This window comes from Emys orbicularis, chromosome 1, assembly GCF_028017835.1.
Source record: "Emys orbicularis isolate rEmyOrb1 chromosome 1, rEmyOrb1.hap1, whole genome shotgun sequence".
NCBI lineage: Eukaryota > Metazoa > Chordata > Testudines > Emydidae > Emys > Emys orbicularis.
In genome coordinates this window covers 45,088,232-45,216,596 of record NC_088683.1, presented here as the reverse complement: position 1 = coordinate 45,216,596, position 128,365 = coordinate 45,088,232, and the positions used below count along the sequence as shown (strand labels likewise).

The window sequence follows — 128,365 nt, the reverse complement described above, 5'->3', positions numbered from 1 at the left end:
TTCCCGCAGTCTCCGCCGCCCATTGGAATTCTGGGTTGAGATTCCAATGTCCAAATGATGCAAAACAGTGTCGCGGGGGGTTCTGGGTACATGTCGTCAGGCCCCTCCCCCTCCGTCAGAGCAACGGCAGACAATAGATTCGCGCCTTTTTACCTGGGTTACCTGTGCAGACAACATACCATGGCAAGCATGGAGCCCGCTCAGCTCAGCTCAGCGTCACCATATGTCATCTGGGTGCCGGCAGACGTGGGACTGCATTGCTACACAGCAGCAGCAGCTAACTGCCTTTTGGCGGTAGACGGTGCAGCATGACTGGTAGCCTTCATTGGCGATCTGGGTGCCGGCAGCCGTGGGGCTGCATTGCACCAGCCCCTTGCCTTTTGGCAGTAGATGGTTTATTACGACTGGTAACCGTCCTCGTCGTACAGCAGTGGCTGTCAATCATGGGCACCTGGGCAGACATGCTCAGTCCTATGGAACTGTCTTAATGATGATGGTTATCAGTCGTAGTATGCCATTTTCTGCCACGCGCCCTGTTGGCTCATCGCACGTTAGCTGAGTCTTCCCTGAGCAGCAGATCGTGCAATAGGCCTGAAGGCTAACTGCCAAGCGCCCAGTATTTGCTGCCAAGCACCCAGAAAATGCCGAGGGCTATCAGTCATGCTGCACCGTTGTCTTAAGATGTAAAAAATAGATTTGTTCTGTATTCATTTCCTTCCCCCTTCCCTCCGTCAAATCAACGGCCTGCTAAACCCAGGCTTTTGAGTTAAATCTCTGGGGGGGGGGGGCATTCTGTGTGACAGTTGTTTGTGTTTCTCCCTGATGCAAAGCCACCTTTCTTGATTTTAATTCCCTGTACCTGTACGCCATGTCGTCACTCGCCCCTCCCTCCCTCCCTCCCTCCTTCCATCCCCTGGTCCGTCAGATACTAGTTTTGCGCCTTTTTTCAGACCAGACGCCATAGCTAGCACTGGGATCATGGAGCCCGCTCAGATCACTGCGGCAATTATGAGCACTATGAACACCACACGCATTGTCCTGGAGTATATGCAGAGCCAGGACATGCCAAAGCAAAACCAGGACCAGGCGAGGAGGAGGCAATTGCAACGCAGCGACGAGAGTGATGAGGAAATGGACATGGACATAGACCTCTCACAAGGCACAGGCCCCAGCAATGTGGAAATCATGGTGTTCCTGGGGCAGGTTCATGCCGTGGAACGCCAATTCTGGGCCTGGGAAACAAGCACAGACTGGTGGGACCGCATCGTGCTGCAGGTGTGGGACGATTCCCAGTGGCTGCGAAACTTTCGCATGCGTAAGGGCACTTTCATGGAACTTTGTGACTTGCTTTCCCCTGCCCTGAAGCGCCAGAATACCAGGATGAGAGCAGCCCTCACAGTTGAGAAGCGAGTGGCGATAGCCCTGCGGAAGCTTGCAACGCCAGACAGCTACCGGTCAGTCGGGAATCAATTTGGAGTGGGCAAATCTACTGTGGGGGCTGCTGTGATCCAAGTTGCCAGGGCAATGAGAGACCTGGTGATATCAAGGGTAGTGACTCTGGGAAACGTGCAGGTCATAGTGGATGGCTTTGCTGCAATGGGATTCCCAAACTGTGGTGGGGCGATAGACGGAACCCATATCCCTATCTTGGCACCGCAGCACCAAGCCACCGAGTACATAAACCGCAAGGGGTACTTCTCAATGCTGCTGCAAGCCCTGGTGGATCACAAGGGACGTTTCACCAACATCAACGTGGGCTGGCCGGGAAGGGTACATGATGCTCGCGTCTTCAGGCACTCTGGTCTGTTTCGAAAGCTGGAGGAAGGGACTTTCTTCCCGGACCAGAAAGAAACCGTTGGGGATGTTGAAATGCCTATCGTGATCCTTGGGGACCCAGCCTACCCCTTAATGCCATGGCTCATGAAGCCGTACACAGGCAGCCTGGACAGGAGTCAGGACCTGTTCAACTACAGGCTGAGCAAGTGCCGAATGGTGGTGGAATGTGCATTTGGGCGTTTAAAAGCGCGCTGGCACAGCTTACTGACTCGCTCAGACCTTAGCGAAAAGAATATCCCCATTGTTATTGCTGCTTGCTGTGCGCTCCACAATATCTGTGAGAGTAAGGGGGAGACATTTATGGCGGGGTGGGAGGTTGAGGCAAATCGCCTGGCCGCTGATTACACGCAGCCAGACACCAGGGCGGTTAGAGGAGCACAGCAGGGCGCGGTGCGCATCAGAGAAGCTTTGAAAACGAGTTTTGTGACTGGCCAGGCTACGGTGTGAAACTTCTGTTTGTTTCTCCTTGATGAACCCTCCGCCCCTCCCCCCCCACCCGGTTAACTCTACTTCCCTGTAAACCAACCACCCCACCCTCCCCTACCCTCCCCCCCTTCGAGCACCACTTGCAGAGGCAATAAAGTCATTGTTACTTCACATTCATGCATTCTTTATTAATTCATCACACAACTAGGGGGATAATTGCAAAGGTAGCCCGGGATGGGTGGGGGAGGAGGGAAGGAAAAGGACACACTGCAGTTTAAAACTTTAAAACTTTAACACTTATTGCTCGGGAAATCTGGGGTGGAGTGACTGGGTGGCCGGAGGCCCCCCCACCGTGTTCTTGGGCGTCTGGATGAGGAGGCAATGGGACTTGGGGAGGAGGGCTGTTGGTTACACAGGGGCTGTAGCGGCGGTCTGTGCTCCTGCTGCCTTTCCTGGAGCTCAACCATACGCTGGAGCATATCAGTTTGATACTCCACCAGCCGGAGCATCGACTCTTGCCTTCTGTGTGCAAGCTGACGCCACCTCTCCTCTTCAGCCCGCGATTCAGCACGCCACCTCTGCTCTTCAGCCCGCGATTCAGCACGCCACCTCTGCTCTCGCTCATATTGGGCTTTTCTATAATCAGTCATTGACTGCCTCCACGCATTCTGCTGTGCTCTGTCAGTGTGGGAGGCAGTCTGTAGTTCTGTAAACATTTCATCACGCGTCCTTCGCTTCCGCTTTCGAATATTCACTAGCCTCTGAAGGAGAAAGATTTGCAGCTGGTGGTGGAGAAGGGAGAGGTGGTTAAAAAAGATACATTTTAGAGAACAATGGGTACACTCTTTCACGTTAAATTTTGCTGTTCACATCACACAGCACATGTGCTTTCGTTACAAGGTCGCATTTTTCCTCTTATATTGAGGGCCTGCCGGTTTGGTGTGAGAGATCACTCACGCAGTGCCAGGCCACAGATTTCAGCTTGCAGGCAGCCATGGTAAGACACAGTCTTTTGGCTTTTTTAACCTTCTTAACATGTGGGGATGGTTTCAAACAGTACTGCTCTCATTAACCATACCAAGCACCCGTTGGGTTGGCCATTTAAAATGGGTTTGCAATGTAAAAGGAGGGGCTGCGGTTTCAGGGTTAACGTGCAGCACAAACCCAACTAATTCCCCTCCCCCACACACCCAATTCTCTGGGATGATCACTTCACCCCTCCCCCCCACCGCGTGGCTAACAGCGGGGAATATTTCTGTTCAGCAGAGCAGGAAGGGGCACCTCTGAATGTCCCCTTAATAAAATTGCCCCATTTCAACCAGGTCACCGTGAATGATATCACTCTCCTGAGGATAACAGAGCGATAAGAAATGGATGTTGTCTGCATGCCAGCAAACACCGGGACCATACGCTGCCATGCTTTGTTATGCAATGATTCCAGACTACGTGCTACTGGCCTGGCGTGGTAAAGTGTCCTACCATGGCGGACGGGATAAGGCAGCCCTCCCCAGAAACCTTTTGCAAAGGCTTTGGGAGTACATGAAGGAGAGCTTTCTGGAGATGTCCCTGGAGGATTTCCGCTCCATCCCCATACACGTTAACAGACTTTTCCAGTAGCTGTACTGGCCGCGATTGCCAGGGCAAATTAATCATTAATCATTAAACACGCTTGCTTTTAAACCATGTGTAATATTTACAAAGGTACACTCACCAGAGGTCCCCTGTGTGCCCACAGGGTCTTGGGTGAGTTCGGGGGTTACTGGTTCCAGGTCCAGGGTGATAAACATATCCTGGCTGTTGGGGAAACCGGTTTCTCCGCTTCCTTGCTGCTGTGAGCTATTTACATTATCTTCATCCTCATCTTCCTCGTACCCCGAACCCGCTTCCCTGTGTGTTTCTCCAGTGAGGGACTCATAGCAAACGGTTGGGGTAGTGGTGGCTGCACCCCCTAGAATGGCATGCAGCTCCGCGTAGAAGCGTCATGTTTGCGGCTTAGCCCCGGACCTTCCGTTTGCTTCTCTGGCTTTGTGGTAGGCTTGCTTTAGCTCCTTAATTTTCACGCGGCACTGCTGTGCGTCCCTGTTATGGCCTCTGTCCTTCATGGCCTTGGAGACCTTTTCTAATATTTTGCCATTTCGTTTACTGCTTCGGAGTTCGGCCAGCACTGGTTCATCTCCCCATATGGCGAGCAGATCCCGTACCTCCCGTTCTGTCCATGCTGGAGCTCTTTTGCGATCCTGGGACTCCATCACGGTTACCTGTGCTGATGAGCTCTGCGTGGTCACCTGTGCTCTCCACGCTCAGCAAACAGGAAATGAAATTCAAACATTCACGGGGCTTTTCCTGTCTACCTGGCCAGTGCATCTGAGTTGAGAGTGCTGTCCAGAGCGGTCACAATGAAGCACTGTGGGATAGCTCCCGGAGGCCAATAACGTCGAATTCCGTCCACACTAACCCAATTCCGACCCCCTAAGGCCGATTTTATCGCTAATCCCCTCGTCAGAGGTGGAGTAAAGAAACCGGTTTAAAGGGCCCTTTAAGTCGAAAGAAAGGGCTTCGTCGTGTGAACGTGTCCAGGCTTAATTCGATTTAATGCGGCTAAAGTCGACCTAAACTCGTAGTGTAGACCAGGCCTATGATACCCCGGATGGCTTCCAGTGCGGGGTGGTAGGTGATAACTACGGGGGTGCAGTCAGAGGGTTTTTTCCCCTCTCAAGCTATTTAAGTGACCTGTTCCATGATGAGCTCTATTTCTCTGGTGGAGCATGCTTGTTTGCTGAAGGCAGTTTTAAGCGTGCTAAGGTCTGTATCCCAGACTTTCTGCTCTGAGCACATTCTAAGGTATCTTGCCTGACTGTAGGTAACATTGCTTAGTGTTTGGGGTTGTTACGGATTTGTGAAGTGTGAGATCCATGGGTTTCTTGTAGAGAGTTGGCTGTAGGATGAAACCAGATAAATCACTATGCTCTCACATAAACTCACACAGAGAAATGATAAAAGACAAAACCACCATAGCACTAGTGGGCAAACAAACGCAATCATTCCATATCCAACCTTAGTCCTTGTCCTCAAAGGAAACCCTGCACTATACCTTCAAAAGACGAGCCTGGGATCTTAAATTCTTAACTTTGCTAGAGACACTAAAGAGACACAGGATTTATGGCTTATTACAACAATCTAGCCCACTAACTCCCCTTTTTTGTCCTATGATTGTAGAGATGTTAGTGGGCCACTTCATTTTGAATAGCCTCTCACAATATGAGTTACTTATACTGATCAATCTGTTCCACCTTGTATTTAAGCTGTGACTGAATACTTTCCCCAGACCTGACAAAGAGCTCTGTGTAGCTCAAAAGTTTGTCTCTTTCGCCAACAGAAGTTGGCCCAATAAAAAATATTACCTCACCTACCTTGTCTCTCTAATATCCTGGGACCACCATGGCTACACCACCACAAACAATGAAAACTCAACCTCATCTCATGAGTTCCTCTAAGCTGTCTATTAAGGAAACCTCCGTACTGGCTTCAGAGGCTGGAGATGAGAATGAACAGTCCTCCTCAAGAGAAGCTGTACCAGATGGTGTGCTTGGAGCATCCTCAAACTGGTCTCTGGTTGGTGTCACTTATGTTGCTCTTTACTGGTGTTGGAACATACTGCCAATGGAGATACCTTAGCTACTGCCACTAGTGGGGAGTGTGGTACCCAACAAACCAGTAGGTCCTTTGATGCATATAGGAATTTGGTGCTGAATATGTCTGTGCCTAAGTCAGATGCGTGGTGGAGGTCAGTACCAGAGTAGAGTGTACCAGGAGCCTTGGAGCTAAGAGCTGATTTTTGTAGCATCATGGAACATGGTCTAGAGGCACAGTCACTGGCACCTGACTGGGTATCAGAGACCCCTGCTGGGCCTTGTGCTATCCTTTTCAACCAAGGATTAAGAGGATTTGTGGCTCTTCAAGGAAGGAGCCTTTGCAGGAGACCTTGATCTCTCCTCTTTCTGGTCTGAGTGCCCTTTGTTGTTCTTCTCCCAGAGCAGGAGCACCTATTGCTCAGAAGTTTCTGCCCAAGGCATTCCGAAGTCTGCACTGACCGCTCCAGAGGAAGAAACGTTTTCTCACTAGACTCCTAGCTCTTTCAGTTCTCTTAGAAAAGGATTTATATATGGCACATCTTTCAGCTTAGCCCAGACACACTAAACATCTAGTGTGACCATCATTAAGAGGCATTACTGACTGACATTAAGGACAATTCTTAAAGCCTGGAGATTTGTGTTTAGTTATTGTGACTGATCCCATTACCAGAGCAGCCTTTCAGGGAAAATAAATAAGATTTCTATTTAAGAGGAAAGGAAATTAACTGCTAAGTCTCAGGTTACAAAACAATGGGTAAACTACACAGCAAGCGAAGAGGCTTGAAGATTGCAAGTTTCAACTCAGACACTGGCGGTGAGCAGCAACTGCAGGCATTTGGGATCACCCGGCTCTTTACGCCCTTGACTGGAAGGGCGAGAACAATCAGGCTGCAGCCGTGGTCCCCAACTGACACTGCTGGCCAAAAGAACCCAAACTTGAGCGTGTTCGGCACATGGATACAGACAATGAAATATATATGTACAAGAAGTCAAACAACTGAGATTTTCATGTAGAGAAGTAAACATGCGATAGTTTGCAATTTCTTTAAGGGGAGTGAGGTGGAGGAAAAGGAAATTTTGGTACAAGAAAGTGAGCAGCACTTGAAGGAAACCTCTAAATACTGCAGGAGGTTCTGCTTTCAAGAGATGGTATTCTCCCGATTTCCACTGAACCACTACCCTGCCTAGTAAGCAGTTGGGGAAATAGTTGGAAATGCCATTGTTCAGATGCAATGTAAAACTCCAGTCCCAGAGATTCCTATTCATTGCAGAACTTCTATATGAAGATGTCCCCCTTAATGGTCTAGCTAAATTGCAGTTTGGTAAGAAATTTTCTACTTACAATTTCAGTTACATACAATACCATGATTATAAACTGTTGTGTAGCATTGCACTAAGCTGTTGTGAAGCTGGCAGGCCTCACCCGAAACCCTCTTAGGAATAAATTGCATCCCCATTGTATTTATCACCTTAAGAGTATTTGGGGACAAAGGGATATATATCTTCTGCACATTCTCATCACATTTATCCTTCTGAAGTTACACTCCAGACCATGTTGCATCCTAAACAGAAAATTGTAATTAGTAGCCACCAATATTTCCCCCTCATTGTATTTTCCCAACTTTGCAAGGAAGTCCTCAGAAATGCCTCCCATCCCCCTGCCCAAATGCAAGTTCAGCATCCAAATGGTTTGATTCAAGCCTATCAAAATAGGCAGTCAAAACCAGGGGTTGGGGGAGGATTATTTTCTTAAGTCTTCTACACAGTCATTGCTTCCCTGAGCAATTTCAGCCCAAGATGTATAACTTTCCCAAAAAGTACACCATTGACAATACTGGCTTTGAACGAAAGAGTCAACTTTACCTATTACTAGCGTAGTTGCAGCACTTACTGAGTACATAATACTTTATAAATAGTAAGCTTCAACATGTCTGAAAGGTTTGTATTATTCCCCATTTTAGGGAAGGGTAAAAGTGAGGAACAGAGGCTGTGCAAGTTACTCAAGTCCAAACATACAGCAGGCTAGCTGAGGAGAAAGCAAGTGCCCTGACCCACCATAGAAGTGGTCTGCCTACTAGGCTACTCTGCAAATGGCTGTAAAATTCAGCACAAGTAGCTTTTATATAGAAATAACTCCAGCTGTGCTCAATTTCTTGACAATGAAGCAGTGAAATAAGCAGAATGTGTAATGCTTCTATTTTACCCTCAATGTTCTTGTTACTTTCAAATCTCTGCTTATAAAACATCCAGGAAGCAACCGTACTGTATTCAGTCAACTGCTGATTATATTGGAAAGTAGCACATACTGATGAAGTTTATTACCTCTTCTCCTTAGTGAAGAGCTTTTTTTTTTTTTTTTTTTTTTTTTTTAAAGCTTCCTCCTTAACTATGTAAACATGCGCAGAAATACTAAACAGATGGTCAGAATATAAAGCAAGGTTGATGCCAGTGTTTCACCATCAAATTGAATGAAAACTGCAGTTCAAATTCTATTCTTTACTCTCCCAGCCTCAATTCTCTCCTTTCTCTCTTCCACTGCCACCCTAATTCAAGCCTCAGACAGGAAACTAATACACAATAACTTAACCTTGTCTTGTGATGTTGTAACATGACAGTGTCCTATTGTGGGGAAAAAAGAACCAAGTGTTAATTTCTCCCAAACATCCCTTAAACAATTTTTTGCTGTACTATAAATAAGACTATCACTGTACTTGAACTTCAGGAACTTTACTAACTAGACCAGGAATTCCTCTAACGATTAGATAAAAGCTGTTGTGATGAAAAGGCAACAGTATAAAAAAACTCCAAGACTCCTACACACATTTAACTCTTGAAAGTAATCCTAGTGAATACTGTCATTCAATATAAAAACATTCTTATTTCTCAATAATAACTAAATTGAGAGAATGTTAACATTAGAATGTTGTTTTTAAAATACATAAACTAATAACCTGAATTTACCTTGCCATACACTTAGGATTGTTGGGAGATATTTTTGATCTCCAAGTTTAGGAATGGAGATGTTTAGATTACAGCAGAGAAAGGCGTGAGATTGCAAACATGGGAGGATAAGGATTCAATTCATAGTTTAGAAAAGGTCCCAAACTCTTTTTATGCTTATTGGGGTAAGAAGTGGTCCTCTGAAATTCAAACATTGCAATATTAGGTACAAAGTTTGGATTTACATCTAGAAAAGTGTGTCAAACTACATACAATACTTGTGACAAAAAACTCAAACATTTGGGGATTATTTGGGAATGCTGACTAGTCAGGCCACAATTGTTTGACCTTGAAGTGTTAATTCATTATTGCACTTGCCTGTAGCAGCACTTGTTTCCAAGGGAGCTGCTGAGCAGCTGTCACATTTGCCAGCAGGACTGGGTGTTACGATGAGTAAGAGAATGTGTTTATTCAGTGGCACAATCCAACTTTCCAGACATGAGAACTATTCAGATTTGAGGGCACTATTTATTGCTTTGTGGTCCTGGCTCAGCAACTGAAATTACTTTTAAAGTGTGTAATCAATACGTAGAGCTATTTTAAAAGCTGTGCTACAGTTAGCACTTAAAAAAACTACACAGTTTTACTCTATTTGGGTCAAATTAATTTTATTATGCTCGATGATGAATTGCCACCAGTGCAACATCCTATTCACTGTACATTTCAAAAATTCACATACTAAAAGTTTCAATTTGATAAATGGAAAACTGAATGATTGAGAAGTTCTTATGAATTCCATACGTACAAGTGGCTAGCTGATATTCCCTATGCACATAGTGTCGAGATACTAAAAGCCTCATGCTAGTTTGTTAATTGCTAAGGCTATCTGGACAGAGTCATTTAACTGGAGTATATAGAGAGGCCTTCATTACAATGTTTAGTGACAGTGAATCAATTGCATGAAACACTCTCTTCTGCCCATAGTGCAAGGGGTGGAGCACTGAAACATGCAGCCATGACATTATTTTAGCTTAATTGCACTTGCAGTCTTCATGCCTAGATTTAAGCAAATATTAATTTGGACTTTGTGCAATAAAGTGGATATATTTTTATAGAAGCTCAGAATCAAATGCCTTCTTTGCTAAGTGATCCATGGATCAAACACAGTTATCCCAAGTATACAGTGTTTAACTTCCAGCTCTCCCAACACAGGGAATGGAGATTTCTTGATGAATGCTAATTATGCATTAAAGTACAGAAATCCCAACTCCATAGGGGTTAAACATGCCCTATTAAGCAATGTATTAGGGGAGCATCTGGGCCTTGTCCACTTAACTTTAAAATGCCCTTAATGCTATAAAAAGAGAGAAAATGCTAGAAGTTATATCAAAGCCATAGAATATTCTTCATATGGACATTCTTAAACCCACTGGACAGTAGCTTCCCCAGGCCTCACCCATAGTCAACTCAGAATGCTCAAGCCATTACAGCAGCAAAGCCAGCAGAAGTATTTCTAGCAGCAGAGGGCAACGTGAATATTACTGATAGAAAATGAGACCACTTGGAAGAGATTTCCCAAGTTACATGCTTAAGTTACACTTGGAAGGGAGTTAGCATCGCTGGAATAAATTAACTCCTCTCACACCAGTTTTCAGCAACATAACCTTTTAAATTCTTTTCTTCTCACCCGATTAAGTACTTGATCACTAGAGACTAGATAGCTGGGTTAGAAATCCCAAGCCACATCATGCAGGTCCAGCCTGTCAAGATCAGGCCAACACTGGGTTTCAGTCAATACAACTCTGGATAACTTAAATGTAGTTTGGTACCTTGACTATAGTCAGAAAGTCTCAAGATACTATGTGTTAACTATACTCCAAATATGACTGACTTAACTAAACATTCTGTATCAGTGAGATAACATGGTTCTTTAAAAAGAGTTTCTACCTAAATCTTACTGCAAGTACAATAATTAGTGCTGCAGACATTAAATACCCAGGCTAAAGCAGAGTAGTGTATTTTAATAGGCAGATACTCCAATTTTTACCTCACTATTAAGTACATCTTATATAAAGGTGAAAGCTGTGAAACAAGAAACCCATTTTCCAATTATGTACTCAAACACTATTCTTATGAATAGGGCCCTTGATTTTTATCACAACTCTTGGTCTTAAAGCCAACGTATGCAGACAGAATATTGCAATAATAAAGTTCAGTACATATTTAAAGTGTATATTCTGATTTATATGCTTTTTTTTTTTTCTTTTTTCTTTTAAGTGTAGGACTGGTGTCTTAGTGTTTGGTATTACCATAACTCATAAAGACTGCAAAGTAACACCACGTAAGTTTACTTTATTAGTATACCAGTGCCCTACACATTTTAAAATGAATTTAAACCCAACATTATTGAAGCAAGCATTAAACGCAGCTCTTCAGCCCAAAAAATACGTAAAATTGATTTTAAAAATCAAATGACTGTAGCAACAGCCAGATTACAGTATAGCCCCAGCAATTTAGGCTCTTCCTCATTCTGAAAGACAGCAGGACTAAACTGGTTTGCATCAAAGATGCCTTCACCATTGCTATAGTAAAAAGCCATCCTGTTTAATCTCAGGCAGAGAGTTCCCTAATTAAAGCCTTCAAATATCACTGCTATCCAATAGCAGACAATATTGCTACAGTATAATGGTAAGTTATTAATTTTCATAACTAGCTGTGTATTTTTGTAGTTTTACGAAAAGCATACTGCAAAGATTCAAACAACTGCAATGTTGTGATGTACTGAAAACCGTGCAATATTATAATCGGCCTCAACATTCATGTAGCATTGTATTTGAAATGAAGGGGCTAAATAAACTAAGAGCTGCATCACTTAAAGAATGTAGTACTATACTAGGTTTTAATAAGAAAATTTAGATACAGAAAAGTAGGGTATGAAAATAGTGTTTTCCTTCTTGCATTATAACTAAATTACATTAAGGTTTTTGTCAGTCTCACATATTACATTTAAACTCCCTTATTGATGGAATGGAAAGTATTCACATGTACACTGAGCATCCAGATGTAAACTTGCACACATTAATAGGGAGTAGCTTTGTAGAGGATTATGACAAACCTTTACAGATTAAATGAGGTATTGCACAGATTAATAAAAAAGCAAAAGGCAACAAAAATATACAGCAAATTGGTTGAACATTTACATGATAATTTTACAGAATCCATAGACAGAAAGTAGTGTTTAGTATTTCATTCACCTTAAAAAATATATATATATATAATAATATAATATATTGATCAATCCTCCCATTCGTCGTCATCCTCAAAGTCTTCTTCATCATCTTCATCCTCATCTTCATCTAGAAGAGGAGCAACAGTCATTTGAGTATACAAAATTTACATGACAAAAAATATTACCTTTCCATTAGAAATCAATCCAGTAGCTGCATAGCTGAAGTATAGTTACTAGCATCACAAGAAATGAAATTTACAACTCTAAATTGCTCTCATTATCAATACCTAATATACGAGTTCCAGTTCTGGGTGTTTTCTTCTCCAAGGAAGAAAAACAAAAACAAAACAAAAAACAGTTTTTAGATATACACCTCTATCCCGATAGAATGGGACCCGATATAACACGAATTCGGATATAACGCGGTAAAGCAGTGCTCGGGGGGGAGGGGGGCTGCGCACTCTGGTGGATCAAAGCAAATTCAATAACGCGGTTTCACCTATAACGCGGTAAGATTTTTTGGCTCCCGAGGACAGCGTTATATCGAGGTAGAGGTGTAAATGTAAAAAATGTATTTTCAAATACTCCTGCCCTCCCGCTTTTTCTTTGAGTGAGGCAGGGTGAAAAACATGTTCTAAATTAGGTTTTCTACTTTTGCAAAGCTGAAAAAAGCAAGTTATATGTTTGCCTCTCCAAATTTAAACTCCTACCAAAGGGGTTTCTTCTCCCTTCAAAAACAGACAAAAGTATTTCTATCATGTCCACAGAGCACTTGTGGTTCATGGAATACTTCTAACTTGTGTGTGAAGCTATATCTGCCTAAGCGTGAAGTATGTATCAGTCTTCAAATAGTATTGTTTGCTGCTCGTGGTAGTGCAGTCCAGAATTGCTAGAATTATTTTTTGATTAACTGAAGTTTAAAAAAAAAAAAAAAAAAAAAAAAAATCAGCTAAGGAGGGCATGGCATTGTACTCAATGTCCTTGTGATGTTTCTCTGGAGTAAATTCAATAGTGATCAAGTTTGCAAAGGACATCAAAATTAGAAGGTTCCCACACAAAGATAGAACCAAAATAATCAAAATGTTCACACACAGAATCAAACTGCAAAGTGACTTGTGGATATCAAAGTAAGGGTATCTGCAGGCAGCAAGGGAAGGTTTGGCAAAATGAAGTGATACAGCAAAACAGCTGTACCCACAGCATTAATAACAAGATAGTGAGAAAACTAGCCAAAAACTATCAACCTAAACCTTACTTTTTGCATGTACCCAAGTATTAAAAATTGCAACAAGGCAGACATGAGCAAGTGATGGTAGTCACTTGTTGGTTGGGCAGCACGTGACATTCAAAGAGCATAGTTACAGTTCTAACAGATGCATCTTCAGTTAGAAACAGACTCTTTGGCAATTAAAAAACGTTTTTCTGAATGAAGGACTCCTGTATGCAGTGTTCATTAATCTGGTATTGCAACAAACACTGGCCTGGCCAAAATAATTATATTTAAGATCAGACATAATTAGTAATCACTTTCTATATTCTAAGATTTTACATCAGGTGGTGGCTAGTCTTAACTGGTAATTTTCAATACAGCATTACTGCAAAGTACAAAACACTGGCCATTGCCTGATGAAGTACGCTAGATTACTGCAGATGGGCCAGTGGCTAGGTCTGGCATATTCTGTTTCACTATACATCTAGAATTCAGTATAGTCATCAGGAAAAAACAAATGTCATTAACATTTCATGGTCCACAGTATATTAACACCTACACTTTGACAAACCAAAGCAAAAGTTCCCACAAACCTACCTGAAGAATGAATGGCTTTGCTCCTTTTCTGCATAACTTCCATTAATGCACCCACAATTCCTGAGGTGGGTGCAGCTGTGGGTGGCACAGGCTCTTGGCCATCAGATACCTTGAAAGAAGAATACAATGCTAGGATATAATTAAATGGAGAACCTTTATATTTCCAGGCAAATCCTCTTTTAGAAAATTGAAAACATTTTCAATTATGGAGGGAGATTAGAAATTTGTTGAAACTACAAGCTCAGATATAGCTAGAGCTAAGAAAACTAAGAAAGAAGAAAGCTCGGAAACTCCATGTTTTCTAAATACAAGTTCTCCCACTGTTTCTTTGCATGAAAACATAGTTCCAGTTAGTCAATACTGTGATTGACACAGTGATGATTAAATACATACATCTAAACTCAGCAAGCCTTATTATCATCAGGAAGAGACCTCCACAGCTGAGGGAAAGTTCCGTAATGTATCTGAATAGCAAGCCTTGTTCAGTTGAATAATGCTCTATGTTCGAGATAACACAAAACGTATGAAATTATTTTGCTAAAGTTTGTTGACTAGGTCCTATCCTACGCAGATAAATCCTGCATCTCCCTAGTAGGGATTTATAAAATTGGGTACTGCACCCATGTATTAACAAGTCTATTATTTATACATCTCCATACTTTTGCATGGTGCTTTACAGAAAGACCTGGTCTGTCCCAAAGAGCTTAGAACATGCTCAGAAAAACCTAGAAGCAGACCAGGCAAGGATCCGGGGTAAGGAAAGAAACAAATATTATGTGAGTATTGCACTATCAACAAATGTTACAAATTCAGGTGTTTTTTTTTTTTTTTTTTAAAAGACTGTGACAGCAAGATGAGAGATGGTGCAGAGCGGTTTGAGAAGGGATCTGACAAGAATGAGTACGCTTGCTGCACTGGAAGAGGGACTGTTGGAGCTACAGATTGAGAAAAGTGACCAGAACGAAGGGTGTTTGCATACATGCATTAGGAGAGGAGTTGAAAGCTGGAGCAGAGCTATGAGGATGTGAAACAGTAAAGACAGGGAAACAGTGACGAGAAGTGGAGCATAAGGAGAAATCCAGGTGTTGTCTCCCATGGAACTCATCCTCTACAGTTCTTCAGAAAACTTTATTAAAGCATGGATGCTCCTGGCAAAGGTCACCATAACCTCATGAGCCATGCTGACATTACTAAACCAACATTTAATAAAAAATGTAATTTGATTGCAACGTCAGAGGTGTGGGACTGCACGTTAAATCTATACTAGATAATTCCAATAAATTAAATTTTAATTTCTGTTTTCAAACTAAAATCTAGAAGAATTATTCAATGATTATTATTTAAAATGTCACTGAAAAAGAGATTTGATTTGCCTAAAAAATAATGGAAAAATTCTCTGACAGACACAATCATAGATCACACCAGAGTTTTGTAGCCAAAATCTCCTTTAAGGATTTCAGAGGTGGGCCAAAAGTCAAATATTAGAAATGGAGAATCAATTTTAATTATGGTGTGGCAACAGCCAAGCCATAACATTAAAGAAAGGTGGCCTAGGATTTATCAAGAAACAAACAAACAAATATACAACATGCCAATTCCCCACAACCCCCACCAAATAATAATAAAAAACCCCCAACCCATTGGCTATTGCTCTAAATTAGTTTTGGAAATTTAGAAGACGACAAACAGTAGATACTTACCGACTTCAGCTGTATACCCTGTCGTATCTGGTCTAAGAGCGCATCTCTTCCTGAGCTGGATACAGGTCGACTGTTCTGTTCTACTTTCTTTAACTGGGCCCCTTCTCTGATTTGATCTAAGAGTGCTGCTTTGTTTCCTGCAGGAGCTGGAAATTGATTATCAACCTCTGAAGTGAAGCCAGGTGGTGGAGGAGGACCAGGAGGGGGAGGTGGTGGAGGAGGCGGCAGAGGTACACATGATCCACTTGCTGGTGGTGGAGGCGGTGGAGGTGGGCCAGACGGTGCAGATGATGAGTGCACTGGAGGTGGAGGAGGATACATCCTGTTTGGAGGAGGAGGGGGCACTGCTGCACCTGGTCTAGATGGAGGTGGGGGTGGAGGTGCTGCTGTGGGAGCTCTTGAAGGAGGAGGTGGTGGAGCTCCTCTTCCCCTTGCAGGAGGAGGAGGAGGACCTGAGCTATGTGGAGGTGGTGGTGGTGGTGGAGGGGGTCCTCCTCTGGATGGTGGTGGCGGTGGTGGAGCTGAAACAAAACACATAAGATAGTGCCTAGTTATATACTACACAACATTCTTATCCCAAGTCATTCCAGCTGAGATGCATAGGAAGGAGTAAAATGTAACAGTGCCAAAACACCTTTGCCATGTCTTTTACAAGGATCTCTGTGCCTATACAAATTTTACTAGTCCTGATCTTGGTACGCTGAAAAATATTGTCCATGTGTCATCTTTCTCGTGTATTTTACGAGAAAAGAACTGATATAATACCAGCTATCAGCACTGCACTATGTTTGTAAAAAACAACAACAACAAATAAGCTATAAACCATAAACTGGGTCTTGATGAGTGGCTTGTGTTATCATTGGGTATGAATTTCCCTGAATATCCATAGTCCTTTTTGTATAGGGAAATATTTTAGGAAGTTAACATTAAGCTTTCCAAGACATTCACCTCAGATACACAGGTAAGATTTCAAGACTATTTAGTTTTTGCTAAGTTAAGGATGAGCAGGTCGAAAATACTCATTAAATGGAAACCTAGTAATTACCCTAAATATGGAGAGAATAGTATATTTTTTCAAATTAGGGAAATGTGTATTTTTAAAAGCATGGCTTGTTAGTAATTCTGTAACACTTTTCTGATAACAAGAGCGACCATAATTACTTTCTTGCTAAGACAAGATGGCACACAATATTGCACGTACAGTTATGTTGTTGTGCAGGCCAATAGCAAACAATTGCAATCTTAAGAATTTACTCTCAGCAATGCACATTAAACCAAACCTGTTAGGATTAAACAGTGCTGCAGATATAGCATCTCAAGTTATAGGCAATGTTTCTTGTTCAACATTAGTTTTTAATATGGCATGTAATATACCTCCCAAACTAGTGTCTATTAGAACCTGCCCTCTACCCCACATAGATTATGTACACAAAATTGGATTATATGCCAGTTAGTCTATAGTTTTGTCTAATTAAGTATTTCAATGCTTCTAATTTCCATATTTGAAAATACTCTGTCCTAGAGACAGCATATGTGCATTTTGATAGTTCAGCATATTTTATGTTATTCAATAACCCATCTTTGTACTCAGGCTTTTTCTGAGACAAGTTTTAGAGTTAATATTGGATGTATAGAGAGATGACAAATTTATTCTTTATAACAATATCCTTATGTGAAAGAATGACAGAAGGAAATGACTTTTTAGATGTCCGCCTGAATACATTTTTGATAACTCTTTAGTTTAACTGAATTTTATATTGAAATGAGTTTATTTGAACAATAGTTATCTTCAATAGCATAGTATCACTTTTCTTTCAACTGGGCTTCTTCTAATGGCTCGTGTGATATTATAGTTTGTGTACTTTATTTAAATACTTAGCTAGATGGATGGTCTTTAGGTTGTTTGAGATGAATGTGCATTCTTTTCATTTGTTATGCTTTGGAAGAAGTCATGTTATGTGAAGTCCTGGGCTCTGGAAGGGGGAAGTACAAGAGGAGGCGTTGAAGGTGTAAGCTCAGCTCCTCTGTCCTGCGAAATGCAGAGCTAGAGCTCCCTCCCTGCCTCACAAGAAGGGGGGAGTTCATAATAAGAAGTTTCATAAAGTTTACGACCAGAAGGGCCATTATTAAATAATTTAGTCTGTACATCACAGGCCATTAAATTTCATCCAGCTGCCCCTATACCCAAGTCAATAACTTGAGTTATAGTAAAGCATTTCAGTCCTCAAAAGAGCAAGCTGTTATATGCCACAGGGAAAGAACAGGAGAGACCGAGGTGCTACCAATGCTTGCAGTACCTGCAATGTCAGGAAACTGAATAGGTGAGATAAGCCCACACAAACCTACCAGCGATCTATGCTACAAGGAAAGGTGAAAAAATTAGGGCTGTCAAGCGATTAAAAAAATTAATCACAATTAATTGCACTGTTAATAATAAAATATCATTTATTTAAATATTTTTGGATGTTTTCTACATTTTCAAACATTGATTTCAATTACAACACAGAATACAAAGTGTACACTGCTCATTTTATATTTTTGATTACAAATATTTGCACTGTAAAAAACAAAAGAAATAGTATTTAAATTCTCCCATTACAAGTACTATAGTGCAATCTCTTTTTATCATGAAAGTTGAACTTACAAATGTAGAATGATGTACAAAAATAACTGCACTCAAAAACAAAACAATGTAAAACTTTAGCACCTACAAGTCCACTCAGTCCTACTTTTTGTTCAGCCAATTGCTCAGACAAACAAGTTTGTTTATATTTGCAGAAGATAATGCTGCTCGCTTCTTATTTACGTCACCTGAAAGTGCGACATTCGCATTGCACTGTTGCAGTTGGTATCACAAGATATTTACGTGCCAGATGCGCTAAAGATTCATATGTCCCTTGATGCTTCAACCACCATTCCAGAGGACATGCGTCCATGATGACGACAGATTTTGCTCGATAACAATCCAAAGTAGAGCGGACTGACGCATGTTCATTTTCATCATCTGAGTCAGATGCCACCAGCAGAAGGTTTATTTTCTTTTTTGGTGGTTCGAGTTCTGTAGTTTCCGCGTCAGTGTTGCTCTTTTAAGACTTCTGAAAGCATGCTCCACACCTCAACCCTCTCAGATTTTGGATGGCACTTCAGATTCTTAAACCTTGGGTCAAGTGCTGAAGCTATTTTTAGAAATCCCACATTGGTACCTTCTTTGCCTTCTGTCAAATCTGCAGTGAGAGTGTTCTTAGAACAACATGTGCTGGGTCATCATCCGAGACTGCTATAACATGAAATTTATGGCAGAATGCAGGTAAAACAGAGCAGGAGACATACTATTCTACATGTGAGTTCAGTCACAAATTTAATTAATGCATCAATTTTTTAACGAGCATCATCAACATGGAAGCATGTCTTCTGGAATGATGGCCAAAGCATGAAGAGGAATACGAATCTTTAGCACATCTGGCACATAAATATCTTGCGACGCCAGATACAACAGTGCACTGCGAATGTCGGACTTTCAGGTGACATTGTAAATAAGAAGCGGGCAGCATTATCTCCAGCAAATATAAACAAACTTGTTTGTCTGGCTGAAAAAGCAGTAGGCCTGAGTGGACTTGTAGGCTCTAAAGTTTTCCATTGTTTTGTTTCTGAGTGCAATTATGTAAAAAAACCAAAAAACCAAAAAACAAAAAAACCACATTTGTAAGTTGCACTGTCACAACAAAAAGATTGCACTACAGTACTTGTATGAGGTGAATTGCAAAAATACTGTTTCTTTTGTTTATCATTTTTACAGTGCAAAGATTAGTAATCAAAAAGAATATAAAGTGAGCAGTGTACTCTGTGTTGTAACTGAAATCAATATATTTGAAAATGTAGAAAAACATCCAAAATATTTAAAACATTTCAATTGGTATTCTATTATTTAACAGTGCAATTAATTGTGATTCATTTTTTTAAATCACAATTAATTTTTGTGTGTTAATCACATGAGTTAACTGCGATTAATCGACAGCCCTAGGAAAAAAATCCTAGTTAGTGTCCCTGCCAATATGAGATGTGGGAAATTCCTTCTAGACCCCACATCTGCTGATCATTTGTCTCTGAGCATGTGAGCAAGACACACCAGCCAGGCATCTAAGAAAGATCATTATCTGTACCTCCTCAGAGCAGTGGTCCATCCCATCTTGTGTCCAGAGTTCAGATGTGGCCAATTCCCAATGCTCCAAAGGAAAAACTACCAGAACACATCTGGCCATTTTTGCACAGGGGGTGGGGATGGGGCTTCCTGACCCCTGTGTGTGACTGGCTGATGCCCTGAAGAATGAGGTTTGATTATAGTCAAATCACCAGGAAGAGGAATTTGAAGCAGGAATTGCAGGAGGCACAGGGAAGATTGGCTGGGAGCCCCTGAATCTCACTGGGAAGATTCAGGGGCTCCCAACCATTCCTCCTGTACGTGAAGCAGGAATAGCATTGACAAGAAAAGGTATGTGCCAACAGAGTTCAACATTCACTTCCTCTCCTCTAAAGGAGGGAGGATCTCTCCTGGTTATTACCTCCCCCTTCCTTCCAAAAAGAAGGAAAGGAAGATATTCTACTCCCTGCCCACACCTCAGTTTCATAGATCTACTGCATCAGAAATCAATGCTGCCAACACCCTTGGTATCATGAGTATGGGCTGTATTGGGGGAATTTTCCCCTTTGGCCGCTAGATGTCACTGTCACCATATGTAACATCCTCAGTAATAGCTATGTATATTTTTCTGGATTACTGGAAAAATCTACAACTTTGCCATGCTTCAGAATTTGTGCTGCCTCCATAACTTATTGCAGTCCACTTTCCTTGACAGAGTGGTGTTAAAATCTCTCTGATTTACAGAGAAAACTTATCTACACGTGCATTAGATTCATATTTAGAGGGGAAAAACATGCCATATCCCAGACAGCATAGTGAAACCGCCAACCTGATGACTGGAAATAAGAGTCCAAGGTTCTATGAGGCTCACTTGCATGCAAAGTAAGAAATTTGTTGAATAAATGTTACATACCACCAAGGGAATGGCTGAATGCCTTATGGATTTTCAAAACTGTACAACTCAAAGAGCGAGAGTAACCTCACACCAGAGAGCAGAATGACAGAGTATCTCAGAGGTTTATGAGAAAAAGAGTAAGTGAAACATTCCAATCAAAAGATAGCTTTTATCAAGACTGATATAACTGAACCAAATTACTCTATTTTTGCCAATAGTTATGTTCAAAGTTTCTTAAAACCTTCTAATGAAAACCCCCTTGCTAGCTCCCCCCCATCAATTCTGCAAGAGTTAGGGGAAAGAAACCCAAGACAAATGACTTCTATTTCAAAATCAGCTAGCATCAGAATGGACTCAAACCTCTACCCAGCATCCTGTCAGGCCTAATGCCATCCATAAGCACAGAGAATCTTGCAATAAAACACAGAAAATGAAAAATTCGGGGGGGGGGGGGGGGGGAAGGAGAGGTGGTTTTTCAGTGAAAAAAATCACAAAGCACTTCAAACCGCAGTCAAGATTAAACATTATCTTGTACATTATGTATAATAGTTATAGATAAAAGCATTCTAGCTGACAAAGTTAAGACCTTTAGGACTATTGAGCTACTTCTAACACAAAGGAGGCCCCCATCTTATTTCTCATGCATGCTAACATGAGGCAGCAGCTTTTTGTTTAACTACACCCATGCAAAGTGGTGGCACTTTAAAGTTAATGTACACGTTGTAAAAGCTAGCATTGTACGCTATCAGTAAAACACCAAGGACAAGTAAAGAAACAACTCAAAGACTAACATGGTCAGGCAGTTTCAAAATTTGGTACTTTATACATATTTTAAGATTAAAGGAGACTCAAACTTTTAAAGGAGAGAAATACAATTGAAAATTTGCAAATCCAATATTTTGATATAAAAAGTCCTAATCCAAGCCAAATTTCAATGGTAAACCAACACAGAAAGGTAGTTTTTGACTACATTTTTTTAGTGTCACAATTACTGTGTATTTTATTGTTAATAAATGAGTTTTTGGCCTAACACTTCTTATCCATTAAGTAAGGGTCACGCAGTCACAACATAACATTTTTTAGTGATATAGGCTTAAATGACAGCTCAATACATACCACTCCAACATGGGGGACCTAGAGAATAAATGTAACAAGTTACCATACTCTGAACCTGTAACTGGCGAACAAATACGAAGCAATTTACCAAGCAGCCTGAAACTGCTACAATTCCAACAGCATTAATATCGGTACTCCTTGAAAAATAATCAGGGAATTACTTTGAATTTTGATAATATCAATGTATTTTTAGCAGAATGACATGTCATATTACACCCTCCCACCACTATAGTTACATTAAGATGTTATGAAAAACAGCAGATAAATATGATGGCAACAAATATTTGAATGGAGAGAGGTAAACAGTGGTGTGTCCCCCTGGGGCCTGTGCTGGGACCAGTACTATCCAACATATTCATAAATGATCTGGAAAAAGGGGTAAACAGTGAGGTGGCAAAATTTGCAGAGGATACAAAACTACTCATGATAGTTAAGTCCAAAGCAGACTGCTAAGAACTACAAAAGGATGTCATAAAACTGAGTGACTGGGCAACAAAATGGCAGATGAAATTCAAGGTTGATAAATGCAAAGTAATGCACATTGGAAAACATAATCCCAACTATCTATCTATATAAAATGATGGGGTCTAAATTAGCTGTTACCACTCAAGAAAGAGCTCTTGGCATCATTGTGGACAGTTATCTGAAAACATCCACTCAATGTGCAGTGGCAGTCAAAAAAGCTAACAGTATGTTGGGAATCATTAAGAAAGGGATAGATAAGACAGAAAATATCATATTGCCAGTATATAAATCTATGGTATGCCCACATCTTGAATACTGCATGCAGATGTGGTCACCCCATCTCAAAATAGATATATTGGAGATGGAAAAGGTTCAGAAAAGGGCAACAAAAATTATTAGGGGTATGGGATGGCTTCCGTATGGGGAGAGATTAATAAGACTGACTTTTCAGCTTGGAAAAGAGATGACTGGGGAGGGGGGATATGATAGAGGTCTATAAAATCATGACTGGTGTGGAGAAAGTAAATAAGGAAGTGTTATTTACTTCTTCTCATAATACAAGAACTATGGGTCACCAAATTAAATTAATAGGCACCAGGTTTAAAACAAACAAAAGGAAGTATTTTTTCACACAACGCACAGTCAACCTGTGGAACTCCTTGCCAGAGGATGTTGTGAAGGCCAAGACTATAACAGGGTTCAAAAAAGAACTAGATAAGTTCATGAAGGATAAGTCCATCAAGGGCTATTAGCCAGGATGGGCAAGGATGGTGTCCCTAGCCTCTGTTTGTCAGACAGGGAATGTTCTGTTCATTCCCTCTGGGGCACCTGGCATTGATCACTGTCAGAAGACAGGATACTGGGCTAGATGGACCTTTGGTCTGACCCAGTATGGCCATTCTTAAATACATTAAGTAGTATCATGCTGGAAATGGCTCATTTATGAATAAAGTTCCAGTAGAAACTCAACTCTGAGACCCTTTCATTACCAAGCAATAGTTCTGCTACCTGAGTTAAAAGGAGAACAATCTGCAGGCCTCTGTATATTAGAAGGTTCATTACCTATTGTACTAGTAAGCTTAAGTTCTTTACCTTGAACTGACAGCAGCAATGGATTTCTTGAATTCTATCTTTAAATATTTATGATTTTGCAAGACCAAAAATAAAATATGCAATGGAAACTACTTTAAAAATTCAGATGGGAGATATTGCATAGCTTTGCAGTCAGTGAAAGTGAAAATTACTTATGACATGCAAAACATTTTGATCATAAAGAAAAATATTTTAGAACTATACACATGGGTGACACTGGGACACTTATGTAGTGTACTATAATGCACAGAAATCTCAAACTCAATATCCAATTTCTATTCCAATGTAAAGGCACGAGAAGACTTCCAGCAACTGCTTCACATGAGTAACATTTTTTAATCCTTAAGTCAAATAGCTCAGTCTGATGCAATAGTTGCTGAAGACTTACCTTGCCTACGCAGCTCATTTTTAACAGCTTCTACTCCTCCTGTTTTTTCAATGAAATCATATATCACCTTCGATGTTTCTTTGTCTTTTAACTGAGCCTCTGAAATTCCACACAGATCAAATAGTTTTTTCAGTTCCGGGTCCAAGTTGTTCACCTGCAAATCAGACACTTAGTACTATAATTTATTTATGGATACTGTTTTTTCTCGCCTGAAGTAAACAAATAGAAGAAAGATTCTTATTTTACTTATAAACCATTTTTTTGGTTAAAAAAATCCCATCTAGCTAAGAGGAACAGCTAAATAAAAAATGAGACTCAAGCACAGCTTTCTGTGCTGAAGTCCTTAATAAGAACAGACTTTTCTTGGTGTGGAAAGAAAATATTAAGCACAAAATTTAAGGATTAGCTAGTCTTCTACAAATACCCCCCCCCCCCCCAAATCCTTTTAGTATTTGCCCTCCACATATAATTTTTCCAGAGTGCATCATTCTGTAGCATCACAGTAGCCATGATTTGCATGGTTTGCGATGGAACTTTTAGTTTTTGATACCATTCTTGGACACCTTAGTCAAAAACATGATGCCTTTAACCATCTGATATGTTAAGTACAATACTGAAGTTACTTACATCAAAACCTGTGTTTGGATCCCAACCAACGTGTCCAATGTGTCTAAAAAAGCAAAATTAAAGAAATCCATTTAATCCATGTCAGAGAAATGACAGTCTTGTGGTTAGAACACTGGACTAGGACTCCAGGAGCTCCGGGTTCGATACCAGGTTATGCCACAGTCTTTTTGTGAGACACTGGGTAAGTCAACAATTAACACCTCTCAGTGCTTCAGCTCTCCATTTGTATTATGCACTATAAAATACTTTTTCTCCCACCTGTTGTCTTGTTCATCCGGATCTAGAGTCACACTCATTTGGTGGAGAGGATCGAATTCCACTACTTTTGGTTATGGAGTGTGGCATAAATTTAGGACTCCATACCCCAGAATAATACATTGACATTAACTGGAGGCTTGCACAAAAATCAAGGATAGATTTTGGCTTTTATACAGTAACTACACTTCTGGCTACTATTATTTAAGTTATTTATTGTCACATTCAATACCACACAGTGGGAAAGTATGCTGGCCCTCCTTTGGGCCACCACCATTTTTGCTCTGTTTCTTTTCCTCACCTACTGCTCCTTTCTCCATTTCTCTCCTTTTCCTTCTCTTAGTGTTTCTGTTCTACGTTGTATTTCCTTCCCTAAGCAATTCCCAGTTCTCATCAGCCCAGGTGTCTCTCCCACACCCTTCCAGCCACTAAAATAGTTAGTGTTGACATTTATGTGCCAGCATTTTATTTGACATTCCCATGAGATTAATAGGAGACAAGAGTTCACACCTCTCCAAGCCATTGTTTCAGGCTGCCTGCAGAATCAGAAAGGCAGCACTACATTAGTTTATAAGCATTTCATATTTGGAACATCTTCTGACAAAAACAAGGGCTTAAAAACACCTTTTTAAAAATCAAGCTGAGATTCTGCACAAGCTGAGTAAGTCATGATAGACACAAAAATACATCAGGGGGATATCCAGCTGACAAACAGCATACTTCAGATTAAGTTAATCAAGACAGGGACTGCCTTCATATGTGCCTAGCGCACTGGGGTCCCAATCTTGGTTAGGGATTCTAGGTGCTACTCTAATACAAATATTCCCTTACAAGAATGATACAAATTCGATTAAGACCAAAAAGTAACAAAGACCATTTTTACGCAGCATAATTAGAAGTCTTTTAGATAAGAGAGGCAAAATGAACAAAAAGTCTAGTCTAAAAAACCCCTTATTAATCATGCTATTATTCTAAACATTCATATGAAGTGACATGAGCTATCTCTAGCTAAATCATTTTACAAGTATTTACATAAACCTACTGTCTCATATCAACATGAAATAATATTATATATACAGTTTATTCCTAATACTTATTGTATAAAGTCAGCTGAAATTATCAGAGAAATTAAACATTTAAGCTAGTTGCATATTTCACACTGCTCCTCAAAAGACTTACAGCTGGTGGACAGAAGATCATGACTGGCACTAAATTAAAAACATTTGTATGTTTATTTGTTTCTTATATATTCATGGTTATTCCCAGTGGTATTAAAAAACAGTTTTAAAAAAAATCTTTGGAAAAACAAACGTGGAGAAATATCACACAGATTACCTTTATGTATTGACCAAATTTATTTTGGAAAATGCCACATTACTCTTTCCAATAAAAAAAACCCAAAAATTAATTTTTATGAAAATGCTAAAATATTTCACATACAAGTTTTATGATTGTGTGTAAGGTAAGGCCTTGTCTACACAAGAAAGTTGCAATAGTGTAATGAAGAGGGTTTTTTTTTAAAACCAATTCAGTTAACTCATGGGTGCACAACTAACTAAATTGGTTTCAAATGACATCAAGTTAGCCAGGTTCAACTTTGATTTATACAAGATATATGTAACATGAATTATGCTTAGAGCTGGCAGAGAAGCCAAATTTTAGGTTTGTGAAATTTGAGTTTCAGAAAATATTTTTTGGCCTGATAAAAATGTGGCATTTGCAAAACAAAATATATTCCCTGAAATCCCTGGCAGGTTGAAGTAGAACCAGGAACCCTGAAAGCCTTTGCAGGTGTTGACTGAAATGGACATGATTCTTATCACTTCAGTGCTTCCCATCATCAAATAGTGATGAAACCGACCAGATTCTGGTTAGTGTAACAAGACATGACGTTTCATTTTTGAGGAATCAGCAAATTCTGATGAAAAAATGTTTCACTGGAATTTTCCCAACCAGCTCTAGTTATGATGCTCAATAGTTCAGTACTTTAACCACAGTACTTATTTATATCTATGCTGGACCAAATTATGCAACATCTACTGTGCTGTCTTGACAATATCAAGCATTAGAACTTCCCTATGTTTGTAACAAAAGCAGATATTAAACATTTATCCCACAATACTAGGTCACTTTTACTGGGAAGCTTATAATGTATGTATGTATATATACACATTATACACACACCAGAATAAGACCACGTCCCACCAAAGTAAAAAACAATGGAAAAAATGTATAAATGAATTTCTTCAGTAGGAATTTTGCCTTTGTGACAGATATGTGATTAGCCATTGGTGTGGCTGCACTAGTGCACACAGAGTGTTGGTTTAAGCAATGATAAACTCCACTAGTGCAATTGATCATTTATTATGATTTTGCTTATCTATCCTAGGGATATACATCGGTGGAGCTCCACCATTAGTGGGCCACAGATGTCTACACTGGGGATTTCAGCTAAGGCCTGATGGTCACTTGAGTTTTTCCTTCTTTTAGGTCACACAGTTCAGCTTTTCCCTATTGTCTGGTTTTCTGGCAGTAGTGCTTCTTTTATTGTTTGTATTCTGGTTGGGTCTAGGAGCCCCAGTCACAAACTAGGACCCCATTGTACTAGGCACTGTACAAACAGATAAAATGATTCCTGCCTCAAAGAACTTAAGCATCACATTTGGGAAAAGGATAAAATGTATCCTCTCTTTCCTCACCTTTATTGAACTCTCACTATAGTCCACATTCTTTCCAAACACTATTACATGAGATTACTATAACGGTAGTGCTACTAGTTCCACGGGAAAGTTTACCAGGCTATCCCAGCATGCTAGTGATGGAGGATGAGGGTTCAATAAAACAGGATTGCTGGACAAGGGCATAAGCCCACACTGAAGAAAACCTTGATTTTGTATTAAGAGAATTGAAGTGGATGCCTTCTGTAGCTAACTCAGGCTCTTTAAATTCCCATTGCTATAATATGACTATGAAGCCTAGTGGATAATCGTAGAAATCGTAGGGCTGGAAGAGACCTCGAGAGGTCACCTAGTCCACCTCACCTCCCCTGGGTTTTTGTTTGTCTAACCTCTTCTTAAAAATCTCTAATGACAGGGATCACACAACATCCCTTGGTAACCTATTCCAGTACTTAACTATCTTTATAGTCAGAATTTTTTCCCTAATATTTAACCTAAATATTCCTCCCTGCAGATTAAGCATCATCCTCTTCATAACAATCTTTTACATATTTGAAGACTATTACCAAGTCTTCCCCCATCCTCCAATCTTCTTTTCTCAAGACTAAAATCTGCACATTTTTGTTTTTTAAAATGTTTCCTCACAGGTTATGTTTTCTAAACTTATTTGTATTACTCTCCTCTGGACTCTCTCCAATTTGCCCACATCTCTCTTTAAGTGTGGTAGCCACAATTCAAGCTGAGACCTCACAAATGCTGAGTAGAACTGAGCAATTACCTCCCAGGTTTCCCATACAATGTTCTTGTTAAATACATACCAGAATGACATTTGCCTTTTGTGCAACAGAATCACCACTGTTGACTGATGTTCTATTTGTGATCCACTACAATGCTCAGATTCTTTTTTTTTGCAGTACTGCCTAGCCAGTTATTCCTGATTTTGTATTTGGGTATTTGATTTTTTTCTTCCTTAGTGTAGTGCTTTGCATTTGTATCTACTGAATTTCATCTTGTTTATTTCAGACCAATTCTCCAATTTGTCAAGGTCATTTTGAATTCCAATGCACTTGCAACCCCTCCCAGCTTGGTGTCATCTGAAAATTTCATAAGTACACTTTTGACTCCATTATCCAAAATTATCAAAAATATTGACTAGTACCAGACCAAGGACAGATCTTGGCAAGACTCTACTAGATATGTCCTCCCAGAGTGACAGTAAACCATTGATAACTACGGAGTCCTTTTTTTTTTTTTAAGCCAGTTGTACACTCACCTTATAGTAATTTCATCTATACCCCATTTCCCTAATTGCTTATAAGAATGTAATGTGGGACTGTGTCAAAAGCCTTACTAAAAATCAAAATATATCATCTCTACTGCTTCCCGCTATACATTAGGCCAGTAAACCTGTCAAAGAAGGAAATTAGGTTGGTTTGGTATGCTTTATTCTTGACAAATACTACTATTACCTTATTATCTTCTCGCTGATTAACAATTTATTCAGATGTCTTTCTGAGTATCAAAGTTAAGCTGACTGGTCTATAATTCCCCAGGTCCTCTCTGTTCCAACTTGTAAAGATAGCTACCATGTTTGCCCATCTCCAGTCCTTTGAGACTCTCACCAGTCCTCCATGAGTTCTCAAAGAAAATCACTAATGGTTCTGAGTTTGTTTGAGCTAGTTCCTTAAGTACCCTAGAATGAAATTCATCAGGCTCTGCAAACTAACACATCTAACTTATTTAAATATTCTTTAACCTGTTCTTTCCCTACTCTAGCTTGTGTTCCTTTCCTCCTTATTGTTAATATTGTGTTAAGCATCTGGGTCACAATGGACCTTTTTGGGAAGACTGAAACACAACAGGCATTAAACCCCTCAGTCTTCTTGGTGTTATCTGTCATTACTTCTCCTTCTCTGCTAACGAGTGGATAATGCACTTTAAAAAGCAGTGAAATTAAATCCTGTTAAATTCAGGAAACTGATAAGAATTAATCTAAAATAGTATGAATGTGAAATTTTAAAAAAATAATATGTGAAATAGGATCTAACATATTTCATGTGTAAAAAGAAATGAAATTAGAAAAGAACTGTTAAGCTATATAAAAAGATACGATACCTAACAAAATGTTAAGAGGAAGATTTGTTGATTAAGCAGTCAATTTGAAATTTAGGGCTAATTTGCTAACAACCATTTAAACAAGCCATATTTATGTGGCTGAACTGTTTTTCTAAGCAGGAAATGAACAGTAATACAAGTGTCCTTACTGGAAGTTGCTTGGAGTTCCAATATCTGCCTTTGTCAATTTCTTCTTTTTCACTTTTCCTTTTTTCTTGATCTCTTTGGTATATGAAATATTGTTGACTTGTGAATTATAAAATCTGTTAGTTGTAATTTCTGGATTTTTGATATCAACAGTTGCCATTGGTAGACTTGGACCTATGAAGAGAGGACACGGATTTCACTACTATACTTAACCAAAGTGGATTACACATTTAACCTACCAACTGGATCATTCTGTATTGCTGACATATAGATATTGCACCCATTTGCTCCCCAAACGTGGTACTCTGCTTGAGTTCTGAGTGTAAGTAGATTACGAATCAGTAGAGAGGCTCAAGATAAATTATTCATTATATAGGACTAAACTTTAGTCTGATTTGGGGTACTGCCATAACAATTTCACAAACAGGACATTTGTTTTGTGTCATTTTTGTATAGAAAAAATCAAACAAAACAAGAGTAAGAAAGCTCGTTCATTCCATGATTTTCATTGAAGCATAACAGTAAGATTTGCTTGCACATAGATCTGTTTCTGAAATAGGGAACACTAAACCCTATATAGTCAGTAGCAGTGTACTACCACTATCACCATATCATGGCAAACAACTGATCTCTAGAGACAAGAAACCTCAGACTACCAGAGTGTTAGCCCGTGATTGAAATTTTTGTGATGGACGCCTGTGATGTTCACTAGACCCTAGACAATCTATTTTTAAAAAGGACAGTAGATAGCCAGATAGCTACTCTGTTTCTGATTGAGAGCAGCCAAAAATTAAACAACTCTCCCAAAGCCAATTTCAACGTAGTTTACTCACATAAGTGGCCCTATTGACATGAGTAAGGTGAGTAGGGATTTGGTCCTCCGACTCATCCAGTCAATATTTCCACTATAATAAAGAGGATACTAAGGTAGAGGAGAGTCATGACATGGGGGGGGGAGGGATAGCTCAGTGGTTTGAGCATTGGCCTGCTAAACCCAGGGTTTGCAAGTTCAATCCTTGAGGTGGCCATTTAGGGAGCCAGGGCAAAAATCTGTCTGGGGATTAGTCCTGCTTTGAGCAGGGAGTTGGACTAGATGACCTCCTGAGGTTCCTTCCAACCCTCATATTCTATGAAAGTCTCAGATGGTGTAAGCTGTTATTTCTTTATTGAAGTCAATGGCGCTATGAGAATTTACCAGCTGAGGATATACCTGTACATCTATACAAACCAATGCTGTTAGTGAGTCATTCTTTTGTACTATGTCATTCAAGAGGAGGATATTAATGTAGTTGTTCAACTGATGATGCATCAGTGCAAGTTAAAGGGGCTTTATAAAGACAGATCTATTTCTCCATGGCCATAGGTTCTTAGGAAACAATAACTAGAGTTCTACAGAAGCACTCTCCTTAGTGAAGCAGTCACACCTCATGTGCCACAAATTATTTTTGAGTTGCCCAATTAAGCTCTTAGAGTTATTCAGAATTACTTACTCCTTGTAAGATACACTTGTAGCACAAGTGACCAAACAAATAGATGCAGAAAAAATAGATTCAGATGAAGCAGCAGCCTTAAAAAGCAGGGTTTGGTGAATAATCTGGTTACTGGAAGGAGACATATATGAGACAGTTTTATGCTTACTTCCATGGGTAGTCCCATTGATTTTGAAACATTTACTCTCTCAGTTCAGCAATCCACATGAAAATTTTTGGGAAAGGACATTAAAACTCATGCTTCAAGGCCCAAGCTAATCTACAACTATTAGATACCAGAACAAGACTTAATATGACAGATTATCCCACGTCTACCTCCTACAGTGTTTTTACACCTTCCTCTGAATTCTGTTGTTGGCCATTGTCGGAGACAGGACACTGGACTAGATGAGCCTCAAGGTCTGATTAAGTACGGCAATTCCTCGATTCCAGTACACGTGTTCACAGGATTGGGCTTTAATGTTGTAAGTAAATGGCAGCCACAAGGATCATTCTAGCTAGTCCCTGCTCAAGCTCAGGAAGGTACGGCACTGGTGGATCAAATGACTGTCAACTGAATATAACCTAATGTATCAGATATCCTTAAAAATCCTTTATAGTGTTAGAAATGCTTCAATTTTTAAATTTTGTTTGAACCATGGGCAATTTGAACACATCATATGATAAAGACTGAATAACGAAGGTACGGAAACAAAGGTAAATCTGCAGCTTGTTTTTCTAGAATACCTCTCACTGTAGGAAAAAAGTCATCTTCCAAATACACCTGTCTGCATTTCTAGATATTATTTCTCTCCACCTTCAATTAATTATAGGTGGAGCTGATAGCAAAGCCGAAAGTTAAGGCTGCTCAACACTTTGCATTATAAGACCCTATTTTCAGTTGCTTATAACTTTAAAAAACTTTAATCTTTTGGGCTGAAACCACATATGCTTCAGGCAGACCTGGGTTTGGAAAGTATTGGCTAAAACAGTTCAGCCATTTCAGAAAACAAAATTTGGGAAAAACATTGGTCTTACCCATGTTAAATTCCTACAACTTTTCATTGACACACTAACATCTCTATGCTTTGGAGCAGGAGTTTGAAGTTTGGCAGGGGGTTGTCATAGTACCAGGGATGTGCATTTTACAGTCCCCATGAAAGTCTGCCAAAGTTTATCCAAGCTATAAGCCACTGAAAAGTCGGTTTGCACATGTTCAGTATAGAGGTTTGTTAGAGGCTGGCAGCCAAAATCCATCCCTCACTGCTCCTAGTGCTGACCAGTCTGTGCATGCGCCATCTCCAGAGTGGCTGAGCATATTCCATCCTGAGGCTGCAGGGCTGAGCAGGACTTTTTCAACAACTGGACCTCACCGCAACTGAGGGCTGTTGTGGTACTGGCACCAGAAATGAGAGCAAGACTTTCTTCTGTTCAATGCCCCTCCTGCTGGCTCCCAGACTGCATAGAGAAAGAAGCAGCCTCACCGGAATGCAGATGGATGAGGGAAGAGGTTGGGGGAATAGAAAGAAGACTGGACAAGCTGGCAGGGAGGAGGTAGAAGGGACCAGGCCGGAGGAAGAAAAGAGACACAAACAGAACGGTGTGTAGTCACTACAGGATATTCCTCTCCAGAATTTAGAACTGAACCTAGGATCACTAGCCTCAATATTCCTTGGCTGTCTAGCAAATACAATCACACAAGGTGACTGATTAAAGTTGTACAAGAAACCTTAATTCTGGCATTTCTTAAGTTTTGGGTACTTGACTTTGCAACTTTAGCATATGTTCTTCTAAGAGTTGTTTTGGATGTAATATTAAATATAAATTGAACATCTGACTTTGATAATACTGAGTGCTCTATTTTTTCCAGCTTAACTAGAATTTATTTTCTGAAGGCAACTGACTACATTCAAATACAGATATTCCTGATACTAATGAATTCAGGAATTATTTATCTTACATTTTCCTTAATATAAGGTGGTTATTCAAATGTATTTTTGGTAGTATTAGCTAATAGGTCTCCTTTTTTAGTTGCCTGTTTTTTAGTGGACTTTCCTTAGCAGGGAAAGATTTTTCTCTGCACAGCCTTGAATATGTTAAGTATTGTTTGACTCCTGAAATTTGTCCTTTGAAAGAAAGCTTGTGTATTATTGTTTCAGAGACTTACTAAATATAAATGAAAAAAGATAAGATTCAAACTAATCGTATACTCAGTACTTGGATACTGGGGCAGTGAGGACATATTGCTATAGCTGACAGGATTTTGTAGATCACATTTAAAACCAGTACTTTAAAAGAAGCTCACTGACTCAGCCAAATCTTAAACCAAAATGAAATTACATTTATATTTACATGATGCATTAACAATTACATGCTTCCTTATATAGATGAATTTCAAAATGAAGTCACTACATAAATCTTATTTAACTATTGATTTTACTCTTAGTTTTCATGATTATGGGTATGCATTTGCATGATAGCAGTAGTTTTAATATATTACTCTTAAAAAGAATTATTCCAAAAATCAAATGGAACTTGTAACATTGTCTTGGGGGAGCAGGGGGAAATATATTGCATTTTCTTTTGAGATCAAAACATTTAATATCTCACCTTTTCTGACAGAAAGACTAAATCTTCAAATATTCAGTATGTTGAATATATGCTGCCCACACACTGTATGTAAAATGCTATAACTATAAATGGTTGTCCATTCAAAGAGTTAGATAATTTCATAATTAATCTTTATTAAGCTGTAATATTTGAAATGTTAGTCAGGTTCCCTGATATTAACAATACCCATTCCAAAATTCACTGAATAACTTTTAGCCAGATGAGAATGCTTACCACCAGGTTTAGACCTTAGTTGTCCATGAGGAATACAAGAACCTCTGAATGAACTATCATTTTCTTCTAGTACTGCCATATTTATATCCAACAAAAATTTCCCCATCATAACACATGCACCTTCCCCATCAGCTGTAGACAGCTCAACAAATGAAGATGAGAGAGGCAAATAGAGCTCATCATTTGGAAGTACTTGACAATATAGTGGCCCTAAGCATCCACTGATGTTAATATCTGTGATATCTTCAGAAGAGACTCCAGAAAAAGTAGTACAAAACATTTCAGTATTTTGTATTTTATAGAATTCTCTGTATTTTAAAGCTTTGCATGTCATCTGTCCCAGAGTGCAGACAACTCTAGAATAAATTTAATTGGTTGTAGTAATGTATTAGAGCTGAAATAAAAATTGTACCACGTGGTTCTTAGAATCTCTCAAAACCTAATTCTCTGACAAATCCCTTTCTTTTCTGATCCAGAATTTTACCATGATGTCAGTATAACCACGGCAACTCCTTCAATTTGCATAAAGAGACTTTGCTGTTATCAGTGAGAGTAAAACAAATCCCAGGAAATTACAGGCTAATGCATTTTACATAATCATTAATGCTACTTTGGTTTTAATCCCACAATTCTGTTTGAAATCTTAAATCCTTAATATCAAAAGGTCATCCAAAACAGAGGATTTTTTTTATTGGAAGTATAGCTCTACAACCAGCCTTCTCTACATGTGCAGAAAACTTCAGAGACTTTTAAACATTTTGGGTGAGATCCTGGCCCCAGTAAAATCAATGACCACTAACTTTAACAGGGCCAGGATTTCACACTACGTGTGTGTGTTTATATATATATATAAAAAAATGGTTATATTCCAGTTCACAAAATCTTTTATAAAAATAGTCATGCATTGAAATGATACAGAAAGTAAAATAATTGTTTCCCTAGAAAAAGGAAATGTATTTTTGCTTTTTACTATAACCTTCTAGGAGCAGGAGGAAGTTATATGAAAGAATAGTTACTTAACCTACAGTAACTGTGGTTCTTAGAGGTGAGTTGTCCATAGGTATTCCGTTCTGGTGCACCCCTTGCACATCTCAAGTTGAGAATATTTTGACCAGCAGTATCTGTTGTGGCCATCCCTGAACCTTGAGACCCTAGTACCTCTTCCTCCTGAGAACAAAGTGTGGAGCGGGGCCAACTAGCCTTCAGGCCCTTCACCAATACAGAATCCAGGTATTATCAGACTCTGTAGTAGCAGGAAGGAGGGCAGGTTGAGGAATATATATGAACAACATGTCAAAGACCCACACTTACTGTAGGGTAAATCACTGTTCTTTCTTCTTTCAGTGCTTTTCCATGTGTATTCCACTTTGGTGACTTACAACAGTGAAATGATGTAAATAAGGAGGGTGCTTGGCGTCTACTTGACTAGTGACTCTAGAATAGCTTTGCCAAAATGGACATCTGACCTAGATGCCTAAAAAAATGCATGTAATGATCCCCATGCAGTTGCCCTACAAATATCAGAAGTGGGTACATTTCTCAAAGAAGCTGCAGAGGATGCCTGAGCATCCTCAGAATAGGTGAAGATCTGTATATAAAGGAAGGTCTAATTTAGCTAGCTTATAACATGCCCCAATACAATTAGCGACCCACTTAAAGCGTCTAGGTGGATATTGCCTGACATCCTATGGATAAAGGTCATAAACTGCCTTGGGGAGACCCCAAATAATTTAGTTCCATTAAGGCAAAAGGAGAGGGCCGCAAATATATCCAAGGTGTGAAGTCTATCCTTCCCTTATTCCCATGTCAACCAAGGGAAGACTGAAGATAAATGGATCATCTAATTCAGACGGAAGACAGAACATCTTTGGTAAAAATTTAGGATAGGCCTAAGGAGAACTTTGTTTTTGATGGAAGACAGTGTATGACGGCCCATTCATGAGTGGCTGCACTTCCTTACTCTGTAGACTGATGTAATTGCCACTAGGAATACCATCTTCCCGGAGAGAGGAAAGTGCACTAAGATCCCAGGAAGGAAGGGGAGCTTAGAGGAAATGAGACTAGGCCCCTCAGGAATTTACCTACCTTTGGGAGTGAGAATACAGTGTGCCTTTTTGTAATTGGGTGATCAAACACCTATAGTGTACTGAGGACCACTGCGTCAGCCAGAGTTACCACGGTTGGTGGTGTCACATTATGTAGTGAAGTTCACAGATCTGTTTCAATCCTGCAAATTCACAAATCTCTAGGTGGTCCCGCAGGTGGCAACAGCTGGGGTCAGGACATACCCCCTTTTGTACACTGATAGACAGTTTGAGACTAGTGGCTAGGGTGTTTTTGTCCATTCTGGCAAGATGGCTGATGAAGGGTTAAAATCCATGTGCATTTTATATAACAACCTGGTATATGGATTGTGCCAGCTCTTTTCCAGACCCAAAGTCCAGAGTTTGGTCAAGAGACCAGAGGCCTACCAAATAGTGATCAGCTAAGAGAAAGCTGGGGTAAACAGATAATCTTGTTTTGCTAAAATAAGACTAGTCAGCAAATTGCCAGGTGTTGGAGCGGAGAACTAAATAATTGTGTCTGATTCGAGTTGCAAATTGAACAAAGAATCCCTGTTCCTATTGTGTTAGTTTCTCCTGTAGGGAAAATTTCTTCCCACACAGCCAACCTGAGTTTATGAAAGGTGGAACATGTCAGTATAAGATAGGGCCACCTCCCAACTCCCTTTCCCAGGGACCAATGCCTGCCTTAAAACACAAGGAAGACAATTTTTATTGCCATATACTTTCACTGTTTTTTTGCTTTAACCCCTAGGAATGTACCTGTTGGACAATCAAAGGAGTTGCTTCATTCCTATGGACCCCAAATCAGAATTCAACATGTATATATATTTATACTAATATTTTATCAAAGTATTAATTAAATGTTAACTTGCTAACTTGAGACCATGGGCGGAGACATTATGTAACCTTTTAACCATTGGCGACTGTGTTATCTTGTCTTGCTGCTAGACCTATCCCGGGGGGGGGGTGGGGGGTGGAACTGCCTACCCCGTCACTTTCCCCCCGCCCATGGAAAAGCCATATATTCTACTGTAATCAATTGATTGACAGTGTCTCTGAGCCTAATAAGCAAGGCGACACTCCGTCAGCGCTGTACGTAATAAACTCCTATGCTTGACCTCTACACGGTGTGGATTTATGTTCCTTCAGCTGAAGAGCATGCAAAACGACTTCTGAATAGAATGAGCGAGATCATGAAGTTTCACATGAAATCAAACCACTCTACGCTCAGGATTTTGCACTCACAGCGTGTATGGAATGCCTCTAACTGATCCAAGTCTGCCTGTAAGAGGGTCCACGTTTCTGCATAACAATACAGGCAGCACGCAAGTTTGATAGATCCTTGTCTCAGCTCAAACGTATTTGCATCCATAAATGAGACATGGACTTCACGCAAGAAGCAGCAAGCCCTATTCGTTGAAGAACATCTGGTTTGCTGCAACTGTTTGAATTCTACTTGCAGCCTTGGTAGATGAACTAGTTAGTGCTCTCCACAGTACTCAAGCGCCCCTACTCTTAGGGCTCTGGTGGCCCAACTCCAAGGTTCTGTACCTTGGTCTTCTGCCATAAAACGTTTAATCCCATAGTATGGACAGCATCTACCCTCCAAGGTCTCAGTCTCTTCTACAAGCAAGGCAGTGTCGTCAATGTAATCTTGGTTGGTGAGTGCTTCTTGACCAAACTGATTCTGATGTATGAATCAGCAAGTTCCAATATCCAGTCAGCAGCTCAACAGACTAGTGGCGGGGTGAGAATGCACCCATGCCACACACCTGATTTTGTGCAGAAAAGTGGTGAAAGCTGAGGACCAATGCATACTCTTGCACTGGTACTGGTGTGAAGGTTTTGCACTAGCTTTCCCAGAATATCTGGAATGCCAATTATCAGTATGATCCAAAGTGCTGACCTGTTGATGAAATCAAAAGCCATTTTAATGTTGACAGATGCCAGGAGAAGCAGGTGGTTAAATTCTTGATGCAGCTCAACCAGAAGCTGGAGGGTAAGAACAGCATCCATCATTGACCATCCAACAGTGAAACCTGATTGCTGTACACAAGCAATACCTATTAAGGAGCACCTGCATCCTACCAAGCAGAATGTGAACGAACGCCTTTCCAGGGACCATTAATGCTATTGGCCTGTAGGTACACCACAATGTGCGAGATGCTTGCCCTTGTTCAGGGACACTGTGATGCCATCTTTCCATTTTGCTGCTACTCTGATGTCCACACTTAACAATAGTTGATGCAGGCCAATGCTCACTGGTTCCAAGGCACCTTTGATCAGCTCGAGTGGAATACCATCAAGTCCCGCTACAGGTCTGTTCTGCAATTTTTGGATGCCCTTTTGTAATTCCAGGGACTAACACTGATCCTCTGTCACTTGAGCATCCGAAGCTGTGTGGTTTGCCAGGTCACATAGCTCTGGACAGTCATCAGCAGGTCTGTGGTTCAACATGCTTTCATAATGTATTTTCCATCTGTCCAGAACTTCGTCCACTGATGAGCAGGGACAGCAATCTGGTTTCATAATAATGTTAGAAGGCTTTTATGGCTGCCAGCCAGGGGGCTGATGGTTCTGTACGCAAGATGTAGATTGTTGTACTTAGGCCATCCTCTGCTTCATCAACCAGGGGTTTGATGTAGATCTCATGGTCATGTTTTACAATGGGCCAGAAAATGCCTTTTTGTTTCCATGCTTCTACTTTTGCACTAATATCACACCCGGAGTTCAGTAGTGGAGGAATTTTGCTCCTTCAACAGTAACTTGATTGCTTTATGGCAAATGGGCCTCTGTGACAATGATGATTTTGTAATGGGTGAGTTCTTTGACAAACTGTCCTGTACCCAATGCTGTTCAGTGTTAACGCATTCCATGTGGTGACATAGTCTAAACCAGATGCTAGACGCACGTTCTATCAGGAAGCTGCGGTCATTGGGGTATTTCATTGTTCTGGGAAACTGGAATTAGCGGTAGCATTAGTGATGGCTGAATCGACTGTCATCAGATCTGCCTACCAAAGTTTCCTGGGCCAAGTTGCTGCTTCCGGGATTTATTACCACGAGAGGTTTCTTAAGCTTTCTCAAGACCCTTCATGTTAGAGGAATTGGTGGGTAGGCATACATTACCCTCAAGACTCCTGGGATGAGGAAAGCAACGGATTGTGATCCAGGGCTCAGACCTTCCCTGGAACAGAAATTGACACTTTGCCTCTGAGGCAAACAAGTCCACGACTAGGAGACCTCACTGCTGGAAGTGTTCTGTAGGTAGGAATCCTCGACTGAACATTTGCGATCTCATGAGAACTATCTGCTTAGTGATCTGCTAGGGTGTCTAATTCTGGCACCCTAGCAGATGATGAGGTGATGTGATGGCCTAATGCACCAATTCCTGACGGAGAGGGAGGTCAATCAAGCCCTTGCTTGTTCATGTAGAACATTGCTGCAGTATTATCTGTCATAGCTTGGCCCTGGATCATAGGCAGGAAAGCTACACAGGCTAATCAGAAAGCTCTAGAACATTTATATGTAGCAAAGGGTTAAGTCTCCTTGAGTGTCCAAAGGTCTTTTTGATTTGGTCTTTGTGAGCTCTCCACAAAATGCAAGGACAGCTGTGAAATTAATGAGGGGCTTAAACCAACAAATTTTGCAGAAAACTTTTTTGGAATGAAATTAATATTGTCTGATTTTTCTGCTACCAGCTACTTTAAAGAATTCTGATAGCAAAACCTTTCAATAAGTGTTACAGTTTAAAATCTTTTCTTCTTTTAATAAGAAGAATGAGGGACAGTTCCGCTTCCCTGTTGATGTTTACATGTCTTCAGCAGGGAAGACTGGGCAGGCCTAAGACATCAAATATGCTCAGCCCATTCCTTCTCAAGCTCTTCCCCAGACTCGGGGGCCTCCTATGTGGCAGCCTCTTCAGCAGCAGCATTGGCATGAGACCAACCAGGTTCCAAACTCCTCCCCAGGACTTGCAGAGGAGTTCCACTGCTTCCCTCCTGCACGACAGCAGCCTCTGCTCCCTGAGATCCTTGGAAAATCATTTCCCATGAATCACTGCTTTCCAGCTTCAATCCCATTCAGCTCCCAGTGTGCTCGATATCGGGGGGGGGGGAGGGAGGATAATCCCCTCCCTCACCTCCACCTGTGCACATACTTGTGCCTCCTCCTACCATCTGACAGAAAGATCCACCCCTTATGCAACTGCTTGTTTCCTCAAATCCCCTGGAGAGGCTGAAGGCTACCCCACTTCTGTCTTCAAGTCTTTCTGGTGGAAATAGCATGCCTCCTTTCTCCCTGCAGCCTAATGCCTGAGTGCCTTCTCCGTATCTATGGAGGATTCCATCCCCACACACCACCCACTGCCTCCCTTCTCTCCCAGTCCATGGTAGTGGTAGAAGTGAAAAAGAAAGCATCTTTCCTGGCCTGACTGTTCAAGGTTTCTCCCCAGACCCCATGGAGCAGTCTGGGGTTGTTATGCATACCCCATTTAGTGCTAGATGCTCCCCAAACCCTTGAAAAATATTTGGGAGTGAAGGGGCAAGCCATCCAGCCCCCATTTCTCCTCACTGCCATCTAGGGTGACCAGGTGTCCCGATTTTTGGGTCTCTCTCTTATATAGGCTCCTATTACCCCCCAACCCCCGTCCCTATTTTTCACATTTGCTGTCTGGTCACCCTACTGCCATCACTGTGTGGAACTGAAGGGGGACTTCTGAATATACACAGGCTCCCATTACTCCTCAACCCTGTACAGGGGCCTGGGAAGCGAAAAAAGGGACTTTTTCTGGCTGCCCATTACTTCCTGACTCCATGTAGAGATTCTGGGATAAGGAAATACTCTTCTGGTCTTAAACTCAAACAGCAACTCTAGTGCCTTGAGAAAATTGTGCATGTGTGCTCTCCCACACTCAGAGCAGGGCCAAGAGTGATGTCTCATAAGTACTGAACATGAAGACAAGGGAGTGCAAACGACCAGCATGACAGAGAAATCAACAGTACACAAAGTGCTGTCAAGTGCATAAAATAACTGAACTGAGAAAGTAGATTTTTTGCTGGGTTTGCAGTTATGGTAATCTTAGATGCTACAAATAGGTTCAAAGAGTTTTCTGGAAGATCAGGCAGAGCACATGCCCTCAAGTTTCTAATAGCACTTTGAGCTGAGAAGACAGTAAACTTTACAAAGTGAACTAAAGCAGTTTTGTCTTCCTAAATTAACGGGTAGTTCCAATGCCTGTTCTGCTTTTACAAGCTGCACAAAACTGACAAGACTTGGATCAATTTCATTGTTGCAGTTCAGAACCTTGTGGATACTTGTGAAAGATGAAAACGTCAATTTTACGCAGTTAAAAAAAAAATCACTGCCTATTAAGACGTAAGCGCACCTGTTTTTAAGATAAAAGGCCCATCCTCTGATTTTATTTTTGTTTGCAACTTGATTGCTGCAATTTGGAATCAGTTTGTATATGAATCTATGGTTTGCCTTACTTGTAGACAATTCCAAACCTCAGTTCTGATCGCATTCAATAGCTGCCCCTCATCTTCACTGGTAGTGATCATGAACTACTGTACAGGTAAGTAATCATGTAAACATTAAAATTCTGATTTCCTGGAATTGATCCTTTCAGGACTGTTTAATACAACCATTAGGTTACCTTAAAGAGAGCCAAAAGTCAGTGATTATGTCTAAACATGAAGGAGTTAAGAAAAAATTGAAGTAACCCTATGCAAAAGCTTACCATTTGGTGGGTCCCGTCTTTTTTCTGTTAAAATGAAAACAAAAAAGTATTTATTCAAAAGGTAAAACTGAATTCTTCAACATTACACACATCTCCATAACCTGTAGTTTTACAAACTACACAGACTTCCTACATCTGAATTTTATTCTTCTAGTAATATACAAATTATCCATAATTGCCATTTTGTTTTATTTTAGCAGTTCTATCGTCCAAGAACAGAGGAAAAAATACCAGATTTATGTCATTTATAAACTGACTTAAAACTGAAACACAAAGTTTAGCACAACAGTTCAGTGAAATCATTTATAGATCAAAAGAGCCCCCGATCCTATAAGAGTTTACAATTGGGACTTCTCATGCTTACAGCTAAGCATATGCTTAGTCTTTGGAGAGTCAGGGCTTTAGATTATATGCCACAGAGAGCCTAATCATCAAGCAAAATTAGAAGTTACAAAACTATAAAACCCACATTAGGAAAGAATTAGCTGTTTGAACAGTTTACATTAAGTAAGACTGTGTGGAACTAGCTAACTTTCTTCCCAATTGAAAATTTGATTCAGGCCAATTTGAGGCCTTAACATTTTGTACGGTGAAGTGTTCACATAATGTTAGTTTTCAAATGAAAAATTAAAAAATGTGTTTGATGCAAAGATTGTTAAAGCAGAACTTCTAAAGAGAATGCACTCTACTCTGTAAAGTCCTCTCTGAACAGACATCATGCAACTTTAGTTATTTATGTGAAACTACTCACAATCTGAAGCACTTATATAGTGCTTTTATCAGTAGATCTCACAGAACTTTATAAAAGAGGCATCACCCCAATTTTACAGATGGGGAAACTGAGGCACAGAGGTGAAGCAACTTGCCCAAGGTCACCCAGCAGGCCAATAGCTCGGCTGGGGTTAGAATGTAGGTCTTCCAAAGTCACAGTCCAGTGTTCTATCCACTAAGAAACACTGTCCCCCACTGAAGCAAAAAAATATTACATTTTGAAATATTAGAATTTAATTGCAAGTATTTCATATAGGTCTAAAGCTGAACAAGCCAAATAGGGCCAACTTGGCCACCAACCTACACCTTTAACTGGCAACCAGAGGGGTCAGCTGTGATGTTGAACTCTACCATTTAAAATGGCTTTCCCTCCAACAATATTATTCTCTTCTTCACCCATATGCACTCTTCGGTTTGTAAATGCTTATGTGTGAGACATATTTGGGATCAGCTCATTTGTTTTTTTGGAATTAAAGTGGGAAGGTTTATTTTAGATTTACTTTATTGCACAAATGAATGTGTGTTTTTATTCATCTAGATTAGCTTCCTGATTATCCCTCCTAATGCAGCAGGCAGCTAAATTTTAAGTTTCTGGTTTAAAATTAGTCATCTAAATGAAAGCAGCCTTGATGTTAAAGGCACTGAGCACCCACACTACAAAGGAAGTCAACTGAAGTGGCATGTACTCAGCATTTTTGATTAAGTATGGATTTAAGATGACTAACTTCTTCAAAGCAGGGTGTCTAATTAAAACATTCAGAGCTACCTATTTTCCAGTAAGACAACTGAAACTGATCATAAAAGCTCTGGTGAGTAGCAACTGGATTGCGGGGGAAGTGGCAGCTTTCCTCCCGCAGTTAGATGTTCAAAGAAAAGCTCCCAGCTGTTACTCTAGAAATGGCCGGGCAGCTTTTAAGATGACTCTAGAGATCTAAATTGGGAGCCGATGTAAGACTTCTAGTTCTGTTCCTTCAGAAATTAAGGTGAGGGCAGGTAAGGATATCTTTTCAGGAGAAGTAAAGGGAGATGGGGCTGACAAGAAGCAAAGGGCACGGCTGCAGGTCTACAAGAAGGTTAAATTACCTTCCCAGCCAAAACCTATAGCATTTTAGAACAAAAATCTCTCCCTAACACTCCACAAACCAATACTGCTTGGGTGTGGAGGTGGAAGATACAGTAAAGACTCTTTGCTCCTATTTCCTTTTGTTTTATCCATTTAGCTACATGGCCTTAAGACTTTTGTTTTGTGGGAGTTCTCAACTATGCTTAATTAGGAGTCAGTCACAGCCATGCACCACCAAAAACCTCCAGTCACCCAATCAGAACATGTTCGGTAATTGGTGTTCTTTCCCTCCATCCTACCTCTCTTGTTTTATTCTCTCCTTCCTTCACCCAGATTCTCTTTCTATCCATCCGTTCCTCCTCCAACTCAATTTCTTTCTCCTCTTGTTTACTACCCAGTCAATCTATCCTCTTTTTTGTTTGTTTACCTGCACTCAGACCTACCAGACCATTTTGCTACACTCTCCCCTCCACACTGTTCTTTCCCTTTTAAGGAACATCAGGGGCCTCCCCCTCTTCTTCCTGTCTTCCAAATCTCTATTTTAGCCTTGCCAGATGATGAGTTCCTGCGCACCTCTGGGTGGCTGTTGCTCCTGGGCACCTCTGTTAAAGATCAGTGTCCTTATCACATCCCAGCACTTCTAGTAGGAAGAGGCTGGCAGAAAACGAGGAAGAGCAGGAAGCTGCAAGTAGGCATTCTATGTGCAAGCCTCAGCTCCAAGACCTAGTTCACAAGAGCATAGAATTGTTCTGCGCAGTCTCTTCCAATGATGAAAAGCCTCAAGGGACAACTGGAAACTTTCCTAGTAGTCCTGTGGGCTAGTCAGAGCCTGCCAGGAGTATTTTGGCAGTGTGACCACTTGCCAATATGTCAGGTGGCACCTGTTCCAGGTGAAGTTTATTCTGAGAGATATACTAGAGTGATAGGATTCTTGTAAAAAGCAGAAAAAGATTAACATTCCAATGTTTGGCATTATCAAAGTAATTCCTGGGAAGTCTAGAGTATCACCCGTTACCAAGACTGCCCAATTTTTATGACTATTCTATCCATGTGCATAGACAGCACTAAGAGCATTAGAATACATTATTTCTACATCTGATTAATCAAGGTGGAGACTCATCAGAAGCATTACGTAAGCATATCAATTTACTAATCAAGCTATATTTGTGTAGTCTTTAGATAAGTGAGAAATACAGTAGCTATTAATTCAAACACCCAGAATTAGATAAAATCCTGTCTGAGGTATATAAATTCAGAACTCCATCTGGTGGCTTGATCAGAGAACTTCACGAGTTTTGTACATGAAAGGAAAAAAAACCCCTAGAAATGAATTAAAAAGGAGAACAGCAATCAACTGAAAACGATATAATTAAGTAGCTGTTGATTATGTAGCCTTTTTAATTAAAACAGAGAAACTTTACAAAAAGGATGAATAAGTCACAGTGTTATTATGGTGCATAAAACATGAAATTCAAGCACACAAAGCAGTATAGGTTAATAATGGCGTGCTTATATTGTGTGCTAAAGTAAAAGTGTCTTTACATGAAAGAAATACTATATTAAAAACTAGCATTATTTTTATGAAATCATCTTTTTCCTGTATTTTTGAAGAAAGTTTACCATGGCCAACATCATGCAGAAGTCTGCTCTGCAGCCATATATGAATAAGGGTTTTAGAGTTTTAAAATGTTGCTTTGCTTGTAGTAGTATCTTTATGAAAGTGAAACTTTGGGCTTGTGAAAGTTGCAAGGCTTATCGCTTTGGAGAACATATTTACCCAATGAATAGTTAAAGCAAGGCACCATTCCTACAAGTTTCCACCACTGTACCCCACTAACATGTTCTAACTCTGGACATTCACAAAGGTACTTAAGTATTGTGATGTCAAGTGTCACAATGCCTAACTTTTAAGTGCCTAGATAATCACAGGAACAACACTGCAGTTCAAAGCCTGAATTAGGCACATAGGCTTCCTATAAAATGAATGAATTGAGACAGGCACCATAGACAGTGATTCACAAAAGCCAGCATGGTCAGTGAGGAGCCACCTAAGCTAGCAATGGGAGATGCCAATGAAATCGGTGTGTTCTAAGTCTCGATCCTCTCTTGGCGATAAGTGCCTATTCTCTACCAGTGATTCACAGCTGGGAACCTCTCTCCTGGAGTCAGGAGGGAAAGGCACCCAAGGTGTTTGTTGTGAGAAGGAGCTAGGTGCCTGCCTCACTTCACACAAAACAGGAGGTGATGGTGGTGCCCACCTTATCACTGTTAGCTCACTATTTATTTTATTTATAATTAATAATAAAATAGTCAAAGAGTCATTAGGCACATGCACGTGCAAAAGCTAAGGAATGACCCTGGAGCGTGGTGGGAGACGCAGGGTCCAGACCCCTTGCTCCAGTGACTATTTATCTGAAGTGGAACAACTTGAACAGGAGAGACTGAAGCAGTCCCACATCAGAATATCCCATTGCTCTAATCATTGAGCTCTAATTCTGAGAAATGGGGGATCCCTGTTCAAATCCTCACTCCCCCTCAGACAGAGGAGGATTGAACCTGGGTATTGTCTCCCATATCCCAGGTGAGTGTTCTAGCCACAAAAGCTAAAAGTTATAAGGGGCACCCCCCCTACCATCTCCTCCATCAGATTCTGAATGGGATCCAATCTGGTAGGTGACTTCTGAGCACAGCTACCGGAGCAGGCCTGCATGAAAGATTGGCGTCCAACCACCTATCTTCCTCCAGTTTGTGAATCTCTCTGGGGCTGAGATGGGAGAAGGTATCCAGACACCTACAGCGAGGCAGTAGTGCATATACCCAGAGGCAGAAACTTAAATGTTTAGGGAACTTTTACTTTGAAAATTCAGGTGCCAAGTTTAGATGCCTACAGAGTTTGGTAGGAGTTTTGTGAATTGAAGCACAGCCTAAAACTGAGATTTAGGTGCTTAAACCCAGATTTAGGAACCTACACAATTTAGGGAATCCCACCCAAAGAAATGTAGGCTCCAATCCTGCAATGAGCTCTGCCTGCATGGGGCCCCAATGAAGAACAGAATTCAATAGGGAATGCATTTCAGGATCAGGCCCATAGCCTCTAAATGTATTCAGGTTTTGGCCTCTGATTTGATTACCAATTGTTAGGGCAGCAGATTTGTCATTTTTTTTTTAAAAATAAAAAATAATGGCGCAGTCATAGTAAATTTAGTAAAAGTCACTTGACTGCCACCTGATTTTTGATAAATAGCCTCTTTGCGTCATCAAGGGGACATCAATCATTTGCAGCAGCACCATCTACCTCTGGAGCCACAACCCTAAACTTGGCTCCAGTGTCCCTTGGGGCTGGACCTAGCACTCTGCTCTGGGTGTTGCAACCAGGTGCACGGGGGGTTGCAGAACCCTCCAGGTTTCACTCACCCAACCCTCCGTCACAATGGGAGGGATGGCTGAGCCATACCTGAGCATTGCTGTGACCTGGTGCTCTAAGACAACACCTGGAGCAGGGACATAGGAGCTGCAGAAGCCGCCACTGCGGGGTGAGACACAGAAAAAACTCAAACAAGAAAAAAAAGTATCAAATTTTCTGTGATTATTTCATGCCATAACACACAGGTAGCCTTACCAATTGTGAATAAGACATTTCTCCACTAATAACTGGATTGATGCCAACAATCAATTTCACATGGACTACTGGACATACCCGATAGTAAGAGATTTCAGTTACTAATCATTTGGGCCAAATTTAAACAGTAGAGGTAGTTAAGAGAAGCCCAGAACTGAATGGCTGGTTAGTTTAATTTGCCCACAATTTACATAAAGATTTCCAGTTCACAAGTAAACTTTCTTTACCCCTTCCTGTCTGTTCTTTCAAATACCACATATTAGCAGAGCCTCAAATTGCAAAGAGACTTTAAGATGAACTAATTTTTGTATTCCCTTCATGAAATTTGTACTGTATATTTTTCTATATCACACACATGAAATAAGCTTACACAGGGCAACAAACTTCTGAATATGGCACTAAGTTCTTAAATAGCTTTCAGATATAGAAGTATCAACTAATCCCCCCTACACTCCTAGCCTAACCTCAATTTAATAACATGTTAAATTGAATATTTACCAGATTTTCTTTGCCGTCGTCCAAGCAAATCAGTTACTGTTTTCCGGAATTTTTTAGCTTCTTCTTCATTAGCAAAATTAAGACCAACCTGACATGTCTGAAAGAAGACATCATCAGTTTTTCCCCCCCCACAGAGACCAAGAAAGTTGTTTAAAAGATTTTTTTTAAAAGCTTAAATTATGAAATATTCTAAAAATTAAGTGAACAGATTTGGTTTATGAAGGAGTAAGTTGGAAACGATTAAAACTCATCACCTTATAGTTGTAAGTGAAGAATGTAGAAGCAAATATTAACGTCCAATTAAAAAATATATTCAAATTGTGGATTTTTTTTTTCCTAACAAGATGTGTGAAGTCCACATTTTGTCAGATCTGAGCAATATTTCAAGTACACAGAATGACAAAAATGAAAATTTTATGTTAAGGGTACATAAAAATTGCTTATGTACTTGAAAATGCTTGTTTGGTGACACTAATGAAGCAACTGTCAGTTGCAACTGAAGGCGTTATTTCTTTGCCAGAGAAAGAGCACATTAAAGAGGTGTTCCTGTTCCATTTGTAGTTTAGATTTTCTATTTTATCACTGACATTAGAAAAAGTTCTTATTTATAATTAAATCTGCAACAAGTTGCTAGAAAGAAGATATAGGTAATACTGTACTTTATAAAATTACGTGATTTACAAAGTGAAAGGTGAAAAACAAGAGATATTAAAAGAAGCTATTGTACAAAGACAAAAGGCAGGACAAACATTTTAAAAATAGCTATTCAAGAATTAAGTAAATATTGAAACTTACATCTCCAGCAAAGGTATGAAAATATCCTTTAGGACTATTATATACAAAATTATTGTACAATTCCTGCTCCCACAATAGTTTCCCATCCTGGAAAGGAAAGAAATGCAGATATTGAAAACTGACTAGACAAACTTGTATTGCAATAGTGCTCAGAGGCCACAGCCCTATTTTGGTAGACACCGTACACACACACACACACACACACACGCGCGCACACACGCACACACACAGAAGAGATGGTGTCTTCCCCACCAAGCTTACAATCTAAGTCAGATGATTATTGGAGCTTGCAGGAAAGCCAAATTATTCGTACAGGTTACTATATTATACAAGAGTTCAATATCAAAAGAATAGGTGGTCTCAGTCCAGTGCCTAATGATCAAGTGATAAAAATCACAGACGTACGGCTCCTCGGTGCTCAAGTCTCTTTTGAACATGGGATTTAGGCATCTTTGAAAGCTTTATGTGTCTGAATTGAGACACATTGACAGGGTAGAATGGGAAAATCTCTTGTATAGCTACGTGCTATAGGGTATACTTTTGTTTATTCAGCACTTTCCAAAACAGATACTCTGAGGTTGTGATGCTTACATGGTCTAGACCAGGGATCGGCAACCTTTGGCACATGGCCAGTCAGGGAAATCCGCTGGCGGGCTGGGACGGTTTGTTTACCTGCAGCATCCGCAGGTTTGGCCGATCGCAGCTCCCACTGGCCGCGGTTCACCGTTCCAGGCCCATGGGGGCCGCGGGAAGCGGCGGCCAGCACATCCCTTGGCCCACAACGCTTCCCGCAGCCCCCATTGGCCTGGAACAGCGAACTGCAGCCAGCGGGAGCTGCGATCGGTTGAACCTGCGGATGCTGCAGGTAAACAAACCGTCCCAGCCCGCCAGCGGATTTCCCTGACTGGCCATGTGCCAAAAGTTGCCAATCCCTGGTCTAGACAGCTGCTCAGAGTTGGCATACCAGTGACACTGCACCAACTCCCCATGATTTCCTCTAGAAACAGCTCACAGGAGCCTTTCTTTAAAATTATGGCTCAGATGAAAGGCTGCTTAGAAATAAAAATTGTCTTTGTCACATATTTTAATTTAAAATATGAATTTAAAACTATCAGATAGTTATACAGCATACTTAAATATGAAAAATGCCCCCTACAATTTCCTCCCCTCCCCCATCATCGAAACATAGGGCTAGAAGGGACCTCAAGAGATCATCTAAACCTCTCTCTGTGCTAAGGCAGGAATAAGTATACCCAGACCATCCCTGACAGATGTTTGCCTAACCTGTCCTTAAAAACCTCCAAGGATAAAGATTCCACAACCTCACTAATAACCTGTTCCAGAGGTACGGGGGCCGGCACCTTGGGCGGAAGTCAGCATTCCCCAGCCAGCCCATCCGCACTACCTGGCCCACGCCGCGGCAGCGCTTTAAGCAGGATCCTTTGCCATGGCAGCGCGGTAGGGATCTGGCAGGGCTGCCAACGGGGGGCGCAAAAGGGGCAGCGCTTTAAGGTCAGCTGGGTATGGGCCGGTACTAACAGCCACTTTTTACCGGCACGCCGAACTGGCCCATATCAGCTTACTTTCACCCCTGCTTGCTGCAAACTAAGAGGATTACTTCTTGGTCAGGGAGAACGACTGATCACTTCATTTTGTTAACCTTTTACATATTTGAAACTTGTGTCTCCCTCATTCCTTGCCTTCTCTTCTCTAGAACTGCACGTTTCTTCTTTTACCTTTCTTTATAAGTCATGATTTCTAAATCTTTTATCATTTTGTTGCTGTCTTCTGGTGCATCTCCAATTTGTCTACATCCTTTCTATAAGTGTGGTGCCCACAACTGAAGTGGAGGCCTCACCAGTGATAAGCAGAGCTGAACAATTACTTCCCATGTCTTATATATGGCACTCCTATTAAATACATTCCAGAACGAAATTTGCCGTTTTCACAACAGCATCACACTGCTGACTCATGTTCAATTTGTGACCCACTACACAACTCAGATTCTTTTCTGCAGTATTGCCTCGCCAGTTATTCCCCATTTTGTATTTGGCATTTGATTTTCATACTTAAGTGAAGTACTCTCCATTTGTCTTTACTGAATTTCATAGTGTAGATTTCATATCAATTCTGCAATTTATCAAAATCATTTTGAATTACAATCCTGTTCTCCATAGTGCTTACAACTCCTCCCAGCTTGGTGTCATCCACAAATTTTATAGAAAGACTCCATTCCATCATCCAAGTCATTAATAAAAATATTAATGATTACTGTACCCAGCACAGACTCCTGTGGGATGCCACTTGATAGAATCAATGGCTTACTGTCAAACTGGGAGGACCTGAGTACAGTCGTTCAGTCAGCTATACACACCCCTCATAGTAATTTCATCAAGACCATATTTTCCTAGTTTGCTATCAAAATGTCATATGGGACTTTATCAAAGTCTTACTAAAATCTAATATGCATAATTCTTGCATTACTCACTTTATAACATCCCTTTATGAAACTCATACAAACAATTCAAGGAAATGTCACATTTAATATAAAATGACCTTATCTTAGCAAATAAAATTAGACAGAGAAAGGTTTCTCACCTTGATGTCAAATATTCTGATAAAATAAGACCTTTGTGGATTGTCTTTTACAAGGCAGGCTACTCCACAGCATTTTTTTGACCACATGGCATTGCGATCAGCTGCATATATCTGGACAACTGCTGAAGACATTGTCTAAAAAAAAAGAAGATGAGAAAATTCACATTGGTTAAAGCTTAAAATTAAGAGTTCCACATTCCTTCTTCTAGAGAAATCTACACCTAGTTTGATTCTATGGATCAGGCAGCAGCAACAAATCACCAGTTGTAGCAGAGCTCAGAAGATCTAAACATTTTTTTTTTATATCCTTATGTAAGCTCCTTTAGATGTTCTTTTAAAAAGAATAGGATTTTGAGAATTCTTAACCAGACACCAGCTAGTAGAAATAAATACAAGCAAGAGGCAGATAGGTAACTGGGGTGATTGTGTAGGTGATGGAGTTAGCATCAATTGGCAAAGCACCTATGCAAAAGTTAATGCAAAAGCTAGAACACTCAATGTAGAGAATTTAATTGATTCAATTAGGACTTGCTTACACTAGGATTTTTAATAATGTTTTTACATGTTAATTAACGTGTGTCCTGTCAACTCTAGAATTTACAATGAGGTTAGTTAACACACAATTAAAAACAATTGAGGGGTGTCTCCAATGGGATTTTTAAAGACGAGAAACAGCTTCATTTTTCAGAAAGTTTTGCTTTTTTCTGCAGAATCTTGGGAAAAGCAGCAAATTCCTACTCTTCTGCATCAACCACCATTGACGGCCTCACACATGGCAATTTATGCATTCCATTGACACTCCACATTACTCAATTTCTGCAAGATTGATAGCATAAGTAATTCTTAGTCTCATTTCAGGGTCCAGAGACTTGGAAGCTTACAATCTAAGCTGGCAAAGCTCTTAACTTATTAATGTTTACTGTACCAATAGATGTTGCAAGTCAACCACTATGAATAGCAACAATTTTAGTTTAACTTGAAAACCAGTTTATTTTTCCAATTTATAAGAACCGCATGTATCATAGCCTGAGAACATTGAACCAAGTTTTAATTTTACATATCTCAGAACTGTAGAATTGGAAGGGAACTCGAGAGGTCATCTTGTCCAGCCCCTGCACTCATGGCAGGATTAAGTATTAGACTATCCCCAACAGGTGTTTGTCTAACCTACTCTTAAAAATCTCCAATGATGGAAATTCCACAACCTTCCTAGGCAATTTATTCCAGTGCTTAACTATGCTAACAGTTAGAAAGTTTTTCCTAATGTCCAATCTAAACCGCCCTTGCTGCAATTTAAGCCCATTGCTTCTTGTCCTATCCTCAGAGGTTAAGGAGAACAATTTTTCTCCCTTCTCCCCTGTGACAACCTTTTCTGTACTTGAAAAATGTTATGTCCCCTCTCAGTCTTCTCTTCTCCAGACTAAACAAACCCATATTTCCCCCCCTAATCTTCCCTCATAGGTCATGTTTTCTAGACCGTTAGTCATTTTTGTTGGTCTTTGCTTGACTTTCTCCACATAATTTCATTTGAAGTATGTTGCTTGATGTCATCTGATTTCAAGGGTTCAATTTCTGACAAAATCCTGAGACATTCTGCATTACAAAGCATCCCATATTTACCATGGTGATGTAATTATGATGTTTTGTACAAAATATGCCTTGAGGTATTATTCTAAAAGTCCTGATCTGCTAAACATTAATATCTCATTGGATTGTATGTGAAGTTATAAAGTTTTGCTATGTATGTGTCACTGAAAGATACTGTAAAGTTGGAAACACCCACAACTAGCCTTTCAGGTACAACAATGAAGAAGCTAGACAGTGCTAATGGCCCATCAACAAAGACAATGGACCATGGAAAAGGCTTGTCCTCACCTGGGAACACTTCAGACAGACTATGGATAATGGCTGCCATGACTCATCGGGAGCACAGAAGGGCTTCTGACCAGATCACATGATACTGAACTCTTCTGGTACCTGTACTTTTCTACAAACAGGTCTGGAAACCTGGCTTGGAACAAAGGGGTTCCCACCCTATAGAAAAACTATATACGGGGAAGTGACATGACCAGGACTTGCTTCCCTACAAGATAACACCTGGAAATACCAGAGGAACAAAGACTGAACTGGAGAAGGGGTCCCAGGTGGGAAAGAAGAATGCCCTGCCTGTGCAAGGAAGCTAAAACCTGCTTGTATCATCAGTCAGGGCGAGATATTACAGATTCAAATCCCATCTAGTTTGTATGAGACAGATTGTGATTTTGTTTAATTTCCTAGGTAACCTGCTTTCATCGGTTTGCTATTACTTATAATCACTTAAAATCTATCTTTCTGTAGTTAATAAACCTGTTTTATGTTTTATCTTAACCAGTGTGTCTGAGTGAAGTGTTTGGAAAGCTTAGCTCTGGTAACAAAGGCTGTTGCATATCTTCCCCACATCGAGGGTAAAGCTGACTAATCTAAGTGAGCTTGCACCATACAGACCTCTTTGCAGTGCAAGACAGTGTAAGTCTGGGTTTATACTCCTGTGGGGGTGCAAGGCTGGGAGCTGGGAAATTGGCTGGTGCCTCCATTGTCGGTCCATGAGTGGCCTATGTAAAGCACTCAGGTGACTCAGTTGGGTGTGTGGCGCCACCGGCTGTCATGCTGGGTGATAACAGGGCCCAGAGGGGGCTGGCTGTAAGTCACTAGCAGAGCAGGGGCAGAGGCCAACCCAGCTGAATGGTTTGGGGGCACAATGGTTCCAACAGCTTCCTGGGTCCCCCCCCAGGGGTACAACCCGTCACATATCCTACAAAAAGCATGCCCTTTTAAAAATAATTCTCGCAAAATAAATTTCATTTTTTATGTTTAAGGGACATTTTTGCAAGGGAGAAAGTGGACCGCTAACTAAATAGGGGAAATAGTGAGAGTGACTGTACACAGAGTGCTGCCAACCATACAAAATAAATAACGTTTGCTAGCTTTTTCAGCTATAGTAAGATTAGGTGCTACTGGCACCTATTATCATTAAAAGGTGATTTTCAAGTTGACTGTCCCTTTAATAAACTATCTTCAAACCTCATTACTCCCAGGAACTATGAAGTCATTGTAACATGCCCTGAATGTCAAGAAGCTGGTTCTGTTGGACTTAAGGAGAACAAAAGGAAAAAGCAGCAGACCCAGAATAGAGAACCCTCTACTGAGGGCACATACCCATGACTTCTCAATAAACTGGTTTAGGAATTTTCAGCTTGGATGTCACAGCTGATTTCACTTGTTACCTGGTCTTCAAGATTCAAAGAACCCAAACCATAAAGAACTTTTTGGGTCAAAGCCAGCATCTTGAATTGTACTCAAAGATAAACTGGGTGCCACGTCAGTCAACTTAAAAAGCACCTTTAGTCCTATAACATCTTACCCCAAATTGATTCAATTATAGTGGCTTGATGGGATATTATATAGATTTAGATCTAACTTTTAATGAATTGCATATGCTTATACCCTTCATGAAATCTAAACCCAGTCTTTTATAATCTCCGTTAAGGTTTTTGAGCTGGTGTCACACTGAGATGGTGAAAGACTGGCTCTGAACTTCACATTTAAAGACAGATTTCCACCCTCCTTTAGCTAACACCAAGCTTTGTTTAGATATTATAATTGCTGATCAATAACTTGCAACCCCGTGATCATAACAACGGATTATTCCTAGCCCTCTTATAGAAAGATACAATCTGGATTTTAATCACGTTTGTAGGTATAAGATATAAAGCATTTCTAATGTCATCTTGAGACAAGGAGCTCAAGAAATAATATTTTTGCAATATGTATAAATATAAAAATCAGAGAGTGTCAAAGCTTACACATTTGCTAAACCACTGTTTGAAAAGAAAAAAACAGTCATTTAGAAGAAGGAGGCAACTAGTTCATGGTAATTCCAGATACTTTTAAAACCAAGAAGTGGGAGTTTTAACCCCACTCCTTACTCCTGAACTCAGAGGCAAAATTTAAAAAAGGGCAGAAATGTTACTCAGACTGGAAACCACATAGAAACAAAAAGGTTTCTAAGTAGAGGGATGTGTTTACACTTCATTAAGTTTTGTATTTTATTTGTAAAATAGAGGTTAGGTGTGCAATTATTTCCTGGATATTAAGTTAATGAGCATGAGATTCAAATTACAGTTCATAATACTACACACTCAAATATTTTTTTATTGAATAATCCTCTAAATACCTGGAAAAATTACTTGTGTTCATGTAGGAATATTCAAACATTACCATTTTACTTAGTTAATTGGCTTAATTATGGAATTTATCCATCAAATTTAAAATTACAAGCTATCAAAATACCTAGCAGCTCTACAAACCCATCTGAGGAGTGGTGGTTTATTCACCTTCCTAATCCAAGCTCTCTGATAAATTCTGTGTTGGGCAAGAATTAACGACAGAAGAGCTGCTTACCATATAGTAACTGAGGTTTTAAGATGTCAGCTTGAATCCCACCGTAGGTGTGCATGTGCTCAGGATCAATGGTCTTTTGATCCATGGTGTCTGTTAGGGCCATGCATGAGCTCCCTTTGCCTCCTTTTGCTCCCACGTGAGGGCAGAACAGCCACACAAACACCCTTCCCCCACCAGTGCCATCAGAAAAAGAAGTCTGTATTAGTGGAGGACTCCTAAATTGGAGCTGGAGGGAGGGTCATGGGCTGTACAGTGACAACATCTGGAAAAAAAACCCCAACAGTTACTGTAGGGTAAATAACCTCTCTCTCTCTGATGACAGAGTGGATCCCACAGTAGATAATTGGCAAGTAGTACTCCTTCCTCCTCCTATACGGTAGAATGAGGAATACCAGCCATATCAGTCAAACCATGATTGTAATACTGCTCTCCTGAACTTGGTAGTTAAGTCCAATGCATTAGGTTTGATAAATGTCAGTGGGTTACTTGACTTCACTTGCAAATTTGGGAAATTGGCACATTTCTGAAGCAGGCAGGCAGGCAGATGTTGGTGGAGCGAGTCTTGATGTTCGGTGGAAGCCATTTAGTAGCACAGTAAGATATATAGTGTTATCCACTTAGATATTCTTTGTGATGAGATGGCCTGGCCTCTGGAACTGCCATTTATAGCCAAAAATAAATGGAGAGAGAGTCTGAGTAGTTTGATTCTGACAACGTAGTAAAGTAAGGCACAGGAAACACCTAGTATGTAGTTCTGTCTCTCATGACATAGCATGGTGCTTCGGGAAGAAGACAAGTGAACTGATTGATATGGAACTCTGGGGATGAACTTAGGGTGAGATTTCAGCACCACTTTCTGAAGGGAGGGTCAGCCATAAGTGCTTGAAGTTCACTCTCCTGACAGACATAATAGCAACTAGGAGACGATCTTCAGAGTATAAAGTAAGCAGAATTCTTCAAGTGGCTCAAAGGGAGGCCTTGCAAGTCTCAAGAGGATGACGTTGACATCCTAGGCAGGAGCAGGTTCTCTGACCAGTTGGCAAGAATGTACTAGGCCCTTGAACTTCAAAACAGTCAGGTGAGAGAAAATTGAGCACAACTATACAGGAGGATGGCAAGCTGAGAATGTTGTGAGGTGGACCTTAATGGAGTTGAACAAAAGGTCAGAGTATTTTTATTGCAACAAGTAGTTGAGGAGCATCTTCAGAACCGTAGCCTGCACATGGTATGTTTCACGACCCATATCAAGAACTTTTTTATATTGAGAAGTAAGTCGCTGCTCAGTGTCTTCTTGTTCTGTATCAGGAATTCCTGTACTTGTTTACAGCAGACCCTGTCTGAGGTACTTAAACATCATCTAGGCTGTCAGTAACAGGGACTTCAAGTCTGGCTGAAGCATCTCATTATGGTGCTGTGAAACCAGGTCCAGGCAGCCTGGGAGCTGGATAGGCAGCAGCTGGACACCTGTAGCAGGTCTATCAGACAAGACTGCGTAGCTCTGTCTCATTTGACTTTGAATATCATCCTGGGGATGAGGGAAAATTGGTAGAAAGTAGGGCTGTCAAGCGATTAAAAAAAAAAAAACCATTTGCAATTAATTGCACAGCTAAGCAATAATAGAATTGCATTTATTTAAATATTTTGGATGTCTTCTACATTTTCAAATATATTGATTTCAATTACCACACAGAATACACTTTATATTTAATTTTATATTTATTTTATTATTGCATTGTATTTGTGTTGCCATGCGAACGCCTGTTCTCTCTTTCAGGTGACTTGCCAGTATTTATTGTGTTTTTAAGTTAATTGTGGTTTAGATTGATTGCTGAGGAGAGGGTCAAGATTGAGCCTTTAAATGAACAAACCAACCAACCAACCCACCCACCCCACACTTCAACTGCAGTCCCCCTTAATGCATTTGCCTTAAAACACAGCGGACAGAGTTTTTACTAGACAACCTTTGTTGCGGGCTCTAATTTAAGACAACCTGTCTCTCATCCCTGAAATGCCTGCTCTACTTGAAAGTTATGTTGTGAATATACACTGCACATATGACTTTTTACTCTCTTTACTGTTATGCTGGCCAATTTTTCTGCCTGAAGTTAGAGTATTTATTGAGAGAGAAGTCCACAACATGAAAGGATACTGCAACCTTTTACTTCACCATTCAAATAAAGGTGATTGAGAAAGTGCAATGGAGAGCTACCACAATACTTCAGGTCACTCAGAAAATGTGAAGGATCTTAAGAAGGGCTAGAACAGGAGTCATGTCCAACACATTCACCCTGAAGACAAAACATATTTAAAAAAAATAAAAGGCAAGGGACGAACAAAACGACAACCCAACCCTTTGGAGCAGCACTGAGAATCTGTTGCAATCAACATAATAGGAATAGAAATCACGTGCAAAAGTTCCCTGCTCAGGATTCCCCAGTTGTGGAAATCCCCAATGACCATAAAGTCATGCCATCGTGGGGAGAAGAGGAAAAGAGGGAAGAAGAGGAAAGGAAGAGGAGTGGCTGGAGATGTAACTCAAAGAATACAAAGTTAATGCTCAAGAAAATGGAAAGTTGAGATTGACTATTTTAAGATTCCTTCGCCTTCAATGTTTCAAATTTTTTCTAACTGGGAGCTCTCTCTTTTTGGGAGAAGTTGAAAAGGTAGGTATGTCATGGATTTTAATGCTGATGTGTTTTCTCTGCATAATTTATCTATAGGTTTTTGTTAAATTAACAGTTGTGATGCTTTGTATTTAGTTTTTAACTTTGAAGTTTTTAAGACACCTTGTACATGAATACATCTAGAAGTCCAGGATATAAAAATTTAAATAAAAAAAGGCATATAATTCCTTTAAAAGATCAGACTAAGAAATTACAGCCCATTTTAAAATGGATTTTTTGCACCGGGAAAGAGAAAGCACACAATTTATTTCAATGAGATACTGATTTCATACTTTTATTTGCAGAAACATATCCACAATCTACTCCATAAATTAAACATACTGCTTATTTTTCCAATGAAGCTGCTTTCAGGATGTTTGTACATTTTAAGTCACCTATTATTAAGAAAGTTACCATATACACCCCAAAAATTCCTCCTTGAAAAGATGCCGTAAGATAAGCAATATCACATCCACATTTTCTGAAACTACCGTCACATTTTTGATCATATATAATCTACACAACTTGCAAAATGTTATTAATGCAGTTTGATAAGCGCTCAACCTGCTATATTCAAGGAAACAGCAATCCCCATCACTTTCCCCAATATTCAGACTATCAGAGCTGCTCATATTGTGGTTCACAAAAGTCCTACAATTAAGGTGTGGCTAGACAAAACACCAAACTTCAGTTCAAATCAGACAACCCCAGGATTAATTCAAGGAAGAAAAAGACCCTTAACTAACCAAAGCATAATTCCCCCCTCCCCCCCCCGCAACCTCAATCCCAAACTAGAAAACAAGTATTACTGAAGCCTTCCAGAAACAGGATGTAACCATAAACACATTCCAGTATAATTATGCCACTCAAAGCTCTCCAGTAAATATTTGACTAATTCATCTGTCTGCCAATTTGTCTACAAAGATTTACTACACTAGATACCAGCTTGACTTCCTTCTACCAATAAAGAGTGGCATGTGAATATTGTAAAGACCTGTTTACATCATTCACCCATATAATCTCAAGTATATTGTGTTCCTGCCTATAAACCTAGAAGATATGAATAGACAAAATTTGTAGCTGCACACATGACATACAATAGCTGTGTCATGCTACTGAAGTTTTAAGTTTCAGTTACTTCCAAGTGAAAAAAAATCTGACATTTTAGATTGAACATATATGTACCTTGCAGGTGCTCTTCTTTCCTACTCTATAGAGAGTATATAGTTAACACTCTAAGAAGTTCAGATATGCCCTGCCTTATTAAAAAAACTTTTTTTCAAAACACTGGATATTCAGCCATATTTAAGTGACAATTTCTGATATGGGGTTTAAATCTAGGAAGTAAAGAACATTTCCTTGAGCTTTTTTCTGTTAATTTAAGGATTTTGAACCACCAGTTTATTAATAAAGACAGCCCAAAACCCTGACATTAAGCCTTTGGGCATGTAGCACATTTGGCTGCCAGCACTATACTTAGTGGACCTGGATGGATAATTTTACATCAAATCCCTCACAAAACCGAACAAAAGTTCTATATGGCTGCCTCCAAGCTTGCGACTTTTGTAGAAGTTGTAGCACACAGAGCAGTGCTTGAGATGGGGTCTGTTCTGTCTTGGAGCGGAGTTTGCTTGCCCATCATGGACAGAGCCGTCCCAGCAGAGGCAGAGCTTGAAGATAGCGGACTTCACCTGAATCCCAAAAGACAAGTGTATGTGGGAGTGGGGCACCAAGACCCACAACAAACAGAAGCTCAGTGAACTTTTCTTTCCCTTAGATTCAACAGCCACAAACCTTGGTAATTAATTAATTAATTAATTAAATAATATATGGAGATACACCTATCTCATAGAACTGGAAGGGACCCTGAAAGGTCATTGAGTCCAGCCCCCTGCCTTCACTAGCAGGACCAAGTACCGTCCCTTACAGATTATTTTGCCCCAGATCCCTAAAATGGCCCCCTCAAGGATTGAGCTCACAACCCTGGGTTTAGTAGGCCAATGCTCAAACCACTGAGCTATCCCTCCCCCCCCAAAAAAGTTTATAGAATATTCAGGTTGGAGGGGACCTCAGGAGGTCATCTAGTGCAAAACCCCTTGCTCAAAGCAGGACCAATCCCCAGACAGATTTTTACCCCAGTTCCCTAAATGGCCCTCAAGGATTGAGCTCACAACCCAGGGGTTAGCAGACCAATGCTCAAACCACTGAGCTAGTGTGCCGAAGTACAGGTGAATTACCTTACCTAGTTAAAACATGAACAGAGGCAATTTTCTCTAACTGCATTCCTGCCTGATGTTAGCTAGAGTTACAGTTAGCTGCAATTGTTACTCATCCATCTATTGGCCTACTATTTTTGGGTGGCAGGCAAAAAGATGTACTTCCATCCAGAAAGATTTTAGCTCCAGAACTGAGGATATGCACTTTCCCTACATTGGGTATCCAAGCAGGCAATGTTTGAAGAATATCACGAGGTTCCAGTGTTGATCTCTTTAAATGTGACAAGATTTCTCCAAGTACATTCCTTTACTCCTTCAACAGCTATATGTGTGATGAGTGGCTCTCATCTAAAACCCCATTTTCCAGAAAAATATAGCTTAAAACTTTTTTTTTGGTAAAACACAGACAAACCCCCAAAATAGGTATAATTATGATTTGTCAGGTATAATTTAGCAAGATGCAGACTCTGCCTTTTTATCTAAGACATCTTTAAGTTTTAATAAAGTCATATACCACTGTGTAGTGCTTTCCAAAAACAAAACCCAATAAAATACCCTCAAGTTTCTCTTTGCCAGCTTAGCCAGCAGGAGCAAAAAGTTACTCACCTTATGCAGGAACGATGCTTCTTCGAGATGTGTCCCCCTATAGAAGGCCAAAAGCCTAATGGGAAGAAATTGTCTCAAGTAAAATTGTACTCCATTTTGCTTATTTTGCCAGCTTTGAATTAGTAAGAAGAAATTGTTTTGAATTTATTCTTTACTGATTGTGTTAATGATTGTTTTTAGAAGGATAGAAGTTTTATGGCTGTAATTGCCTTATTTACTGTTTGGTGTGAGAGAAGAAACGGCTGTGGAGAACTCCCAGTAACAACCAAAATAATGCTGATTGGAGCAACCTTGAACAGCTCCGGTGTAACACAGCAAGGTCCAGAGACTTGTATGGGAACTTATTACTATAAAAGAAGGGTGTATTGCCATGGGACTTTGGGTTCGTTCTGCATCAACGTTAGAGCTTCAAACGCGTTCGACAGAGCCCAGCTTCCCCTCCCTCATGTGCAGTTTCAGCTGGCCACTGAAACTGACCGAGCAACAGTAAGGACTGTTAACTATAAGATCCAGCTGCAGAATCTTGTGTGTGTGTGAGAGAGAGAGAGAATGGAAGCATATGCTGATTTCAATGCTTAAATTGTACTCTCAATAAACACGCGTATTGCCTTATCCCCTTTAAAAAGATTCCCTGTGCTTCTTATAAGCATAACACTATGGGTACTCCACTGTAGGTGTGTGTGAGCCCACATGCTGTTGACTGGAGAATTTCAACAGCAGTCGGTCCTGCCTGCCTGCCCATATGGCACCCATCTGCCCATGAGGCTAGCCAACATGTATGGGCATTTCCTCCTCAATTCCTTCTCTACCACAGAGTCAGTGGAACTTTGAAATAGAGGGGAGGAGGGTGGATCATGGAGCACCCACAGGGGGACATCTCCAAGAGCCATTGCTACTGCACTAGGTAACTTCTTCAAAGTGTCCCTATGGGTGCTCCATTGTAGGAGACTCCTGAGTGTGACATTGTCAGGGAAGAACAGTAAAAGGGGAATGCGCCATCACTGCCGCTATCTCCCCTATTCTTCTGGCAGAGGTAATGGTGATGGGGAACTCTGTCTTCATAGAAAGGTGAGTTAATGAATAACTGGCCATGGGTTCAAATGATGGTCTAGTCAGGCCCTTGAATGCAATGGGACCTCAGCCTAGTCGAGTGGGGGCCCTGGGTTGTGAGAAGAGGTTTGCTATACCTTTAAGAAACTTCTTCGTAGTTGGGTGGGAGAAGATTGTGTAGCCTTTTATCTGTTGGTGGAAGGTTGAGATTGCTGCTAAGTGAACCCTCAGCGAGCTGACAAAGAGACCCTATTTTGTTAAGGATAACAGGTAGTCTAGGAGGATGGCTGAATCAGGGGTAACACCCTTGGGTTGACACCATATCTAAAATCTCTTCCATTTTTGTACGTAGGTATGACGAATAGCACCTTTTCTACTGTGCAACAGTACCTCCTGCACTTCCTCAGAGCAAGATGCCTATGTTGTGGAACCACGAAGGAGCCATGCTTTGAGATGTAGGACCTGTGGACTGGGGTGGAGGATGTGACCTTCGTTCTGTGACAGGAGGTAAGGGGTAATCGGTAGGGTCAGCAGTGGACTTAATGATCCCTTACCTATCACAGCTGGCATGTCAGTCTGGACCAGGTGGAGGCAATCAGAATGATATTTGCTTTCTCTCTTTTTATCTTTAACTTCCAGCAGCAGAGGGAATAGGGGAAAGGCGTAAAGAAGACCCTTATCCCAAAGAAGGAGGAAACCATCTCCTCTGGACTGTTGTCCAATCTCCTTTCTGGAGCAGTACTGCGGACATTTCTTGTTCTGGTCAGTTGAGAACAAGTCTATCGCCGGCATCCCCCATTGCTGTAATATGTCATGCAGAATGGTCAGCTCTATTTCCCATTCATGGCGATCGGGAATTTGCGACTGAGATAATCGGCTGTCATGTGTATTCCTGGTAGGTAGGCCGCTAATAGTAGGTTGTTATGGGAGATGCACCAGTTCCATAGCTTCAGAGGTTCCATGCACAGGGAATGAGACCTGGCTCCTCCTTGCCCGTTTATGTAGTACATACAGGTCATGTTGTCCGTCACGATCTTCATATCCGTGTCCTTGATCAGTGGGAGGAAGTGAGCGCATACATTTCAAACTGCTCTGAGCTCGAGCAGGTTGATGTGGAGACAAGAAAGAACATAATACCGTCAGGAACAGCCATACTGGGTCAGACCAAAGGTCCATCTAGCCCAGTATCTTCTCTTCCGACAGTGGCCAATGCCAGGTGCTTTAAAGGGAATGAACAGAGCAGGTAATCATAAAGTGATCCATCTCGTCGCCCATTCCCAGCTTCTGACAAAAAGAGGCTAGGGACAGCATCCTTGCCCATCCTGGCTAATAGTCATTGATGCCCCTATCCTCCATAAATTTATCTAATTTTTTTTTTTTTAAAACCCTGTTATAGTAGTCTCTGATGGGGACCATTTGCCCTGTATCATGTGACCATTGACATGTGCTCCCCAGCCTATGAGGGACGCATTGGTGGTCAGGAGAAGGGATGGGGCTGACTGAGTGAACAGGATCCATGTGCAGACATTCACTGGGTCCTTCCATCAGTCTAAGGATTTGCTGGGAATGGGTGATGGGGATGGATCACTTGATTACCTATTCTGTTCATTCCCTCTGGGGAACCTGGCATTGGCCACTGTTGGAAGACAGGATATTGGGCTAGATGGATCTTTGATTTGACCCGGTATGGCCATTCTTATGTTCTTATGATTGCTTAACTCTGGTGGTCATTGAAAGGAGCTTGCTTATATTGTCCGTTTGGTCTGCATACTGAACCAAACCATGCTTGGAGGCATCTCATGTGTAGGCTGGTATGAGCAATGACCGATTTGCCTGCGGCCACATGCCCCAGAAGCTGAAGGCAGTGCCTGGCTGAGACTTGAGAACTAAATTGTATTGTCTCTATCAACGAGGAGAGACTGAGAAATCCGTGATGTGGTATGAGTGGCCTCGCTGGAATAGAGTCAAGGTTGCTCCTATAAACTCTAGTCTTTGAACTGGTCCTAAGGTCGATTGTTTGTTTGTTGATCTGCAGGCCCAGTCTCAGAAACCGGTCCCATGTGACCTGAGTGTTGGACCTATGCAAAGGATCATGCCCTGAGAAGGCAATCATCCAGGTAAGGAAAATCATGATGCCCTGAGCGTGTAGATGGGCTGCCACTACCAAAAGGACCTTGGAGAATACTCTGGGGGCTGATAAGAGGCAGAAAGGGAGTACTCTGTACTGGTATTGTTCTGGCCTAGCATGAAACTGAGGTAACGTCAGTGCCTCGGTATGATGGAGATGTGAAAGTATGGGTCTTGAAGGTCGAGGGCCAAGAACCAGTCTCCTCCTCCTAATGCTAGGATGATCGTTAAAAGGGTGACCATTTTGAATTTTTGCACTTTTACGTATGTTGAGTACTCTGAAGTCCAGTATGGGTTTCCAGCCTCCCTTTTTCTTCAGTATCGGGACGTAACGAGAGTAGAAACTTTTGCCCTTGAGGTGCATGGGTACCGGCTCAAAAGCGCCTATCCTGAGGAGATAGTTCACCTCTTGATATAGTAGACTCGTGTGAGAAGGGTCCCTGAAGAGGGACAGGGAAATATGTTTGGGAAGAGGAAGGGAGGAAGTGGATGGCATATCTACTCTGGACAATTTCTAACACCCACTTGTCGGAGGTTATCCGCTCCCAGGTGCTGTAGAATGGGATGAGAGGATTTCCGAAAGGAGGAGTGGGGATTCCCAGCGTGAGAGGACAAGGAAAGTGTTCTATTGGCACCTCGGCAAATCCATCAAAACTGCCGCTTCGAGGCTCAGGGATGAAACGAAGACTGTTGTGGTCCCAACTGTTCGCCCTTAGAGAATTTTGATTTCTTTCTCTGTGGCCTGTACGATCTTGGAGATGGATATTGAGATGTGTACTGTGATGATCTGGTCTTGAGCTATAGCTGAAGGCTGTATTTTCTCTTGTAGCCCGGCATGTATATCCCCAGGGACTGAAAAGTTGCTTGAGAGTCTTTCAGCGTGTGAAGGGATGCACTGGTCTTCTCGGAAAACAACTTTGTTACTTCAAAGGGGAGGTCCTCCACTGTTGTTTAGATCTCCTTAGGGAAGCCGGGCGAATGGAGCTAAGAGGCACTCCTCAATAACCACAGCCATGGAGATTGAGCATGCTGCCAGGTCTGCCACATCCAGTGTGCACTGCAGAGACGTTTTCACCACCAGCTGGCCTTCGTTGATAATGGCCAAGAAACGGTCCCTGCAAGAGTCCGGGAGTTGGTCAATAAAATAGTTCATCTTTGCATAGTTCTGATAGTCATATTGGCCAAAACAGCCTAATAATTCACTACCGTAAACTGGAGGATGGCTGAAGAGGAGACTCTCCTGCCAAACAGGTCTAAGCGCTTCCTGTCACAGTCATATGGGATAGATTTGGATTGGTACTGTCAGCTCCTAAAATTAATCACATCCACTATGATGGAATTCAGAGGCAGGTGGGTAAATAAAAATTCCATGCCCTTCGACGGCACATAGTACTTTTTGTCTGCCTGCTTGCACGTCGGCGGGATGGATACCAGGGTCTGCCATATGACCCTAGCAGGGTCTAGGAGCACTTTGTTAACCTGGAGAGCCATCCTGATAGAGATGGAAGAATGGAGAATGTCCACCAATTTGTGATGAGGCTCAGTCACCTCATGCAGCTGTATTTGCAGGGCTTCACCCACTCTTTGAGCTAAATCCTGAAATGATTTAAAGCAGGGGTTCTCAAACTGGGAGTTGTGACCCCCCCGAGGGGGTCTCAAAGTTATTACGCGGGAGTCGCGAGCTGTCGGGGTATGGGGATGGAGGCTGATTCACCTCCAGCATTTAGAATAGTGTTAAAGTATTTTTAATTTAGAAGAGGGGAGTCGCACTCAGACTTGCTGTGTGAAAGGGGTCACCAATACAAAACTTTGAAAACCACTAATTTAAAGTCATCTGCCAAAGATGGCGGGGGGGCCAGAGGGGAGGAGATCACTGCCTCGTCAGGGGAGGACGATGAAAGGCGGGCTTAAGGAGTGTCTTCCTTTTCTGCCTTGGCCTCCATTTCCTCCTCCAATAGTTCAGGAGGGTCCAACACCTTTGATGCTGCTACTGAAGGAGGATACCTCTTTGCCTGCTGGTATACAATGCTACAGACCTGTGAGGCTTGTTGTCTCTGGGCCTGCCAGGGGTCCCATTACGGCCATTGCAGGTAGGGGGCTGGCGGCTGGGAACCATGGCTTCCCGAACCACAGAGGTTGAGAGCCTGGCTGGTACGCTTGTTGTCCATGGTGAGAATGAGGCCCATAAGGTGGATAGTATGAGCGGTGAGAACCTAAGTGTTCTGGCTCACTATTTGAGTCCAAATAGGAGAGAGGCAGTGCACGGCCTGGAGATGTCACTGAGTCCGCTAGTCCTGGCGAACTCTGTACCGGAGCCTGGTGCTGGAAGGGGAGAGTCTGGTGTGTTGGGACACTGAAAGGTCCAATGCGCACCTGTATTCCGTCAGTGTGGATGGTACCAGTATCGGTGCCAATGACTGTCAGTGCCAGGAGCTTGTACCAAGGTTGTCGGAGACATGGATCTGGTTATATGGTCCGTCAGTGCCCACACGCACCGGGGGTCAGTGCTGGTGGCCTTGTGAATATAGCTGTCCCCGGGGCGGAATATCTGTTTCTCATGCCCCTACAGTCCCGGTATTTCCTTGCCCATGCCCATTGGGTCTTCGGAAGCTCCAATTGTCTACCGACTCGGTACCGTGCATAGGTACTAACTGTAGGTGGCTTCGGTGTTGTCACTGAGCCGGAGACCATTTCTGGCTCGATCTAGGGACTCTCAAACCTTTTCTTATAGGTCTTTAGTGAGTGGCACATCTTCTTAGAATCACCTGCCTTCAATGTAGAAGATTGCCGTGACAGCTCTTGCTGGGACTCCAGGGGTTGAAGCGCCAACTCCATGAGCAGGAGTTTTAGTCATAACTCTGTCCTTCCTGGACCTGGGTTTTAGCTGATGGCAGCAACCACACATATGGATTGTGCTTCTCCCCGGGACAGCGAATACACTGCGAATGCCCACCATTACTGGGATGAATTCTTGGCAGTTCTGACACTTTTTGAAGCCTGGGAGCCAGACATACCCTTGTCCAGGCCCCCCCCCCCCCTCACACCAGGCTTGGCGGTAGGCAAACCCTTTCTTTTTTTGGCACAGTCAACTTAAAAAACCCCCAACAAGTAAGTAGTAAGAGAAAAGGTGCTTCAAAGAAGCAAACATTTGCAAAACTACCGAAGTGAACTATACATGAATGGACAGCTCTAGCTCCATCTCTAGACTAGAGTGGCTGAGAAGAATCTGAGGAGGGAATGCCAGCACACATCAGCTAGCCTTATGGCCAGAGGGGTACCACACAATCAGTACGGACTGCTACTGAAATTCTCCGACAATGCGGGGACATACACACACTTACAGTGGAGCACCCATAGGGACAGTACTCAAAGAAGTTGAAGATTATTGTACAGTGGGTTTTTAAAAGAGTTCTATAACCCACACAACATGAAGATGCTGATGTGTTTTAAACTACTATTGTGGGAAAGCTAAGTCAGTCAAACAGATGGGTTTTGCATTCAGGTCTGGACACAGAGAAAGGGGGGTCATTTTAATTGCACCACAGCAAGTTTCATACTCCTAGTCCAGCTGCTGTGAGAGTTCTGTCTCCTGCTGACAACTTTTTTTACAGTGAAAAACCACTGTTATGTGAGGTCACTGTCATAACAGAGATTATCTCCTTATAGTTAGTTTGTGTACTGGGCAGAGCTTTGAAAAAAATATTGGTACAGCAACCTTCAACTGGGTTGTATTTGATGGGAAAGAAATACAGGGAATAACAAATTTGTTGTTATCCTAGCAACAGTGGAGTAATTTTTCCCAGAAAGTTGTGGGAGAAGAATAACCCTTCTCTTCAAGTGACAGGAATCTGCCCAAGGACCACAGCAGTTCCCTCCTATTCTCTCACAGCCCATATAGTTCAAAACCCTTCCCTTCCCCACATTTCTTCCCCTTTCCTCCTGCCAAGTGTCAAGTTTACCCTCCTCCCAGCAGGCACCTTATTTCCCTCAGTGTCTCCATCAAATCCTTCCCTTTCACTAGAAGGTATCACTCTCTCCAGACGCCTCTCACTAGTTTCCCATTCACTGTGGAGTCTGCCAGAATGTAAAGACATGCAGAAGAGACCTTTGGGGGGAAAAATAACCACACATCTTATACCACCCTTGCATATCAAAGCAAAATAGGCACAAAAGTTCTTTTAAAACCTTTAGACCCAATTAAGAGAAGGCACAAATTCTTCATAGGCCTACCCTATATGTTAGCATACTTGCTTATACTAGTGTGAGTAAAAACTAAATTAAGGGTCCAGAGCAATACTGTACTTGTTAAGTTGTCTAGTGGGAGGAGGTGAGAAGTTTGAACACCAGGAATTCCTGACTCATAATCCTAGCTCAGGAGCTAACTGCCTGTGCCTTTGGCATGCTACTTAATTCGTTTCCCACTTAAAAAGTGAAGATGATTACATCACAAAGGTGAGGTACACATTGGCTGCTCCGTGAAGTTCTTTGCATCAGAGTGTCTAACATGGTTAATATTCCTAGGGGGTTTGGAACACTTTTCAAGAGTTCTGACTCCATGAACTTCAATAACATTGGAATAAAAAACAGCTCAGAGTACTTTATAAACGAGAATGTTGATCAACTAAATCTTATTTATTAAAGCTATCACTTTTATGCCAACACAAACAAGCACACCCCTTCTTAATATGAACCAACTTCCAGAGAAGGCTACTAAAAGTAAAATCACTAAGAATGACAGCTAAAGTTATAAGCATTCTACTAGTGCAGGGGTAGGCAACCTATGGCACGCGTGCCGAAGGCAGCACGCGAGCTGATTTTCAGTGGCACTCACACTGCCCGGGTCCTGGCCACTGGTCCAGGAGGCTCTGCATTTTAATTTAATTTTTAAATGAAACTTCTTAAACATTTTAAAAACCTTATTTACTTTACATACAACAATAGTTTAGTTATATATTATAGACTTGTAGAAAGAGACCTTCTAAAAACTTTAAAATGTATTACTGGCACGTGAAACCTTAAATTAGAGTGAATAAATGAAGACTCGGCACACCACTTCTGAAAGGTTGCCGACCCCTGTACTAGTGTCCTGACAGCTCGCTCAAAAGCAAACCCAATTAGTGTATATAAAAGACATTAGGATATACAAAAGTTAGGAAATATTTCAGCAATCCCAACTCTTATTTCAGTAATTAATGTACAATAATTGCTTTGTTACTAACTGAAATGAGAGATAAGCAAGTCAGTAAATGTACATAGGGTCAATTTATAGCAAAATGTTTGAGTCTGTTAAGATGCCTACCCACCCTCAAAGGCCAAATTTTGAAGGGCAGCTGTGCTTTTGGAAAAAGTAGCAAAGAAAATTTAGCAGTTATAATTACATCATCGACTGAACTCAAAAGCTATTGTGCATTGTGCACCGTGAAGACAAGCCCTTTGTTTGTTTGTGGTTGTTCTTGTACAAATCTTAACAAGTTTGAAGAGAAAAGTACTACAATTCCTTTTCAAGTAATATGTACTACAAATTTAAATTCTTTGTAGAAACTGTGGGTTTACTTACTGGGTTGTTTTTGAATTTTGTTACATTGTTCATTAATTCCCTCCACACTATACAACTTCACCCTAATCCTTTTGGTTGTTTTTCTTAAGACTGAGGAAGCAAGAATATTAGGGAGGAGACTCAAAACCAGGTGATGAAACACAGAGAATTACCACAGGACCAGAAGTCATCCTGAACCCTCCTCACAAAAAACAAGACTCTCTATAAACACCCACGGGGGGAATTTTTGACACAACAAAAATTAAAGCAGAGCCCTAAAGGAAAGAGGAGGCTTAGAAAGGAAACCATGAGGTCTAATGAGAGATATTTAGAAATTGCCAACCACATCCAAGTGATAGTCCATCTGTCTAACAGCAGCCAGGATCAGGAATCAAATGGAGAATTATGAAATAACCTGCCAACAGAAGTTTCATCCAAACACTATCAGTTTGTTTTGCTTATACCATGAAGCATGAGGGTTGTATCATTATGCATTTATCAGACACAGACAACTATGAAAAAGTTCTAGTTTTGAATTTTGGAGTTCTGGGTTTATTCATTTTTTGAATCCTACTAACCTCTGTCTCAGTGCTACTTTGTAACAATAAGTTAATGAGTAACTAAAAGAAACATATTTTTAACTAATCAAATTTTAAGATTCTAGCCTTTCACAATTTTATTCCTAGATTCTTGTCATGCAAAAGAGTAATTATTTCATTTGCCATTTGTTATTTTGTGTGCTTTGATATATTTCCCCCTTATCAGGCTACTCTCTAAACAGAATGCTTACTGAATGAAGTCATACCAGGGTAATATTTGGATGCAGTTATTTTATTGATGGAGAATAAAAATAAGGAAAATTGAAATCTTGAGATGCGGCTTGCCAAGCAATGCAATGTTCAGATACAACAGGAGAACAGAAGCTCAGAAGCCAGGTTGGACTATTATGGAAAAAAACCCATGCAAATATGGGATGAAGAAAAGAAATTAACTTTTGAGTAATTGTAACTTTTGTTATTCTTGATAGCATTTGCCTTTTTAATCTGACATCTATTAATCACAAGCAGACATCAAAAGGGAAAGAAACCCTTTCCTCTTTTTCCCGTACAGAGGAGTCTTCTTTCAGAATCCATCCCAATATCTCTATTGATAATACACCTCTACTCTGATATAACACGAATTCGGATATAATGCGGTAAAGCAGCGCTCCAGGGGGGCGGGGCTGCGCGCTCCGTGGATCAAAGCAAGTTTGATATAACGGGGTAAGATTTTTTGGCTCCAGAGGACAGCGTTATATCGGGGTAGAGGTGTAGCTTTTCCAGAGAGCAGTTTACCATTACTTAAGACTATGAACACTATTACTGTGGAGATCTACAGGCAAAAAGCATAAAATACTGACTTGCATAAAATAATTTACCCACAGAATATGTTCACCAAGAAGGAGGGTAGCTAAACTTGTTTTGTCCCTTGTCCCCCAACACCTTTGGCAGGGGTGACACAGGAAGACATTAAGTTTATAGGATTCAAGTCTTTGATTGTATAATACACATGCTTCTTTCATCCTTTAATGCAGTGGCTCTCAACCAGGGGTACACGTACTCAAGAGGCAGGGGTGAAAGTAACTTACAGGACTTACCGGTATTGCCGGAGTCCTGAGGGGGCGTGGCCTCATCCGGAAGAGGCGGGGCCTCAAGATTTAAAGGCCCTGGGGCACCAGCTGTGGCTGGGGGGAGGGATAGCTCAGTGGTTTGAGCATTGGCCTGCTAAACCCAGGGTTGTGAGTTCAATCCTTGAAGGGGCCACTTAGGGATCTGGGGCAAAATCAGTACTTGGTCCTGCTAGTGAAGGCAGGGGGCTGGACTCGATGACCTTTCAAGGTCCCTTCCAGTTCTAGGAGATGGGATATCTCCATTAATTATTATTATTATAATAACACAATGTACCATCACAAAACAAAAAGCAGACTCTCTGTACTGATGATAGTATCAATGTGAGCCTCTGCTAACTACAACTGTTTCAGATAGACAGGCAGCTTCTCAAGTTGGTAGATCTCAAATCCTTTAAGTATCTATAGATCAAAGATCAGCACTTTAAACTCTGCCTGGAAACAACTGGCCAGTATAAATTTTGGATACACTTCTCTGAAAGGAAATCATATTTTTTTTAAGCAACGCAAGAGCAACAGTTTGACTTAAGCACTAAGACCATGGAAACATGTTTATTTAGAAGACTAAAACATGCATAATTACTATATCATAACAAAAAAGAAAAACACCTTAAGGATGCTAATAGATTCTAGAACCGACTGACTGATTTTCCATTTCTATGAAATCTGTGCAGTTCTGATGGTTTCCCCAACAAACACCATAAACAAGGTTATATTTTTCTAAACAAATATAATCTAAAAACTAGCAGCTCAGCACTAATGAGCAATACTGTAATAGCAAACTAATTTGCATATGACTGAGCACAGAAGAGGTAATATAGCAGTCAGGCTTCAATATGGTTCTCGTAAGTGAGTTAATACATTTAAGCAACTTTAAAAATTCAACTTGAAAAAAAAAAAAAACCATCAGTGACACTCTTAATATACCATACTGTGTACTAGTATGTGACAGATTTGATTTCTAGCCTAAGGAAAGCTTACAAAGCGGAATGGTACTCCAACCAATCACATTTGCTTCCTAGGTTAAGACTATGTATTAATTTGAGTAGCTGCACATATATTGATATTATATAAACTTTGTTAAAAGAAAATTATGGTTCAATGTCAAGCACTCAATTGTTAGGAAATCCAGAATTAAGGTTGACCATTCAAGAACAGGAAAATGCATTATCAGCTTCTGCAGTTTTCCAGTGCACCTGTTCATGAGCCTTCGCAGCTTTGTGCAACATACTGATTAGTGAATTACAACTGTACATTATGTCATAAAACATACAACCAACCTGAATTTAAGTTTTGTCCAAAAGTGAATTTTCCCATAACAGATACTGTTACAACCTTCAAGGTGTCAATAACGCCACTCAGGTTTGTACTAGTAACCCAGTACACCACAGAAATAAAACAATATTACACAAATTAGCAATACAACAAGCTTCCAGTTTTTACTATTCTGACCCATAAAAACCATTTGAAGTTCACTCAATTTAGGAAAAACAAGAAGCTCTGAATACAAAATACACTCAATACCTTCAACCAAACAAAAAAACCAAACTCAAAACCACACCACATTTTTTGCATTAAGTACAGATTTCCATTTACACTTCACTATTTACTACTCCTTTGGGTTAGTCTTGTGAGTTTTTTTAGTTAATTCAGACTACAGCATGAAGCAAAAAAGTGCTGAGTGTTCGTGTTGTGGCTTCAATTCTACAGCCAAATAACTCCTAGGGAATATTCTCCTTTCTGTACCATAGTCAGAATGAAATATGAAAACAAAATTTTCAATCTGAAGTGCAATGGAAATTTAGTCAGCAAGTATCACAAGTCCAAAGAATATCAATGCATACTAATCACATTTTAGATCTGAAGTGTTATATACTTCTATATCCATTTGTGCAAGTACTGGAATCTTTTCTTAATTTACTGAAATTGATGAGCGACTCTTCAATGGTTAGTGGCTCTCTGATGCAACAGAAAATACAGCAGTAGTACTGGAGACAGGTCAAGGGCTTGTTACTCCTTGCATAAATGGAGGACTTTAGAAATAAATTTGAGTGGCTTCACTGTGGTAGATGTACAAATTGCATGTCAGCAATATATCTCAGGTGTGCAGCAATCTGCCTCATTGGTTTAATCAATTAAGAACCCGCATCTGTGCTGATTTAATCATTCAAGTTTAGAACTACACATCATTCATTTTTTCTAATTTAAAGAATTGATTTGTCATATCAACTTTGGGCTTTCTGCCAGAAATCAAGCTAATACAATTCATATTTCTGCAGTGACATTTAAATTGTCTACAATGCAAACTGGAACTTTGGTTTGTGGTAGAATAGAGATTCATAGACTGAAAAGGTGATGAATGGGGGAATATAATGCCCAAAGGTGCAGGCCAAGGTTATTGCCCAAGGAAGGTCAAACCACAAGGCATATTCTACTTCTACTGAAGGCCTAAAATCCTTCATTCTTAAATAAAGAGCCTGATTAGTGTAGACTTGGGACTAATTACTAAATTGATCACCTCAACTTTCCCCTTCCCAAAATAGGTACATGGCAATTGCTAAGTATACAAAATAGTAAGTTTAACTGACTAGTGAAATGACTGAAGGAATCATTTAGTCTCATTTTCCCTCTAGGAGAAAAAGGTTTTGTTTGATATATACTCTTAACTATCAACTAAAGTCAGTAGGAAAGACATTTGAGTAGTTTCATTTTTCTGACCCTACTGCTTCCTTTTAACAATTGAAGGAGGAAGCTAATCTGTGGTATTTCACTAAAAAAAAAAAAAAAAAAGAAAAAAAGAAAACCACAAAACCACACCACTATAGGAGGTTCATAACTTTCTTTCTCTGTTTTCAATTAACCAAAAAAAGCAACTTGGGCTTTAAATAGAGAGGAGCTTTCTCAGATGTGGCTGTGCATATTTAGCATCATAAATAGGCTGGGCAGATTTCTTTTTTATAATTGACATGTCAATGTTTATTTTTAAGCATTTTTTATTTTTGTGGATTTATATTTTCACAGCTGCAGGAAGTTATGTTGGGGACAGTCATGGGGGGGCAGAATTATTTAATGACATGCTGAGATTCAAAAAGTTAAGTCTTTACAACAGTTAAAACATAATTTGTAAGCATCACATTGCAAAATATACAAAGCAGATATCCTTAAATCAAATTCTAGTAAGTTCTCAGGTAGTATTTTTCTTACTTTGCTCATCTGTACATTTCAATCACCACCTATGGAAATATTTTGTCTGGGTTTGAATGTGTACAGTGAAATTAACATTTACTGATAAAAATCTAATCCTTCCAAGTCTGTTCACAAACCAAATGATGTTTCTATTGGCTTTTGCTGGGGGCAAGAGTGAGCAAAGGAAGAATGTCTACATACAAAGTCTGACCATATCTTAGAGAAAGAGATAAAAGTCATGAGAATACAAAAACAGGAAATAACTTGCATTACATTCAAAGCAATACTACAAAATTCTGTGGTTTCAAATCTCATCTTGAAAAGTAGCTGTTGCTCCATCTTCCATCCAATATTTGTTCCATTAATGTACTACTGGTAAGTCAAGTTTTTATACACTTGATAAAAACCTTAACATTCCGTATTAACTTTAAGGCATACAGTAATGCCTCACTTAACGTTGTAGTTATGTTCTTGAAAAATGTGACTAAGTGAAACGATGTTAAGTGAATCCAATTTCCCCATAAGAATTAATGTAAATGGGGGCTTAGGTTACAGGGAAATTTTTTTCACCAGACAAAAGACATTATATACATATAGAGTATACGTTTTAAACAATTTTAAACATCAGCAATGATGATTGTGAAGCTTGGTTCTGCTGCTCCTCTTGCTGTTCTTTCCAAAGTGCCGGGGGAGAGGGCTGTACTCAACGCCCAGCTTTGCCCCAGGCCCGCCCCCACTCCACCCCTCCCCCCCGAGCCGGCTGCGTCCTTGCTCCTCTGCTTCTCCCCCAGAGTCTCCTGAATGTTGCGAAACAGCTGATTGCTGCAGGCTGGAGGCATTGCTGATCCAGCTGCCGGTGGGCGGGAGGCGCTGAGGGGTGTGTGGAGGGGAGCTGCCGGTCCACCCTGGTTCCAAGCCCCCACAGCCAAACAACGTTATAAGCAAACATTGCGTAACTTTAAATGAGTTTGTTCTCTAATAGATCAGTGACGTAACAATGAAACAACCTTAACTGGGACAACGTTAAGAGAGGAGTTACTGTATATTTTAAATTTAAGTCGGTCAGTACAAAGCCTGGTTCTAAAGGACACAATTTACTCATCTGACATATAAAGGGTTCAATTTTACTGGCATAACTAGTCTAACAACTTACAAATTCCTTGAGAAGTTAGCAAAAAAACACTCTTTATTGAAGGTTATTTACATGGAAATTTTAAGTTTCAGGTGTTTTTCCTACAATTCTGTCTAAAAACTCATACTTTTAAAAAAAGATAGGAAAGGTATTTTTCCATATTTACAGAATTCAAACAGCTACGTGAAAGTTCCCTTAGTTTTTCAAAATATGAGAAAAAAAAATCTCATTTTTTGGGTTATGGCTAGGTATAGAACTTTCTACACAAAAGGACACTTTAACATTATGAGCATGTGAAAATATATGTTAACGTTAAAAAATGGAAAACCTATGAGGAATATTTCTCACCTTTGACCATGAGCCTTGACACAACCTTCTAGCTTTAGACTGGCCATATCAAAACCATAGAAGATCCACCAACCACACTGCCCAGTAAATTTATATGAAAGAAGAAAGCTGGATGGATATTAAGGGCCTTAGTCTGCACAATAAAAGAACACTAAGATCTTTTGATATAGAGCTTAAGAATAAAGGTCTCAATGGAGTGGGGGTACAGCTGTTAAGAAATGTTGACAGGATGTTATGCTTATTAGTGTATAATGCCATCACAGTCTTTAAGAGGAATCTAGCATGAGTTCTTAGCACTACTTTATCCTTGTAAAATCTGAAACAAAGTGAATCTGCCATTAGGGCCTGAAACCCTGCAAACTGAAATCACTTTCCTGGTTACAGTGACCCGTGATGCAAAAAACCATCCCAAAATAAGCTCAAAGGAACTGAACGGCCCAAGAGAAGCTTTCATCACCTTTTTCAGGACCACATTAATATTCCACAACACAAGAAGCTTTTTAATAGGAGATTCCGAAGATGTCTAGCTCTGCGTCAATGTGACAAGGGGCTGCAGAAAAAAGTCACTTGCCATTAACTCACTCATGAAAGGTTGAGCTAGCAGCCAAACATACTTGTTAGACTCAGTCAGGCTGCGTGGGACAAGTAAGGGGGCCATACAGGAGTGGTACAGTGCAAACAATCCTCTTCCCCTTGGCCCTCCTGGTACACTGCTTCCGAAATGTCAAGAAAAAAATCACAGCCCAGGTTGGAGTCTCAGGTCCACTTAGTCTGCTTTGCACTGTTTGACTAGTGCACAGTGAACAAACTGGACAAACTGAGAATTCCCTCTATCCCAAGGTAATAACTAACACCTTCTACCATCTGTGATTAGCTATAAGATTCCAGTAATGACCTGGCCTCAGTTATGCAATGCCTCTTTCACCTCTTACCTGAACTACAGCAATGCAACATATGAGGTTACGAAGCCATCGGCCTTCAGGAAACTACAGCTAGGTCACAGTTCTGCACTGTCTTCTAAGCAACACAGGATACTGGTCCTGCAAGCACATCAAACCTGTCCTTTCTCTCTACACTGGCTTCTTATAGAATCTCTCTCTCTCTTTTTTTTTTTTTTTTTTTTTTTAAATGGAGATATACCTATCTCTTAGAACTGGAAGGGACCCCGAAAGGTCATTGAGTCCAGCCCCCTGCCTTCACCAGCAGGACCAAGTACTGATTTTGCCCCAGGTCCCTAAGTGGTCCCCTCAAGGATTGAACTCACAACACTGGGTTTAGCAGGCCAATGCTCAAACCACTGAGCTATCCCTCCCCCTATGCAATCAAGTTCAAAAAGTCTTAGCCCTGATCTTCCAGACACTGAATTGTCATGGCCCAGGATAGCTAAAAGAACACTTAATACACGGGAATGAGGACAGTGGTCAACACCTCAGTTTCTCAGGTGGAAAGGAACGTTCTACCATAAAACTAACGCTCACCTGTGCAGACCTTTCTCAGGGGCTGGTCTAAGACTGTGAAATCAACTCCTACATGAACTAAGGTAGGATTATAAACTTCACCACCTTCCACTTCAAGTGCAAGGCACACTTCTTTGACCTGCTTTCTCTGTTCAACAAATAGCAGCATGTACATTTTAAAAACCTACCAAAAGAAAACTATATTGAACATTCATTCTCTCCCTAGCAGGAGAATTGTAAGAAAACAAAACACATGTGACTGATGTTAGTCATGTCACTTAATGCACTATTTGAAGCCACTCAGATGCTATGGTAAGGAGGGATGTATTAGAATAGCATATAGAATAGACAGGGGAGCCCTCTACAGACAGAAGTGGCATAGCCATTATCCAATGGGGGAAAATCTGATCTGCTTCTCCCTGACTCAGGAACCCCTTGCAAGCATTTATCATGAACAAATTCCGCTTCTCTGATACCTGTTATAGTTCAGGGAAACTGCACCAGTATTTCTCCCCACAACCATGATCAGCCCCTAAGTTTCTCAGCCATCACACTTCTTGGGCAGAGAACCACGTCACTCCCTCTCCTAACTGGGGGGTTTCCAGGCCACACATTTCTCTGCCTACACAGTGTTATTCCCAGCAAATCCGACCCATTGAACAGGCCAGCATCTGTACTTTGCTCTCTTCAGAGGCTATCAACAGTGTAATTGACCAGTTATAAGTAAGGCTACGATTATGTGATGGAGGTCACGGAATCTGTGACTTCCGGAGACCTCCGTGACATTTTCTGCCCCGGGGCTGGAGCTATCAGCGGGCAGTCCCGCAGCTTTCGGCTGCTGCTGGCAGTGGGCCCCCAACAGCTCCTAGCCAGGCTGCAGGGGGACCCCGGAGCTCCCAGTGACAGCAGGTGGCGAGGGGCCCCTCTGCAGCAGTGTAGCCGCTGTGTGTGTGATGGGGAACAAGGGGACCCCAGAGACCCCAGCTGCTGGGGGGGGTGAGAGAGGGGATACCAGAGCCCCCAACCATTGTGGGTGCTGGACCCTCCTCTCTCCCCATTTTGTCAGGGAACTTTTTAGGTCATGGGCTTCCATAAATTTTTGTTTATTGCCCGTGACCTGTCCCTTATTTTTACTAAAAAGATCTCTGACAAAATCTGAGCCTCAGTTATAAGTTACCACACAGCTCTTTCTACAAGCACATTTATTCTTAAGGTGAAAGCATTACAGAAAAAAACATTAAAACAAGAAAAGAACTTGCATGCATGCTAATAAGCTTACCAGAGATCACCCCCAATTCCAACAAGGTCTCCAGTAAGGGTCAGTCCTGCAAACCCCACCAGCAGGTTTTTCTGTGGTTACAACAAGTTCATAACAGATTTAACTCAGAGCAAGCATACCCATACACAGATTAGTGTTTCCTTTATTCAGCCTTCGCCTAGGATTTTCAGGTTCTGGGAATGGGTAATCAGTAGACAATGGTCCTTTCCTCTGGGGACAGCATCAAAAGATTGGGTTTTCACCCACTACTAGATACTTCCCAAGAAATCCACTTCACACGTATTGTCCCCCCCAAAAAACAAAACAAAACCATTCCTGTCTGCCACATTGTTCAATATAGTCCTCTGATTTTTCAGGCCCACAATAATACAGAACCTTTGCACTGGATTCCAAAGATACTTAAACTTAATTCAATAAGGGTTTTCAAGGATATTGAAATCAGTCACACTAATGTCCTTCTTCATTGTCAAGAATATAGCAACAAGGAATGTTTTGTGACACAGAGTTCATTTCCAGATCTGCAGCACTTCCCGATCCAGTAGGCAAGAACTGATAACTTCCTTGTTATGTAAAAAAGTGTTTCAACTAGAGATTCCAGATCTCTGAAGGTCATTAAACCATACAGGACTACCCTCATCTCTAGAAGTTTATGTGCAACTGCTATTTTTGGAGAAATTAAGTTATCTGGGTGTGGTGTCCCACTGTGTTGGCCCCCATATATCAAGTTGGATGCACATGTGGTTGAATCAATTTGGATGTCCATTCCCAACTGTCAGATGTCCCTGAATTGACAGTAGGACATTATCCACGTGAAATGCAAGAGTACCTGTCATGCTGGCTTTCACTGGGATTTAATGCTCCACTCTGGCTGCCTTACAAGGGGACATGCCATGTACATTAAGAATAGTTATGAACTTTAGACCCAACTTTTAAAGCATGGTCTGACCAGTCATTTGTTGACTCATGCTCACCCTTTTTACCAGACTAGCAACATTCTGGATCCTGTCATGGGGAAGAACACTGAGTTCAGCTACATCTAGCAGGACTTCTATATACTCCAATGCTGCAGGTACAAAGCACAGCCTTTGCCTTTCCTCCCATGGAGGAAAAGGTAGATGAGTGAGATAAAGGCCCAAGAAATCGGAGTGTGACTTCTGTCTCCTTTTCAAAAGGCAAAGAAGCCACCACTTGTTTCCCAAATTCTCTCCAGGCCAAGGCAGATCATCAATCTCTCTGGACTTCTTGGTGAAACCCCAATGCTTGCAGCCAAGTGCTTTGTGAGCATAGTCAGCTGCCTTCTATATTCACACATGCATTAAATGCTGCCTGTACCTAGGGTGACCAGATGTCCCGATTTTATAGGGGCAGTCCCGATTTTTGGGTCTTTTTCTTATATAGGCTCTTATTACCCGCCACCCCCTGTCCCACTTTTTCACACTTGCTGTCTGGTCACCCTACCTGTACCTAGGGTGACCAGATGTCCCGATTTTATAGGGACAGTCTCGATTTTTGGGTCTTTTTCTTATATAAGGCTCCTATTATCCCCCACCCCCGTCCCGATTTTTCACACTTGCTGTCTGGTCACCCTACCTGTACCCAACCTGGAGCCAAGTTTTTTTTTTTTTTTAATTAAACGTTTTCCAACATTTCTCTTGGGGAAGAAAATGGACCAGAGTAAAGGCCTTCTTACTAAAGTGCACCAGGCTATAAAGCCCTAGTAGTCTATGATGCAAGGGGCTGCAGATGCAGTCCAGCTTCTTCCCTTTAAATTCCAGTGGTGCGTCTCAGGATTCTGGGATGCACTACCATGAGTGTGGCTGATCTTTTCTCTAGATACGAACACTTCCAAACTCTTGTGGGGAAGGTGGGAGATTTATCTAGCACCCTCCTCAAGAGGTACACACTTTTTTGACCACTTCAAGAGAGCAGCAGAAGTTTCAAGAGGTCTGCAAGCTAATCCAAAAGAGAGTGCACAAGCTCTGCATACCTACTGGACGGCAGTACCCAGACCAGATACCTCTTACTGGATATGTCTACACAGCAATGTAAGCCTAAGGTTAGTGGGACTCGAGTCAGGGAACCCTGGGCTTGAAAAATCTACACAGCATTTTAACTCTATTTTAAGGATTTTCTGACCTATTCTTAAACCTATGGTTCTAGTGGCCATATTGCAGTGCACAGACCTGAGTCAAACAAAATAACTATCCCAGAGAGACTAGTGCCTGCCACCACTCCGATGTTGACACTCCAGCCCTACGAATGTGTTGGACTATGGGAAAAATCTACTGCCCACCCTGTTTCATAACTTTGATGGTTCTACAGATGGGACGCAGGTGCAACATGAGTACATAAAGTGCTTAATTAGCTACTTTGATGGCTGTCTCGGTAGAATGACTGCTTTATACTGAACGACAATCTAATTGAGAATTGCGCTACTCGCCTCTAAACTCAGTCACATTGAAAGGAAAATGCCCATGTGCACCTGACTCTGAAGATAATAAGGACATCAGTCTCTAGAGCTGTCAAACTATTAAAATGAAACTTTGCAATTCTTAATTTTTAAAATGGAACGTTCAATTAAGGTGTTTTTGTTTGGCTGTCTTTTTTATTTACTATTGTCTGTCTGTTTTGAAGTTTGTAAAATAAAGGTTTCAGAAGAAAAAGCATACACATACACCCCCCGCCTGCCGCCAACGGCCGAACCGTAAAGTGCAACCCCAGGGCTTGGGATGCAGTGTGCTCCAGAACTGCCCGGGGTATCCCTTTTCTCTGCCCCCGCTGCACTCTAGGAGACAGGGATAAGGAATCCCAGAGGGGCTGTGAGGAATTTTTGGGGCTGGCTCCCACTCACCGCCATCACAGTGCACTCTGCCCAGCCGCCTCTACACATGCAGATCAGAGACGGCAGGGGAGCCTGGGAGCAAGGGACAGAGAGCCCAGTTTCTCATATTTCTGCTTTTCCCACACCAGCGACTCTCCCTTTGGAATGAATCACATCCAGTCCTGTCCAGAGTCTGTCCACATTCCTTTCAGCTGATCAGAAGGGCATACAAGAGTGATACACTCTGGGTCTACATCAAGAGAAATTTTCACCTAAACACGCTGTGACACACATGGAGCTCCTCTGAAATATTTTATGAATACCATGTGCTGACCTGGTAATTGGGATGTTTATTGTCAGAAATATGCTGGTTTAGTTTACTAGCAGGCTGTAAGGAAAACAAGCAGGAAGGATGAAGAATAAGCTAAGGATAAGCTACCCCTTAGCAAACACTTGAGGGTCGTTATGGGACAATAACAGAGCCACTGGCTCCAAGGAGCTTGGCTCAGCCTCCCATTGAGCCTACAGACCCAGTTTTGACAAACTGAGCCAAAAGTCCGGGAACTGACAAGAGGGTCTCTCTCTCAAAAAGGGAGATAGTTATTTGGGGAAAGCCAGGTTCCACAAGTGTGTCTGAAGAAGTGAGGCCTGCCAAGGCTACCATAACAAGATGGTAGGGCGTTAGGTAAAACAGATGTGTAGTTAGACTATTTATTGTTTTAAAATCCTTTCCTTGCAAGTACTTTGTTTCTACTATTAAAATTAAATACTTTGGTTTAAAAAAGGCTGCTTGGTCACTGTATTCACTATTCACAAAGGGAAGAAATGCAAGTGCAGAACTTGCTGGGTAAGCAAGATTGATGCACCAGGGCCTGGGTTCCAGTACCCTGTGTAAGAATGGGAGAATTGTGGTATTTCATCCCAGGAAAGGTAAAGTCACAAGGATAGACACCTGAGGGGGATGTACTCCAACTAATCAAAAAGAGAACAGATGCAGCCAACCCTGCAACTGTGACACATGCAAGCAGCTACATGTGTCAGTTACTTAGGTCTCCCTCGTTTTCTGTTTCCTCCTGGTTTGCAGGAGCAATTCCTCTTTTGAACTTTTCCTATGTCAAGGACAGTTTATGACATTGGCAAGAGTAAAAAGGCAAAACTGACAAGATGACTGTCAGATTCAATGTGCTGCTCCAGCACTACGGGTGGAAATGCACCACATTATTTATAGAGCCCCAGAGACTAATCAGGAATGGGACCCCACTACATTAGGTGTTGTACTAACATGAAAACAGAGTGCTCATGTTCCTCTGAATGCTTGTAAGAATAAAGATTAGAAGCAAAGTATCAATACTAGCTTGCTTGAGTTTAAACTATGTTGAAGACATTTCCAGGTATGTAAAGATATGGAACATCAGAGAGAAGAAAGAACTTAAAAGCTTCAAATTATTTTATGATTAGCACTTAGTACACTTTAACATTAAATACTGCACTGATATGAGAGTGCTCAGAAAAGTTGTCACAAATTAAACAATCACTTTATTTTCATGACTAGAGCTGGATGGAGAAAGATCATTCTGTTTCAATATGTCAAAATATGGTTTAGTTCTGCTTTGGAACAAAACTCAAAAATTTCAGAATTCTCTGCAAAAAGGAGTGGAATCCCTGCTCCAGAGCAGTGAACCCTGGAAGCCCTGGCTTCAGGACAGCCCAGGCTCCCTAGCAGCCCATAATATATGTTGCTGAGGAGCCTCTTTGAGAGAGATGGAGAGGGAAGAGGAGAAACTGTCAGGAAATTAGACAGGTTTTGAAATCTGCCTGGCAGGCAGTGTTCCGTCAGAAGTTCAGTCAAATGTAACAGCATCTGTGATTTTAAATCAGCAAATTTTAACAAAAAAATGTTATCCAAATTATTCCAACCAGCTCTAAAGATCCAAACAATTATATATTGTTGCTCCCATCCCTCCCATGTAATTTTAATGGTATTAACTTTTCATTAACTGCACATAAGAATTGTGATTTTGAAATTGTCAGTATTAATTTATAATGAAGTTCTTTTCTGCAGACTGTTGCTTTCTATTTGGACAGAATATGAAGAAAATGTAAGGTGCTTCAATGCCTTGTAATAAACCCTTGAATGCACTGGTTCAATCTATTAGAAAGTTTTGAAATATATGTAGGAAGGGCCCTACATATTCTATGGCTGTGGAGTAAGCACAGAACCCACACCTGCAGCTGTGTGAGAAGAACTTAAGGTATCATTTTAAAAGGCTTTAGTTCTTTTGGTTGCAGAGGAAATCTTACAAACACGAACTGAACATAAGCCCATGGACAGTTGTCTTAAAGAGTTTGATCAGACAGCACAAAACAGCTATAAGAGTTCTTAATTACACAATTCATCTCAATGGGCTGTTAACTCTGAAATCTATGGTCAATTTAAATATTTGTTAACTATAAATTGGCTAGGAAGGTTGTGGAATCTCCATCATTGGAGATTTTTAAGAGCAGGTTAGACAAACACCTGTCAGAGATGGTCTAGATCGGGGGTTCTCAACCTTTTTCTTTCTGAGCCCCCCCCCCCCCAAATGCTATAAAAACTCCACTGCCCACCTGTGTCACAACAACGGTTTTTCTGCATATGAAAGCCAGGGTTGGCATTAGGGGGTAGCAAGCAGGGCAATTTCTCAGGGTCCCACACCACAGGGTCCCCTGAAAAGCTACATTGCTCAGGGTTCAGCCCCATGCAGTGGGGCTTTGGCTTTCTGCCCTGGGCCCCAGCGAGTCTAATTGCAGCCCCACAGGGGGCCCCAGACCACTGGCTGAGAACCACTGGTGTAGATAATACTTAGTCCTGCCATGAGTGCAGGGGACTGGACTAGATGACCTCTCAAGGTCCCTTTCAGTCCTATGATTCTATGATTTCTAAGCTGAAGTTATCAACAATGAAACATACAACCAATATGTTATCCACCAATGCTAAATAATGGTAAATATTTGGCTGAGTGTAAACTGTTCCTGTCAATAACTGCTAGGATGGTAATTGGAAGTCCAAAGCATCTTAGCTTGGCTCATCCACCTGCCCTCCCCCTCCCCTTCAAAAGGGCAAGTTACCTACATAACTATGTGGGTTTAAAATAAATAAACTTACATTCTGCAATAGTTGACTTAGGAACTGCTTCTACCTCATCCTCTCTGTCTAAAGAAATCTGCCCACTTGGCACTGAATTTTCCATTTTAGCATACAGACCAATGACAAAGAGGCCATGAAGACTTAGCTTACCTATTCACAGCCCTGCATGTAGTGTTTCCAGAACAGGACTGGTAGGATAGCATAGAGCCTTGGCTGCTCAGGCCTATTCTGAAGTACAGGACTTCAGTTTCTATTCCTAGTAACATCATTCTGGCATCATTCACAGTAAATAAGGCTGTACAAAAGTCACAGGTTGTGATTTTATTGCAGAAACTGCAACACACCACACCTTCTTATAGTTGCTGTAAATTTGACTAGTGTTCCACTCTTGCACGCCAGGTTCCAAAGCCACTTGCTCAAATTCAGCACTGCCACCCCTCCTTCACACTTGCCTTCTAGACCTAAGTGAGAGAGACAGTGTCTCTTCTGTGCTGCTGCCCTACTCTGGAAGATAAAGTTGCAGTTCAAGACATACAGCCTAACACATTGTAGCCCCAACTTTTGGATCAACCTTCCCCCCCAACACACACACAACTTTCTTACAGGCTTATAAATAAATGCACTTAATTTCAGTAGTAATGTTTATGACCTGCCTTGCTAACCTTTATTAATCTCTACCTAGGATCACCAAAATGTCTTCCATCGAGCCCAACTGTGACTTTAGAAGATAAGCAATAATTAGTAAACTGAATTTATAACAAAGCCATGGACAGGAAGTCACTAGAGACTAGCTAAAACACAATATATAAATAAAAGCTATAACAGTAGATTTGTCTGAAAGACAAAATGCAAGATTAGCAATATTCACTAAAAAAAGATCAATTCAGAGCAAAAATAAGCTTTAAATCTATTGTTAAAATGTTCATTAAGTTGAACAAGCACGTAATGAAGTTACCTAGCAGTGCAATTTTATTTTTCCATTTGTTAAACGGACACATGAATTTAGGTGAATGCAATATTGTTAGCATGAACTCATCAGGTAGTCTCAACTGTTGTGGCGGCACACAGGGAGGGCAAATGTGATTGTGTGCAAACAAGGACCAAAAGCAACTCTGTTTCAGCACCCTGAATTGCCCCTGGAAGCAAACAAAAAGCCAACATAGTCTGCCAAACACAAAAACTAACACTAAACAAGCAGGCAGTCACATTTGGTACAGCTGAAGCTCCCAAATAATCTCAAACGTAGGTCTACTAAGAGAGTATTACGATAGTCTAACCTGGAAGACTATGACCACTTCTTTCATAAAAGCCATTAATATAATGCCAGTTTCTAACAAAACAGGTATTTTTATAGATCAAAACCATCAGAAGTAATCAGACCACATGAGAACCTTTAAACCCAACTCTCAATGACAGGTAAACTCATTTGTTGTTAATGATGGAGCAGACATTGCCATCATCATCATCTTTAGATGCTTATCCGAACAAGATCTGCTCTCTTGTATGGACTGAGACTCCGCTACCTTGTCGTCATCCATCCTCTGTCAGGCACCAATAGTGTCTGCGTCCAATGAAAGACAAACCTGCTGGCAATCTGCATGCCCATTGTTCTGAAGCCCAAATCACCTTGCTATCTCCTTACTGGTCAACAATACATGTTGAGTAACAAGATAGGTAACAGAACATGCAAAGTGTAAGAGCACTTACAAAGACATCTTCCAAGATAACACAGCCAGACTAGGCCATACCATCCTGAAAGGGTCAACATTACCAACTTTACCAACAAATCTAAGACCTCAACATGGACACCCTACACCTTTATCACTTGGAAGAGATAATCAACAAAAAGCCATCTGTGTGTCTATATGCTAGCATGGGATGAAACCCTCCAGGTGACATCACACCTACCACCTTCTCAAATAAATCTGTCCCAAAGAGGAGTATTAGAACTTTACAGCTGAAAGTTTAGCACAAGAGTTAATATCAAACAATGGTAATGAGGCCCCAGATAACAAACCCACATATTTGAGATGCCAGCACCATGTTCTCCCCAGCAGTACTGTCTAAGGGCTTGTCTACACAGTGCTGCAAGTTTCTCGCTCAGGGGTGTGAAAAGACAATCCCCTTAGCGCAGCAAGTTTTAGAAGCACCAATGTAGATAGTGCACCAGCGCTGGAATCCGCACTCCCAGCACTGGTAGCTATGCCCCTCATGGAGGTGTTTTAAAAAAAGAGTGCTAGGAGACCTCTCTCTCAATGCTCTGCTGCGACTACACAAGGCATGTTAAGGCGCTGCCGCGGCAGCGCTTTAACATTGCCAGTGTAGATTAGCCCTAAATCTATTATTAATATAAAAGAGTGTTTAGGGTGGCAATGACATTCCCCACCAGCAATGCACCCCATACCTCTTAGTTTGATTTTACTAGATGTGTAAACAGTAATAGCTTGAAGTCTGACAGAACATCTAATACAATGCATTAGTGAGCTACACTGGTAAAAACAGACTAGTGATGTATGTCCCATCTAGACTTGGACCTGAACGCAAACCCATGTGCACAGTCAATCCAGTCTAAATCCAAGTGATCTCAGATCCCAAGGAGTTAGATTAACTTGTCATAGTGAGAAATACTTGATTGTTTCTAGAAAATGGCAAGTGCTCACCACCTAGAAAAGTGAAGAAATACCATGTATGTTACAGAGAAGAAAGCGTGCATCAGCATAGCATACAACTTTAAATACTCTGATGTTGAAGCCTGTCAGGTCACCAGTACTCTAGCCTCTGCCTTATGTTTCATCTGTCATATAGATGCATATAGATGCATAGCACAGCAATTTGAAAGGATGATACAGAAGGAGACAGCGTTAAGGATGATGGTTGTGGAATACTGGATGGTCCTAATGCATCCACAGCACTACACTCAAGATGTCCGAAGACTAATCCAGAAGACTCCACAGGCAGACTTTAGTTACAGGTCCCAACAACAATAATTAAGGTGTACCTAATTGCAAACTGGAGTGTGCTGTGTGGTCAATAGAGCTAGTTGGGAATTTTTAGATGAAACATTTTTTCCATCAGAAAATGCTGATTTGCAAAACCAAAATTCTGTGGAAATGTATTGTTTTGACAATTTTTTTGTCAAAAATGTCTTGCAGATCCAGGATGGAATTTCTGGTCAAAACCAGCAAAAAAAAAACATGCGCACAGAGCCTAATGGTTAGGGAACTCAATTGGGAGTGGGAAACCCAGGTTCAAGTGCCTGCTCTGCCTAATTTAGAGCAGGAGACAAGATTCAATTCCCTATTATCCAAAGTCAGTACCCTAACCACTGGACTATTGGCTATTCCAGAGTGGAGTCTGATTTTTTCTACAAAAATTTTTTTTTAGGCCTAGTTTTCATTCTGCTACAGAAGAAAACCAAATGCTGAAACCTCAATTGTTTTTGCAAAATGGAACTCTTGTTTTCTAGGCAGCCCTACTAGTCAGACCATAATAAAAGCATAATCTTTCTTAAATTCCTAAAATCTTCACCCAATTTAAAAAATAACCAAGATTCAGAGTATGCCACAAATATGCGTAGAATCTAAGAAAAGATGGGATAAATCCAGTGTTTGGCCACCACGGTTTAAAAAGTCAACCCAAAAGAGCTACCATCTGCACGGACATCCTGACACTCTCAAATAACTATCTGTGTTTCAGTTTCCTTGTCTGCAAAATGTGGTATTTACCTCAGAAGTTGCTTAATTCATCAGTGTTTATAGTGAGTTCCGAGTGCCTCGGAGAAAGCATTATAGGAGAGCAAACTATTGGCTAATAATTAAAAAAACAAAACAAAACAAACAAATACTACTATATGGAGATATTCCTATCTCCCAGAACTGGAAGGGACCTTGAAGGGTCATCAAGTCCAGTCCCCTGCCTTCACTAGCAGGACCAAGTACTGTCCCTGACAGATTTTTTTTCCTTTTCCCCCCCCAGATCCCTAAATGGCCCCCTCAAGGATGGAGCTCACAACCCTGGGTTTAGCAGGCCAAGGCTGAAACCACTGAGCTATCCCTCCCCTCTAAGAAAAATTAGAAAGTCTTAGGTGTAGTAGAATGGCTTGTAAACCAACAATTCTCCCCAGGAAGTACACCTCTACCCCAATATAACGCAACCCGATATAACACGAATTCAGATATAATGCGGAAAAGCAGTGCTCCGGTGGATCAAAGCAAGTTCGCTATAACGCGGTTTCACCTAGAACGCAGTAAGATTTTTTGGCTCCCGAGGACAGCATTATATCGAGGTAGAGTTGTATCTCTTTTTTTGTTTTTAAAGAGTAATTCGTATGCCTTTTTTTTTTTTATTAGCCAAGCCACTCATTTTTCTTCTGTAATCAAGCATATATGAATTCACTGACCTAATCAAATCTTATTTCTAGACCCCAGAAGTATGCATAGGCATAATTTACTATAGTGCGAGTGAGTAGTTCAAGTAGTTGGGTGAAGCTGGCCCTAAGTTAATCCTATAAATCTTTTCTCGTCTTTTCTCTTCCTTTTCATGCTTTATGACTACACATTTTGAACCATCTAAACACCTAGAATAAGGTGATAGTAATTTAATTACTATAATTTTATGTAGTCTGCCTACATGCAAATATTGCATACTTCCTGTTCAATCACCATATTTCCCATACGTCCCTTACAATTTAGAAAGTAGTCAGTTTGATCAAACCTCACTTAAAATGTGTAACCTTTGTGACTTCTGCTAAGACTTGTGCATGATACCCTATTTAAAAATAAGTATTAAATTACAATATAAACCATACATACAATAAAAATATATTATAAAAATATTAGGTGCCTATTACTGATGTTCTAGGCACGACATACAAAGAACAGCATCAAATCAATGTACTATACTATAGCCTATCAATGAGTTTTATACCAGATTAACAAGGGATGATTCTGAAAACCTTCAAAAATTATGAGGCGTATTCCATAGATCTGATTCCTCTTTAGCAAAGATCTGAACAGTAATCTTTCCATTTTTGCAGCCCCAAAGCAGCTTATCCTCTACCTTTAGAATACAAGATGTCATTTAGAAAACCTGAAACTAATTAAGGTGGCTAGGACCAGGTCTATGAATGGCTTTTTAAATCTTTTTATTGTATTTTTTTTCCCCTGCAGGGATGAACGCAGCATCGGAGTTACTGCATCTGCAAGTTTGAATCCATTGTTTAGGCCAAGGGTAGGCAACCTATGGCATGCGTGCTGAAGGCGGCACGCGAGCTGATTTTCAGGGTCACTCACACTGCCTGGGTCCCGGCCACCGGTCCTGGGGGGCTCTGCATTTTAATTTAATTTTAAATGAAGCTTCTTAAACATTTTAAAAACCTTATTTACTTTACAGACAGCAATAGTTTAGTTATATATATATTATAGACTTATAGAAAGAGACCTTCTAAAAACATTAAAATGTATTACTGGCACGCGAAACCTTAAATCAGAGTGAATAAATGAAGACTCAGCACACCACTTCCGAAAGGTTGCTCACCCCTGGTTTAGGCTAACAAACTCACGTGGACAGACAAGCTAAAACCAAGTTAGACCCAGCTCTGCTAAGAGTTTTCCTTTAGCTTTGTCCTACTACAGGTGCAATCTGCCAGATTTGTTCAACCTTGTCAACTGATTAAACTTTTCTACCGGATGCTGCAATAGCTCTATTGTTGACTAGCTCCCATACCAAGTCATAGATTAGCTGCACTGCATACTGGGCAAGCCCTGGTCACACATACCTACAAAAGTATTCAGCAGCAGGTAGAAGGAGAGGGGAGGAGGAACTGAGCTGCCGACAGGATTCCGAGACCAGCCGTTGAAAAAGCAGATCTGAGCAGATCTGCACCACCCAGGCCAGTGTAATGAATACCCCTGCCCCTTTCCCATAATGACATTCCCATCTCCTCAGCAGTTCAAGTCCCTAAATCTGGCCCAACTCCCGAGTCCTCCAGAACCAGCAGGCGTAGACGCTGGCTCCATTGCGCATGGCAGCATCCCAGGAGCCAACAAGGGGGGGAGAGGGCGAGGCCTGGCGGAGAATTTCGGGGAAACAAGCCCTCCGTGCTCTGCTCGGGGGAAGCAGAGCAGCGGCATTTCCTACTTCAAGAGCCCTGGGAGCGGCAAGAAGCGCCCAGTCACCTGCGCCCAACACCTCCGCAGCGCAGAGCGCTAGGAGGCGGGTAGCGCGGGGGCGGCGACGGCTGCCCCTCGCCCCAGCTTCATTCATTTCTCACGCCCCTTCCCCGGTTCTCCTCGCGGGAGGCAGGAAGCCCCCTGAGCAGGGCACCCAGCCGCCCAGGGAGCGAGCTGTCCCGGTGCCTCCTCGGGCCAGCTCCCTGGGACACGGGGGAGCACCTCGGCGAGGCAGCTGCCCAAGGGGCCCGGGGAAAGGCCGCGGGAAGGAACTGCCCGCACCCAGCACAGGGAGCCCGACGGGCCCCTCTCGGGGTGGATGAATGAACCCGCCCGAGCCCCTGGCCCCCAACACTGCGCTCGGCTCCTCCCCAGGGGCTGCTGCCACTGCCCCGGGCCGCTCCCTGCCCTCGCCGCCCGGGGCTCACCACGCATTTCTTGCCCAGGAAGCCGAAGAGACTCTCGTTCTCCTGCGGGGTGAGGAGCAGCGAGCCCACGTTGCAGACCCTCCGCGGCGGCGGGGGCTGCTGCTGCTGGTTGTTGCTCATGGCCGGGCCGGCCGCCGGGGCTCCGCGGTGCCCTCGCCTCTCGCAACTCGCCGTCCGCGTCCCCTGGCCCAGCGGCCTCACAGCGGCTGCATAGCGGAGTCTCCTCTCCTCTGGGGGCAGCTGGCGGCGCCCGGCAGCCCAGGGACGGGACGGGGCAGCACCGGCTCCCGCGGCCCGATCGCCCCCACCCCCTCGGACTAGCACTAAACTTCCAACTTCTCCCCGGCTCCCACGGCCGCACAATCCAACATGGCAGCGGGGGCGGGCGAGACCACACGGCACCGGAGCAAGAGGGGAGGCCGGGACTTGCGCCGCCGCTGCCGCCACACGCTGACGGAGCCCGGCTCCGCCTGCAGCCCCTGTGCTGGGCCGCGCCTGGCTGGCTGGGAGCTGGTGCCGCTAGTGAGCAGCGCCGCCCTCACCTTCCGCTTAAATACCTGCCCCGCCGCCGCCGCCTGGTCCGACCTGCTCAGCCTGTGCGGCGGGCGAGCGCGGCGGAGCCGAGAGGGGCCTGGGGCGGTGCTGGGCTCTTGCCTCGGGGACTAAGGCGCTTGCAGGGATGCAAATAGGCTGGGTTGGGCGGGGAGCCTGCTGCTCTGCTAATGCCTGGGTGGGTGCACAGATGATGGGGTAGCTTTGGTTGGTAATGGCGGGGAGGGGGGAGCCCTGAGTTGTGAGTGGCCTCTGTGGGCCAAGGGATTGGGGGGGGGGGGGCTGGTTTGCGAATAGCCTGGGGAGCAAGTGATAGGGGGAGCCTTGGTTGCAGGTGGCATGGGGGAGGGGGCAAGGGATGAGGGAGCCTGGGTTGAGAGTCACTAGGGGATGAGGAAATCATATGTTGCGAGTGATCTGGGGATGAGGAAGCCCTGGGTTGTGAATGGCTGGGGGGAGGGGCCAGGGGATGGAGGAACCGGGATTGTGAATGGTCTGGGGGGGAGGGATTAGGGGATGGTGGAACCTGAGTTGCAAATGACCAAGGGGGCAGGAAATGGAGGACGCCTGGGTTGCAAATGCCCTGGGAGGATATGGGGTGAGGGAACCTGGGTTGCTAATGACTTCTGCCACTTCTTCTAATGAAGCTCTGTATTAGCTCTCTGCTATAGAACTGTCCATATATTGGTTCTAATCTGCAATGTGATAGTCGCAGGTAACATCACACACAGGTTTGGGGCCTGATTTGGCAACTCTCTCTGAAGTCAATGATTACTGCAGTTGTTCAGCATCTCTGTAAATCAAACCCAGGATGCCTGATCTTGCTCCCACTGATGTCAATAGCATGCACAACAACAACAACAAAAACCCAACAACTCCAAGGAGCAAGGGAGAGAGATTTGACCCTTAAAGCCCATTAAAATTAACTGGAGTGTGATTGCATCAAGAACTATTCACTAAAAAAACCTCGATACATTTTCTTAGTTGTAACTTATTTTCATTATCTATAATTGGTGTATGAGTTTTCAAGGAGATTTTACTTTATGGAGTATTTGAAGGGGTATTGGTTTTGAGTGAAAGGGAGAAAAGGAACATTAGATAGAAGTCAAAAATTGAATTCAAGGTAATTTTGTAGTGACCTGTAACTTAAAAATCCTATGAATTTTTTTCTTTCATTGTAGGAAAATTCTCTTTTCAGAATACATCTGGCAAATTTTCAAGCCAATCTAATTTCCCAAACCAAAGTTGTAGTGTGGGTAAAATAGGGTTGTATACATTTCCCAATAAAACCCTAAGTGTAGAGAGGCTATTACAACTCTATAATAAATCACACATATGTGGAGAGCAGGAAGTAGGATAATGGGATGTTAGACTCTGAAACACAGGCCATTTGAAGCAAAGAAACTTTCCTTTTAGCTAGTAGTAATGGCAATAGATCCTTTAGGTTCTCTGTGGACCAGCTATTAGAGGTCGTCATAAAACGGATACACAAGTCAGTACTTTTTTCAGTTAGGCTTCTCCTCCCTCCCTATGGCAGGGGTGGGGTGTCTTGGTGAGATGGAGGCTTAAGACAGCTATAGGCACACTTTAGAACAATTCACATAGCCCCCAATTGCAAAGGGGAAACAGTCAAGCCTCCACCAGGGCTGAGATGAAAGCAGGTGTCAATCAGAGCCCCTAGCTAAAATTTTCTCTGCATTTTAAAGGGAATATTGTGTCAGCTTCCCTCTCTTTGTTGGAGTTTGGCACCTACCTGGATAAAAATGAACTGAGGAGGCTTGGGGGGAAACCACAAAAAATTAATAGGTTCAAATTTAAGAGAGCCTATCGTGGTGTCTGGGAATGTGAGGGAGGCATAGTATTGTGGAAAGTCCTGAGCCTCGGATGTGGAGAGATTGAGATCAATGCATGGGAAGTACAGATCTCTGGAGGAAGAGGAGATAACCTGGGCCTTGGTTATGAGAAAGTAATGTATTTTAAAAGGGAAAACAAATAGCTTAGGCCCTGATCCTTCAAAGACATTCAATAACTTGTAGCTGAAAGCCCATGCTGTTGCATGGGTGTAGCAGTTGGGCCAAGTAATCCACCATCTGTGCAGTCTCCTTCATACAATCAATTAAATGTTGCATGCAAATTAGCTGTAGAGTAAGGGTGGTGATTGGTTGAGTTATTTCTTATATCACAATGGCCTAGGATGTGGCATGGCATCGATACATGCCTTGCTGTCGCATGGGTGTAATTGGTAAAGTCAAAATGGCTGAAAACTTAAAAAATGGACGGCAACAAACCGTGAATCCCAGTGATGACTGAACCTGGTGATGTTCTGAACAAAAAGAGCCCTCAGCCCTGCTTATTTCCATCACTTCACACTGACTCAACAGACATTCTAGGCTTCAGAGTGATGCAGACAGGTGATGATCCTGGAATTTTATTATATAGATACTGCAGTTCCTCATCCCTCTTCTGTGTAAGCGTATGCACCCTCGAGACACATGCTGAGAGAAACATTTTAGTGGAAGCCCCTTATTAGAATGTTGGCAGCATTACATTGACTGAAAATATACACAGATGATAACACATGGAAATACTTTACAAGCTACTGCAGCTTTTTTTTTGTCTTACAAATAGTGTACTGTTTTGTAGCCAATAGCTACTGTAGATAAATTCATAAACCTGGCTTTACTGCTGGCCAAACCATGTACTGGAAATTGGACAAACCTCTGGCCATTAAAACCTGGCAGATTCATCTTTTGTATTGTTCCTTGTTCACCCTGACTGTTCTGACATTTTCTCCACTTCCTATTGACTGTTCCTCATTTCCTGTATTTCTTCCATCCACTCCCACACCTGAGAGTCCTGATGCTACTGGCATTATTTCTTCCCTGCCACATGCACCTCTTTGGTCAACCCAGCTGTTCAGCAATCATTCCTAACTGTCATAGAACCTTCAAACTCCAATATTCCACCTCTGTTATTTTAGGGTCCTCACCCAAAGGATCTTACTTACTGTTTTAATTGTAGTAGATAGGCAGAGGGGAAATGACTATCATTGTGTGAATCCCATCTATGCAAAACTCTCTTCTGTTCCTGCCGCATTGGCATAGCAGTGGGATAGAAAATATCAGTAATTGGCCAGGGGATCAGGGGATCACTTTTTTGTCTCTGATAATGGCATTTGCAGCACCAACAACAAAGAGCTGCTGTTCCCCGGTCCCAAATAAATCTCCTGCTAGGTCACCAACCAGAATTATGGGCTACTGTTTTAAGAGGTTGCAAGGCTCCTGAGAAAAGCTCTTAGGGGGATTGCTGTTCTATATACTGCCCAGGTGGGCTTCTGAACCTTAGATTTCCCCCCCTGAAAAGTTCTATTCTTGTTTCTCCTGGGCTTTGTTCTAGATTTCTCCCTTGTCCTCTTAAGATTCAAGCTGAGTGGATTGCTGGTGACAGTGACTACAACTCTGTCACTCTTTGTGGTAACTGGTGGCTGTTCTTAGAGTCATACAAATGCATTTGTTTTTGAACCTACTTATAAAAGTGCCCATCGCATAACACCATGACATACATTCTTCAATATGAGCAAGTTCAATTATTTTTGTAGGCTTTTTCTAAATGTGAAATTGTAGTGATTTTTTATTTCTTGTTAGAGGACTTATCTTTGTAAACAAAACATATCTGTTAATATCTTGATTGTGGTAAGGTATATCTTGATTTTAGTAAAGCATTTGACAGTCCCACATGACATTTTCATAGGCAAAGTAGGGAAATATGGTGCAGATGAGGTTACTATAGGGTGGGTGTACAACTGGTTGAAAGACCTTACTCAAAGAATAGTTATCAATGGTTTGCTGTCAGGTTGGGAGGGTGTATCTAGTGGGAGTTCATCAGGGATCAGTCTTATATCCTAAGTTCCCTGCAAGCTGTGCGGCTGCACAGCAGCCTATTAAGCACCATGCAGGCACTTAGGGAACTTGCCCAGCTGGGATCTGCTGTGGCTGGGGGAGAGGCACCCCTCCCCTGGCCCGAACCCAGCTCCTGTCCAGACCTGCCATGGCTGGGGGAGGAGTGCACCTCCTCCAGCCCGAACCCCAGACCGCCCGGGGGAGGGCACCCCGACTCCAACCCAGCCCCGACCCGGACCTGACGCGGCTGTGGGAGACGTGCCCCAGCCCCAACCCAGCCCCGACCTGCCGTGGCCAGGGGAAGGGTGCCTATCCTGTTGCCCCCCTCCTGGAGCTGCTGCGGTGGGGAGAGGCACCTCTCCCCCCCCCCAGCCCAGGTGCTGCTGTGGGGAGAGAGAGCTGAGGGGAGTCCTGTCTCCCTGCTGTAGCCCTGGGGTAGCCTGCACCCCAAACCCCTCATCCCTGGCCCCACCCCAGAGCCCGCACCCCCAGCCGGAGCCCTCACCCCCATCCCAACCATCTGCCCCAGCCCTGAGCCCCCTCCCACACTCTGAACCCCTTGGCCCCACCACATGAATTTTGTTATGTGCACTAATATGAAGGTCACACATCACCTCCATATTGATGCACATAACAAAATTCATTCCACACATGTTGTGGAAAAATTAGAGGGAACACTGCTTATATCCAGTTGTTAACCTGAAACTCAGAGTAAATAGGCCAGCTACAATTCTGGTTTCAGCAGCAGGATCTTTTCACCCCTCAGGATATATCACCTGGAGTTAGATAGAAGTTGGTGTGCCTCCCACCTCCCTTGTGTGGTGTAGTGGACAAAAGAGATAGAGGACTTTTCCAAAACAACAACAGATTTATTTAAGGGAAGTAACAACGGGAACGGGAAAATCATGAACTATAACCAAATAACAAATGAGTTGTGGTTTAACAGAGGTGAGTATAAAACTCAGGCCCCAACTAACCCGAACCTTGGCAACAACTGAATAAAAGAATACCCCAAGATACTTTACTGTCTCTAGGTTTTCTTAACCAGCAGGAATGAGGTTAAGATGCATTTGTCTTCACAGGTAATCCATGGGCTCATGGGATGTGGAAGCTGAAGTAGTGGGACCCAAAGGTGAGAGCCCTCAGGATCCTGGTGACTAGTCCCAAAGGTAAGATGTTGGTGTGATGGTGCCCCCCATAAGGCTTTATGTATGTATGCTTATGAGTGTATATATATGACACAACTAGAATATGTTTTATGCTACATATGCCATATAACATATCTCTGTAAAGGTTATGATCTACTAAATCTATTAATCCTATTGGTATGCATGTATCATTTTTGTATTTGAAGTTATGAATATTGGCTGCATACTTGTTTGATTCTAAGTAGGCTGTAGTGAAGCAGTTGGTCAGCTTCCTGAGAAAAGACTATTCTCAGTAACTGCCCAATCAAGAAACACTTAAGCCAACAATGAACTTGGAAACACCAATCCACATCTAGGCTTTCCTAGGAATGTGGCTTGGCTGGTAATGAACTCAGTCATGCATGGACATGTGACTTGCCCAGGTGACTCCAAAACTCCATTTTGTAGCTGGACTTTGCATAGGAGAGAGGAGGGGGTCTCCACCCACAAGAGAAAGTCTATTTAAGCCCAGGGGAGACCCCTCCATGTGGTCTTCAGCTGGCTAAAGAGAGGGCCTCTCCACCCCCAAAGATACCTGAAAGAAACTGAAACAAAGGACAGTGACTGTAAAGGGTGTGAGTGATTGCTGGACCCAGACTAAAAGGAGATTAGTCTGTAAAAGGAAGCATTCTGGAACTGGTGAGGATCTTATCCGTATTCAGTTTCTTACTGTATTAGCCATAGACTGGCTTGTTTTATTTTATTTTACTTGGTAATTCACTTTGTTCTGTCTGTTACTACTTGGAACCACTTAAACCCTACTTTCTGTATTTAATAAAATCACTTTTTACTTATTAAGTAACCCAGAGTATGTGTTAATATCTGGGTGGGCAAACAGCTGTGCATATCTCTCTATCAGTGTTATAGCGGGCAAACAATTTATGAGGTTACCCTGTATAAGCTTTATACAAGGTAAAACGGATTTATTTGGGTTTAGACCCCATTGGGAGTTGGGCATCTGAGTGTTAAGGACAAGAACACCTCTGTTAGCTGCTTTCAGGTAAGCCTACAGCTGTTAGGGGACGTGATTCAAACCTGGGTCTGGGTTTGCAGTAGGCTAGCGAGTCTGGCTCAAACCAGGCAGGGCACTAAAGTCCTAAGCTGACAGGGCAGAAAAGCAGGGGCAGAAGTAGTCTTGGCACATCAGGTGGCAGCTCCCAAGGGGGGCTCTGTGATCTAACCCATCACAGTTGGAACTCAGGAACATGGTGTTTAAGGTAAGTGACTAGATGTTAATAGTCTTTAATGTCTTTACAGCTGCTGGTGATCTTGATCCGATTGCCTGGTCTGGTGGTCTTGATCCAAAGATTTGACACCGCACAGAAAAGACTGCACCTTGACTGTCTCTATAAAGGACATCCCCCGAGCTATGGTTGCTCAGACTAATTTAATCTTTTTAAAGACGCACACCTGTCTAACCTATACTAATAACAGTAAATGTAATAACAAACAGCTAAAAATGCATAGGACTATATTGAGCATGAAATGAACAAAAAACATGCAACACTGTACTATTAAATATTTTCATTAATGACTTTCATTAGTAATCATTAAGGACGGTCATCAATTGTTCTCCACGTCCACTGAAAGTAGTACAAGAAGTAATGGACTTAATTTGCAACAAGGGAGATTTAGGTTAGATATTAGAAAAAATGTTCTAACTAAAAGGGTAGTTAAGCTCTGGAATAGTCTTCCAAGAAGTATCCTCATCATTGGAGGTTTTTGAGAAAAACTTGGACAAACATCTTGTGACGTTGCACTTCATAAGATTTTATGAACATATGCTAATGAGTGTGAATATAATGTAGCTGGAATATGCTTCATGCAAAAGGTCTCTTATAAGGTATCATTACAAAGCTTATAAACTACTGAGTTTGTTCATCCTATTTGTATGAATGTATCATTCTTGTATCTGAAATTAGAAATATGAAATATAACTCTGAGGTCCTATTGCAATTATGCAAAGTGTGGGCCATTAATGGTGGTTTGGAATCTTGATGGCTCCCATTAACCAGGACAATTGACTGAAGATGGCTCTGTTTACTTGCAAGCCTTCCTGTGAGTCAGGCCAGGAAGAATGAAGGCTTGGGGTCTCCCAAGACATGTGACCATGTCACCTGGTACTGGAATCCATCTTAAACTTGGTGCTTTGCCATTAGAAGGAGGGGTGGGGACCCAGAGAGACAAAAGATTCTTGCCTTGTGCCAAAGCTATAAAGGGGGTGGAACAGAACAAAGGGGGCTGCAGCCATGAGAAATCCCCTAGCTTCCACCTGAGCTGGAACAAGGACTGTACCAGGGGAAGGGATTGGGCCCAGACTAGAAAGGAGTCTAGTCTGTGAAAGAAGCTTATTGGAACATCTCTGAGGGTGAGATTTCATCTGTATTCAGTTTCCTACTGTATTAGGCTTAGACTTGCATATTTTATTTTGCTTGTTCTGTCTGTTATTACTTGGAACCATGTAAATCCTACTTTTTATACTTAATAAAATCACTTTTTGCTTATAAATTAACCCAGAGTAAGTAATTAATTCCTGGGGGAGCAAACAGCTGTGCATATCTCTCTATCAGGGTTATAGAGGGCGGACAATTTATGAGTTTACCCTGTATAAGCTGTATACAGAGTAAAACAGATTTATTTGTGGTTTGGACCCAATTGGGAATTGAGTTAGAGACAGGAGCACTTCTTAAGCTGTTTTCAATTAAGTCTGCAGGTTTTGAGGGACGTGGTTCAGACCCTGGGTCTGTGTTTGCAGCAGGCTAGCATGTCTGGCTCAACAAGACAGGGTACTGAAGTCCCAAACTGGCAGGGAAAATGGGCTCAGAGGTAGTCTCAGCACATCAGGTGACAGTCCCAAGGGGGTCTCTGTGACCCAACCCATCACACACCTGTCAGGGATGGTCTAGGTTTACTTGGTCCTGTCACAGTGCAGGGGGATGGACTTGATGACTTCTCAAGATCCATTCCAGCCCTATATTTCTATGATTCTATGAATTCTGGTTATTAATCTCCACAAAATATTTTATGACTTGTCATTGGTTGTGAATTAAATGTCAGAATTAATCTGAAATTATAAATAACATTAAAGAAAACATACATAAAGAATAGAGATGGAGAAGCCTGTTTAATATTAAAGTCAGTCTCCCAGCAGTGCATTGTCTCATAAATAGGGCCCTACCAAATTCACACCATGAAAAACACATCACGGACAATGAAATCTGGTCTCTTGCATACACCTCTACCCCGATATAACGCGACCCGATAGAACACGAATTCGGATATAACGCGGTAAAGCAGTGCTCCGGGGGGGCGGGGCTGCGCGCTCCAGCGGATCAAAGCAAGTTCGATATACGCGGTTTCACCTATAATGCGGTAAGATTTTTTTGGCTCCCGAGGACAGCGTTATATCGGGGTAGAGGTGTACTTTTACTCTATACTATAAAAGTACTCTATACTATAGAGTAAAAGTATACAAAAGTACACAGCATTTCTAACACTGGGAATCCTGACCCAAAAGAGGATCAGAAGGCTATTGTGAGGGGGTCACAATATTGCCACCCTTACTTCTGTGCTGCTGCTGCTAGTGGCAGTGCTGCTTTCAGAGCTGGGCATCCGGCCAGCGGCCACTGCTCTCCAGCCACCCAGCTCTGAAGGCAGCACAGAAGTAAAGGTGGCAATACCGTGACCCGCCTACAATAGCTTTGCAACTCCCTTTTGGGTCAGGACCCCCAGTTTGAAAAATGCGTAGTCTTAAGGGCTTTACATGTTTATATTTTGCCATTTTAAAATACAGATTCATGTTTGTTACTACAATGTGAAATTTTAGATTTAAATATCTGAAACCGTGAAATTCAAGATTCTTAAAATGCTATGACCGTAAAATTTACAAAAATAGACCATGAATTTGGTAGGGACCTACTCATAGAATATTTTAAATGGTTTGTCAGGTCTAGTTTTAAATGCCCAAAGTGACTTCCATTACATCCCTTTGGAAACTCACTGAGGATTTTTTTTTTTTTATTATTCAGCCAAATTTCCCTTCACTTCATTTCCCCCATTACTCTAATGGTAAAGTGAACTTTATCAAAATGTGTTAAAGCCCTACCTGGCAGTGTAATTTTTTTAAAGCAGGAATTCAAGGTAACTGCTACATGTGGTAAATGTTTTTTAATTTTTCCAGCAGACTAAGAGATAAGTGATTTGGCCACAAGAACAAATAAAATCAAAGGCCAGTGCAGATCTTAATACAAACATTTTTTGTTCAAATCTCACATTTTCAGATCTCAGAGAAGATAGAGTCTAAGTGACACAACATATGAAGAGCAAGAACATCATAGTTGCTGCCACATAAATATGATTGGTGGAGACCAGAAGTGAGAATGTATGATTATTGCAGCCACATTGAAAGAGGACATCAACAGGATAGTAAAAAAATGGGAGAGTGTAAGGGGGGCCATGTTTCCCTCATCGTCCTTGTGGAGGACGTTACTCTATTTCCTCCAAAACCACTTGTGGTAACCAAGAAAAAACTCCAGTTGTGGTTGAAGATGCGGTTTGAGCTGTGACAATAAACACTTCTCTTTTTAGGGAAACAGCATTGTTTTTCCCCCAAGAGAGAATTTGTCTGACAGAGCTAGTCATTCAAATGGCTATTGAATCAGTGAGGCTATTGAATAGATGAGTATATAGTTATTTTACTGTCAGGAGATTAATTCATTCACTCTTTTACTCTCTGGGTACTGAACCTTTAAATATATGAGGAAATGCCAGCTTGTTGCAGAAGCAACTCTGAAGCATCTACCATTTTATTGTTCAGTTCAGATATAATCACTGTATTCTTTTTCCCATGGAGATTTTATTTTCTTTCTTTGAAATAAAAGTTGGGTAGATTGTGGTATGCAGGTTTCGCTCTTAACTGAATTTATGCCAGAGAAACTCCTGTTACAGAAAGACATGAAACAGCCATACAGCGTTAACATAGGTGCCAGTTATGTTTTATTTTAATTAGTCAATAAAGCCATGGATAATTCTCTGAGAGTCCTGGACAGGGTTACTATTAGCAGGAAGCATTTCTTTTTGAACATTGACAGATCTGCAGACCACACGGAAGTGCACCTTAGCCACCAGAGTATCCAGACTGAAGTCTGAGACTCGGTGTGGTAGGACAATAGGGTTTTTCATCACCTTTCATTAACACTGCTAGGGGTGCTAGCTAGAGCTGAGTTTTAATTGTGCCTGTTGTTCATTTCTTCCTGCTTACTGTATCTTTTGTATATACCTTTTAAACCTTGATCTGTTTATTTTCAGATAAAGAAGGAGGAATTTCCATGTTTGCTCAGCAGAAGACAACACCAATTTAGTTTTACCTATAGAGCCAGAAGATTTCACTGACTTGGAATGTACTATTGAAGAATAAACCTAGTGGGGATACTGATTTGACCCTAGAATCACTAAGGGGCAAATCCAGCCCACTTCTCCATAGCCCAGGAGAGTCCATGTGGAGTCCCTGAATGGCATGGAGCCTTGGCCTGCATGAGCCCCCTGTTCAGTGATAAGGAGAGAACAGAAAATCTGGTGTTACAAGGAACCTCCTATCTCTGCTCCTACACCCTTCCTGCATAGGAGCTGCACAAGTGTCCTGACCATTGGTCTGCAGTAACCTTTGCGGAGCAGTTCAACAGCCACTCTTCAGCATGGAGGGAAGTATTTTTCTTTCCCTGCCCCACCACACATCAGCACACCACCATTGGATTTTTTGGACAGTTGGCGTATTGTTTGTATTTTCAGCTTATTTTGTTTAGTTGGTTCATACCTTTGCGGAAGTGTGATTTCTGATTTTAAACCTGGAAACACTCAATAACTATGTGCTTGATTGTATATATTTATTTTGATTTATATACACATCTGTGAAAAAGGGCACCTATTCCTCTCTATAAGGTTGACAATTCTTAAATAATACAGAAATGAAATAGACCTTCCTGTAAATCCCTCTTCAGCCTCTAATCAGCATATTTACAATAACCAAAAACCCCACAGCAAAAATTTGGCATATTGCCATTTAATTTCCCAGATAGGTCTAATAATCCCTCAAACTGATTGTCACATTGTCAGGAGTGGCTCACCTCAGGGCAGTCTGTCCGAACAGGGCAGACACCCCAAGCTGGTGATGTGTTCTATAATTAAATTTCACCAAGCCAGTAACAAATATAAACTCCTTGATCAAGCTAACAGGCTTACCATGGAGTCACAGACAGTCCCCTAAGACTCTCCAGTCTATCTTGCCACCCGGACAATCTGGATTTAATGATAAATGGTCACTTTCACAAAAAAAACCCTCTCAAATTTTAAGTTGCTTCCAGTTCCAAGAGACCAGTCACTTACCACAGATCAATTGGTACCCTAGATCTTACACCACAGACAATACTTATAGCCAATCCTGTAATAAACTATCTAAAGTTTTATTAACCAGGAAAAAGAAATGAGAGTTATTTACAGGTTAAAGCAAGCAAATTTACGTACACAAATGAGTTATCTCAATCCTAAGAGTGGCAGAATTGTAGACATCTGTCAATTCAATTCATAGTGGACCCAGGGGTAACTCCTGGAGATCTCTGCCTCAGTTTAGAGTCTCTGGCCATGTCAGTGTGGAAACAGCCAAGAGAGATGGAAAATTTTCCTGCAGCTTTGTTTTATTTCCTTTATTCAGCTTCCAAGTCCCCAGAATAAGCTTCTTTGCAATAGCATTTCAAAGGTGCATTAACCAATCATTTGTATTGTGGTGTTCCTTGATGGCCCATCTGATTTTGATAGTCCTTCTGGATGGGCAAGGGAGGGATAGAGATGGGGACGATTCCCATGCTGGGTTCACAAATTCAGAGCAAATATTTTCAAAGTTATAAAGCAAAACTTACATATTTTATTATTGCTAGGGCCCTACCAAATTCATGGCCATGAAAAACGCATCACAGACCGTGAAATCTGGTCTTTTGTGCACTTTCACTCTATACTATACAGATTTCATAGGGGAGACTATTGTTACTCTAACTGGGGGTCCTGACCCAAAAGGAGGTTTTGGGGGGATGCAAGGTTATTTTAGGGCGGCCGTGATATTGCCACCCTTACTTCTGCGCTGCCTTCAGAGCTGGGTAGCCAGAAAGCGGCAGCTGCTGGCCAGGCACCCAGCTCTGAAGGCAGAACCACCAGCAGCAGCGCAGAAGTAAGGGTGGCAATGGGCGGCTGGCGAGTGGCAGCTACTGGCCGAGGGCCCAGCTCTGCAGGCAGCAGCACAGAAGTAAGGGTCGCAATACCATACCATGCCATCCTTACCTCTGCGCTGCTGCTGGTGGTGGAACTACCTTCAGAGCTGTGCTCCTGGCTAGCAGCTGCCACTCTTCGGCTACCCAGCTCTGAAGGCAGCGCTGCCATCAGCAGCAGAGAAGTAAGGGTGGCAATACCATGATCCCCTCTATAATAACCTTGTGCCCCCCACTGCTCCCTGTGAAATTTCATATTTAAATACCTGAACTCCTGGAATTTATTATTTTTAAAATTCTAGGACCGTGAAATTAACCAAAATGGACTCTGAATTTAGTAGGTCCCTACTTATTGCATAGAATACTGACATTACAAGTGAGATTAATGCATGCAGCAATTTACTAGCATTTCATAGAGTCTAAACACAAAATACTTATAAGGCTAATACCTGTTTTGAGCAAAACTAACATACAGGTGAACTGGTCTGCTCTCCAGCTATGAGTTTGTTAGTTCTTAGCTAATACCAGCAGTCTTGACAAGAGCTGGCACCTGGTTTGCCAGTGTCACACTGATATTATAAAAGATTTCATTAACAACTAAAAGCTTCCACTGGATTTGATATGTGGATTCTCTTTTGTAATGTCACCAACCTCCTCACCCCAACCTGCCTCTCTCTTAACCAGGAAGGAACATGTTGGGGGAGAGGGTAGTATAATCTTCATGTCCATTCAAACTTCAGCCCTTCTGCTGAGACTACTAAGTATGATGTGAAAACCGTCCATTAAGTACTGATTCAATATCATTAGTTCATTCACATAGGCCTCTGAACAGCTGTCAAATGGTAATGACGTTCAGTCAGTAAGTATCACCCCTGGGTTGGATCTTCATAGTTGACTTTGTTGGTATCATTCATTACAGTAACTATAATTCTTTTTAATGTTTATCTTAAGAAAAATGGCACTGTTTTCAGCCCTGAATGTGACATAAATTCACGTGAACTGTTGATAAAATATCAGAAGAATAATTAAGTATTATTTAGCTCAAACATTTTTGTAAGGGTTTTTAATAACTGTCTACCTCTGGCCGGTTTTGCATTAACTTCTATGCTATATTTTCCAAGAGATTGGATAAAATGTTCACATCCATATTTAGGAGAGAAAATTTGCCTATAGAACATACACTTTCCTGTGTCTTTGTTTTTGTAGAAAAAAGAGAATATGTTTAACAAATATGGCAGCTTGTCATCTGTGGATAAAAGAAAAAAGTAAACAAATTAACATCTATCTTGAAAAGGGAGATGAAAGTGATATATAAGAAAATCACTTGCAAAATGTTATGCTGACTACTAGGTACTGGGGATGAATGGGCTGTGAGGCAAGAAAATCAACAATCAGTCTTGTTATTACGCGAAGTCTGAGTGAGTCTGAGAAATCTGCATTTTCTGAGGAAGACTTGTTTAGATTCCAAAAGAAAGAAGATTCTTAATTAGAGAAGATTACACAATTCTTTTAAGATCTTATGAATGTCTAGAAGAATGTTAACACAAACAGCCAAATTATTCTAACTAGTGTTTTCATAGCTACCCTATCACTACACTTGGTTAACTAGTCTCCCCTATTATAAACAATTGTTATGAAACGACACATAACAATGAGTATGTGGTATGCAGAAGCCCACTTAACATGCTTGCCAATTAATTCAAAACAACATGAAGGAGGAGGAAAAGTTGGGGCTTTTTTATTTTCAAGCAACTGTCTAGCTATTTTGTCTTCTTATTGTTATTTATTATTTGTATTACAGTAATGTCCAGAGGGCACAAACAATCACATACAAGAGCCAAGGTTCATCCCCCAAAGCCCTAAATATTACGCTTGTTGTAGATGAATATCCACAGTGATCTTCCTATTAAAATGTTAAAACTTTTCAAGTGTGCTTGTAATTAAGTAATCATGGGTGCTCAAGATGGACAGACTAGTCAACTAGTTTCTATCTCTCTCTCTTCGTCCCTCTCCCAAAAATTGTCTAATAAATGTTACACCACTTTTGAACTGTGGTGAAAGTCTCTATTTTTAGGGAGTCAGAATTCATAAAACCCTTATTTTAGTAACTTCAAATCTGACAGAAATTCTAATCAGCCCCAGATCTAACCTACTAATTTTGAGCTGATATGACTGTTTTATGGATTTTAGAAGAGTGTCAGAATTGGATTTATAATGGAAACTCATCTGGAACATTAGCGATGGAGTGTTTGCTGCTACTCCATAATCTGCACACTGAGCTTACTTATTCAATGATGTTCTGTGGCCTTGGATTTTTCCACATCTGTATAATAGATAACACCAAGTTTGCTGACTTAGAATATTTTAAAATTCATTAGACTAAAACAAGCAGTTGCTTGGAGACTAGAAACATACAGCAGAGACAATGAGGCTATCTGGGAAAACATCAATGCTGCTATATTGCCTTTTCATAGAGATCAGTGCAATGAGCCAGAGGGAGGTTTGGTAGACAAATAGGAAACCCAGAAGAGAACCAGTTTGTCAGCATTTACAGCTGATTACAGTGAGAATAATTTTCCTTAAGTATAGCCTGTGTGGCATTTGTTTAGGACGAGTATGTTTGTTCAATAAACCTCCTAATAACTAAGTCTACATTCTATGTGGTGTGGAATCATTTGCTCAAAACTGATGAACTAAGGGTTAATGGGATTTTTAACTATGTCAGCTAGTTTGTCCTTGGACTTGGTGGGGAGTGAAGAGAGCCCGTTACTACAAGAACAAGGAGTATTCTGAGCTGAATACTCCTAGATATGAGAAGGCAACTTGCTAAAATTTCTCACATAAGACAAAAGAGTCCTTATGATAGTTGTATATGTTGGGAAAGATATTCTTAGATTTGTGTTTGCCAAATATTTTTATTCACAGAGTAGCAGAAAAGGAAAGAGGGGAGACAAATTCAAATAGAGAATGAAGTTAGACATAAAAAGGAAGTCAGAAGGGAAGAAAAGTAAGCTTTTGAGTGAGTGAGAATGTGAGGTGGAGTAAAAGGTATACCCATACACCCAGCTAAAGTAGATGGTAATATCACCATAAGAAAATACCAGGTGTAAACATTTAGTTTGGGAAATAGAAACATATGTCCAAGAATTTAGTTAGCCAAGAACTGGTAACTTGGTAGTTATATGAGAGATAGGATCATCCTTAAGTTAAAGAGAAAGATATTTCTATACCTTAAGAGGATAATTTTGGATATGTGAGTGTTGTCCACTGTTCCTGCTGGTTCCTGTGACCAAACACAAAGTGTCTCAGATCATTAACTGAGAAATTGAATATTAACAGAAGAAGAAAGTTGGAAGCCCTGTGTCTCTAGCCAGCTGCCATTTGCCTTGTGCCATTGACTGCCATCTGGAGAGCCAAAATACAGCCAACACAAAATACACTCATGCAGAGCTTTGACTATGGAACTTTGCTGGAATAAAGATATACGTTTCTAATTAATGTCTAGCTAAGATTTATTTGCTAGAATGCACATGACTTTGTTCATATTCTCATCTGCATAGATGCTGTGTCTGGCATAGATGTGGTAGGAGGCAAATGTAGCTTCATGCAATCTTTATGCCACATTCCCACCCAACAATTTTGCTGTCAGACAGGGGCTCATTTGTCCATTGATATAATTTAGAGATGCCTCAAGGCAGCTTTAAATTATGTCCAGCTGTATTGGGCCTCAAGGAGCCGTTTTGACAGCCTAGGGTCACTGGAGTGGAGTGGTGTTACGTCCACACCTCCCTTTTCCCGGGCCATGTCCATATGCTAGGACAGGGCTACAAAAGAGGGCAGTATATCAGCTTTATGCCATCTGGGGACCTTCCTCACACTAGGAGAGTAGCTCATCTGCTGACTGGTGCAAAGCAGATAGAATGCAAGCAAGGGACAAGAATCTGGCCCACAAATTCTAAAGCTGTAATCTGCAGTTTTCTGCAGAGAAGATAAAAATCATAACGTTTACACTGAAAAAGGTATCTGTTGAAATAAGTGATAACTTGCTCTTAATTTATAACATGTTACTTGGATGTACCTAAACATTTGCCTCCTTAAGTCTGTTTGCTTTATATGATAATGTTTTTATTTAATCAAAGCATGATGCAATCCATTATATGCACTTTGGTTAATTTTTCAATGAAATGTATGAGCTGCCTTACTCACTGTATCCTAATGTTATTTACCCTTTTGATTTCTTGTTGTTTGAAGGGTATTAATATAAATAGTCTCTAATTTATGGGAGGAGTCCAGAGTCCCCTGTCTTAAATTATATGGATGACTCAGTGATTTTGGGTCTCCTGGAGAAAAATTAGTCTCTGAACAAATGTTTCAAAAGTTTAAGATTATTAAGACTTTAGCTGCCACAGTGGGACAACTGGTACTACTGGAAAGCACATAATAGAATGGCAAAAATATATTGATATATAAATAATATAAGAGATATATTAGATATATTTTTGTCATTCTATTAAGTGCCTTCCCATAATACCAATACTGTACTGTATTATTTATTACAGTGTGTCTATAAACATTGTAGTAAATAATACAGGATATAAGAATAAAAAATAATACCATTGAAGGCAGAGCTTAATTTTGGTTAGCTAAACATTTTTTTTTTTAATTGCAAGGAAAATCTTCTATTTACAGTTTACCAGCTTGGTCTATTTTCTTCTCACTACTCACTTTCCTGGTCCAGAACCAAGGGATGAATACATTCCTCCATGGAAAGAAATATCTGTTACTCTGTGATAAGTGTTGGATGGACCACATTTACAGAAAATTAAATGTAATATCCTAATATGTTTCCTCTCTAAAGACTAAAGAATAGGGATTTTTTAATTTTATGGCTGGGTAGGCATTAAGCTGCAGTATCTTGGTGGACAGCCTTTGCATATTGTATATAACCATATGTAAATTTAATAAGGTTGGGAGTTGTTGGGCTAGAGCACGTCTAATAGCTAATCAGAAAGATGTGATATCTAATAGTACAGAATGAACCAACACATTGCAATTATTTAAATAACATTTGCCGATGGGAATAATGGGTGAAGCAGCAGCAAAAGACAAGTGAAAAAAAATGTTTGTTTTTTCTTTTAAGTAATGTTATTTCCTTTGCAAGCTTCATTTGAAACAAATATATAAATAAAATGCAAATAAGTATCTTAATGCATCATTGTGGATGAGATTTTAAACGTACAAAAGTTGGGACATTCAAAGATACTCAGGCCAAATTCAGCTCACAGATTCGGTAGTTGTTGGTGTAACTCTACTGAAGTTAGCTTCACTCCAAATTTACACCAGTGTATCTGTGATCAGAATTTGGCTCCAGGGACACGTAAATAATCCCCTTGCCCATATGTAGTAACTTGTCTCTCTATGCAGAATGTTAACGATAAAGCCTTAAAATACATGTGCGATGTGACTGAGCTGCTGCAGGAAGGAACCATAACTGAATTTCTTGACTTTTGTGTATTCAAAATTTCAATCATCACTTTTTGTTACTGTAATTAGAGATGAGCTCAGTGTAGAACACTGGATCTGAGCTCACGAGACTGTAGGGGAAGTTCAGGTCAAGATGTGGGTCCAAACAGTACAGCTTAGGTGTATAGTATCTCTACAGTAGGCCACTTGGGACAATAAATCTGAACAAGACTGAATTTGAATTATGGATTTCTATCGGAATTTAAACCTCGACTCTAGCATTTGATGTCCTACCCTAGTATTAACATTTTTTCTTGTTTCCTTGTGTTTCATTTCTATTTATTTAAAAAGAAAAAAAGAAAAGGCTGTGGCTGAGAAAAAAGTGAAAACACCTAAAACCAGGAGACTATAGTGGAAGCCCATCTTTAAGTTTAGTGACTGCTTTAGCAATGCCATAATGTTTCAGTCGAGTGTTTTTGGCTTAGGTTGTGCAATTATTTCTATTTTATATTCATTATCTGAAGAAGAAAAGTAATCTTCTTCACTGTCTCCTTCATAAAAGTTTAAAGACAGCATTCCATTTTTTTATTTTGTTACAGTACATATGCTGGCATAGCAACTTCTTCCTATTGATTTTCTGTGAAGAGACTCAACATGCTATTTCACTTCCTGGATTTAGTAAATATTTATTTGAATTTAGCTGAAGATAAATCGGGGAGGGAAGAGGTAGGGAGGGAATCCTTATTGTACTAATAAGACATTAGATCATAAATTCCAAAGAGGATAATTTGCTGCCTTAGGGCTTGTTCTATTAAAGTTAATGGAAAGATTGGCTTCAATGGGCGTTGGATAAATGCCTTGGACTATAATAAGAGAAACAACAACAGACAATTATGCTATTTCCTTCTGGAAGTTTATTATCCCACTCAGAGCCACGTACAGGAGGAATGATGTTCTTAATTTTGAGTGATGCTTAACCATGTATTAAATGACAGTTGCAGCATGTTGCAAGTCATCGCTCATCGAGAAAGACACACCATTCAAAACATAACAGATAAAAGGGGCAGATCCTTCAACTGGCATAAATTGACTTCAGTGTAGCTTTGACAATTTACATGAGCTGAGCATCCGTCCCAAACAACCTAATCTTGCTTTCATTGAAATAAATGGGATTTTTACTATTGACTTGAGTGAAAAGGCTTGGGCCCATAGAGACCTATGTTGTTGTCCAGTTAACAGTGCTTGAAGATCACTCACTACCAAGTTGCTCTACCCCTGCCCATTATAAAATCTAGAACTCCTACAGTGGACCTATCAATACCATTGAAAGCATTACACTTAAGGTTAAAGAAAAGGTGTACTGCCTTTTTGATCAGGACACGCAGGTGAATGAAGACAGACACAGGGATGGATTTTAAGCGGCAGGCCACAACATTATAAAAATTTAACATTGGAGAGGGGCACTATTTGTCCATCTCCCCAGACTCCTTGAACAAGTGATCAGTCAGACCCACAGCAACCTGAGAACACAGTTATATACTATATGACTACAGGGAGGGAGGGTGGATTCATCTAAAAGTGTGGCAAAAGGTCTGAAAACCCCAGACCAGGGTTTTAATAAATGACTGTGGGAAGCCAGAGCCAGTTGGCTCTTATCTCTCAGGATGGCCAATGGCAAGGGGGCACTTGGGGAGGAGGGGCCTATCCCTGTATATACTCCCCTTTTGTCTTAAAGCTGTCCAGGACCTTGCAGATCCAATCAAGTTGCCCATCCATTAGATTGATGGATGGCATGAGATCTGAATGGCAGACTGATGGCGATTCATTTTTAAATAATAAAGATCCTTTCAAATACAGTAACTAATTAAGGGAAAACCTCAAAAGGCTCATAGGTTGGTTGGGTTTGGAGGCTTATGCAAAGTTTATCCAAATTTTAGTTTATAAACCTTTAAATCTCTTCTGTCTGGGAAGTAGTCTCACAAGAACAGATTTCCTCTCAAAGTTTCTGTTGCTTTCTGGTTTAAGCCAAGTCAAAAATACAGCAAGAGAAGCTGTATTTTCCCAGTGCCAGTTCTAGGGTAGCCCAAAATGAGGAAATGCAGAACACCTGACAATTAATGTGACAGTTAACAAACGTGACAGGCAGGGTGACAAATGAAGTTAACCAAGCATTTGGGAACTTCAAAACCAGCTTGGATTTGGTTCACTTTGAATTCTGGATGAAGGTTTAGGTGGGTCAATTCTTATTTTGTTCAGACTGACTTGGGCAACATTTGGAAGCCTGGAAGGTTATCTAAGAATTTTCTGAACTATTCACACCCCTTTGGTGTGCAAAGTTAGGCTGAGAATCCCTTGAGAACAGGTTTTATAGAACAATTTCTATTGCTTCATGTTTGCGATTAGGCCAGAAAATACCACAGGAGCAGCCTTATGGTTTCAATCTCACTTTATGCCAGTAAGCACTGAAGCATGTGAAAAAGGGGGTGGAGTAGGTGATCAGAAAGTCTTTGTAATTATATTTTTATTAGGCTCAGTGTGACTACCAACAGTTTCTTGATAGGCATGTTTCATCTGACAGCATTTATAAAACAGAACAGAAGATCAAGTGAATATATTTGTCAAATATTAAACAGCAGTCATTAAATATTTTTGGTAAGACTGGGGTTAGCTTAAAAATGGATTTTCATACATCATTTTATGTATCATCCTAAGTATCTCATGTAAGTCCACACACCATGTTCAAGTTACCAAAATGGCATACGTCTGATCAATTTTTGGGTGGCTATTCTCTAAAGGCTCTGACAACAGTAAATGTTTACCTTGTGTTAATCCTCTCTGTAGAATTATGTGGAGCCTTGAAGAAATATTAGAGAGAAATTAAAGAAGAGTAGAATGAAACATTAAATGAACTCTAAATTCACTGTAAGAAATTTTTTTACTATCACCCACAAGATGGTGCCACTTCCTTAATTTAGAATGCAATTTTACTCTGAAAACTATGTAAAAATGATACTTTTATTAAATTAATCCCTGTGAAAAGGGCTATGGACAACATAAATCTCATGTAAGCCTTCAGAATAGGGTTTAAGAGGGATTTAAATAATGCGTAGGCCTTGTGCTGGCCCTCTGCAAAATTCAGTCATATTTGGCGTGAATGACAAAAATAAGCTTCACTGCATTGTGTTTCTGTTAGCCCTGGAGAGTTAACATAACTAAAAGTGAGCTGGATTCTGTTCCTCTCCATGTTTCACCAAAATAATTGTTTACCAAATTCTAAAGAATTATATCAGTGCAAACATGCTGAAGACAGCAGAACTGCACAGCTATTACTGATGGTATAATTTTAAAAAAAATGAGATTGTAATGTGTAACCGAGGGCATAGTTTGGTTTATAGAATTGTCATTATTGGTGATGATTAATAAAGTGGAAAGAACCCAGCCTTACTTTCAGATCCCTACTGGGTTTTCAAAGCTGGCAGTTAGAAAAAATGTTTACTTAAAAATTGAGTACATACAATATAGAAATAATTGAAAGGCAATAAATATATACACCCACAATGCCATTTTTAGTCACTTTTCAAACTAAAACCACATTTGGCTCTTTTGGGATGTTTTGCTGGTCATGGTTGCACATTAGTTCATTATTCAAGACAAAAAACTGTAAGATTAATAAATCTATGGTCCCAGTTGATTATAGACAATATTATATCCATAAAAACGATGTGAAAAGAACATTAAGGCTGCAAAGTTTGGAGATGCCAGAACTCAAGTGCCCCTCTGCACCTATTCACCCCTGCTGCTCCTAGCTTCTGCCCCCTTTCGCCTCTGCTCCTATGCATGCCACATCCTCTTGGCTTCTGTCCCCCTTCCTCTCTGTGCCAATCTATCCCCTTGGCTCTCAACCCCCTCAACTCCTATCCACCCTCCACGAGCTCCAGTGTCCCCTTCTCCCTTTGCTTTCCCCACCCTCCCCTTCTACTCCTCCTCACCCACTGGCTTCTGCAACCCACTCTCCCTATGTCTAACCATTTCCCAACACTGCTTTCCAGTGTAACTGTTTCCTCCCACATTGTGCCTGGGCAACAGCCAGGGCAGGGGAGCACTGACAGTACAGGAGAGAGAGCCTCTCCACACTCTGCTCTGGTGCCTGACACTACAGCAGGCTCTGGGAGCAGCAATTGCAGGAATGTTCTGCTTAGCTGGAGCATGCTCATTGTAGATGGATGTTGGGGTTTTCGGAGAATTTAGCTGCCAAACTCAAACAAATCTCTGCTGAGCATGTGCAAACTGAGATTTTTTGGAGCTTTATAGCTTGGCCAAATTTGGGTGAATTTTCAAGGGATGGCAAAAGGCCCGTTCCTGATAAAGGAACATTGTCCCCTTGCCACATTTCAAGCAAGGAGATGCCAGAGCTTGTCAATGAAATGGTTGTAAAAATCTTCTTAATATGAGCAAAAAAACCCCAAACAAAACCATATTTTTTCCCTAATCTTCCTCTCGGTTGAATTGTTTTAAGAAACTTTCCAAAAATAATCATCCTGAGGCAGACTCCTGGCAAGGAAACTTTCAACCTGAATGGTTCAAGTCTGGCAATGTTATAAGCAACTAAAAATAGGGTCATATAATGGAAAAGTGTAGGGAAAACTTAACTCTAGGCATTGTTACCAGCTCTGACTCAAATAACAACACTGATCAGGTTTGGTAAGGCTATTGGAGAATTATTTCACTTTTTACTAGAGCTGTCGATTAATCGCAGTTAACTCACGCAATTAACAAAAAAATAACCGTGATTAAAAAAATTGAATATTTTGGATGTTTTTATATATTTTCATATATATTGTATTCTATGTTGTAATTGAAATCAAAGATTTGCACTGTAAAAATGATAGACAAAAATGTCCCCTGAAATTGTGGTTGAAGGGGGATGTGAATCTTTAGTGCATCTGGCACATAATATCTTGCGACGCCGGCTACAACAGTGCCATGAGAACTCCTGTTCTCACTCTCAGGTGACATTGTAAACAAGAAGGGGGCAGCATTATCTCCTGCAAATGTAAACAAACTTGTTTGTCTGAGCGATTGGCTGAACAAGAAGTAGGACTGAGTGGACTTGCAGGCTCTAAAATTTTACATTGTTTTGTGTTTGATTGCAGTTATGTAACAAAAAAAATCTACATTTGTAAGTTGCACTTTCATGACAAAGAGATTGCACTACAGTACTTTTATGAGGTGAATTGAAAAATACTATTTCTTTTGGTTTTTTTACAGTGCAAATACTTGTAAGCAAAAGTAAATATAAAGCGAGCAATGTATAGTTTGTATTCTGTGTTGTAACTGAAATCAATATATTTGAAAATGTAGAAAACATCCAAAAATATTTAAATAAATGGTATTCTATTATTGTTTAACAGTGCAATTAAGCGCAACTATTTTTTTTTAATTGCGCAGTTAATAGCCATAAATTTTTTTAACCGCTTGACAGCCCTACTTTTTACCAGTGAGAACCGAATGTGTATTTAAGTTAGAGAGGTAACATTTTCATAAGTGCTTAAATGACTTGGGAGCCTAACTCCTATTGCAGGTCACCATGATTTAAGCACCTAAGGGCAGTTCTTCAGCGGCGGGTAGTGATCGATCCATTGGGAATCAATTTATCACATCTCGTGTAGAGGCGGATAAATCAATCCCCAAACACACTCCCCGTCGACTCCGGAACTCCAGCTCGCGAGAGTCGGAAGTGGAGTCGACGGGGGAGGGGCAGCGGTCGACTCACTGCCGTCCTCACGGCCAGGTAAGTCGACCCCCCTCCTCCTTCCCCAGTATAGACCAGGGCTCAGTCTCATGGGCGCTTAAAAATTTACTTGAGAGTAAAATCCAAATTGCTTCTACTCACATGGCTATAATTAGCTATAATAGAGAAACTAAACAGGCAAAGAGTGACTAAACTGGTATCAGTGATACTGTTGCATAATGACACATCATAGAAACAGAACAACAGGAAGAGGTAATTTGGTTAAAAAATGTGGGTGACTCCAAATATGAGGCAACTTATTGTCTTGTGGTAATTACCCACCCACACACCTGAATTCTTCTTATCTCAAGTGATTCAGTAAGCCTCATCTATATTTTAATCTTTGCATATCTAATTTTACAGTGAACCTATTCAAAACATGGACCTTATATAACTACATTGTCATCCCAATAAATGTTGAAAGACATTCAGTTAACTTATTTTTCAAGTATTTGCATCAACTACAATCATTTATATGACTCTCAGCAGCCTCGTAGCTGTATTCGTATTCGATTAGGTTAGCTGCAGTCACAGGGACATGTGTTTCCACACCTTCTGAATAGTCCAGTTTTCTTATGATAGTTCCAATTTCTCCTGATCATGCCTTAGGCCTACTGAAAATACATGCTGTTTGTGAAATTTAAACTGAAGACTGAAATTATCTCAAAATTAATAAAGAGTATTTTTTGTTTTAAGAACAGTAACAAAAATTTCATACAGCTGTTGGATTACTATTAAAAGCAACTATATATTAAGTCTCTAAAATATAAGCACTTCAAAATTTGTAACAGGAAAATCACTGACAAGATTTGGTAATTACAAATATAAGGCTTTGGACTTTGGATAACAAAAATCCCCTGACAAATCCATATTTGCAGAAGATAAAGAAATGTTGACATTAGAGAATCCTAGCATGCTCTCCAGCCCCTCCCGCTCCCCTTAATAGATTAAAGGGGTAAAGTAGGATAATATAGACTGACATAACATTGAAATATAAAAGTGAAGGATTGCTAATGATAAGATTAAAAGTTTTTATAGTTACAAATCATTAAAATATAGCTATGGATTGATGTGCTAAAGCAGTGGTCCCCAAACTTTTCAGGGTCGTGACCCCCCTTGCCCCTATCCATGCACCCCGCCCCGCAACCAGCTGGGGTGTGAAAATGTATACAAATCCAAGTGCCAAACTGGAGAACCACCGGACTAGAAAATGAAGGAACAGGACTGAAGGACCACTCCAACGGATCAGAGTAGGCCACGACCTTCATGAAGTACAGGAGAATGAGAATGTGGTAACTTGGGCCCTCTACCTAGTCCATCTTGTCTGTTATTATTGTCTGGCATAAATATATGTTCAGATACTTAAGTGACAATAATTCTATCTGAAATTATATAAATACAATTGAAAATTGATTAAGCGTAAATTAGGTAGACTTGTGATTCAGTTTCCCACATTTACACCCACAACACAGCCTAGCAAGTGTGCATCAAGAGCTAAATTCTCTGTTAAATAGCTACTCTTTGGCCACTGAGGGTCTTCCGTTGAAATTGACTGGATTTTCATTTCTGTGGGGCCTGTTACTGTCTTTACTCCCACAACATTAAAAGCCATTAGGTTTGATGTTGGGAACTTGTTTTTGCTCTTTGTACTTTTAAAAAATTATCGTTGACGTTTGTTGAACAGATACTTCACAGGAAGATGGAAAGACACAGTCCCTACTCTGGAGAATTCATGCAGGACATGACAAGTGCAGGGTTCTAAATGGTCAAAAATGAGGAGAAGGGCAGAGCTAGATAAGGGTTACAATTGTAAAATCACAAAGTTGCTCAGTAATGAATGTGCATATCTTGCTGGCTCCATTCAATTAGGTTTTTAAACATTATTTTTACTAACTCCCTTTTTGTAGAGCAGGTGAAATGGTGGAAATGATTTGTGAGAGAGTTCCATGCATTGTGAAAAAAAGCGCAAGATAGAGGAATAGAACCAGGGGGTCATGGTAGTGGCATGGCCCAGCTGATTCAGTGCTGCCACTGCTGCACCTGTGAAACAGTTTTATAATTTGGTTTATAGGCAATAGCTTATGTAAAAATATTATTTTACATTGGCACCTATGCATGATTCTATCAGCACAGCACATTGCTCCAAGTCTTGCTCCCTTGCTGAATGACTGTCATCATTCAGCAGATGCCAATGTCAGAGGACCTTTTCCACCACTATTGCTTGCTGCTGGGGACCAGCCTCCTCTTCTGATTGTGGTACTGTTGATCACACATTACTTCCTTGGGATGCTATGAACTTGTGGGTTCAAACAGCCCTATGCCTGGATGTTGGTGGTGACCCATCCAGGTGAACACCACCATAGATCTCTGCATGTCATTTTGAAAAGCGGTTCCAGAGGGAGGGTATCCCAGGGTGATCATTTCCCCTCCTCACTTCCCAATTGCACTCCACGTATACTGTCAGATTGAGCACATCCAGGCTAGGACCCCCTTTGCACCTCTCTTAATGGTGTTGGTACTCAGTAGTTTTTTGCTACTGCTGTTCATTTTAAAGATATAATCTCCCATTTCAGCCACTATATTCCTTCCTTCCCCTCCCACTTTCCACCTAAAAGTAAAGGCCAGGGAGTACTACCAGTATGAATACTCTCACAAACATGTATATGTGATGTTTCTACTGTCTGTGAACATTCTTGCAAATAAAATTTCACTCACCTGAGGGTTCACCAATAAAAGTAGTCAAGAATATTAGCAGAGTGAATCAGCTAGTTTTATTGGCAAATACCTTTTTCCACTTATACAAATTTCTTGTTATGGCTTTTAATTTAATTTAATTTAATTTAATTTAATTTATTGGTTTTAAAAATGAAATGAATTCTTTCTGAATACACAGGGATAACTTGATTTTAAGAGTTTTGTAGGATCCTAGCTCTGTTGTATAGTGTTTAAGAAGTTGTCTGAGAAAGAGTGATTAGTTATGATTTATCCATAGGAATTACCTTTTGATTTCTCATTGCATGATATAAACACATCACTTGTTTTGGAGAAATGTACAGGAAGTCATGGTTTTTCTTTAGCTTAATCTTCAGAAAATATATATTGACTGATTTTTTTCCCATGTGTTACCTGCTGTCTTTTGAAAACTCCACCAGCTTCTGGGTCTGTGCCCAGGGAGGCTCCCTGCATGAAGCAGAACAAAAAAATTCATAAAAACCCATTCCTGTGTTCTACTAGGAACCAGGCCACTTACCTATTCTCTTCCAGCCAGCACAATGCTAACATACAAGAGAATGATGATCTTTATGGATTCCCTGAGCTGAAACAAAGTTAATACTTCAAAGTAGCTTCTACATGACAATAAAAATTCAACAGACTACAGGGAAAGTTAATTCACAACTCTTTACTGTTGAGGAATGGCAAGATAATGGCAATATCTGCACAAAAGTAAAGAGATCCTTTGAGCAGAGTATGCAGGGAAACCTCAACTCTAAAGACACTTACTCTGGAAGAGGAAGTCATCTTATCTCTTATCTATCTTACCTGTTTATGAGGAGCTGAGGAGCCCTGGATACTTTCAAATTTAATATGAGTTCTCACAAAACCATCTATCCTTTCCCAAATCCACACTCTGTGCCAGTTAAGCTTGCAAATGCCATCATGCATTGTGCATGTCCAAAGCACATTCCCTCTTAATCAGTGTAAGAGTAAGATCTCTGCTCTCTAGGTTCAAAGACATGATATACCTCTTACATTCCAGATCTTTCCTCTCCAGAATGGAGAGTGACTAGGATTAAAAGAAGCCACAAGGTCAAACCAGAGATTCTAATTAAAATAAAAGTGCCTTATGTTTACAGATATTCACAAAATCAAACATTCATGTGGGGCAAATAAATACTTACAGAAAAACAAAGGTATTAACCCAAGCACAATTAACATTAGGTTCTGTCTTAAATAGATCTTAGGTTCTATAGAAAACATAAGCAAAGTTAAGGAAGTGTTTTTATCCTTTAATTCTTTAAAGGTGCCAGAGGTGGGTACAGGCTAAATGGGAACATATTAGGATCCCTTGGGCTAGGGTGACCAGACAGCAAATGTGAAAAATCGGGACAGGGGGTGGGGGTAATAGGAGCTATATAAGAAAAAGACCCAAAAATCGGGAATGTCCCTATAAAATCGGGACATCTGGTCACCCTACCTTGGGCAGACTCAACATCCCCTTCAGCTAATCTCTTCTTCCCACCTTTGAATTCTTGACCTTCCTTCTTATGAAGCATCTTAATAAACCCAATAAACTGCATTGCTACCTGCTGCTCAAATTCAACACTGAATCTGCCCTCTGATTGCTGGTCCCAGATTGGTGCCTCTGTTTCTCCATGTGCAAAATGGGAATAATTATACTGATTTCCTAATCTACTGACAAAAAGTGCTACAACAGAGACAGGTATGCATTAATTATTATCCACGCCTTAATCCACTCCAGTTTATTTCCTGGGAGCAGATTTGCTTAGGCTCACTCTACTTATCCATATAGGTCCAGAGGAAAACTGCCAGTCATACATAGTATCTCTGTATCAGTCACTCCCATCTGGTAGAAGTTCAGCCCTGCTATAAAGCATGACATACAGGGGCTGCTTTGGTAACTCAACAGGATGCAGTTCTGGCATCTTTTGGACTAGGCTATAGAATGAGGAGGAAACAGCCTAAAACAGGCAGTTGGAAAAGATAAATCAGCGGGGTCAGGTCGGATATGAGCCTATGGCTTGAGTGATGGCAGTAGGACACAAGTGGTGGAGGCTGTGTTGTGGGCCTGCTACTAAGTGAGAATGCTTTGCTAGTGGAAGAGTGGTGATAGATTTGGACATCCTTGACTCCTGCAGGGTCACAATGGGGTGATATTCCCCACAGAATGAAGGGAATTTATTCTGTTTTACAGTTACCTAGATATTTTTAGAGTTCATTTTGCTCTGAGGACATCTAATCCTGGATTCATGTTTCCCACAATTATCTATTTAGATTTATACAAAAAAATAAAAGAGGCACCTACCCAAGGTTCTATTTTCAAAGGAACTTAGGTGCCTAAAGATGCAGATAAGCACCTACTGGGATTTTCAAAAGCATGCCAGGAGGTTAAATGCCTGTTTAGGAGCTTTTGAAAATCATACTAGGTGCCTAAATATCTTTGAAAATCTGGCCATAGATGCCCCTGGCATAAACCGCAAAAACAAATAAAATGAAGCTGTCCACAGAACATCCCTTCCCAAACATACAAAATTGATTTCCCTTAAAAGCCTACCTCTGTAGCAGCCTATGTAAATGGATATGCTCTGATGGTCAGTAGCTTTGGACAATTTCAGACTATACTGAGTTAAATTCACCACTGGAATATAATCATGGGAGTTGCATATGTTGATGGTGGTAATTAATATAGCCTGATGTTCCTGTTCTGTTTATGTGAGGTTTTGCGCCTGGCTGTACAGGAGCTGGTCTGAGAACACTAATTCATTCTGTACTACTCACTGAATAACTGTTGGATTGTGGCAAAGTTTGGTGACTACTGTCTTGAGCTAGATTAAACCAACCTTGATTAGAAAGGCTCTATCCCATTACCAATTTCCTGAATGATTTAGTCCTCATTTATTTTTACACCATATGTTACTAATATTTAACATCTATATTGCACTTTTCATTTTTAAAATGCTTTACAAACATTCAGTAATTAACTCTCTCAATGCCCCCAAAAGGGATATGTATATATTATCTTCATTTTATATGTGGGATGCAGAGAAGGCTAATTAACTTGACCAAAAATATAGAGGGAGCCATTGTCAGAGCTAGGATTAGAACTGAGGAAATCTTAGATCTCATGAATCTGCACTCTCTCAAATGTATTCACTAATGTTTTTCCTAATTATGGAGCCACCAGTTGGGGCTTCATAGTAAAGGCTAAATAGAGTTTTGTCTAAGAAAAGAAACTATCATTTCTACCTTAGAAGGGTATTATGCACCATGTAGACCATGTAGGTAATCTCACAAAGGATCAATTTTTATCAGTATTTGTTGTACAACCCAGGTATGAGACTCAGGTTGGAACCTGGACTTTCATACATCAGGATTTCTTATTTTCTTGAGGGTCTTAAATCCTTAGCAGGATTAGTAATTAGCGAAGTGTATTAATTAAGGAGACATAATTTAGAAATTTAAATTTATTTGTCAGGTAGTTAATAAAGGGGTCCAATAATTTAAGACAGTCTAAATTTTATTCAAGTAGCAGATCATTTCCCTCCTACAATTACCAGGAGTCCTTAGGCATTCCGAAGGGGATAGATTGCATTTATTTGGAAAGATACTTTAAAACAAACTACCTTGCCCTCACTATTTATTTTATACCTCTGCTATTTGTAAAGAACCTGTAGACAGCTGAAGTTCCCACCCTGCTCTGAACAGATTATGCCAATACCATATGTAGTCCAAATTTAGCCCCTCAAAGGGTTTGCTTTTATTGGTGACTCAAATACAAATAACAACACATAAACTTCAGTCTAAATTATCACCCGACTCTCAACTGTCCCTACAGAAATGCTTCTGTCTCAGCCCCTAATTCTCTCTGCTTCAAGAGAGGCTTCAACCTCTTTTATAGCATGGCTGGAGCCCACAAGCAGGGCCGGCTCCAGGGTTTTTGCCGCCCCAAGCGGCGCAAAAAAAAAAAAAAAAAAGCTGCGATCGCGATCTGCAGCAGCAATTCGGCGGAAGGTCCTTGGCTCTGAGCGGGAGTGAGGGACCGTCCCCCGAATTGCCTCCGAATAGTTGGACATGCCGCCCCTCTCCGGAGTGGCCGCCCCAAGCACCTGCTTGGGAAGCTGATGCCTGGAGCCGTCCCTGCCCACAAGATCCACCTACCACTATGAGTTAGCGGACGTTACTATGTGTCTCTATTCAGGGTACTAGCACCTGACTTTATGGTGACTCAGAATAAGAGTCCTGCATTCCAGAGAAACTGTCTTAAGACATCACAGGCTTTCAGATGTTGTAACAAAGGCATGACAGACATGAGTGCTGGCAAGGGACTGGCCTTTATTGCCTGGTCCCAGTCACATGGTATGTGCCAGAGTTACAAAAGGTTACAGGTACACCTTTGTCACATGGCAGGTTTCAGTATCTACTGATTCTGATGACTACTGTCACATTTCCCTCCCCATGTCCAATTTTCAAAAGTCAAATGCAAACATAACACAACACCAAACTAAAAATAATCATCACAAATTAATACATCCAGTTATTAATACATACACAAATAGGTGTAACCCTTCTGCCAGGCGGAGTCAGCAGCAACCAGGGCCAGGAGCAACATATAGGGGTTCCTTTTCAATAATACAACAGAGAACCAGCTCAAGCCCCCACCCAGTAACCTTGGAAAATTACACTCTACCCCTGGGCACCTCTAAGAGGCAATACTTCCCTTCTCACAGGTACAGAATCTGAGTGTAGAAAATAAACTTTTAATGAAAGGAGGGAAGTAACCCAGCATTAATTTGGGGAAAATGCTGTAAGCAGGGTTCATAAACATAAAACCGTGAGCAAAACACCCACCTCTAAGTGACTTGGGCAGTGTTTTTTGCCTCAGGTTCTTGATTCCAACAATCAAAAGTTCCTTTAGCGTGCCCCTCCTTTCTCCCTCTACCACACCACACTCACAGTGGTTGTCCTTGGTCGGTGAAGACCCAGAGTTCAGAGATGCATCTGCATGAGTTCACCTCCCAACCTGGGGGGAGAAGGCACCTTGCTTACCCTGCTGTCTTAGCTCTTGCTCTGGCACTGCCACCCTGCTGGGCAGCTACTGTGCCACTCTGCTGGTTGCCCTGCTCCACCAGTCATTTGACTGGCTGCTCCGCTAGCCACTCCGCTCTTGTTGGCCACTTGCCGTTCCGTTGGCCACCCTGCTAGCTGTCGTTGATGCACACCATCACCTTCTGCTGCCACCTCCTTCTCTGTGGGTTGGTCTCTTGAGTTTCCACCCAGCTCTAAGTGATTTTCAGTTCTCAGTGATTTTCAGCTCCTAGTGGGGGAAGCAGGCTGGGCAGAAATGTTGTCCCACAACAGGTGATTTCAACTCTAGTGAGCACTTAACAAAACAAAGACTGCTAATGGAGCCTTAATTAGCTCTATCTTTGAACAGATGGTTTAAACCATGCCTAGGACTCTTAGGCAGAACCCACACCTCCAGGCCGCGACACCTGTCCCCATCCCCTCTTATTTTTCACAGTGGTCTGGTATCTGAGCCCCCTGTTTAGCAAGTTCAATTAAGATTGAGGCTATCCCCTCAATCAGGACAGGCTACTACAGTTCTGCTGCCCTTTACTCATACAGTAAAGATAATATTTCATTACCCCTGCATTCAAATTTTAAAAAAATATTAAAGTTAATGTTTAAAATCAAATTTACACAAGTTAACAGGGAAGGTACTGTACATCTGGGGTCAGGCTTGGGTTATGGGGGATTGCAAGTATCGGTTACAAGGTTCACGAGGTACATACTAAAGTAATTTGTAACCCAACACCATCCAAAATTGGTCACTTTGGCAACAAAGCACTGTCTGCTCATACCTAGGCAGAGTGGGTATGTTCATGTAAATATAGTCTGGTCCTGAAGCCTTTTCCCCTCCCCAGCTCATGACTAGCTGTTGGGGCAGAGATCATTCAGACCCTGCTTACATCAGGATATCTAATATGGAGATCAAGGTTGATTACCTGACTCCCGACAGATTATTCTGTTTCTTATTAAAGATCTGTCATTGACTACTCTCTCAGAACCTCAGTGGCTTTGTGGTCATGCAGCCACTATTTGGTCTTCAAATAGGGTGACCAGACGTCCTGATTTTATCGGGACTGTCCCGATATTTCCTTGTTTGTCCCGCGTCCCGACCGATGTGCGGTCGGGACACTGGACAAACAAGGAAATGCTCCGGAGCCCGGAAGTGCCCGCACCCCCCCCTCCTCCGCCCCCTCCTGCCCCCATTGGCTCCCTCCCCGAATCCCCGCCTCTTCCCCAGGCTCACCATTCCTCCTCCCTCCACAAGCACTGGAGGGAGGCCCCGGAGACGCAGGGGGAGCGCGGGGCCGGGGTGAGTAAGAGTCCGGCCTGGCCCCAGTGCAGGCAGGACTCAGTCGGGCGGTAGGGAGAGTAGGGGGGCGGCCCGCGGGGCCAGGCAGCGGCTGTTCTCCCCCCTTGGGCAGCGGGACTCGGGAGCAGCCGCTGCTGCAGCTCCCACTGTCGCGGGGGGAGGAAGTGGCCGATGGCCAAGCTCGGCGGCTGCGGCTGCGGGACCCGAGCGGGACGGGGGGGCTGGGGCCTGCTGCCCCCACTCCAGGGCCGCCACGGGATAACACCAGCTGGGCAGCAGCCCAGACGCGACTGGCCAGGGGCTGGGTGCAGCGTGCGTGCTGCTGGGTCCCCGCAACAGGCCCGGGTTCGGGGGGTTCGGGCCCGGGCGCCACAGCTGCAGCCGCAGCCGCCGAGCTTGGCCATCGGCCACTTCCTCCCCCCGCGGCAGTGGGAGCTGCAGCAGCGGCTGCTCCCGAGTCCCGCTGCCCAGGGGGGGGAGAACAGCCGCCTCCTGGCCCCGCGGGCCGCCCCCCTACTCTCCCTACCGCCCAACTGAGTCCTGCCTGCACTGGGGCCAGGCCGGACTCTCACTCACCCTGGCCCCGCGCTTCCCCTGTGTCTCCCGGGCCTCCCTCCAGCGCTTGTGGAGGAAGGGTGTTTTTTTTTTTTTTTTTTGCTATGCCCCCCCCGCCGCATCCCGATATTTGACTTGGGTGATCTGGTCACCCTGTCTTCAAACAGTTCCTTCTGCTTTGGACTGTTTGGCCACTGAGGTAGTTCTGCCATCTGGAGCTAGTGCTTGTGCTTCTGGGATTTTTATTGTCAGTGCCTGGATGGGCTTCTGTTACTCTGTCAGTGCACGAGCATTGCGGATACCTTCAAGAAACAGCCAGCCTTTTGGTTTTGTTTATATATCTTCTGTTCATCTTACAGGACTAACCCTGTAAATTCTGTCATATAGCAGTGGTTCTGTCATATAATCTTGGTGCAAATGGTATAGCTGTTACCTTCGTAAGCTGCCAGGCACTATCTATTTGAAATTTATCATTCTCTCCCACTTGCAGTGGGGGTAACTGTTGGACGTTTTGTAATAGTATATCTTCTGTTCTAGTTTCTGGTACCTATGGCTCTTCTGCAATTATTTCAAGGTTATTTATGTATTTATTTATTTAGTCTCAAGAAGCTTGTTGTATGTTATTACATTTTTGTTCTTCCAATCATTAGTCTCTGAAATGGTGATCTTACTGTAGTATTGTGAGGTGTCCTGCAATATTATAACAGCACTAAAATTCACTATTTTTTGAATGCATCAGAACTTGCTTTTATTTTTCTTTGTTTATTTTGGTATATAATTCTTTGTCATTTGTACTGACTTTTCTGCTAACCTATTGGACTGGATGGTGGTACTTTATCTGGTGTGCCTAAATTGATATATCAGAGAGAATTACCAAAATGTGCTACTCATAGGCCAATATCTGTTATTAATTTATCTGGACTCCCATGGCAAGCAAACTGCAATTTGCAATATATCATACACTGCTACTTGATGTGTTGTGCAACAATTCAGTTTTAAAAAAAATCAGAGCAGGAAGGAAGGAAGACAACACTATTGGGGAGCAGCTAAATGAATTCTTTGCATCAGTCTTCACTGCGGAGGATGTAAAGTCAATTCCCACACCTGAGCCATTCTTTTTAGGTGACAGATCTGAGGAGCTGTCCCAGATCGAGATATCAGTAGAGGAGGTTTTGGAACAAATTGATAAATTAAACAGTAATAAATCACTAGGACCAGATGGTATTCACCCAAGAGTTCTGAAAGAACTCAAATGTGAAATTGCAGAACTACTAACTATGATATGTAACCTATCGCTTAAATCAGCCTCAGTACCAGAGGACTGGCAGACAGCTAATGTAATGCCAGAGCTGTCCCTAAGGGGGTGCAGGGCCTGGGACAAATCAGCCTGTATGGGCCCCCCTTAACATTTTTTATACAGGTGAAATCTGGTATGGGGAGGGGACACCAGTGCTGGGGGGCAAGGGATGATGGAGAGTCACAGGGTGGCACCTGTGCTGGGGTGAGGGGGGCCCCTAGGCATCCCTAACCTAAGCTCCCCGGGATGGCTTAGCACCTCCCGCATGACTGAAATGCGGGGGCCCCCAAAGCATGGGTCCCGGAGCGGTCACCCCGATTTGCCCTACCCAAGGGATGGCTCTGTATGATGCCAATTTTTAAAAAAGGCTCCAGAGGTGATCCCAGCCATTATAGGCCGTAAGCCTAACTTCAGTAACAGGCAAATAGGTTAAAACTGTAGTAAAGAACAGAATGATCAGTCATATAGAAGAACTTGACACGTTGGGGAAGAGTCAACATGGTTTTTGTAAAGGGAAATCATGCTTCACCAATCTATTCGAATACTTTGAGGCTGTCAACAGACATGTGGACAAGTGTGTGCCAGTAAATATAGTGTACTTGAACTTCCAGAAGGCTTTGACAAGGTCACTCACCAAATGCTCTTAAGCAAAGTAGGCAGTCATGGGATAAGAGAGAACATCCGCTCATGGATCAGTAACTGGTTAAATGATAGGAAACAAAGGGTAGGAATAAATGGTCTGTTGTCACAGTGGAGAGAGGTAAATAGTGAGGTCCCCCAAGGATCTGTACTGGAATGAGCACTGTTCAACATATTCATAAATGATCTGGGAAAAGTGGTAAACAGTGAGGTGGCAACATTTGCAGACAATACAAAATTACTCAAGATAGTTAAGTCCAAAGCTGACTGTGATGAGTTACAAAGGGGTCTCACAAAACTGCATGGCTGCGCAACAAAATGGCAGATGAAATTCAGTGTTGATAAATGCAAAGTAAAGCACATTGGAAAACATAATCCCAACTATACATATAAAATGATGGGGTCTAAATTAGTTGTTATCACTCAAGAAAGAGACCTTGAAGTCATTGTGGATAGTTCTCTGAAAACATCTGTTCAATGTGCAACAGCAGTCAAACAAGCTAACAGAATGTTAGGAACCATTAGGAAAGGGATAAGTAATAAGACAGAAAATATCATAAGGCCATTATATAAATCCATTCATGCAGTTCTGGTGGCTCTGTCTCAAAAAAGATATATTAGAATTGGAAAAAGGGCAGAGAAGGACAACAAAAATGTTTAGTGGTAGGGGACAGCTTCCATATGAGAGGAGATTAAAAAAGACTGGCACTATTTAGCTTAGAAAAGAAATGACAAAGGGGGATGTTATAGAGGTCTATAAAATCATGAATGGTGTGGAATGAGGAAGTATTATTTACTCCTTCTCATAACACAAGGACCGGGGGTCTCCCAGTGAAATTAATAAGCAGTAGGTTTAAAACAACCATAAGGAAGTACTTCTTCATACAGCACACAGTCAACCTGTAGAACTCATTGCCAGGGGATGTTGTGAAGGCCAAAAGTATAAATGGGTTCTAAAAAGAATTAGATAAGTTCAGGGAGGATAGGTCCATCAATGGCTATTAGCCAAGATGGTCAAAGATGCAAACCCATGCTCTGGGTGTCTCTAAATCTCTGAGTGCCAACAGCTGGGACTGGACTACAGGGGATGAGTTACTCGATAATTGCCCTGTTCTGTTCATTCTCTCTGATGCGTCTTGCACTGGCCATTGTCAGAAGATACTATACTGGGCTGGATGGACCATTAGTCTGACCAGTATGGCTGTTCTTATGGCTCTCTTACCCACATAATTATCAGGACTGTGCTTTACAGACCTTTATGTCTGAGCCTACGCTCCCGCATTTTTTTTCCTTTCTGGGTGTTACGTTGAGCATGTCATTGACATATACATTCCTCACATGGTCTTTCGTCCTCATCCATCTCAACATTTGCATTTCTATGGAACTGATCATTTTCTCATGATTTTTCTTC

General features: G+C 41.4%; 1 protein-coding gene across 1 annotated transcript; it reads right to left on the bottom strand.

Annotated features, from left to right (window-relative positions):
- Window positions 1-12,128: 12,128 nt before the first annotated feature.
- Window positions 12,129-91,320, bottom strand: WASL (WASP like actin nucleation promoting factor). Its single transcript, XM_065416349.1, has 11 exons — window positions 91,201-91,320; window positions 50,949-51,083; window positions 48,351-48,437; window positions 47,556-47,652; window positions 41,605-41,628; window positions 29,489-29,660; window positions 24,292-24,334; window positions 23,665-23,818; window positions 15,571-16,091; window positions 13,871-13,979; window positions 12,129-12,190 (listed from the first exon to the last, which is right to left on the bottom strand). Exons 1-11 carry the CDS (start codon window positions 91,318-91,320, stop codon window positions 12,129-12,131), a joined length of 1,524 nt encoding a protein of 507 aa, XP_065272421.1.
- Between the last annotated feature and the right edge of the window lie 37,045 nt (window positions 91,321-128,365).

Coding starts and splice junctions, on each gene's coding strand:
- WASL (XM_065416349.1), bottom strand. CDS start 91,320: ATGAGCAACAACCAGCAGCAGCAGCCCCCGCCGCCGCGGAGGGTCTGC. Junction 47,653..48,350: donor TTCATACCTTTGCTGGAGAT/GTAAGTTTCAAT, acceptor GTCTTCTTTCAG/ACATGTCAGGTTGGTCTTAA. Junction 12,191..13,870: donor CAAAGCCATTCATTCTTCAG/GTAGGTTTGTGG, acceptor CTCCTCTTCTAG/ATGAAGATGAGGATGAAGAT.